Source organism: Glandiceps talaboti, chromosome 13 (assembly GCF_964340395.1).
Source record: "Glandiceps talaboti chromosome 13, keGlaTala1.1, whole genome shotgun sequence".
Classification (NCBI taxonomy): Eukaryota; Metazoa; Hemichordata; class Enteropneusta; family Spengelidae; genus Glandiceps; species Glandiceps talaboti.
Window position 1 is genome coordinate 18795442 of NC_135561.1, and position 144179 is coordinate 18939620.

At 36.4% G+C, this 144179-nt stretch overlaps 9 protein-coding genes across 10 annotated transcripts; 7 read left to right on the forward strand and 2 right to left on the reverse strand.

The window, feature by feature from the left end:
• The first annotated feature begins 3546 nt into the window (after positions 1–3546).
• LOC144444375 (gamma-aminobutyric acid type B receptor subunit 2-like) lies at positions 3547–20152 on the forward strand. The gene is made up of 16 exons (XM_078133789.1): positions 3547–3798; positions 4070–4207; positions 5628–5798; positions 6096–6197; positions 6873–6938; positions 7224–7415; positions 9746–9865; positions 10150–10213; positions 10759–10833; positions 12988–13138; positions 13793–13931; positions 14483–14590; positions 17678–17800; positions 18764–18933; positions 19268–19427; positions 19919–20152. Exons 1-16 carry the CDS (start codon positions 3547–3549, stop codon positions 20150–20152), a joined length of 2265 nt encoding a protein of 754 aa, XP_077989915.1.
• A 7228-nt stretch (positions 20153–27380) lies between these two features.
• Positions 27381–44978, forward strand: LOC144444376 (gamma-aminobutyric acid type B receptor subunit 2-like). The gene is made up of 16 exons (XM_078133790.1): positions 27381–27635; positions 31246–31383; positions 31840–32010; positions 33375–33440; positions 33753–33944; positions 34353–34511; positions 36004–36123; positions 36920–36983; positions 37499–37573; positions 38807–38957; positions 39640–39778; positions 41713–41820; positions 41963–42085; positions 43380–43549; positions 44058–44217; positions 44745–44978. Exons 1-16 carry the CDS (start codon positions 27381–27383, stop codon positions 44976–44978), a joined length of 2325 nt encoding a protein of 774 aa, XP_077989916.1.
• A 2060-nt stretch (positions 44979–47038) lies between these two features.
• Positions 47039–53627, forward strand: LOC144444585 (2-Hydroxyacid oxidase 1-like). Its single transcript, XM_078134064.1, has 7 exons — positions 47039–47164; positions 48543–48694; positions 49159–49448; positions 51857–52072; positions 52593–52751; positions 53312–53381; positions 53503–53627. The coding sequence occupies exons 1-7, from the start codon at positions 47136–47138 to the stop codon at positions 53565–53567; spliced, it is 981 nt and encodes a 326-aa protein (XP_077990190.1). The 5' UTR covers positions 47039–47135; the 3' UTR covers positions 53568–53627.
• Positions 53628–63947: 10320 nt separating this feature from the next.
• On the forward strand, positions 63948–65618 carry LOC144444377 (medium-chain acyl-CoA ligase ACSF2, mitochondrial-like). Its single transcript, XM_078133791.1, has one exon. It carries the CDS (start codon positions 63948–63950, stop codon positions 65616–65618), a length of 1671 nt encoding a protein of 556 aa, XP_077989917.1.
• A 27456-nt stretch (positions 65619–93074) lies between these two features.
• Positions 93075–94322, forward strand: LOC144444378 (medium-chain acyl-CoA ligase ACSF2, mitochondrial-like). The gene has a single exon (XM_078133792.1). It carries the CDS (start codon positions 93075–93077, stop codon positions 94320–94322), a length of 1248 nt encoding a protein of 415 aa, XP_077989918.1.
• A 2744-nt stretch (positions 94323–97066) lies between these two features.
• Positions 97067–100939, forward strand: LOC144444431 (cytoglobin-like). Its single transcript, XM_078133844.1, has 4 exons — positions 97067–97170; positions 98838–98993; positions 99235–99463; positions 100218–100939. Exons 2-4 carry the CDS (start codon positions 98839–98841, stop codon positions 100365–100367), a joined length of 534 nt encoding a protein of 177 aa, XP_077989970.1. The 5' UTR covers positions 97067–97170; position 98838; the 3' UTR covers positions 100368–100939.
• Positions 100940–103207: 2268 nt separating this feature from the next.
• On the reverse strand, positions 103208–114054 carry LOC144444433 (cytoglobin-1-like). Its single transcript, XM_078133846.1, has 4 exons — positions 113941–114054; positions 104905–105024; positions 104308–104536; positions 103208–103738 (listed from the first exon to the last, which is right to left on the reverse strand). The coding sequence occupies exons 2-4, from the start codon at positions 105021–105023 to the stop codon at positions 103595–103597; spliced, it is 492 nt and encodes a 163-aa protein (XP_077989972.1). The 5' UTR covers position 105024; positions 113941–114054; the 3' UTR covers positions 103208–103594.
• Positions 114055–116042: 1988 nt separating this feature from the next.
• On the forward strand, positions 116043–123993 carry LOC144444432 (neuroglobin-like). Its single transcript, XM_078133845.1, has 4 exons — positions 116043–116276; positions 120384–120539; positions 121815–122043; positions 123700–123993. Exons 2-4 carry the CDS (start codon positions 120385–120387, stop codon positions 123841–123843), a joined length of 528 nt encoding a protein of 175 aa, XP_077989971.1. The 5' UTR covers positions 116043–116276; position 120384; the 3' UTR covers positions 123844–123993.
• Positions 123994–124958: 965 nt separating this feature from the next.
• LOC144444761 (uncharacterized) lies at positions 124959–132090 on the reverse strand. 2 transcript variants are annotated; one of them, XM_078134291.1, is made up of 8 exons: positions 131679–132090; positions 131194–131367; positions 130493–130618; positions 129483–129545; positions 129121–129215; positions 128589–128780; positions 127616–127729; positions 124959–126421 (listed from the first exon to the last, which is right to left on the reverse strand). In XM_078134291.1, the coding sequence occupies exons 1-8, from the start codon at positions 131785–131787 to the stop codon at positions 125906–125908; spliced, it is 1389 nt and encodes a 462-aa protein (XP_077990417.1). In that variant the 5' UTR covers positions 131788–132090; the 3' UTR covers positions 124959–125905. The 2 variants fall into 2 exon arrangements, with proteins under 2 accessions (XP_077990417.1, XP_077990418.1); XM_078134292.1 differs by lacking the exon at positions 130493–130618.
• Positions 132091–144179: the final 12089 nt, after the last annotated feature.

Below are 144179 nucleotides of genomic sequence, written 5' to 3' on the forward strand. Positions count from 1 at the left end.
TTATATTTCACTGTGGGTGTATCCTTTTAACGTCTTGAATCATTCTCAATGTCCTTGACACGAATTAAGAATTTTGAGTCCCTGGGTGCAGGAAACGTAATGTACCTGTTTGATATAAGCATTGACCGTCGTTGCAATTAAACTCAAATACAATACAATTAATATATATTGAATGTACAATATGTTGGTATTACAGTTGTTGTTAGTATAGAGGAATTCATTATCACTTGCACTATGGGATAAATGAATTGATGAAAAGAGGAAGGGAGATACCTATAACTAAATGACGCACATGTCAAGGGTCAAATTAAGTGAAACATTGCCCATCAAAGGCTTGCTTTCGTTTCTCTGTATGATCAATTCGCGATTATAAAATATTGTACGGTGATGAACGACAAACGAGTGATATAATGCGTGCTATGTTTAACGAATTCATGCTACAATGATTAATTTATTAAGTCTACAAGCAAAAGGAATTCCAGAATTAAATTAATAAACTTAGAAGGAATATTGCAATTTTACTTAGGAGTCTTCGTCCATTATATTCAATGTGTAAGTGATCATGAATGGTGATTTATTGATTATTCAACCGAGCCCAAACTATAAAGCCCTTGAATTGTTACATATTGAAAGTAAATATTGAAAGTAAAGGAATTGTTCACCATGTGTCGAAAGATCATCAAAGATCGTATGTAAATATTAATCTGGGAACCGGACACCATTTCCAAGATGCTGCTCATGAGACCATCATTATACTCTCTGTGCAGCCTTTGTTTTAACTGATGACCCTTCATTATTCTTCATGCTACTGCTTCCATTTGGAAGGATTGCACATCCATATTTCAGATTATCTGGACACCTGCACAGTACTATCACGATGTCGCGAGGTCGAACAAGATATTAAATGTATATTTATGTGACTATCTTAAGATACACAAATATAACATACCAAGTACATAGCAAAATGACAGTCGTTGTTTTATATGTCTCATAAATACACACACACACACATGAGGTATAATAAAGGCACTGAGCTTTTGAAGCATGTCTGTAATTTAAAAGGGAAAGTAATGTCAGCCATGCAGTATAGACTGGTATATCTTTACCCATGCAGCTACTCACTCAAATGCATCGAAACATTATAACATGTGCACGGAGAATGTGTGTAATATAAGTGCAGACATGTCAGGTTTATTGTCAACTTCCATTTGATAACCCTGACATGAAATGGAACCAATGTCCAAGAGATAGAATGTTGACAACATTTAACTTCATTAAAATGTCACACAGAGTAATCCACATAAGCAGATCACTTCGTTTTATGACCTTCGCGATAATGGACCAATAGCAGCTATACCTTTAAATTTACTCATTTTCCCCATTTTACTGAATCCAAGACATAACACAATGGACTTAACACAGTAATCTGGTCAGTAACCAATGTGTAGTAGTATCTAGCAAAATCTGTGGGAGGTAGAGCCCCCCCCCCCCCCCCGTGTTAGAATGTGTATACCCATGTTATTCAGGATGAGTTTTCTCATAGTCCTTGAGCTTTGACCTTGGCTGCTCTATTTTCAAGCTCAAATGATTCAAACTGTTCAAAGTATTCGTACACCTTTGACATGCACCGACCAGTTTCATTCGAACCTGGTACAATTGTCCGATACTGTAGTTCAATATGTACACCGTCATGATATATAGTTTAATCGAATGACGGCCATATTTGTCATAAGTTTCAGAATATTAAATAGTAAGTCGGAACGTTTGGCAGTATGTGTTCGATGGAGACTTGTTATTTGATACAATATTACCATACTTATTCCCAATTATCCTACCAATTTATCCAACTTCAACGTGAAACGGGAGACAAATAGACACTGCTTGTAGATGGCATGTATGCCCATGTCCATCAGTCTTTTACCGTCACTGTGTTGTAATATTGCTGTATGGTTATAATTGTGAGAAATCCACCGTATGTTTGCATTTGAAGTATCAAAATACAGTTATTGCAATATCTTAAATGTTATTGACATCAACCCACAATTAATTAGATGTCACAATTTGATGAGAAGAGTGTAAAATAGATTCATTTCCTTGATGAGGTGTAGTTCCCAAGAGTAACACCATCACTTTCCAATACGTTTTTAAAAACATGTTTGCTTTATGTAACTAAATTACTGAGTGATTATAATGACTGTCTATAGACTTCGAATGCATACAATGGATGTCGTTTAATTTTAGAAAGTGTCGTGACATTATTGATAGCCTCCCTAAGTGTGTCTAAAATTTTCACCCAAAGGATGTCCGCTGATGTAAGAAACTACTCCAAGTAACATGGTGCTGTTGTTCTCATTTATTGCTGATTGTGTATTGTATTAATAATAATAAATATACACACACTGTCTATAGTTACATTACAAGAAGACGGTTAACCGTTTATATAATATCCTACCCATTGTTATTTTTTGTTTTAAAAATAAAGCCAATATACAAAATATGAAGCAGGAAAATAACTAATGTCCAAGCCTTAGACCATGGAGAGGTATAAGGGGACACTAACGATGAACTTGGATCAAACCCTGTGTCTGACTAAACGGATCATTACTAAAATCCTTCATCTTGTTATGTCGATATTTTATCATATTGTTAAACATGTCAATTGCGTTATTTGGAATATTGGCATGAATTAATACATATGACAACTTTGAGTCCAGTAATATAGACTAAACAAATGTTTCATGTAAACTTACAATGGCTTGGTAAAGGAGGTCTCTTGTCATGACTTAGGGGGTTTCTTTTACACTGTCATCTCAATAACACTGTGTCTCCATCGGTATAAAATAAGTTGGGTTTTGTGTCATTTTGTATTTCACTGCTGTCACCAGCAGCAACATCTTTCTATTGGAAGCTTTGGCTTGACAACTATCTGAATTGATCTGTCGTTGCCACAGGTATGTACTTAAAGTAGTTGATATGATGTGTTGTTTATCACTCAATGCCATTATTGGAAAAAAGTCGATAGGCATTAAATTTAATATTTAACGTTTTCATTTGATTTGTAACTGTAACTTTTGCATTCAATTTCCTTGTCAACACATACAACACTAAAGCACTGTTAAAATATTGTATTTCAAATATCACTAACTTGATTAAAATCGATAGTTTCGTAATGTCTCACGGCACATTATTTCTAATTCTATTTGAAAAGGATAGTTTGCGCCAAAATTACAATGGATGAATGTTGTATCAACTGCTCATGTGTGTATAAAGTAACTCTTAGCGAGGTACTCAACAGATCTATTAAAGTGAACTCATTTGGATATCACATTCGCTGATAGTTGCAATGCATTATTAACTATCGATAATGTATTTTACTGATACTTATTTGAACCATTAGCGTATAACAATATGTAGTCATGTGACTGTATGAACCATTCCTGTCATTTGAGGCATTCTTTCTTGTTGATGTTCATGCAGGGTATCACTAAGGTTCACTTCCGTTATCACACATTTATTGAAAGATGCGTTAACGTTTGGATAGTAAACATGAAACCAACTTGTCTGCCATGTTGTGTAAGGACGTGGTTATACATCTATATTACTATCTCAGTCGGTCATGGACAAGGGAATGCTAAGACAAACCTGACACTGCTCGGCTTTGTGCCAGTACAGATCGCATCCGGCGGCTGGTCCGCTGGTGGAATGATTCCCGCCATTGACATGGCACTGGATGACGTCAATAACAATTTGGACATCTTAACCAATTACGAATTAAGATGGCATTGGGAAGATGACAAGGTAATACAACTTATTGTACTCTGTGATATTAGAGAGCCTTCAGTATTCACATAGGGCGGAGGGGGGGGGGATGCGAAAAGGTAATATCAAGCCCAATTTTTCCAGCCCTTCTCAGAAAATGCTAATATTATATAATTCAGCGACATCGCTCTAAAACACATCTTTTTATAGCAATTTTAGAGTAAATAAACGTAACATTGCAGCCTGTTTCGATACATATGAATTCATTTGAATTAAAGCCGATATGTCTTCTCTTTTTTGGTTAATACAGTGCAATCCAGGGTATGCCACTTATCTTTTATCCGAATTAGTTCACAAGAAACCTCAGAAGTTAGCAATTCTTGGCGGTGGTTGTTCTACCGGTACGGCACCAGTTGCCGCTTACTCCCACTATTATAATCTGGTACAGGTAAGTCATTGACCAACTGTATTACCGCTAGAGGGGGTTGGGATATGGTGGAATTACGAGGTCCGTCTATGTGTCCATCCTTGCAGACCATTTTCCTGAAAAGCAATAGCATATTTACTTCAAGGCTGTCACTAAGGTCACATATTGACGTCACTTTGTTTTATGATAAAATCAAATAAGATCCTGTAACGTCTATCCTTTACCCCTTACCTAACAGAGACATCATTCAAGTGTCTACCACTATACAGTCATTTCTTTTAAAATTGTCGTCAAACCTTGGGCTTTGGTGTCATTTGTCACAACAAAACAGTTTCTTGTATACCACTGATACATAATATTGTTTTGTTGATTCCATTCAACTGCTTTGCTAAGGAACAAATGAATTATTGTGGTTTTTATGTCAAATTTAGCCCAAAATTACAACAAACACTACAGTCCAGCACACTCCGATTTTGTCAGATTCCTCCTGAGTGGAATAAAAATATATCTTCTTTTTCAAAAAACTTTGCAACATTGCATAATCAATCGATATTGTATCTGTAAATCATCAGTGTATGAGTAAATAAAAACGCTATATGTAAAACGATACAAATGAGAGATGAGACAATTTGGGCGGAAGTGAATGTTTGTCTTAAAAAATCCAATATTTGTACAAATAGCTCAGGAATAATACTACAAATTTGTATCATTTAAGTATGGTTGATTATTTCTAGTCTTGTGTTAAGAAAGAAACAGTATGCAAATCAATTATCTGTATATCGATATCAAGTTTGACGAAACAGCATACATGTTATTAACAATGTACTATTCACAGGAACCATTAGACATAGAAACCTGTATCACGTGTCTACACGTACGTTGTCATCAAGTATAATATTTCTGTTTAACTGCAGTATATATTATTTTACTTTACCCTTCCGGTGCAGATTTCAAACGTAAAGATTTTCATTTATTTCTTACTTGTTGAGTAATCAGGATTTGTTAAATATTTTCAACTGGAAAGATATCTCGACTAACAAGACTGTGTGATTATAAACTGTGCACACAGCGTCACTGTAATCTAGGAATTGAATAAAAGAATCGCCTATTGCTATTGTAGCTATTCGTGAATAAATAATATCAGGGTTTTAATTTTCTGAGAATCAATGTTCTTTTCGTGTATTCCGGCGATAAAGGTAACACTGGGCATTTCTTTTCATGTATGTATGTATGTATGTATGTATGTATGTATGTATGTATGTATGTATGTATGTATGTATGTATGTGTGTGTGTGTGTGTGTGTATGTATGTGTGTATGTATGTATGTATGTATGTATGTGTATTTATGTATGTATACAATGTACGTACACGTGTGAGTGCGTGCAGGCATGCATGTATAAACGACAGCAAATTGAAATTAGTATTATATTCGTTCCACAGTTGTCGTACGCAACTTCATCTCCCCAGTTTTCTGACAAGACAACATATCCCCTATTCTCGAGAACACAACTGTCAGAGCTGGCCTCGAATGGTGTAAGACTAGCCATACTGAAACACTTCAAGTGGCAACGGGTTACGCTATTATATGAGAATGCAAGATACTTTGTACAGGTAACAGATGGTTCTAAATGTATATAAAACTTTCATTAACTATATCATATTATGTTTCTTTGCTTTTCCTCGATAGAGTCTTAATGTTAATCCTGTCACAGGCAGTTTTAACGAGCCATGTCGGCTTTGTGTTTTTGCAATCGAGTTTTACTTTAAAGTCACTATAAAAATAATTATTTACACAATAAGCCTTGAGGAATGCATAGGGAAAGCAAATATTTGACATTTCATTTGTCAAATGATTTCCCCTAATTAATTTTTTTAATATGCTATTAGCTTTCTTCTATCGATTTCAAGGTCACCAGTGACTTAGTATCCCTGCTGGCAAAGACGGATATCGAAGTCGTGACGTCATTGATGTTCACTCGCGAGTCCGATCTAGAGTTGCATATGGTCAAAGTAAGTGTATACCATTTCCGAATCAGCCTTACCTCGTGCCTTTTGGAATACATAAATATATAAAGTACAGGTCTTTGGTCTTTTGAATGAAGGAGATTGTTTACTGTTTTAGCAAAACGCGAATTTCTTGGGAAGAATTTAGTGAGGAAATGTAAATTTTGTTAACTAAAACTGTAGTCTGTAACATGCATTTATAGCCAGTAACCGGTAACGATATCAAAATGCGACGGTCTCAACTGCAGAATTAAAAAAAATCAATTTGTATAATGGTAATGATCCCACACGCGTGTATCTGAGCGAAACTCATTGGTTATAGCTGAGATTTGGGACATTTAATAAAACAATTCAGTCTCTTCTGACTTAAATCGTCATTTGTAAGTTATTCAGACTGTTAAAGTATCATCAACATGTACATATACACTAACTGTCTTTCTTTCATAATTGTTATATTTAACGAATGTTAAGGTGTTATTATGAGAAACAACAGAAATAACTAAGACAAATTGTTTCCACGTGAGATCTAATACATATGAAATAGGAATGTTGAATATTGAAGTTTTACATGGAAAATAAACATATTGTGAGAAATCAATCAAGCTATTTTGGAAATGCTTCTATATCATGAACACTACCGTTGTTTAAACATATCTTCTATTTTCGTTGTTAATAAAACAGGAGAAGGATGGGAGGATAATAGTTGTACTAGCATATGAAGGTCATGCCAGGACACTATTTTGTAATGTAAGTATGATTACTTTGTAAAATTTATTTAACGAGTTTATTTTGTTATCAATCAGGTGTGATCGAACACTCCATAGCGAAAAGTTCAATTCAAGCCGCAATGAATAGCAGACTCAATTACTAGATAAGGGATAACATGGTTGGTGACTTACAGACAATTAAAACATGATTTTTCTTGCTATCGGAAAGGCCTGTTATTTTCATGATACACTGTTTAACTTTTGTTCAAATGTTGACTTTATGAAGTGTCTCTTCAACTTCCACTACAACATTTAAATTTTACAGGCCTATCATCTCGGCATGTACGGGGCAGAGTATGCCTACTTGATACCTGGATGGTATCCTGAAAATTGGTGGGAAAAAGAAGAAGATATAGTTAACTGTACACAGGAGGAGATGAAGACGGTAATAGAAAGTGCAGTAGAAGTTGCACAATTAGCAAAAGACACTACGAACCAAGTTACAATTAATGGAGAGGTGAGTGTTGATATCCACAAAGTTAAACCTTCAGCATGTAAACCACATTCATTGTGTACAGTCTTTCTTCTACATGGCTTTGTTTAATCATATTTTACTCACTGAAATCTTTCATTTTGTATTTTGTAAGTATAAATCTTTTCTAAGTTGATTGTATTATCAAAAAATGGATTGAAGACAGCTAACATTTACGAATGAACTACTGTGCAGTACCATATATATGATCGGAATCACCTAGTACGTAAAATGTGAAATAGGCCAAATAAAACAATATTGTGTTTCCGATAACACAATGGACCCTAGTTAAGTAAAAGGATACATTTATGACAAGTTACTTCCTTTTCCATTTTCTTGCCAAAATATCTTGGTTACTTTTTTTTAAATCACATTGGAGAGAGAAAATAATGTTTTTTTTTAGGCCATAACAGCAAACTCGGCATATTGTGTTTGTCTACTTCTGAATCACATAATTGTCTCCATTTACGTCTTTTACACTTCATCAACTGGTATGGAAGTATTGTGACCAACGAGCATCTTCTCTTTGGGTCGAAGTAGTTAAAAAAAATAGCAGGCAAAATATTATAAATCCCGACCTAACTACACTATTTTCTGAAGTCGTGTTATTGGAAACAAGAGTATTTTATTTATTTTGCCTTATGCAAAATAAAAAGGGCACAGTGCTGTTATTCATGTACTGTCTGCGTTCAAAATTCTTGTTAGCATAACAGAAACGCGAGAATCGAAATTTTGGATTATGAATAATTCAAAGTTAACACATTAGCTACACAACATGGTTTTCATTTCTCATTGTAGACTTTCAAACAATATGAAAGAAGATACATGTCGCTGCTACAACAACCAAGATATAAATCTATGAATTTAAAATATCACTTTTGGCATGGTTTCGGCTATGACACTGTCTGGGCTATCGCGTTAGCTTTAAATACAAGCATCTCGCAGATGTCTCAAACAGTAAGGACTTTCGAGAAATGTCCAGTCAGACTTATATCATTCTGCCTTTTGTACACTTCTATTTATAATTGGTATCAACTTACTTAATTGTGGCAAAATAGTATTCTAAAGGCAGATGTCTGACTTGACGTTTCCCTGAAATGTTGTTTTTATTGATGATATTATTTTGATTTAATACAAAATGTTCATCAAATAGTACATTTCCTGAAAAATGATACAGCTTGTCATATGACTGTTATAGTTTCATTTTCCATAACTTGTTGCTTCTTTTCGACGATGGGATATAGGATGTGATCAACTTGTCCTCTGATATAATACGAATTATAACACATTGTGTTCATATAGTCTTAAGTGTTTGGCTTAGATCGTGTCACACGGTAGGAACTATTGACCCGGAGTGACCTCAATATGGATATACGTGGTACTATTCGCGTTCTCCCTAGGATAATATTCATGTATCACGAACGTCTTAGCGGTGATTTGCTTTGACTGTAGAAAAAATATGTGCCCGAGAATTAATGTGATGTGCTATAAAACACATATTGCCCGACCTTGTTCGGGCACTGGTAGATGTCAAATTACCCCCCATGCTGTTAAGTACAAACTATTTCCCTCAGCTTTCAAACAAATATTATATTATTACAATACGAGATCCATGCATTATTAAAACTAATACATTCAAAACATGAAGCCAACATGATTTTAGGTATAATGGTGCATTAGTTTGGAATTCTCTACCAACAGACCTATAAAAAACAGTGGCACCCGCGTTGAATACAATATATGTTCGTTTAAATGTTGTAATTCTTTACACAATTTTACCAAACATTTATGGTTTATTATCTGAGAGATACGTTTTGTTGAATTGTTGTACACGTAGTGTTCAGACGTGTAAGTATTATCGATAGATTCTTGCTGAGTGTTATGTTTTTTCACTTAAAAATATATTGAGGAAATGTGTGGCACGATATCTTATTTAGCTCTTAGACTATTATGGCTATTTATCATGTCCTTCACTAGAATGACACCCCTTAAACTTGTGTTTGCACAGTGTACGTTTAACATTCCTAAATTGCTAAAAATGAAGCAATACAATACAATACAATACAATACAATACAATACAATACAATACAATACAATACAATACAATACAATGCAATGCAATACAATACAGTACTAACAGTACAGTACAATACAATACCATACAATACAAGAAATCGTGATAGCGAAAATGAAACGTCATCACCATAATTTTTTTCGTGTGCACTTGATATTAAAACACGAGTTTATGGCATATTGTTTTTATTAATCAAGGACACATAGTTTATATTAAAGGTAACTACATTCATCTCTTTAGATGACGAACTCTTCAACTCTAACAAGTCACAAGAATCTTGAAGATTTTACGTACGATGACGGTGAAATGGCAAATATTATATTACAAGCTCTGCGTAACACGTCATTCCATGGAGTATCAGTAAGTATTACACATGATATAGGGGTACACCTAGGATAGGCGTTCCGGACTTTACCTTACAATATAAAGTTTAGCAAAACTACCTTCACAAATGTTTTGACTTTCGATAACATTTAAATTTGACATGTGATCCATTGCATGTATCACTAAATACAGTGTGGCAATTACAGGAAATGTCTTTTTAGAACCTTTCTAAGCTTTTAATACATAACATATTATACACATAATACACAGTGCGATATACGTCCATATGTATATGTACAATGTGAAACCTTTATTGACAGGGTGAAGTCAAATTTGATGCCAATGGTGATAGAGAAGGCAATCTAGCAATTTGTCAAATGAGAGGTGAAGTGCTATATAATATTTCGATTATTGCTTGAAGTATAAATAGCCATTATTCATATCCTACTATGGTAACAGCATAACAAACATATATTCAAAAATTAATTTAGCTAATTGACGACAGTGATAAATAGACGTAGTCAGGTGTAAACATCTGCCATTTATCGTGAAAGTGAAAGTTCGCTTTCCAAGTGGTGCATATGTAAACATAGAAAGGTTATTAAGGAATACGGTATTCATTTCAATTGACTCTCGATTTGATTACTAAAATGAAGAATCAACTTGACACACAATAGAAATCATCTTTATGAGCATGTTTGTACATCTGGCCATGACACAGGACAAAGTATATCAGGATATTTTTTACCTGGTTCTAAGGTCCCTTACATGGTAGTGTCTTGCGAATTGTTGTGTTATATACAGCATTGTATAGGCAAAACGGAAGAACCACGTCCAACTGACAAGGACTATCAGTAAATGTCTAATTTTGTTATTATTGAAAAATCATAACGTGAGATAAATAAATTATAAAAACTCACCTTTTGCAGATGGTAAATCGGTGTACCTTGGCATGGCTGATTTTAATGGGACAATGGCGATGGAGCGTGGATTCCAGTGGCAGGGTAATGGTTAAATAAAAAGAAACCAAGTATCAACCACATTTGCTGAATACATATTAACCTGTAACATTTTGGAAAACCTAACATTCTCTTTTGCGATAGTTGTCGTATTATAGTATACACCAAGATCATTGTCAACTCTACTAGCATACTATCAGATGATAGAGGGGGATTTCGACTACGTGACGGGAATCTTGTTTGCTGGAAATTCGGGTATCGACTCAAAGTGAGACCGTTTAATTTGTTTGCCCGTATCACGTTCGAGTACTCACTGTTTATGCAAGATCTGGATTGAATAATTTTTTCCTCACAATTTTACCCTGATAATTCTAGAACAATGGAAGTAAATGATGACGTCATCGTATGTCATTCGGACTTAGACTTTACGCGATATAACTGAAAAAGATTAATGAAACAGTTGCCTAAAACGGCGACATGTCACAAAATCAGATTGAATCTGAAAATGTTCCCGTTGGCATACTATGACTACTTACTCGGTAGATTTAAAACTAAAAACTAATAAATACATGATGCAGTCTTACAAAAACTTAACCCCTTGTGACTTGTTTAAACAATAATGTACGCCCTCCCAGCCCATAATGGACGAAAGCAAACTTTGAACGACATAATGGGCGAGGCGACAGCCGAGCACATTATGGAGTGCAATGTTTGCTTGAGTCCATTATGGACTGGGAGGACGTACATTATTGTTATTATTTTATAGTTTTGCCAATTCCAGTGAATTTGTAGACCGAGAAACGCAAAACAACGTATAATATACACAGCGCTGAACGTCGTCTGCCATGTTCGGCCCGGAAGCTGAATACTAATCACAGCGACACACGTACGTACACGTACACACACATATACACTCCAATGAACTGCTGTGAACACAAATTTGTTTCATGAATGCGTTGTATTTTTAAACAGTGGAAATGACAATCATAAGTAACGACATACATTTCGAAAAAATACGGGCCTAGTCGTATGAAGAAACAGAACAAATAAGCTTGTATTGTTATGCTCGTTCCGGGGTCGCAATGCCCAATAACGGAGTACATTATCAGTAATAATGTACAGCGATGACGTCACAAAATTCACTGGAATTGGTAATGCTATAATATAATATTGTATAGTGTATTATGACTTGTAAATTGTGAGAGAAAAAACCTAACAATAATCTCCCCCATTAATCAGTCTAGGTCTTGCACAGATAACAATGGTTACCCGAAAGTGATTCTGGCAAGCCAATTTAACGATCTCACTTTGGGGCGCGATCAGTTTTTATGGCCGGGGTGGACCGGTTACTTATTGTTCGTGTTGTACTTACAAATGATACTCTCTGCAATTCATCCACAAAACAACCCCCTGGCAAATAAAAAAAACACCGACCCACGAATCTTTTGACAAGAAACATTCTTGTTGTTCTTTCAAAAGACACTGTAGTCTCAAAGCATAATACCGCACACTGCATCGTTAACTTTATATGTTAAATTTTCAGTAATTTTAAGTGCATCTCTTAAATTGCTAACCAAAATCAATTGCTTCCCATGTATAAATCTGTTAGAGAGGAACCCTACGTGATATAATTATGGTTATCTGTCCATACGACATATTCATATGAACTGACTACAGTATACGTAATCAATATGTTATAAAATTCTATAAAACAAGTTTGCATGAAGTGATTTAAATCAAAATTGTATTAATAAATATAATGTTTTCCTTCAATAATTCATTCATCTCGTCTAATGAAATTGTTCTTTGGATTGTAAAAAGCAAATTGCTTGAACTCGTAAATTACTTTTTTAAGGAGCAAAAATACATAAAAGTTTACTGGTATTGAATAAATATTGAGGTTATATTCATAAATGTTTATAATTGAATTATTTGTCGATTCTTACACATGAAATGGTACATTTAAATTCGTCAAATTATATAATTTTTTCTGCACATCTGACTGGTATTCCATTCTTATGAAGCAATGTGCACAACTAAAATATGCGTTTGTGCCGGATACAAACTGTGGGTGACTAGTAGATTTGTTCTCTTCTTACGGGCTATTTTATAACTTACTACTTGCAAAGATTCACAGCTGTTATATATTGTTTATGCGATGTAACGTTGGTGAAATGCCAATTGTCATTTTGTTTTCAGGTAAAAAACCACCAGTGGATGGAGAGCGATTGAGATACATAACTATGTATATAGATGACGAACTGTTAATTGCATCACTTGTGTTCTCTTTCGTGGGCATTTCACTTGATTGCGTTTTCCTCTGCTTCAACATACTAAAGCGAAATCATGGGTAAGGATTTAGGTTTTTATAAATAAATATTGTCTCTGTCTGTCAATCGGTCAGTCAGTCAGTCAGTCAGTCAGTCAGTCAGTCAGTCTGTCTGTCTGTCTGTCTGTCTGTCTGTCTGTCTGTATATGTATGTATGTATGTATGTATGTATGTATGTATGTATGTATGTATGTATGTATGTATGCATGCATGCATGCATGCATGCATGCATGCACGTACGTACGTACGTACGTACGTATGTATGTATGTATGTATGTATGTATGTATGTATGTATGTATGTATGTATATGTGTGTGTGCGTGTGTGTGTGTGTGTGTGTATGTTCAATCTGTATGCATGTGAATTCTCTAACAATGCTTCCACAGCAGTACCGTGAGTACCCCAGTCACTATTTGTTTGCTATCGGGTCATTAGAGAATTCAGTTTACACCCTTAGAAGCTAGCAAATTAACTCCTATTTAAGCAAACGTTACATGTCACTGACATATATGTATTCCTTAAATGACTTTGAAAGGGATCCAATTTTAACTGTCCTGAACTATTACTATACTTGTTTTATTTATTTTTATGTAGTCGTAAACAATTTACATGTGACATTTTCATCACTATGTCAACCCTTATTTCTTTGTATTGCGTTGTTAATATTGTTTACAGATTCATCAAGCTATCCTCACCAAATATGAACAACATAACTTTGTTTGGGGCACTGTTGGTGTATTTGTCTATCATTCCCCTTGGCCTCATAAACTGCCGCTACCTAAGATCAGATCAAGAACGTACAATATCTTGTTTGGTAAGTACGAGAAATGTAAAAAGGCACATTCGCAGTATATCCGACGTTTAGGCAGTTCGTTTAGGCTGAGTATTAAATTTGGGTATGTATGTATGTATGTATGTATGTATGTATGTATGTATGTATGTATGTATGTATGTATGTATGTATCTGCATGTGTCTGTCTGTCTGTCTGTCTGTGTCTGCCTGCCTGTGTGTGTCTGTCTCTGTCTGCCTGTCAATGTGTGTTTATGTATGTCTGTGTCTGTGTATGTGTATGTGTATGTCTCTGTGTCTGTGTCTGTGTCTGTCTGTGTCTGTGTCCGTGTCTGTGTCTGTGTCCATGCTTACTAATGGGTTTGGACCAACCACTCCATTTAATGATATGTAGTGTACCATATTAGGTGTGCAGCTGCAAATATAAGTTTACCCATTGGTGATTTAATACTGTTTAGAGTGTACAATGTTTCTAGACTAAAAAACGTCCCAGTTACAACTAGTGCAGCAGACAACATACTTAATTATATGTTTAAAAAGGTAATTTAAAGAATGTATTTTGTCCATTTTTCTAGGTTGGTAAATGGCTACTGTCAGTTGGATTTACATTAGGCTTTGGTCCAATGTTTGCCAAAACGTGGCGTATCCACAGAATTGTTATGAAGGTTAAGATTAGGAAGGAGGTAATTGTGAATATTTAAATCTATAAAATCAATTTATACTACAATACATGGATGTTATACATACATACATACATGCATACATACACACATATACACGTACATACAAAAAATACAAGCATACATACATACATACATACATACATACATACATACATACATACATACATACATACATACATACATAGAAATGCATAAGGAACTAATAAACCAGTCCGTATATATAGCTGTTAAATCCGACGTTTCGAATAAATATTCTTTTTCAAAGGAAAAATTGGCGAGACAGAGAAATGCCAGGTGAAAACCCGAACATTTCTAAATATAATGGAACAAAACCGCGCGTGATATAAATAAACGGTTATACGTGGGATAAGTTCTTAAATTCGCACGCACCTAATAGAACCCAATAGAATGCGCCTGAAATTTAAAAAAATACCCAATAATCATGATAATTAGATTGGGAAAGACGAGAATAATCTATTAATTCCAAGGGGTTCCAGCGTTCCAAGACGGAAAAAGATTTCTTCTTCCTTCAACCTCAAAGCTTTCTCAACACCAGAAACCTTACAAATTCCTGAAATGGACATATCTGATACATTATGATCGTTTGTAATAAAATGCATAGATACGGGATAGTTACGATTCTTTTGTCTGGTCAAACGGAGATGTTCCACGAAACGATCACCAAGACGACGTACAGTTGAACCTATATATAGAAAACCACATTTTTGACATGTAATGCAATATACTACATTAGTACTAATACAAGTAAATCTACTTGTAACAGGCACACTGTTCTTAGGGCCAAAAACATGATTAGTATTAATAATGAAACGACATGTACCACATCGAGTACGATCGCACGGAAAAGAACCAGCATTAACTTCCAATTCACGTTGTTCTGTACGTACCACCATATCTCTAAGACTGGTATCACAACGCCAAGCTGTTAATGGTACTGCAGGAAACAATGAATTGGTAACCCTATTAGAACGTAAGATATTAAAATGCTTGTATATTATGTTTTTAACTCTAGTTGAAAAGGGATGGTATGTAAGAGCTAGTATGGGACGATCGTTGTTACTCCTCTGATCATGTGATTTGATACAATCTTCCCTAGACAAAGATGATACTTTATGTAAAGCCGCGTTGGTAACAGACATAGGATAACCACGTTGATGGAAGTACGCGCAAAATTCAGCAGACCTATTTCTGAAATCCAAATCACTACTACAAATACGACGTAGACGAAGTAATTGTGAATAGGGAATGGAATCTTTACACTTATTAGGATGTGATGAACCATACTGCAAATATGAATGTGAATCAGTAGGTTTAGTATAAATAGATGTAGCTATATCATCACCATCAATCCTAAGGGAGACGTCAAGGAAATTGATAGTTAGTTCTGAAATATCATAAGTATACTGAATAGCAGGATTAAAATTACATATGTAGTTAATAAACTGCATAAGGTCCTCAAGTTTGAGTGATGCTGCACCAACGCCGTCATCAATAAATAGTTTATATAGATCAGGTAAGATCCCTTGATATGAGCTGAAAATAAGGTGTTCTTGATAAGATATAAATAAACAAGCATAACTAGGTCCAAGACAACTTCCCATAGCAACGCCGCGTTTCTGCACAAAATACCTGTCATTAAAGGTAAAATAATTACAGGTGAGAACAAGTTCAGCCAATCTAAGAAGTACGTGGGTAGGAGGGTCAAGTACAGGTCTTAAATTAAGATAGTGTTTGATTGCAATTAACCCTTCATTATGTGGTATGGAAGTATATAAGGACTTAACGTCCATAGAAAAAAGGTATCGTGGCTTACCTTGTTGGAATTGGAAGCCATTAAATACTTTAAGAGCATGGTTCGTATCTTTAATGTAGGTAGGCTGAGATGCCACAATAGGTCGTAAAAGGGCATCTAAATAACGCGCGATGTGTTCCGTAGGGCAGTTACAAGCTGAGACGATGGGCCTACCAGGAATATTAACCTTATGTATCTTGGGTAGTAAATAAAACACGGCTGTCCTTGGTCGACGGACTATAAGGTTGCGTGCTTCCGTTGGTAATTCGCCAGCGGATATAAAAGCGTTAACAGTATTCTTAATTTCGCGTTGCACGTCTTCTGTAGTATCACATTCCAATTCCTGGTAAAAATCCGTGTTTAAAAGTTGTCTCTCTGCCTCAGCCACATACAGATCTTTATACCATGCAACTACTGCTCCGCCTTTATCTGCAGGCTTAATAACAATATCATCGCGCTTACTAAGGGATAAAATAGCATCGCGTTCTTCCTTAGTGATGTTACTGAAAGGGAACTTGTTATTAAATTTAATAGTATAAACCTCACGCCTGCAAACATTGATGTAATGGTCAAGAGTACTATTGCGACCAGCTTGAGGTGTCCAATGTGACTTAACAGGGAGGGCGCCAAACAACCATATGTATGTACATACATACATACATACATACATACATACATACATACATACATACATACATACATACATACGGAAGATCGCTCAAAGCGTGAAATACGTTACTGTTATCCTGCCATTGCTTCTCAAGTAGTATATAATAGGATATATTTGTGTGACATGTATGCAAAGGACTTTGGTTTCCAACACGCTACATTTAGCAAAAAACATGTGAGGTCTTGACACAACCACACACTCTACTTGAAGGTTCCTGTGATCAATCAACTCCTTAAAGAATTCGTTTCACGTGTGACACTTTCACGTGGTCAATTCCATAGAATTGGACGGAGGGGGTTTATTTGGATTGTCATGAAAACTATGGAAGTAACTTTCGTGACTGTAAACTTGTATAACTATGGCCATATATGTAGACGTAAATATCGCCAAGGTCCCTCATAATGCATTTATCGGTGTATGAACATGTATTCTCTTGTCAAATAGTGTCAATCCAAGCAAACTATTGAATAGAGTCATCCATTTGCTTACTCACAGTGCCACATAACACATCTTAATTAGTTGGTTATCTTTGACAAATTACTTTCACTTACATTGTCGTGGAAGAGTGTGATTTCAGATTGTTTCTTCTTGTTTTTTTTCACAGCTTATTTACGACAAATATTTGATACTTTTTGTCACCATCTTGTTGTTAGCTGATGTTGCAGTTTTCACGTCTTGGCAACTAATCGACCCTTGTCAGACTCGTCTAGTAGAAGTGTCCACGGAGGTATGTACAAAATATCTTTCGATCCATATATGGCGAATTCAACTCTTAGAAGGTGACAGGAAGTCATATAGTCTAGTCCAACTAAACATAAAGAGCAGGTTTTATTTGTGACACTGCCCCACCCCACAAATTTCTACACTAGCTGCAACTAGGATAATCTTCATCAAGCAACCAACTTGATATGAATATTCCTAAAGGTGGTTCAGTTACCTATAAAAGGACACTAGCACTATGTTCACTATTGGTCGATTTTATCTGGATTACGTAGGTAAAGCGAAAGCTTGCGTTTGAATCCGTCTCCACTTTAGTTCCCCCAAGAACACGTACGGAAAGTAAAACTTAGATGGACACCACATTGGGAACATCATAGACCACAGATAGCGGTGGACTTTGATGACTGACTTAGAGGACTTGGGGGAAGCTCAAAGACCTGTAAAAGTTGGTAGCAGCTTTGTATCTCAGCTTGGACCGGGGGGGGGGGGGGGGGGACATTAATCAGTGCATGTTCGTTCAACTTATCTTGACACCTGTAGATTCAAGTTTTACGGTTCTGCTCACTAAATATTATCAATATCTTGACAGAAGTTAGGTCATGGGTCATACGCTTTCAGTCACAGCGATCGTTACGCATCATTTTACGTCATATCCCGTAAATGGTCATGTTTCATTCGCAAATTAGCCTATTTTGGTCAGTGGCGGCACTGGTTAGGGTTCCATACCGTAAATTACAAGTTCAGTACATCTTTATTTTTCACCATGTTATATGTGCACAGATACACTGTGTACAATAGACAGAAGTAAGTCAATATATCTAACATAACACGGTTTAAACAAACTGTCCACTTGTTGCGTTTATTTGCGACCTCCACATCAGATGCACCTTACATTGTAACACTCATAGTCACATACAGCTTCGAACACGACGTACATTTATGAATAATAATCTTGCTGTCCATTTTCCAGCTCATGCAAGACTCATTTACGGTTATCAAAAGAATCCATTCGTGTTCTTCTGAGTATCTGTGGGTATGGTTGGGTGCCCTCTACGGACAAAAGGGACTGTTATTGCTATTCGGTTGTTTTCTTGCACATGAAACAAGAAACATCCAAGTCGATGGTCTTAATGATTCGAGGTAAGAATACACAAACCCATGCTTTTTTTGTTACAAAATATTGACTATGATAGCATTGATGGTGATGATGGCGTTGATGATGATGATGACGATGACGACCACGATAGTGATAGTTGTACATGTGGTGGTGGTGATGATGATGATGATGATGATGATGATGATGACGATATAACGATAATTGCATTTCAGTATTACTTGTAATATTCTTTGTGGACGACTTCGTAATTCATTTGCCAAATGAACGCAGAGTTATCAACTACATCAATGTTTCCCTCCCTTTAAATTGTTTTATGTGCAAATATAATGTACTAAACCTGAATTAATGTTTTCACAGGCAAATTGGTCTATCTATTTATAACATCATGACAGCCAGTTTGATAAGCATTACCCTCAGCCTTGTTCTTGTGGATGACCCAAATCTGGCGTATGGGTTTATGAGTGTACCCATATTTGTGTGCTGTACCATCACGTTATGTATGATGTTCGTTGAAAAGGTGACAACAATAATTTCTGTGTAATTTGTTGCGAACAGCAATGGGCAATCTGCCGTATTTGACGAACAACAACATGAACACATTGGCTGTTCTTATAATATTGCAGTAATTAATTTTCCTAATAGATTTTTGCTAAAACGAGTTTGTTTGTAGTTTCCCATCGAAGACAGCGCAGTACAGAGAGAGAATGCTAACTGAAAGTAACTTTATAATGAACTGTATGTGATTCGGTACAAGGAAACGTTTGGTGTTTTAGTGTATTTCAAATGTTATTTTTTCAGTCTTGGTATATGTTTATCATCCCTGTATCACTATTGTTGATATGGCGATGTTTGGTTTTGCCAGTCATCACAAGTAAAGGGTGCTCCTAACTCAGTGTTAATTACTGTTTTTTCGAGGTAATTTCATATTATATATATATGTAGGGAATTCATTAGGTAAAGCTGATATATTATTTTTCATATAAATGTTTCTGTTTGGTACGTATATAGATTCGTGTTGTGTGGAGTGATCCAACGGGAGGAACCTATATACGAAAACGGACAAGGGAAGGTCTTAGTACTTCACAAAATACTCTTGAAGTCAGGAGTCACGTGGGGCATATAAATGAAGCAAGGTCGACAACGGCAGGACTGCCACCCAAGAAAATGTCGGAATGTACTAGCAAGACAGGAAACGTTAATGAAGCTTTTACCAATGACATTGAAAGTGATACTAAACTGTAGATTGGTTAGTGGTAATCTTAGTATTGCATCGATAGTAACATTTAACAAAAATGTCAAAATATATAGACTTTACGCCATTCAACCTACTATCAAATTTGTTGATATTGTATTCAAGGATAACGTGTGAACGTTTTGATGTCTTTTTGAAAAGGGATGTATATTAGAATGTCGGAGAAACCTAATGCCATCGATTGTGTTAACAACAACCGAAAACTATATTTAGTTTCTTTATAATTGAAGGCATACACAACAATATTATTATTATTATACTAGAATTAGAATTATTCAGTCAAGGTGATCATGATATCTAAATAATGTTATACATGTAACACTGTTTATAAACCAAGTTTACGTGACAGTGCTTTTAAATTATTGGTTATTTAAGCAATAAACCACCCCCTGGGGATGGTATACCAAGAGGTTTTGACCAGTGAACGAAATATATGCACGAGCGATAGCAGGGGGTGGTTTATCGCTATTATATTATACTAGTATATTGAAAATATCGGAAACAAGATAAGAACTAACGTTTTCTCGTTTCATATTTTTATTTATTTATTTTTAATGAGGGCAAAAATAGTTGACGAAACAACTAATCGAGTTTTGTCCTCAGAGAAAAAAACAACAACAACAAAGCAAAGCAAAACAAAACAAAACAAAACAAAACAAAACAAAAACATACATATCACACAAATCCGGAGAAGTATTTAACTAAATTCGGAAACAATGACAAATCTTAAAAGAAAGAACAAAATGGTATACATCAACTAATACTGGCTAAGAAGATGGCTTTTGAAATTAGCTTTGAACGTAGTCCGACTTCGAGTGTCTCTTATATGGGAAGGGATAGAGTTCCAAATTTTGGCCCCAGTGAACTTTGTGCTAAATTGACCGTAATTATTGTTGTATTTTGGGATGCTTAAATCATTTCGCTTCTGTTGCCTGGTGTCGTAACAATGACCTATCTTGGAAAAGAAATTTGAGAAGTATGGCGGAACATTGCCATTGATCACATCGTGAACAAAAATTCCTATTTGGTAATCACGTTGCTTGTATACATCTAGCATTAGGAGGCGTTTAAATAAGGGGGGAGAGTGGGTGTTGTAACTACTGAAGGTAATTATGCGAGCAATTTTCTTTTGGATGATTAGTATATCTTTGAGGTAAGACTGATATGTACAGCCCCATACTTCAAGTCCATATGACAGATGGGGAAGAACAAGTGTATTATATATCATCAAAAGAATATGCTGAGGAACTGTATAACGAAGTCTGTACAAAATACCAGTTAGCTTACTCATTTTTTTCTTCACTTCTAAAATGTGGCAATTCCATAACATTTTACTATCCAAATATACTCCAACATAAGAGGTATTACTGACAAAGTTAATAGCCATATCTTTCAACTGAACTGAACCTTGTGCATTATGAGGTTTGTGTCTACCACCAATGAGTAATGCGTGTGATTTAGCAGAATTTACTGTTAATTTGTTCGCATCACACCAGTTTGTAACATTTGCAAGGGCTGAGTTTATATTGCTGGTGTTTGTTGATGAAGAACACTTCTCAGGTGAATGAAACAGGTTCGAATCATCGGCGTAAAGCCTAAAATTGAAAATATCTGAAGAGTTTGGTAAATCATTTATGTAAATGAGGAAAAGTATTGGGCCCAAAATAGACCCTTGAGGAACACCACAAGTTATGTTTTGTTTCATTGATTCTATATTACCAATACTCACAAATTGACATCTTGAATCCAAATAACTTTTAAACCAATCCAATGCCACCCCTCTAATGCCTTGGTGATCGAGTTTTGAAAATAAAATGTTATGGTTAACAGTATCAAATGCCTTTGAGAAGTCTATAAATATGCCTGTTGTAGATTTTCCTTTGTCTAGTTCATCCAATAAGTGTTGAACAAGGCTAATAAGTGAAAGTTTACAGCTGTACTTTTCACGAAAACCATACTGGTGCTGAAAGAGCAAGTCATGTTTCTCTACAAAATTCACAACACGTTTACACATTATTTTTTCAAATACTTTGCTAATGATTGGCAAAATTGAAATTGGTCTGTAATTTCCCGTCTCTTCTGGATCTCCTTTTTTGAAGAGCGGAATAACCTTCGCAATTTTAAGGGAGTCTGGAAAACATCCAGTTGAGAAAGATAAATTTACAATGTTACATAAAGGTTTTGAAACATAGGGCATAGCATACTTTAGCAGTTTTGCATCGATTTTGTCCCAGCCTGATGCTTTGTGTACATTTAAGCTTGAAATAATGTCTTCTACTTCCCCAACTGAAGTTGGCTTTAGGAAGAAACAGTGAGGTACATAGTCACCCATGAAGTCACGAAAACAACCGTTTCCATTTGCCTGAATATTCTTAGCAAGTTTTTCACCAATGTTAACAAAGTGATTGTTGAAAACATCAACTATATCTGGAATTTCTGTATGAATAACAGAAGTTCCATTACAGAAACTTTTTATCTTGGTAGGAATAGAAGAGTTACTATTTTTCTTTTTACCCAGCAGATCATTTACCACTCGCCATGTCTCTTTCATGTCGTTACAATGTATATTAAACAAATCAGAATAGTATTTTTTCTTAGCTTTCCTTAAAATGTTTGTTAACACATTTCTGTATCTTTTGAATTTTTGAAGAATATTTTCTTCGAATTTACTCCGGACTACTTTTTTGAAGAGGTTGTGTTTCTTTCGAATAGATTTCCGTATTGCCGCTGTGATCCAGGGTTTGTTTTTAACACCTTTCTTGACTTTATTTATGTTTTTGAGTGGCGCATGGGTATTACAAATATTTAAGAAGGTGTTAGTGCACCTCGGTGTCTAATTTGCATAACAATAACAAATACGCGATGACTGGGTTGCTTTCGAAATTTCCTTCATAATTTCTCATAAAATATTGTCTCATTGAGAGAAAATCCTCCTCTGACAATTCGAAGAGTTCACTATCAGTATCACGGTGGACTACAACTCAACGCTCGTAGACGAACAAAATTTGGACGCGTGCCAGCAGTGCATTATCGTACCAGCAGTGCATTATCACTCGTTTTAGACGCGCTAGTTCGATGTCTAGACCAATCAGGTCCCTCGATTTCCACCATCAATATACTGGTATAATATAATATGTAATACATGTTATTCAACAATTTTAAAATAATGGCGTTGTCTTTATCTTTATCTACGTCAATGGTAACCTAAAGGTTTTTCGTTCTTCGGTGCGTGTGAAATATCTGTCAACATGTTATTAAATATCATAATTATGTCTCTAAATATATTAGTACATGTTTATTTTGCCTCTAGATCTGTCATTTTAGTATTCCCTGATATTTGTTCTTCACTCCGTTGGATCATACTAAAAACATAAGGTGTTTATCACTCGGAGGCAAATGTATGCAGTAGTGTTAAAACTTCGTCGAACGAACTCGTAAAACTATCCATATCACCTCGTCGCTTGTTTACCCGATCCTCATTACCTAAGAACTAATTTATGAGTATAAGGTTAATAAGAATTTATGACGTGGGGAGGGGGGAACATATATGGAGAGATAACATTTAACTTCATTAAAATTCCACATAGAGTAATCCACGTATGTAGGCCACTTTTTTTGCCACCTTCACGATAATGGTCGAATGGCGGCCTTGCTTTTCAATTGACCCATTTTTCATATTTTACATAATCCGAGATGTAACACAATGGACTGCACAGTTAGTAATCAAGTCAGTAACCAATGTGTTGTAATGTATCGCGAAAACACAATTTAATGCAGGGCTGTGCATCATAGTGCCCTAGAGTTTTGGAATGTCAATATCCATGTTATCTAGCAGGATGAGCTTTCCCATTATAGTCCTTGAGTTTTGACCTTGATTGCCATGTTCAAGCTCAAAAGACTCAAACTGTTCAAAGTATTCATGTACACCTTTGACATATGTGGACCGGTTTAAATGAAACCTGGTACAATTGTCCGATACTGTAGTTCAATATGTACACCATTTTATTACGTAACACCCATGATATATAATTCAATCGAATGACGGCCATATTTGTCATAAATTTCAGAATATTAAATAGTACTTTGAAACGTTTGGCAGTATGTGTTCGATGGAGACTTGTTATTTGATACAATGTCACCATATACTTAATCCCAATTATGCTACCCATTTATCCAACTTCAAAATGAAACGGGAGACAAAGAGACACTGGTTGTAGATGGCATGTATGCCCATGTCCATCATTAATTTACCGTTGTAATATTGTTGTATGGTTATAACTGTGAAAATTCCACTGTATGTTTGCATTTGAAGTATCAAAATACAGTAACTGCAATATCTCAAATGTTATTGACACCAACTCTTAAATTATGTAGATGTCACAATTTGATGTTGAATGTAGTATGGATTCATTTCCTTGATGAGGTGTAGTTTCCAAGAATAATGTCATTACGTTCCAATACGTTTTTAAAAACATGTTTGTTTTATATAAATAATTTACTTGCACTTTTATTTTTGCAGGCCCGAGTGATTATAATGACTGTCTATAGACTTCGAATGCATACAATGGGTGTCGTTTAATTTTAGAGAGTGTCCTGACATTATTGATAGCCTCCCTAAGTGTGTCTAAAATTTTCACTCAAAGAATGTCCGCGGAGTTAATCAGCTACTCCAAGAAACAAGGTGTTGTTCTCATTTATTGCTGATTGTCTATTGTATTAATAATAATGCTATATACATTGTCTATAGTTACATTGCAAGAAGACACCCATTGCTATTTTTTGTTTTAACAATACAGCCCAATATACAAACTCTGAAGCTGGAAAATAAATATTAATGTCCATGTTTAACCTAACGATGTACTTTGTTCAAACCTTGTGTCTGACTAAATGGAGCATTATCAAAAACCTCCATCTTTTGTTGATATTTTATCATATTGTTGGACATTTCAATTGCATTATCCGGAGTATTGACATTGCATTAACACTATTTGACAACTTTGATTTCTGCGATACAGAGAAAACAAATGGGCAGTTCATGTAACCTTACAATAGCTTGGTAACGGAGACGTCTTGTAACGACTGACGGAGGTCTCGTTTAAACTAGCATCTTATTTTCAATATCAGTGTGTCACCGCCGGTATTAGATTGGACTTTGCGTCAATTTGTATTTCACTTCTGTCACCAGCAGCAAACTCTTTAGTCTTGCTACTAGACGTTCGGGCTTCCTTTCGATACGATAAGCGAACGAAGTTCGCAGTGATGGTTTGCCCGACTCGGATGTTCCATCCTCGATAGCGATGTTCGGTCGTTTGTCGTATTGTATCAGAAGAACTCCGAGGTCTAGAAGCTAGCCTACAAACTCTTGTGATTCGAAGATTTCCCTTGATGAGTATTTGAATTGATCACTCTTTGCCACAGGTGTGTACTTACAGTATGATGTGTTGCTTACCAACCAATGTTATTATTGAAAAAAGTCGACTTGTATTACATTTAATTATATAATATTTAACGTTTTGATTTAGATTCATAACCTGTAGCATTTGCATTCAATTTCCTTGTCAACACATACAGCACAAAAGCACTTTAAAAAAATTATATTTCAAATATCATTAACTTGATTAAAATCGATTGTTTCGTAATGTCTCACGACTCATTATTTCTACTGTAACATTCTATTTGAAAAGGGTAGTTTGCGCCAAAATTACAATGGATGACTGCTGTATCTACTGCTCATGTGTGTATAAAGTAACTCTTAGCGAGGTACTCCACAGATCTAAGTGAACTCATTTGGATATCATATTCATTGATAGCTGCAATGCATTATTAACGATCGATAATGTATTTTACTAGTGTTTAGCCGTCTATGTACGAAGATATTTCGATCAAGGGTGAAGTTGTCGATAGAGTTGAAATATATAATTACGTATTTAGGGACGGCTCTCGATGATAAGCTTGAAGTTCATGGAAACAGAACACACCTGCCATTGTCCAAAAGCTTCACAGCCGATTGTACTGCCTGGGAAAACTGAGATCTTATAATGTTAGCAGATATCTACTACATATATTTCATACTTCGACTTTGAGCACTGTTTAATACGTTGGGCTGGAAATATTACTAAACAAGACAAAGGCAGACGTGACAAAATTATCAGAAAAGCGGGAGGGATGGTGGGTAAAAAACAAACTACATTGACAACATTTACCACAGACACATTACGGACAGACTGGGAACGATATTAGCTGACGACACACACCCACTTAGGCCAAAACTTGACAGTCGATGAATAGATAGAAGCTGCAGACGTCCACGCACCAGAAGTTGGCAGAACAACACGCTATAAGCAAACATTCATCCAAGCAGCAATTAAATTACACAACCAAAGGACAGACAGAAGACAGACAGACAGACAGACCTCGACTGTAGCCCTACATGTACATGCTCACATGTTTAACTGTGGCCACTCTTTTTTAAAGCCCACGCTTTTCGAGTTGCTGTCGTTCTATTACCCCGATTATTAAAGTGTTTTTTTTTATGGTAGACATTGACATGTCCTTGTAAGGACCAATAAAGTTGTCACAGTTATATGTAATGTTGTTGTGTCTGTCTCGTTTATAGTGTGTATGTGTTACCGTTATCGTAACGCGTTTCTTTGTTGTTGTGTCCATGAATATTCATTTCTATTTCTAATCACCTGGCTCCATCTGTTAACATCTCCTCATCCAATCACTTCCTACTTTTCTGTCACATGAGTATTCCCATATAAGTAAGCGCGACTGGTTAGTATGAGAAGTACAGACGTGGCCATTACGGCTACGCGAGTGTATTTTTCTATGTATACTTTCAGGTTAGTTCAAACTTTATCTTTCAGTTATTGTATCATTTGTATTTGTATCTTTACGTTTACTATATTTATGAAGTAGTAATATTTATTGTATGGAAATGAAGACGGGGCCAGTACGGCTACACTAGTGTATCTTTCTGCGTATACTTTCAGACGTGCTTGGAGAATAAAGATACGTTTGTGCCATATTACGAGTCCAGAGAGCAATTATTGGTAATCAACCGTGACATATTGTATTGTATTTATTTTAAATGTAGTCATGTGACGGTTTAAACCACTCCTGTCATTTAAGGGATTCTTTCGTTTTTATGTTCACTCAGTATATACCTTATACCGTTATCAAACATTCATTGCCAGAGACGTTTGGATAGTAGAAATGAAGCCAACGTTGCTAGCATGTTGTGTAAGAACGTGGTTATATATCTTCTATGTTACTATCTCAGTCGGTCATGTCCAAGGAAATGCGAAGACAAACCTGACACTGCTCGGCTTTGTGCCAGTACAGATCCCATCTGGCGGCTGGTCCGCTGGTGGAATGATTCCCGCCATTGACATGGCACTGGATGACGTCAATAACAATTCCGACATCTTAACCAATTACGAATTAAGATGGCAATGGGAAGATGACAAGGTAATACAACTTATAGTACTGTCTGATTTTAGAGAGCCTTCAGTAATTACGGTGGGAGGGGGATGGGGGATGCCAAACCCGGTCTGCTGCGTAAAATGTGACCCTGATGACCCTGTGACCCTCTCCCTGATCACATTTTCCAAAAAGTTGCCCTCCCCCCTCAATATCCTTTTTCTAAAACATGACCCTATCTAGTTAACTATTTCAAAGACATGGTTAAAAAATGTCATACAACAACCTTGAAAAATGTTCTTTATATGTCTCTTACCCAGTAAATGCAAAGCTATCTATTCAAAATTGCATGATTAGTGAAGAGTTAAAACTAGCGATCAGCGGCCGACCTGAGCTGACATGAATTTATAGTTATACTGCCAATTGGTTTCCCATTTGGGGATTGTGACGACGCAGATCTAGAGGTGACCCTTCATAATGTCCGTTAGCATAGAAAGCAATGACAGACAGTAGTAATTCCGACTTTGATACTCATCAAAATTTATCTGAGCGTGATGAATCTTCTTTCAATGACGACATTACCATGTTCAATAGATTGATATAGGTGTCGTGTCCTACAATAGTAACAATCGAATTCTAATACCAATTCGGACCTCGATAAAACTAGGAGCTCAACTACTGTTACGTACAGATCGATATCAAAATGCCTATAATGATAATGTATTGACTCAAAAAATAATAATTTGAACCAACCATAATACTATACTCAGATAGCCATTTATTTCCCCCTCCCAGAAGTTGATTGCTAATAATAAAGTTCAGTGGTTTTGCGGTGTAGGCCTTTTACTACCTTGGCGAAACAAAAAATGAAGCCGGCCTAATTTTATTGTGTATATTTGAAATGAGAGTAACCTGTAAATGTTTCACAGTTTTCGGTGTCGTCTTGTATTGTCACATGTTTGGCTTGTGACAGCGAGTATACATCTATTATTTTCGGCCTGGGCTGTCTGGTCTATGGCCCGATACTCTAGACTTACTGAGTCCTAGTCTGAGACCCACGTAAAACCTCAGAAAATCGCATTCGGACTGAACGGAAGTACGTAGGCCTCATCGGCTTGTTGGGGTCTCGAATTATTGCGTGTTTTTGATCACGGTGTACGGGGTATTTTCGGTGGGGGGGGGGGTAGTGTTGTCAAGGCAGTAGTTTTGTTTCGCTGGTAGTCACTGCAGCAGTAGGACTGCTCCCAGGTCAAAGCTGAAATATAGTAATAATAATACTCAAATTATTTTTTTTTAAAAAGCGCACTACACTGCGTCCCAGTGCTCTATACAATACTGAAAAAGGAAGAAAGTGGATAAAGTGATATCAAAGAACAAGTCACGTGGTTAAAAAAAAGTAAAACGAAACATTACAAAGTAAACAAGGCTAAAATGACAACGATAGCGTGAAAATAGATCCCCAAAATGATAAAATTACATACTTTTCGTTTCGCGAAAATCACACAGGTAGTATTGCCTAAAAGGTGAGTATTAAGATTGCGTTTAAAAGATTCAGTTGTACTATCCAAGCGAATATTAAAAGGAAGATGATTCCATAGAATTGGAGCCGTAATTTAAAATGCCCGAAAACCATAATTCATTTTGTAGTATCAGTTGTATCTTGCCTCTTTAAAATCAATTTATCAGCAGAACGAAGTGTGCGCATCGGGGTGTAAATTCAACCAGAGTCCGCATGTAGTTTGGGCATTCACCAAGATGAATTTTGAATGTGAATCGGGTGATTTTGAACTTGATCCTCTGCTCAACAGGTAGTCAATCAAGATCGAATAAAACAAGTGCGATGTGTTCAAACGTCTCTGTTTATACGGCAATGAGATGAGCAGTGGCGTTTTGTATAGAGTGGATATCATCGACAGGCGCAGTATATAAAGTAAAAAAAGTATAGGCCCCAATACTGAACCTTCCGGCACACGAAATTGTTAGAACAACGTTATGTGATGTAGTGAAATTAATAACAACACGTTGTTTACGACTTCCAAGATATGAACGAAACCACTTCAATAGTGAACCTGTTATGCCAAAACGAGAGTGCAGCCGACGTACTAAAATATCACGATCAAGCGTATCAAACGCTGCTGACAGATCTAGCATTACCAGAATCACGTTCTTCCGAGAATCCAATGCAATCATGATATCACTATACTGTGTACACGAAGTAAAGCAGTTTCAGTGCTGTGACCGGCACGATGGAGTGGTTAAGTTGGCACTTCGTGTACAATCGATTGATTGAGAGCTAGCATTGCAGTTGATCAGCTGCATTACGTTCTAAACACTTGGATAAAAAAAACCCAGAAATTAGACACTGGTCTATAATTCTTCAGTATATTGTGATAAAGACTTGGATTGTTGATCAAAGGACGAATAAATGCTGATTGGACAAATTGTGGAACGAAACCTCATAAAAGCGAAACATTGGGTCATGAAGTCATGAAAGGTACAATCACATGAATACAATATATCTTTTAAAAGTACAGTTTGTGAAATATCTAATATACAGGATTTAGGAGAAGATTTCGTGACAAGTTTTATCACGTCATCTTCAGTGACTGGCATAAAAGACGGTAATGAATAATTCGCAGGTACAGTTACGTGATTATCGGTGGCAGGGTTAAGACAGACCCTTTAGCTTTTCAACTTTAAATTGGAAAAATCTACATGGATTCGCAGACCACACTCGGATTGAATGTTTCCATATAATCCATATGTATCAATTTATATGTACTGCGAAATACTTCAAGTCATACATCAATAATGTCTCTTAACTTCTAAACAAACAGACCTAGGAGCGAACGTGGCTCCAATCTGGTTGCAGGGTTTCGCTCATAACCATGTGTTGGGGTCACGACCTTGATTGCTTGATTGATTTCTCACTACTGCTGTCACCACAGAGAATGTGTATGAAGGCATTGCATTAACTAGTGACTGCGTTTGGATCTAATTGACAAAACTGAAGGCTAGAACTACCAAAGACTTGATGGGCGCACTACCGATATTGTATCTTACCGCATTCATTATTATGTCTCCTCATCAGTTTTACCTAAAATGATGTAAAATACTTTTTACAAAAAAAGCTGTTCAGGGCTGTAACTAACTATGGAGAAGTTTAAAGGAACAATAACATGTTTTAATTATGTGTACCGAGGTAAAACTAGGAAGTACAGAACAGAGCATGCGTCATGGAATATACTAATAATTCAATTGGGAGGTAACGTGCAAATTTCAATATCGTCTTAGGTGGCAGCGGCGAAATCTAGCAACTATGGATTGTGTGACACTGGTGTCAAAGGTGGGATACCAAAATCACAAACTAATACAAAGTTAGATAATACAATGAGTCAAAGTAAAATGTGACCCTCCGCTAGCTCCATTTTCTAAAACGTGGGCTTCCCCCAAGAACTAATTTGTAAAAAATATTTAATTTATCTCCACTCAATTTCTCCATCGATTACGGAAGACTACGGCCACTATGTACAATGATCAGTTTCAGCGAAACCGTTCTAAGACATCTTTAGCAATTTTAGAGTAAACAAACGTGACTGATATATATGAATTCCTTTGAATTAAAGGCGATATGTCTTCTCTTGTTTGTTTAATACAGTGCAATCCAGGGTATGCCACTTATCTTCTATCTGAATTAGTTCACAAGAAACCTCAGAAGTTAGCAATTCTTGGCGGTGGTTGTTCTATCGCTACGGCACCAGTAGCCGCTTACTCCCACTATTATAATCTGGTACAGGTAAGTCATTGACCACCTTTATTACACTAGAGGCTAGCTGTGAAGCTGGAAGTACAAGGTCCATCTATGTGTCCATCCGTGTAGACATAGCATATTTACTTCAAAGCTGTCACTAAGGTCACATATTTTGCTTTATGATAAAATCAAATAAGATTCTGCAACGTCACATTTGTAATTAAAATCGCCATTTATCCCTTACCTTTTACCTAAAACTACAGACAGCATTCAAGTGTCTAGCAATATACTGACCTTTCTCTTAAAATTGACCTCAAACTTTGGCTTTGATGTCATTTGTCAAAGTAAAACCGTTTCCTGTATACCACATATACATTGTGTGGTTGATTCCTTTCAACTGTTTTCCTGAGAAATGAACTAATGAATTATTTTGGTGTACATGTTCTAGTATGTACGCATACACGACAACAAATTGAAATAATTATTATGTTTCCTCCACAGTTGTCGTACTCAACTGCATCTCCCCAGTTTTCTGACAAGTCAACATATCCCCTATTCTCGAGAACACAACTGTCAGAGCTGGCCTCGAATGGTGTAAGACTAGCCATATTGAAACACTTCAAGTGGCAACGGGTTACGCTATTATATGAGGATGCAATATTCTTTGTACAGGTAACATATGTTTTTTTCTAGATAGAGTAATAATCAGTCCTTTCATAGGCTGTCATGAAAAGCGATGCCGGCTTCGCACTTTTAATTCATTATAAAATCGATTATTTACATAATAAGCCTTGAGGAATGGTATGCATAAGGAAAAAAGAAATATTTAACAGTTCATTTGAAATGATTTTCCTTATTTTATGAATGCTGAGATACTCTTCTTCTATCGATTCAAAGGTCACCAGTGACTTAGTATCCCTGCTGGCAAAGACGGATATCAAAATCGTGACGTCATTGATATTCACTCGTGACTCCTACCTAGAGTTGCAATTGGTCAAAGTAAGTGTACACAATTTACGAATCAGCCTCACCCCGTACCTTTTGGAATACATATATTTAGAATATAGAGTACAGAGAATTGGTATTTTGTTTCTTCTTAGTAGGTATATTTAACCTCGATCGGGTCGTCATTCAATACGCTGAAGATTTATGAGTGAAGGAGATTATTCACTATTTTGCAAAACCCGAATTTAGTTTAAAAATCTTCTAGCGAAGAATTTAGTGAGGAAATATACATTTTGTTAACTACAATTGCGGTTAATAATATGCATTTATAGCTTGGTGATGACGTCATCATTTAAATGTCAAAAACTGCACGTTTTGGAACTATCAAAATCGGGAGGACAAAGACTCCAGAAATTGCCGAATTGAGACATTATATATTATTTTCGATTGTTGTGCTACAATATCTAAGTAGAAAGGAATTTCTAAATTAATCATTTTTCATTGTATGACTAATTATCTTTATTTTTTAAGCTATATTTGCATAACACTGGTAACTTCAACATCAGATTTACTAAAAAATGATTAATGTAGAAGTTTCTTTCTACCTAGGTATTGTAGCACAACATGAGCGAAAATCATTGGTTAGTGCAAAAATTTGGGAATTGTAATAAAAAAAAAATTCAGTCTCTTTTGACTTTAATTGTTATTTTTAAGTTATTCAGACTGTTAAAGTATGATTATGAATTGAAAGTATCATCAACATGTCCATATACACTAACTGTCTTTCTTTCTTAATTTTCATATTTAGTGAACCGACCGGCCAATAATTTTAATAAGTTTTATTTTTCCTACGAGAGAAACAACAAAAATGACTAAGGCTGCCTTTTGGATATATCTCCATTATACCAATACAAGAAAGGATTCAGACGAATTGTATCCACGTGAGATCTAATGAAATAGGAAAGTTGAAGTTTTACAGTCACACATGGCGAAAAAACATGTTATAAGAAATGATCTCAATCAATTGCGGCAATGCTTCTATATCATGAACATGTTTACACATATCTTCTTTTTTCGTTGTTATAAAACAGGAGAAGGATGGGAGGATAATAGTTGTATTAGCATATGAAGGTCATGCCAGGATACTATTTTGTAATGTAAGCATGAGTACTCTTTAAGATTTATTTGTTGACTTTCTTTTTATTAATCAGGTGTGATCGACCACTCTATACAGCCGAGAAGTTGACCAAATAATTATTTGAGTTCGCACATTCAATTCAAGCCGCAATGAATAGCAGACTCAATTACTAAATAAGGGATAGCATGGTTGTGACTTACAGACAATTAAAACATTACTTTTCCTTACTATAGGAAAGGCCTGTCATTTTCATGATACACTGCCTAGCTTTTGTTCAAATGTTTACTTTATAAAGCGTCCCTTCACTTCCACCACGTCTATTTACTTACAGGCCTACCACCTTGGCATGTATGGGACAGAGTATGCGTACTTGATACCTGGGTGGTATCCTAAAAATTGGTGGAAGAAAAAAGAAGAATTAGTTAACTGTACACAGGAAGAGATGAAGACGGTAATAGAAAGTACAATAGAAGTTGCGCAATTAGCAAAAGACACTACGAACCAAGTTACAATTAATGGAGAGGTGAGTATTGATATGCACAAAGTTGAACCTTCAGCAGACTTTTTTTGTATATTGATTATTAGTATTTGTCTCATTAAAATATTTAAGTATAAATCTATTGTAAGTTGATTGAAGAGATTTAAAACAACATCTAATTTTTTTGAAAGAACTTCTATGCAGAACCACAGATTTAAATGAACAGCTATTTTGTTTAATGAACTTCTATGCAGTACCATATATATGGTCGGAATCACCAATATAAAACGTGAATTATGCCAAATAAAACAGTACTGTTGTTATTCGTGTTCCTTCTGCATTTAAAATTATCTTTGCTAGCATAACAGAAACGCACAGACTTCAGAATAAGAATAATTCAAAACTAAAACTGGTGTATTAGTTACACAAAACCTTGTGTGTGTGTCATTGCAGACTTTCAAACAATATGAAAGAAGATACTTAAGGGTGCTACAGCAACCAAGATATAAAGCTATGAACATGGAATACCACTTTTGGCATGGTTTCGGCTACGACACTGTCTGGGCTATCGCATTGGCTTTAAATACGAGCATCGAGCACATGTCCCAAAAAGTAAGGATTAGACTTTAGAGATATGTCTAGTCAGACGTACTTATATCTGACTTCTATTGATTACTGGTATCAACTTACATAATGATTTTTGGTGACAAAATAGTATTCTTGGGCAGAAGTTTCCCTGATTATTTTTGTTGATGATATTATTTCGATTTAAAATAAAACATCCATCAATAATGCATTTCCTGACAAACCATGCAGTTTGTCATATGACTACTGTTGCTTTATCTTCGAAAACAAAATGTTGATGGCACTTGATATTTGTTTCCGGCGATGGGATACACGACGTGAACAACTTGTTTTCTTCATATAATACGAATTATAACACATTGTGTTCATATAGTCTTAAGTGATTGGCTTAGATCTTGTCACATGGTGGGAACTTTTGACCCAGAGTGACCTCAATTTACATGTACGTGGTGCTATTTGGGTTCTATTTTTCCTGGGGTAATGTTCATGTACATGTTCATGTCTTAGCGATGATTTGCTTTTACTGTAGAAAAAAATATGTGCCCGAGAATTAATGTGATGTGTTATAGAACACTTATTGCCTGGCCTTGTTCTGGCACTAGTAGACGCAATATTACCCCATGCTGTTAAGTACAAACTAAACACCTATTGCCTGGCCTTGCTCGGGCACTAGTAGATGTGATATTACCCCATACTGTTATGAACAAGCTAAACACATATTGCATGGCCTAGTTCGGACAATAGTAGACGTCATATCATCCCCATGCTGTTATGTACAAACTAAACACCTATGGCCTGGCCTTGTTCGGGCACTACTAGACATCATATTACCCCCATGCTGTTATGTGTCAACTGTTTGCCTCAGCTTTCAAACAAATATTACATTATTACAATACGAGATCCATGCATTATTAAAACTAATACATTCAAAACACAAAGCCAACAAGAAGTATGTGATAAAAACGAAAAAGTGGCCCTTGTTGTATTCAGAAGAAAATTACTACAATGTGTTCGTCAGAATATTGTAATTTACTTTGTACACTATTTTCTCAAATATATATCTGATAAATATGTCTTGTTTAATTCTTATGCACACAGTTTTCTAATGTGAAAGTGTTTTCGATACATTCTTGCTGAGTGTTATGTTCTTCACTTAAAAATGTACTGAGTAAATGTTTATTCAGGAGGTGGGGTATGATGTCTCATTAGACGTTAGAGCTATTAGTCATGCCCTTCACTATAATTACACCTCTTGTGCATGTACAGTGTACGTTTAAAATTCTTACATAATTTTGCTTAAATTAAAGTACTGCAGTACAAAACAAAACAATACACTACCATCCAATGAAATACAATACAGTACAGTACGATAGAGTGCAGTGCAGTGCAATGTAATACAATACAATACTATACAATACAATACAATGCAATGCAAATCTATGCAATACAATACAATAAATGCAATGCAATGCAATGCAATGCAAGTTTGCATTAAAGGTAACTACATTTGTCTCTTTAGATGGTGAACTCTTCAACTCTAACACGTCACAAGGCTCTTGAAGATTTTACATACGCTGATGGTGAAATGGCAAATATTATATTACAAGCTCTACGTAATACATCATTCCGTGGAGTATCAGTAAGTATTAAACATGATATAGGGATACACCTAGGATAGGCGTTCCGGACTTTACTTTAAGATATAAAGTTTGGCAAAATTAATTTCACAAATGTTTTGACTTTCGATAACATTTAGATATTTTTTACATTTATTGTGTGACATGTTATCCACTGCATGTATCAACATCTTTTTAGAATATTACTAAGCTTTCAATACATAACATGAAAAGCACATAATACACAGCACCACACAACGCAATTCACACAGTACCACAACACAACACAACACAACACAACACAACACAACACAACAACGCAACGCAACGCAGCACAGCACAGCACAGCACCACACAACAACACAACACAACACAACACAACACAACACAACACAACACAACAACGCAACGCAACGCAACGCAGCACAGCACAGCACAGCACCACACAACAACACAACACAACACAACACAACACAACAGCACAGCACAGCACAATATTATTATTCTGTCAACTTTAAATGCCTTTACATGATATATAGCAGACCGCACCACAACTATACGGAAAATATTACTCTGTCCGTTTGTCAAAAAATTAAACAAGTACACGTTTATGTGTAGTAACTCCATGACATCAATGATCAATTTATATACTAATTTTAACTTTAATATAGGAATTAGAAATGCAGATAATTGTAGATTTCTTTATTATATGTGTATGTTAAAATAAGTTAAAATGAAAAAAAATTTGACTATTTGATGGCGGATTTAACACGATAAACGTCCACATGTATATGTACAATTTGATACCTTTATTGACAGGGTGAAGTCAAATTTGATGCCAATGGTGATAGAGGAGGCAATCTAGCAATTTGTCAAATGAGAGGTGAAGTGCTATATTTAGATTTATTTATTGCATGAAGTATAAAGAGCCATGACTCATATTCTACTGTGGTGACAGCATAACAAATACATATTAAAGAATTAATTTAGTTAATTGACGACAGCGATAAATAGATGTAGTCATGTGCAAACATTTTAGTAGTTATCGTGAGTGATACCGATTAATATGTAAACATAGAAAGGTTATTGATGAAAGGAATACAGTATTCATTTAAATTACTGCTCGTTGGGATTATAAATGAAGAATCAATTTGAGGTGAATGTTTGTACATCACACATGACGAAGTATCGGATAATTTTACCTGTTTCTAAGGCTCCTTACGTACACACATGATAATATCTTCTTGTGTTCTATATACAGTATAGCCGTTCAACCACGGCCAACTGCCAAAGACCCTCTCATCAATCTTTAAAATGTGAATGTAGATAATTAGGGTCTCATTTTGTTATTATTGAAAAACCAAAAAGTGAGAGAAATATAAAACTCATCTTTTGCAGATGGTAAATCGGTGTACCTTGGCATGGCTGATTTTAATGGGACAATGGCGATGGTGCGTGGATTCCAGTGGCAGGGTAAGGGTATTATTAAAAAAACAAGTATCAACCATATTCTCTAAAGAGAAGTCTTATTTTATGATATGTCGATACTGTCAGATATTTGATTGTCAGTATATTTTAATTTATATCGCGTAATGTTCAAGTCGACTGACATACGATGACGTCATTATTTATGACGTCATTATGTACGTCCATTGTTCTAGAATTACATATGCATGTATCAGGGTAAAATTGTAAGAGAAGAAAATTACAAATATTCTCCCCGATTAATCAGACTAGATCTTGCACATACAATGATTACTCGAATGTGATTCTGGCAAACCAATTTAAATGATCTCTTTTTTAGTTGATATACGAATTTCCAACAAACATAATCCCCGTCACGTAGCCGACTGCGAAACCCCCCTCTATCATCTGATTACTGAAAGTATGCTACCAGTAGTGTTTAGAACGATCTTGGTGTATATTATATATAATACGACAATTTCCGTCAAACATAAATGTTACAGAACAATAAGATTGAAACTAAAAATGATCCAGTTGGCATATAATGCACTATTTCGTCGGTAAATAAATTCCACCCAGCAAGTTTGTCGTGGGGACAGACACCGGTTTAAATTCAATTTAGCGAAATTGAGCCAGTTGAAACCCTTCAGACCCGTTCAGACTGGGTTGTAATCTATCATCATTATCAGAACTGACTACATACAGTAATCCATATGTTTCAAAGTCAATAAAACAATTTCGCATGAATTGACCATTTGTATTAAATATGTATCATGTTTTCATTGGCTAACTCATTCATCTCTTCTTAGACTAATGAAATTGTTCTTTGCATATATTGTAAAAATCAAATTGCTTGTACTCGTAAATTCTTGTAATATAAAAGTTAACAACGATGCATTACTTACATAGCTTTGTGTTATTTGAAAATTCATTGGCATGATTGGTTATATTAGTAAATGTTTATAATTTCATTTTTGAATTATTTGTTGACTCTTACAACATTTAAATTCGTCAATATATATCACTATTCTGCACATCTGATTAGTATTCGATTATTGTGATGCAATGTGCACAACTAAAATATGCGTTTGTGATTGCTGTATACAATCTGTGGGCGCCTAGAAGATTTGTTTTCTTGTTGTGGACTATTTTATAACTTACTACTTGTAAAGTTCCACAGCTGTTACATATTGTTTATACGATGTAACGTTGATGAAATGACAATTGTCATTTTGTTTGCAGGTAAAGAACCCCCAGTAGATGGACAGCGATTGAGATACATAACTATGTATATAGATGACGAACTGTTAATTGCATCACTTGTGTTCTCTTTCTTTGGCATTTCACTTGATTGCGTTTACCTTTGCTTCAACATAAGAAAGCGAAATCATGGGTAAGGATATCGATTTAGGTTTTTATAAATAAATATTGTCTGTTTGTCTGTACATGTCTGCCTACCAGCCTGCGTATGTATGTATGTATGTATGTATGTATGTATGTATGTATGTATGTATGTATGTGTGTATGTGTGTATGTGTGTATGTGTGTATGTGTGTATGTATGTATGTATGTATGTATGTATGTATGTATGTATGTGTGTGTGTATGTATGTGTGTATGTATGTATGTATGTATGTATGTATGTATGTATGTATGTATGTATGTATGTATGTGTATGTGTGTGCGCGCGCATGCGTGCGCGCGTGTATGTTCAGTGTGTATGCATGCATGTGCATTTTCTGACAATCCTCTCAGCAGTACCGTTAGTACTACAATCATTACTTGTTTATAGTTCAAACGTAATCTGTATTCGTATGGCCATAGGGCCATTGAAATTCAGATTAAATCCCTTAGAAGCTAACAAAGTAACTCCTATTTCAGTAAAAGCTACATGCCACTGGCATACATGTATTTCTTTATGACTTTAAAAAGGACCCGAATTTATATATCATGAACTATCATTATGTAATGTTTTATTTGTTGTTGCAGTATGTAATCGTACATGATTTACATTTGACATTTTCATCTGCATGCCAACCCTTTTTCTTTGTATTGCTTTGTTCATATTGTTTACAGATTCATCAAGCTATCCTCACCAAATATGAACAACATAACTTTGCTCGGAGCATTGTTGGTGTATTTGTCTATCATTCCCCTTGGTCTCATAAACTGCCGCTACCTAAGATCAGATCACGAACGTACAATATCTTGTTTGGTAAGTACGAGAAATGCAAAATATCACACACGCAGTATATACATCCGATGATGAGAAGATGATTTTTAAAGGAAAAATGACACTTTTTCGAAAATCCAATATGGCCCGCACGCGATTTTGTTACAGACTTTAAAGTAGTCAAATAGTTGACTCTATTTTCCAACGTGCTAGTCAATCAGTGAAGTGACGCTATACAGCCAGATATTAGGTACTTGCTGTCTTCACTGGTATGGATGTTCATCCACTCAAATTGTTCAAGCCATCGTGCCAATTTTACATCTTTTAAATTTTCCAGACTGTGACGATTGAACTTTTCAAGCCACCACATTTGAAAGTCACCCGTTGTCTTGTTGCGATTAGCGGGTTTTACGCATCATTTCCATCACTCGTACCTGGCTTACTAGCTGGAGAAAAGAAATGAGTTATATGTCGTTTTCTCATATTGGAACCGGTGGTTCTCCGCTGTGTAGGTTATCGGTGAAAGTGTCATGATTTGAGGAGAGACGGTGAACTAAAACCTTCAAAATCACCAATGTCAGGGGCAAACGGGAGTAGCCAATGAAAAACCAGAAAAGGACAAATTGTGTTGAAATCGAAGGCTTGCCGACATAGTCATGTACAACAACAAACCTATCAAATTTGTGTACACTGCTCATGTGAATGGTCGTCCATTGTTATCTAATGGACGTGTCAATCAACATTAACGTCCACAACATTGTCTGTCTTCATATGTTTTGATACATTAGAGTCAGAGTATGTCAGTCACGATATTTAGTCTACACTGTGACGTATAAATTACTTGCAAGTGCGACCTTCAAAATTGCCCGTAAATTGCCAGTAAATGTGAAATTTCACCGTTTATATACCCAGTAAATTTAGAATGTCACCTGCTGAATGCCAATATTTATAGAATTCACGGCATTGGCACATTTTTCACCAGCAACTTCCCAGGCTGCTTGAACGTGGGAGTATCGAATGAAGTAAAAACAAGATTTTCAATTTTGAAATAGTGAAGAGATCGTATGAAGTTATGTAGACGAATTCTCCAGCATGATTGCCTACAGATGCGATCTTACGGCCAACCACAACATGTAATAATGTGAAGCTTTTATAGAATGTTGTAGCATATATCTCAGGGTAGAAGTTTTTAAGGCCAGGAAAAAAAAGAATTGTTTCTGGTCAGTGTGCATCACTTAAGTATCTCACTTCGATCCTTTTTCTCGCGTTTGTCTAGCCAATGTAGACTGTAGATCCAAGGGAAAACACAAAATAACTTTGCCTATATTAATTGTTACTTCAGGGAAGACAACTGCAGAACTAATCAAGAACAAATAATACAAACAATTGCGTTGTCACACCACTTTAGACGTTTCCTGACTTTTCTGTGGTCTACAGGTCTAATTACCGAAAATATGCCAAAAAATTATTAAAACTAAATGCAACATCGATAATATTTCCAGGACAGATGCACTTTGGTATCGCACATGTATGTACCAAATTATATTGAATTTGAAGCGTATATTCTTGAGATATAGCCTAATTACCAAAAATCATTAATTACGTAAATTGGTCATTAATATTCATTTAATAATCAGTTCTCGCCATTACCCTATGGAACACGTGTACCAAATTTTGTTTGAATTGTCGTGATCAATTGTATTAAATGCCGCTGATAGGTCTAAGAGTAAGAATGGTAATATTACCAGAGTCCAAGGAAGTCAGAATGTCATTTACTAGTTTCAGGAGTGCAGTTTCAGTACTATGGCGTGGTTTGTAAGCAGACTGAAGAGGATTCAATTAATACTGCTTATTGTATTGAATATTACTATGCTAACAAACCTCCCAGTTGAAGCTAGTGCAGCAGACAACATACTTAATGTATATTGTTTAAAAAAAGTAATTTAAAGAATATGTATTTTGTTTATTCTGTCTAGGTTGGTAAATGGCTACTGTCAGTTGGATTTACATTAGGCTTTGGTCCAATGTTTGCCAAGACGTGGCGTATCCACAGAATCGTTATGAAGGTTAAGATTAGGAAGGAGGTGATGTGAACTTTTAAATCTATCAAATAAATTTATACTAGAGTAAATGGATGATAAAATATACTAGCTTTGACAAATTAATGTCACTTGCATTTGTCAAGAATTAGTGTAATGTCCGATTGTTCTTCTTATTTTTTCACAGCTAATTTACGACAAATATTTGATAATCTTTGTCACCATCTTGTTGTTAGCTGATGTTGCAGTTTTCACGTCTTGGCAACTAATCGACCCTTGTGAGACTCGTCTAGTTGAAGTGTCCACGGAGGTATGCACAAAATATCTTTCGATCCATGTCGATCGAATTCATCTCTTAGAAGGTGACGGGACGTCGTTTTTAGTCTTAAACATAAAGAGGTTTTATTTGCGACGACTCCTTTCCTACCACCCCTAAGTTTATGCACTATACAGCTAGGATATTTTTCACCAAGCAACCAATTTGATATGTATTCCTAAAAGTGGTTCAGTTACCTATAAAAGGACACTAGCAGTATGTACGTTCACTATTGGTCGATTTTATCCGGAGTATGTACGTAGTGTATTGACAGGCTCACATCCCGAGCGAAAGCGTGGTTTTGAATCCGTCTCCACCTTAGTTTCCCCAAGAACACGTACGAAAAGTAAAACTTATATGAACACATAAAGAGCAGGTTTTATTTGTGACACCGCCCCACCCCACAAATTTCTACACTAGCTGCAACTAGGATAATCTTCATCAAGCAACCAACTTGATATGAATATTCCTAAAGTTGGTTCAGTTACCTATAAAAGGACACTAGCACTATGTTCACTATTGGTCGATTTTATCTGGATTACGTAGGTAAAGCGAAAGCTTGCGTTTGAATCCGTCTCCACTTTACTTCCCCCAAGAACACGTACGGAAAGTAAAACTTAGATGGACACCACATGGGAAACATTGTAGACCACAGATGACGAAGGACAGTGATGGCTGAATTAGAGGAGTTGGGAGAAGCTCAAAAACCTGTAAAAGTGGCAGAAGTTGGTAGCAGCCCTGTGTCTTTGTGATTGAGGAAGATTAATTAGGTCATGTTCGTTCGACTTATCTTGACACCTGTAGATTGTAGTTTTATGGTACTGCTCACTAAATATTCAATATCTTGACACATGTTAGGTCATGGGTCATACGCTTTCAGTCACAGCGATCGCTACGTATCATTTTACGGCATGTCCCGTGAATGGTCATCTTTCATTCGCAAATTAACCTATTTTGGTCAGCATATAGGCACTGGTTAGGAGCCATACCGTAAATTACAAGTTCATCTAATTATTTTTCACCATGTCATATGTGCACAGCTACACACAAGTTTACCAATAGGCGATTCAAACTCGTCATTGTGTACATAGGCAGAAGTAAGTCAACATAACACGGTTTAAACAAATTGTCAAGTTGTTGCGGTTATTTGCGACCTCTCCCCAGCGCCCAAAGCAATTTCTTTCCAGTTGGCACATCAGATGCACCTTACATTGTAACACTCATAGTCACATACAGCTTCGAACACGACGTACATTTATGAATAATAATCTTGCTGTCCATTTTCCAGCTCAGGCAAGACTCATTTACGGTTATCAAAAGAATCTATTCGTGTTCTTCTGAGTATCTGTGGGTATGGTTGGGCGCCCTCTACGGACAAAAGGGGCTATTATTGCTATTTGGTTGTTTTCTTGCACATGAAACAAGAAACATCCAAGTAGATGGTCTTAATGATTCGAGGTAAGAATACACAAACCCATGCTTTCTTTGTTACAAAATAATGATGCTAATTATGATGTGATGATGATGATGATGATGATGATGATGATGATGATGATCATGATGATGATGATCATGGTGATGAAGATGGTTGTGGTGGTCATGATGGTAGTGACGACGACGACGACGATGATGATGATGATGATGGTGATGATGATGATGATTATGATGATGATGATGATGATGATGATGATGATGATGATGATGATGATGATGTTGACGACAACGATGACGATGATAACGACGACGATAATAGTTTGGTTGTGGTTGTGATGGTGATGATAATGATGATGAGGATGTTAGCGATGATTGCATTTCAGTATCACCTGTAAGATTCTTTGTGGACGACTCCGAAATTTATTTGACAAATGAACGGAGAGTTATTAAATTCATCAATTTTGGCCTCCCATTAAATTGTTTTACGTGCAAGTATAATGTACTATTAAAACCCAAATTAATGTTTTCACAGACAAATTGGTCTATCTATTTATAACATCATGACAGCCAGTTTGATAAGCATTACCCTTAGCCTCGTTCTTGTGGACGAGCCAAATCTGGCCTATGGGTTTATGAGTGTACCCATATTTTTGTGCTGTACCATCACGTTATGTATGATGTTCATTGAAAAGGTAAAAAAATAGAATTTCTGTGTAATTTGTTGAGAAAAGCGATCAGCACTCTGCGGTATTTGACGAACAACAAAATGAACACAATGGCTGTTATTGTAATATTGCAGTTATTAATCATCTTTCCTCATCGATTTCTGCTTAAACGGAAGGGTTCGACTTTGTTAGTAGTTTCCTATCGAAGGTAGCTCAGTACAGCGCCCTCAAAGGGAATGATAACTGAAAGTAACTTTATAATGAACTGTACGTGATTCGGTACATGGAAAGGTTTGGTGTTTTAGTGCATTTCCAATGTTATTTTTACAGTCTTGGTATATGTTTATCATCCCTGTATCACTGTTGTTGATATGGTGGTTTGGTTTTGCCGGTCATCGCAAATAAAGGGTGCTCCTAAGTTAGACTCAGTGCTAATTACTGTTTTCAGGGAATTTCATATTATATATGTAGTGAATAATTCATTAGGTATTTAAAAGATAATACATTATTTACCAAGGAGTTTTTCATAATGTTTCTGTTTGGTACGTATATAGATTCGTGTTGTGTGGAGCGATCCAACGGGAGTAAACTATGTACGAAAGAGGACAAGGGAGGGTCTTAGTACAGCACGAAATGCTCTTGAAGTCAGTGGTCACGTGGGGCGTATAAATGAAGCAAGGCCGACAACGGCAGGACTGCCATCCCAGAAAATATCGGAATGTAATAGCAAGACAGGAAACGTTAATGAAGCTTTTAATAATGACATTGAAAGTAGCACTAAACTGTAGATTGGTTAGTGGTAATCTTAGTATTGCATCGATAGTAACATTTAACAAAAATGTCAAAATATACAGACTTTACGCCATGCAACCTACTATCAATGTTTTGGTATTGTATTCAAGAATAATGTATGAATGTGTTGATGTCTTTTTGAAAAGGAATGTATATTAGAATGTCGGAGAAACCTAATAACATCGATTGTGCTAACAGCAACCGAAAACTATATTTAGTTCCTTGAAAATCGAAGGCATACATAGCATTAATATTAACATTATACTATAATTAGAATTATTCAGTCAAGGTGATTTCTAAATATCTAAATAATGTTATACATGTAACACTGTTTATAAACCCAGTTTGTGTCGTAGTGCTTTTAAATCATGTGTTATTATGTAATACATGTAATTCAACAATTTTAAAATAATTGTGTTGTCTCTATCTTTATCTACGTCAATTGTAACTCACATGTTTTTTGTTTGTTTTTTGGTGCATGTGAAATATCTGTCAACATCTTATCAAATAACATAATTATATCTCTAAATATATTAGTACAAGTGTATTTTGCCTCTGTCATTTTAGTATACCCTGATATGGAATTTGTTCTTCACTCCATCGGATAATACTTAAGGATGTTTCATAATTTTCATCGGTTGGGGAGGGGGGGGGGGGGGGGGGGCTGGTCAATTTGGTCAAAATCATTTTGCAGCCCCCTACTGCTCTCAAACAAATTCATGCCCCCTCCCGAAATGAACCCATGAATTTCCGTAGCCCCCCTCCTGACTACACATATTTTAATTTGTAATTATACAGTGCACCCCCCCCCCCACTGAACTTCATAGGTCTCAAATAGGGCTGTAACCTATACTAGGCAATACTTTGCCAGCAGGGTTTTCTCTTTCAATCTTGATTCTGGGCAGAAAAGCATCCCCATGATAGCTAGTGGGGAGAGTGTGGGTGGGTGTGTCCCACAGCACTTTAAAAAGATAAGGACATGTAGGAGGCCATTTAGTGGCTTAAAATTTGAAACCATACACATTATCGAAAGCCATAGAGTACTTGGAAATAGTCTTCAATACCCCAATTTTACTCGTCATTACATTACTATACAACTCAGATGTACATCCATTACTGATTGGAAGAACAGTTTTATATTGTCTTTTTAAGTTGATGTCAGTTTCCGCATCCACTGTTTCTCGTGAAACTACACAATTTTGCGATTTTTTTTCTAGAATACGTAATAAAAAGTTTAAGGTCGGCAGTACAAATTAGGAATCGAACAGTTATTTTTTTCGCTTTAATATACAGACGGAGATATTTTGGAAGACACACACATTTGCATCTTGGCTATTGATGGCATGATAATTAAATGTATGGTAGGTAAATGAAGTACATAATTGTGCACTTTATAAGGTAAACGACTGCTCCGAGGTTAGAATGTTCAAAAATGAGAGAGAGAGAGAGAGAGAGAGAGAGAGAGAGAGAGAGAGAGAGAGAGAGAGAGAGAGAGAGAGAGAGAGAGAGAGAGAGAGAGAGAGTTATTCTATTTAAACGTCCGTGTGTCCGTGATCTGTGTGAGATCAATATATTTTAATTATGTTATCCACTTATTCTAAGCACAAAAGGGAATAGCTGAAGTGAGCTAGAGGGCACATGCAAAACAGTTTAAATTTTGTTCAAATCATGAGCAAATTTTTCGTGACCTCCCTTTCAGACCATCACAATTTCCACTCCCCCTTTACACCCCTATTTTTTCTGTGTCTCCCCAACTTCTCCCCGGGCCCTACAGTAAGTTCTGACCACAGCCTACATTAAATCGAACGATGTCAGCGTTTGATATCAAGCTGTCCTTGACATCGATTTGACCCCGATTTGCCTCTCCACACAGTAAACAATGTTCGCCTGATCACGCTACGCCCATGACCTCAGACAAATAACTCGAGGTCATAAGTCATATGACCTCAGACAACTACAGTTGTCTGAGATATGACATATGACCTCGAGCTATTTGAATGTTGAGTATTTATAATATAAAAAGCAAGATGGCGTCCGGTCAGTCCAGTGGTCATAAACTTGTCTGTCTCGATGATTACGAAGATTTCGCCTGCAAGACTCTATCACACTTCGCCTGGGTGTATTTCAGTGGAGGGGCAGGAAACCTTAACACAATGAAGGAGAACAAAGAATCATTTTCAAGGTATGGCATGCCCGCTTGTGATCAGTTTGGTAGCGAAGCTGCGAGTCTGTTACATATTGCAGTACGTTACTAAAGATAGATGGTAGACTATACAAAATATTAGCAAAAACTTGACTATTTTCCTAAATTCAATTGCGATAGCTCGCTCGCACGGGATTATTACACACAATGCCCCACATTTGTACGCGAAATCGATCATGGATGCCATCTATTTAACCAGGGGGCCAACCACTTGATGTCGATAGAGACAGCAAAAATCAAGTCAAAATATTTGTCGGCATGTCTATTCAGCAACTTTTCGAAATTCCACTATGTAATACATTACAAATGACTGTGTAGTTGGGTACATTGACATGATCACACGAGAAGCTGTCAACAACTAGAATTGTGATATGATGATTGAATACACTAACGGCTTACATTCACAGAATACCCAGGTACCATGCCTAATATCGACCGAGCTGAGGTCGACGGTCATGTCAATAACCTCTGATTCATGCATTACGATATGTTGTCAGATTTAGGTCACACTGACTGGATTGATTGTCGACAACATTTCTAAACTTCGGAATCACGACACACACAGATGGAGACACAGGCAGAAAAAATATATTACGAGGATGATGCATCCAAATAAATAATATAAAACCGACTGAAACTGAATACCTCCCATAAGGCAAAATAAACAAATAACCCATCAACCCTAAACATTTTTCACATTCAATAGGGTGGTCTATACGATTCGACATTCGTGCCAGACTATATTAGTCAGCACTCACGTCTGTATTCACCTGTCAATCTGTGCCTGCTAGTTCAAAATACTATTTAGGCCACACTTTTAACTTCTGATTAGAAGTTCAAACAGAGATTACTTATATTTTAAAACAAAGCAAATATAATAGTTTTTGTTTTCGATGACAGCGATTGTTGTTTATTCATATTACCTTTACTTACTGAAACTTATCAGTTATTGTCATTACCATAAACAAGATATGTGACAAGCTTCATTATAATTGATGCAGACGTTTTTTGAGATATCGTGGTCACAGACAAAGACACACCCACAAAGACAGACAGACAGACAGACAGACAGACAGACAACAACCTTCCCTTATATTTCATAATGGAGATATAACTAATGGGAATGGTTTTATTCATTTAAAGGCACGACTTCGCGTATATGACGTCCAAGAATTTCGCATACGTTAAAGGAAGTCAAATGGTCTCATCAATTGCTGTGGATAAATTTGAAATGTTAGATGCTAAATGAAACTTCTGCGAGTGACATATCACCTATGCCTTAGACTACTACATTTTTATATATCACCATAGTTATCGATATTTAGGATAAGGTTGTCTTTTAACTGATTTATCCTAGGATAAAATTAATGCCAAGAGTTCTGAGAAGCGTATCCACAATAGATTTGAGTACATCAGTTTTGGGTACACACATTGATATACCTATTTGTGTATCTCCAACTGCTTTTCAATCGATGGCACATCCAGAGGGCGCCGTTGCTACAGCAAAGGGTGAGATGAAATTTTATTTCACTTAAAAAATATACTTTTGATCTGTTTACATTAATTCCCTGTATAAATAAAAAAAATGAACACAAGTAAGGATGCTATTTATACATGGTTATGTTTCAAAATAGTGGGAAGTGACAGGTGTATGGATACGTCAAGACTGGATGTGAAGTAGTGAATACTTGTGTTCACCCAGTCAGTTACTTGCAACAAATAATACACTTGTGATACTGTTGAAATACTACTGAGCGAATTTGAATTATTGGTGAATTACAAACATGAACTTTCACTCTTTTTTCAACTAGAAAAACATGCTAAAGTTATTTTATTAATTCAAAATGCGGAACAAATTTCTCATCTATATTACATTTGTAACTACGCCTATCACAAATAAATGTATGCAAACCTAAAACTTCATAAAACAATCTTGATGGTTACAACAGTATCATATGACTTATTTATTTCAGCGACTGCCTTTCATAACACCTGCATGGTGTTGAATGGAGCACCTTATAAAACAATGGAAGAGATTGCCAGCGAGGTACCAATTGGGTTAAGATGGCAGAATGTGTATATTTTGAAAAGAAGAGACATTACAAAAGGAATGGTTGAAAGAGCTGAACGAGTGGGAAGTAAGGCTATTGTAGTATCAGTGGATAATCCAACAATTGGAAATAGATACGACATGAAACGGATTAAAGAGTTTTCTTCTTTTCCAAAGTTGAAGTTTGCCAATTATCTACAATATTTTGAGGAGGTAAGTACTGCATGTATGTATGTATGTATGTATGTATGTATGTATGTATGTATGTATGTATGTATGTATGTAGAAATGCATAAGGAACTTATAAACCAGTCCGTATATATAGCTGTTAAATCCGACGTTTCGAATAAATATTCTTTTTCAAAGGAAAAATTGGCGAGACAGAGAAATGCCAGGTGACAACCCGAACATTTCTAAATATAATGGAACAAAACCGCACGTGATATAAATAAACGGTTGTACGTGGGATAAGTTCTTAAATTCGCACGCACCTAATAGAACCCAATAGAATACGCCTGAAATTTAAAAAATACCCAATAATCATGATAATTAGATTGGGAAAGACGAGAATAATCTATTAATTCCAAGGGGTTCCAGCGTTCCAAGACGGAAAATGATTTCTTCTTCCTTCAACCTCAAAGCTTTCTCATCACCAGAAACCTTACAAATTCCTGAAATGGACATATCTGATACATTATGATCGTTTGTAATAAAATGCATAGATACGGGATAGTTACGATTCCTTTGTCTGGTCAAACGGAGATGTTCCACGAAACGATCACCAAGACGACGTACAGTTGAACCTATATATAGAAAACCACATTTTTGACATGTAATGCAATACACTACATTAGTACTAATACAAGTAAATCTACTTGTAACAGGCACACTGTTCTTAGGGCCAAAAACATGATTAGTATTAATAATGAAACGACATGTACCACATCGAGTACGATCGCACGGAAAAGAACCAGCATTAACTTCCAATTCACGTTGTTCTGTACGTACCACCATATCTCTAAGACTGGTATCACGACGCCAAGCTGTTAATGGTACTGCAGGAAACAATGAATTGGTAATCCTATTAGAACGTAAGATATTAAAATGCTTGTATATAATGTCTTTAACTCTAGTTGAAAAGGGATGGTATGTAAGAGCTAGTATGGGACGATCGTTGTTACTCCTCTGATCATGTGATTTGATACAAGCTTCCCTAGACAAAGATGATACTTTATGTAAAGCCGCGTTGGTAACAGACATAGGATAACCACGTTGATGGAAGTACGTGCAAAATTCAGCAGACCTTTTTCTGAAATCCAAATCACTACTACAAATACGACGTAAACGAAGTAATTGTGAATAGGGAATGGAATCTTTACACTTATTAGGATGTGATGAACCATACTGCAAATATGAATGTGAATCAGTAGGTTTAGTATAAATAGATGTAGCTATATCATCACCATCAATCCTAAGGGAGATGTCAAGGAAATTGATTGTTAGTTCTGAAATATCATAAGTATACTGAATAGCAGGATTAAAATTACATATGTAGTTAATAAACTGCATAAGGTCCTCAAGTTTGAGTGATGCTGCACCAACGCCGTCATCAATAAATCGTTTATATAGATCAGGTAAGATCCCTTGATATGAGCTGAAAATAAGGTGTTCTTGATAAGACATAAATAAACAAGCATAACTAGGTCCAAGACAACTTCCCATAGCAACGCCGCGTTTCTGCACAAAATACCTGTCATTAAAGGTAAAATAATTACAGGTGAGAACAAGTTCAGCCAATCTAAGAAGTACGTGGGTAGGAGGGTCAAGTACAGGTCTTAAATTAAGATAGTGTTCGATTGCAACTAACCCTTCATTATGTGGTATGGAAGTATATAAGGACTTAACGTCCATAGAAAAAAGGTATCGTGGCTTACCTTGTTGGAATTGGAAGCCATTAAATACTTTAAGAGCATGGTTCGTATCTTTAATGTAGGTAGGCTGAGATGCCACTATAGGTCGTAAAAGGGCATCTAAATAACGCGCGATGTGTTCCGTAGGGCAGTTACAAGCTGAGACGATGGGCCTACCAGGAATATTAACCTTATGTATCTTGGGTAGTAAATAAAACACGGCTGTCCTTGGTCGACGGACTATAAGGTTGCGTGCTTCCGTTGGTAATTCGCCAGCGGATATAAAAGCGTTAACAGTATTCATAATTTCGCGTTGCACGTCTTCTGTAATATCACATTCCAATTCCTGGTAAAAATCCGTGTTTAAAAGTTGTCTCTCTGCCTCAGCCACATACAGATCTTTATACCATACAACTACTGCTCCGCCTTTATCTGCAGGCTTAATAACAATATCATATACATATGTATGTATGTATGTATGTATGTGTATGTGTGTATGTGTGTGTGTGTGTATGTATGTATGTATGTATGTATGTATGTATGTATGTATGTATGTATGTGTGTGTATGTATGTATGTATGTATGTATGTATGTATGTATGTATGTATGTATGTATGTGTTGTGTATGTGTTGTTGTTGTTGTTGTTGTTGTTGTTGTTGTTGTTGTTGGATGTCTTATGCTGACGTATTCTCCTTTCATTTAAAATTTAGAATGCAACAACAGCTTCAATTCATGAAGAAATCAAACACGGAGATCCATCCGCTACATGGGAAGACATAGCGTGGTTGAAGTCGATAACAAAATTACCAATTGTACTTAAAGGTATCATGTCAACTGAAGACGCCGTGATTGCCGTACAACATGGCATAGATGCCATACTTGTATCCAATCACGGCGGCCGGCAGCTTGATACAGTGCCTTCAACGGTGAGTAGCCTTGCATTTACTTGTTATGATATGGCTGGTAAAATTAGCAGATAAAAACAGAAACACAGCTCAGGTGTATCGATGAAAATATTTCATTCCATCTTTTTAATTTTATGTTTTGTTTATTTTTAATTTTACGTTTTGTTTCGTAGTTATCAATATTTATTTAGATAGTCCATTGTTGTCTTAAAAAATCGTGAACCATACATTTCGAACCCAATATTTCGAAGATACTGAGCTTCTTTTCAAAGGTGGTTCTCCAGTTCTCAGCCAAAGAAATCAAGTGCTGTCACACGATAAGCCCTGAAGAGAGCAACTATTGTCATGTAAGAGTGTGCTCTTGTTTTGGAATGGTATGAATATTAAGTTCCACCAGTATGACGTTACTCTCTGTCATGTTCGGTGTAAGGGCTGCGCATCCTTCTTTATCAACGTTTTGTCAACGTTTAAGATACGTATAATTATGTAATTAAGTAAACATATACGATGTTGTTGTTTCCTTTCCTTTTTAACTGGTCAGATAGAAGTACTACCTGAAATAGTTCAAGCTGTTGGCGACAAGGTGGAGATTTATGTCGATGGTGGAGTTCGTATGGGAACTGATGTTTTGAAAGCATTGGCGTTAGGGGCTAAAGCTGTATTCATTGGTAGACCAGTTATTTACGGTTTAGCATACAAGGTATTCAACTTGAATTTTTAGTGACGTAATCTTGTCCTTACTTACCATAAATTTACTCATATTTTCCTGTATATAGCACACCCCATATAGTCCATAGATTACCATCTCCCTGTGACCTAACATTATTGACCAATCACTGCTTCGAATACCATATATGGATGCAGTCTTATTACACATAAAGTCTACATAAACGAATCCTTGCATGGGGTAACACAGTGTCCCAAGTTCATCGTTACCAATTATGTGGTATTGCCGCTCGTATACGCAATTGTAGTATTTGATGTGCCAGGAGTTTGCGCCGGAATATAAATACTTTCGTCTCCACGTTCTCTACGTGGTTAAATTTCTGACTTTTGACTGAAAACTTAGTATGAGCTACTTTGTAATGCATTTACGCAGAAGATCGTACAATAAAGACGAAATCAGAATTCAATGAAGACGATACCTGAATCAAGAGAAAACCACAGTGTTTCGGAAACCTAAATTATGTACCCAAGCTGTGACTTTATTTGTTCTTAATTATTTTATTCACTTAATAATGAGCCATTTTCTTTGAAAAGGGTGAAGATGGAGTGAAGGACGTTCTTGAAATCTTAAAAGATGAACTTAAAAACGCCATGACTTTAACAGGTAAATGTATGTTTTACTAACAGAATAAACACATAAGAATCGTGATAGATATTCCGATATTTGTGTAAACAAGATGTACATGATATTACTGATAGCAAAACATGCCATATTTTTCTTTCAGGTTGCCGGTCAATTTCGGATATAAAGCCATCAATACTATACAAAAATAGCCTGTGGCATGACTGAGTAGCTGACAATATCATCAGGGAATACATGTAATTTGACAAACAAATGATCGCCAGGACATTCACATTGTCGATGATGTTTGCTTGCTACTGTTGCGAGATGGATTTAGTGCATCATTTAGACAGCCAACGTGCTTATGGGTCAAACATCGGTTTCTGTTTTTATCTACCTACCTACCTACCTACATACATACATACATACATACATACATACATACATACATCATAGAAGTCGCCAAGGGAGAGGTAAAACAACAACGTTTACCTGTTACTAAATTCATGTTCCAAACTTACATGTATCTTGTTTTTGTTTGTTAATTGTAATATGTAGTATTTTCCATCAAACATTATATTGTCATGTGACGATTTCTTAAATGAAGTCCTCGGTCGACATCCCTTGTGATATCAACAACAAAAATGTCAATAAGAGATTATTTTGGCAATATTTCGAAACAGCTGAATACGAACTGCCACTAGGGAACTCATACAGTTGAAATATCAGGAACACAGTGCTTGTGAATGTTTATATTCAAACCTGTATACGTATATTTAGTTTAATGTTTTTTAAATATAAATACGTGTACATTATTCACATGATGCACTTGTCTTTATAACGAGCAGTGAATAATTAAAATCTATGTTATTGTCATAAAGTATACTTCAAGACTGATTTTAATTACTGCCTCAGTGAGGAGTGCAATATAAATAAATCTATGTTTAGTTTAGTTTTGAATTCATATGCCTTTTCATGTTACCACTACACTTGTATTGAGTATGTGAACGGTATCATTACACACTCATACATACATACATACATACATACATACATATATACATACTATTTATACGGACTGACTTACAAGGTCCATATGCATTTCTTTCTACATACATACATACATACATACATACATACATACATACATACATACATACATACCTACGTACGTACGATAATATTAATTATGAACTTGTGGTGTTTCGTTCTTTGTCATAACACAAAGAATATAATGTCAGATGATGATCTACTTATATGCATATGTGTATGTATGTATGTATGTATGTATGTATGTATGTATGTATGTACATACATACATACTTCCATACCACATAATGAAGGTTTAGTTGCAATCGAACACTATCTTAATTTAAGACCTGTACTTGACCCTCCTACCCACATATTTCTGAGATTGGCTGAACTTGTTCTTACCTGAACATTATATACAAGCATTTTGATATCTTACGTTCTAATAGGGTTACCAATCCATTGTTTCCTGAAGTACCATTAACAACTTGCGTCGTGATACCAGTCTTAGAGATATGGTGGTCCATACAGAAAAACATGAATTGGAAGTTAATGCTGGTTTATTTCCATGCGATCGTACTTGATGTGATACATGTCGTTTCAATTATTAATACTAATCATGTTTTTGGCCCTAAGAACAGTGTGCCTGTTACGAGTAGATTTACTTGTATTAGTACTAATGTAGTGTATTGCATTACATGTCAGAATGTGGTTTTTTATATATAGGTTCAACTGTACGTCGTCTTGGTGATCGTTTAGTGGAACATCTCCGCCTGACCAGACAAAAGAATCGTAACTATCCCGTATCTATGCATTTTATTATGAACGATCACAGTGTATCAGATATATCTATTTCAGGAATTTGTAGGGTTTCTGGTGATGAGAAAGTATTGAGATATGTTCAGGTGTTTACCTAACATTTCTGTATCTCGCCGATATTTCCTTTGAAAAAGAATATTTTTTCGAAACGTCGAATTTTACATCTATTTATACGGACTGATTTATAAGTTCCATATGGATTTCTATGTATGTATGTATGTATGTATGTATGTATGTATGTATGTATGTATGTATGTATATGTGTGTGTGTGTATGTATGTATGTATGTATGTATGTATGTATGTATGTGTTTATGCGTGTATGCGTGTATGCATGTGTGCATGTATGTATGTATGTATGTATGTATGTATGTATTATGTATGTATGTATGTATGTATGTATGTATGTATGTATGTATGTATGTATTTATTCACTCTATACATGTATGAGTATTTGCTAACAGTGCTCTGGCAGCAGTAACCTTAGTACTCCAAACTTGTTGTATTATGTGTATGTGTGTACATGCACTTTGTGTACACAACAACAACAACAACAACAACAACAACAACAACAACAACAACAACAATGATTGTTTTTGATATGCTTAGTAAATTTGTATTGTCTACTATGCACACCATAATGAAGTGCTTGTTCATTCTTAAATCTTTATTGCTAGTTTTTGTCGACAGTTCCCTTGACAGAGTGCATATCACCTTCTAATAATCTTTGAGAATTTGACATGGTAATATAATAATGCTATGACACGTCTTGAGTCATAATTGGTGTGGCTTGCACATTTTTGCGGAATTTGCATAATCAATTGTATTTACCGATTAGGTGATATAACAGAATTTCATGTAATGTAATGGATACGGTATTCATTTCTCGACTAACATGTCTTATAACACTGCCCCTTGATATCCTTCAAGAAGATTCCAGTTTACATCTGGTTATCAAAAGTGGATATCATTATACCTTTACATTGTTGTTTCCTATGGTTATGTCTTTAAAGAATGCTAGAAGAACAAAAAATGTATGTCCGATTATAAACCGTGCCTGAATCAATATCTGAATTGGAAGAGTACAGATTACAACAGACAACAGTGGGTTGTACTTCCAATGCTGTAAGTTAAATCGCAAATAAAAAAATTTACATAAAGATGCTTCCCTTGCTTGTGGTTGACGTGTGTGTAGTACAGGTATGGTAAATGTTTGACAGGTATATGTCAACATAATGGTGGTACATTAGACCCCGCATGACCAGCCAGCGCTAACTTGCAATTTGGAGCAGGGCACACTAAATACAGGAAAAACGGACAAAGTGAGTATGTAGTAATAATCTTTATAATATTAATAGACAGTATTTTCAGAATATAATCTTCTCTCCAGGGAAGACAAAATAGCCCATCCCCTCGTTGACACTAGTGGTAATGCGTGTAAGTACGGGGAACGCCCCCCTGTTGTTCGACAGTAAACCATGACCACAGTTATATAAACAGACAAGTATTTTAACCTCTCTTAAACCTAATATAAATTGACCTGATATAAAAGGCACTGAACGATGATCGAATCAGCAACATTTAAACATATCACTGAAAAAAGGTGGCTGAAAGCCTGCCATTATTAAGCTGTGAAGACCAAGCCCGTCATTGAACTGTGAAAATCTTCACATGCGAACAGTTGATACGCGATAGGTGTATTGTTGACAATTTTGATATGGCGGTTTCTACTGGTTGGTTTCTGGCTTACATAATAATGACTAACTTGACTCTTTCCGCCGGTGGCATGCCTAAATTTAGCAAATTCGGAAATCTCCCTCCTTTTGGTTATGGTTGGTGGAGGGTTGGCGAATTGTATGGGAAAATTGAAATCTCTGTTTATAACTTGACATGAACATTAATTTTTTATGTAAATTCCAAACTAAGCATTCGGGAAGAGTCTTTCTACTAAACGCAAACATTCAAATTACGTTAACATGCAGTTTGCTTACAGAGTAAGATGTAGTGAGGCTAACTGTAGTGCCTGCAACAATATGTGATGAAATTGTTCTTTGAAAGTGTATGGTATTTTTGCTATCTGGTGAAATAAATTTCATTCATTTCATTCTCTTTTTAATTGTATATATATATATATATATATATATATATATATATATATATATATATATATATATATATATATATATATATATATACATATATATATATGAACGGTGATCAAATACTTCATAGTCTTAATTTGAATTATAAATACTTAGAGAAAATGTGGAGTTATGATGGATTAATTGTTATAGTGGCCGGCTCAGAATGTGAAGGCTGTGGGTTCGAACCTTACTGCTGCCATTTGTTTATGAATGGCTGAAGTCCACGGCATCCATTGACATCCGTGAGACATTTTGTTCAAAAATGTCATATTAAATATGATTTTTTTAAATGAAAGTCCGGACATTCCAGAAGTCTGCGTCCTTAATTTGGTACATCATAGCAGTACACAATGTAATAAGGTACCCGGATGTCACAATGACATGACATCGCATGCCAAGTCCATGACATTAACAATACTGACTGGGGAGTTATAATAACGTAAAGTAGACACCGAGAAGAAATACTGATCTTGAAGTAGCCTTGTAAGCTGAAAATAATAAAACCCTTACAGGGGTGAACAAATCCACTAGCCCGAGCTCAGGGACTAGTAGTTTTATGCCCGGACAAGTGAATTTTCGTACCCACTAGCCCGATGGGCTAGTATATTTGGTGATTGTGACCTTTTGAAAGTGGCCTGAAATCAGGTGACTTATAACGTAAAGTCATCGAGCTATGTTCCCTAGAGGGGTCTCTCTATTGCTAGGTATTTGATAGTATGTGACTGCCCATTCATGAATACATCGACTTGTGTTACGTGTGAGGAACATGGTCAGCACATGCACTGGGAGTTCAGAGGCTATTATGTCCTTCGGATTATTTAAATTTGGTTTCACAAAGACTGGTCACAGTGTATCTAATGACCCTGGTGATAAATCATGTAAATCAGACGGTTCGAGTAACGATACCACGAGTGACAGCAGTAGCAGGAATGAGCCGATTGAAGGATATTTACCAAATAAACGAATGAAATCAGGTGGGCAATGGAAGTATTTGACTAAAGACCAGAAATATGACGAACTGAAAAGATCGAGACATTTTAAAGAACACTGGAAAAAACTTTGGCCTTGGCTTGAATACGATGCTGATAGTGATCATATGTTCTGTCAATCGTGTCGCAGTAATCATACGTATGCCGATAAATCATCATTGTACGAAGGATCGACAAATTGGCGAGTTGAGTCCATGAAATCACATGAAAGAACAAAATCACACCAAATTTGCATACTCAAGTGTACTGGATCAGTGACAACCATTAAGAAAAAAGATGCACCAATCGTCCGAGCAGTAGAAAAACTCGACAACCACCGGCGGAAGTCACTCACCATGCTGTTCAATACAGCGTATGCTGTTTTAAAGGCTGGACGACCGTTCACTGACTATGAGTTCATATGTAGTATACAACTGAAGAACAGTGTACAACTCGGTGAAAACTATCTCAACAGGGTTGCCTGTCGAAGGTTTCTATCATCACTTGTTCAGGTCATCCGAAATTAAATAAATGATGAGGTAAATGCTGCCAGATTCCTGAGTGTTTTGGGGGATGGTAGTACCGATGCGAGTGTTATTGAACAGGAAATAGTGTATTTGCGGTATGTAGACCCAGTAGAATGTGTTCCCAAAACAAGACAGGTTAGTATCATTCCACTGGCAAGTGCTGACTGGCAAGTACTGACTACAGACAGTTAACCTAAACTTTGAGGACTTAAAACATGAAGAAAATAAAGAAGGGCCGATGTTAGTGGGTGTTAACTTTAATGGGGCTGCAGTCATGATGGAGTGAAGTCAGGAGTGGCCAAGGAAATAAGAGACATAAAATTCCTGAAGTGGTTGTGATGCATTATGTGGCACATAAACTTGAACTAGCGGCACTTGATGCCAAAATAAGTCTGTCAAATGCATGTCAAAATTTGAAGACTATTAAAGGAATATATAACTTCTACCACTATTCTCCGAAGTGACGCAGAGAATTAACTGAAATATGTTCCATCCTAGAGCAGTGTACAGCACACTTTCCGGTGTTAAGCAAGTTAGACGGCTTGCTAGCAAAGACAGAGAAGTGAAAGCACTAAAGACAAATTTACCAGCTGTTGTTACCATTTACAACACACCAAAGCAGACCAAGCCAGCGGGTACTACAGGGAGGTCACATCTGTCAGGTTCATCAAACAATTGTATTTCATGCTGGACTATTTGCCATTACTTGCTACTTTGTCTAGGGCAATCCAGCAGGAGGGTCTCCTTGTAATGGAATTACCAGATCATATAGAATGCACTCTGATAGCATTAAGTGCATTAAGAAATACCCCAGGGAAATACATGAAGGAATTCAATGACCTTTATGATTCCTCCAACATGACGTTTGGAGATATTTCCCTCACAGGAAGAAAACCAGCTCCTGTAGACTTCACAAAGGACAATGATACTAGAACGATCATAGACAATACAGTTATGTACATTGAACAGAGGTTCTGTAACTTAAAAACAGAACATTGAGTTTGCTGGCTGTGCTAGATTTTCACAAATGGTCTATCAACAATGAATTCGAAGAGCTGACACAGTATGGAAATGAAGAGATGCATGAGATAGTTGATGTACAACTTGCATCATGCTTCACTGATGAAGATAAGCAAAGTATTGACAGAGAATGGTTGTTTCTTAAAATGTACATTAGACCATTGAGGTCAAATGGCCTCCTTGATGTTAATTATGCAGGACTACTCAGACAGAAACCCTGGAGTATATTGCACATACTGAAAGTGATAGACATTGCGCTCACTATTTCTCCTTCGACTGCAAATTGTGTAAGGGAGTTCAGTAATATGAATAATGTGAAGACCAGCCTTAGAACACAACTTACCCAAGAAGCACTTGCAGATCAGTTACATATAGTATGTGAAGGTGCTTCTCTTGCCAACTTCAATGCAGATAGTGCAATAGATCATTGGCTATCAAATTGTGTAGGGGAAAGACATTTGAGTGGACATAAACCAATTCCAGTTCTAAGATCCCTATACAGTAAAGCCGAAGCAGTTTGCGTAAACCAAAATGACAAAAGGAAAGAGATTCAACACATAAATCAGGTTTAAACAGCATGTTTTCCTACCTGAACCAGGTCAAGCCAGGTCACCAGTTTTACCAATGAAAGAATAACAAACACACAAAGGCATTCGGACATACTTCAAAAGCAGCAACACATTAAGATAAATTTTTGGTCAAACCCAAAGATAAGGACAAGAAAAAAAAGACAACAAAGACGTCACCAATCAAATATCTTGATCTACACCAGGGTACCAACAAAAGAGCGGTTTGAGGAACATACAAAGAAAGACCAATCAGCTATAAGCCAACACAAACAGAAAGTGGCAATCAACATCAAGAACCAACTTAAAAATCAGTCAAGATCATTGATGGGGAACAGAACATGAATAAAAGAAGGCTATTGGAGGCCGGCCGTGTACATCAAAACCAACAATCCGTCACTTGATGCTAATGTAGGAAAATATGAGATTCCACCGATAGCACCACAGAAGGTGGACAGTTAGATGTACATAGTACTATTGCTACATACATGTATGTAGTAACAGTACTTGCACCAGCTCGCGTGCATACTAGTGGCATATGCAATGGAATGCCAAACACATTAGTGTATACCCTCCATGCCCATGATTTGTAAATGAGTAAGCGATCGTTCGTTGCACATGAAGGCGCGAGATTACATGACGCGACTTTCTAGCTACATTCGACAATTTCTATATTTTATATATATATTATTTATTTGCCAGAGGTTGAAAAATTTTTACATATCAAGTGAGGAAAATGAAATAATCAAGTAATCACATCGCCAATTAGGAAAAGTATATATAACAGAATAACTTGAACTTCTGGCTGGACCACAAAAGTAGTTTGTTCAAACTAGTCGAGTTCGAGGCCCAAGGAAAACATATACAGTAATATGATATAAAAAATAACCAAAAACAAAACAAAGTTAATATCACTTTCAGCCAATGCAATTCAAATCGCAGCCACAAAACACTGGAACTTACTACCCAACCAACTGAAAAAAATAGAAGAATATCTAGCTACCTTTAAATCACAATTGAAGCAGTATTGACTAGATAAATAGTTATGAAACATTGTTATAAACCCTCATTTGCCTCCTGTGTATATTTTCAACAGCCGTCATAATTTGCACTTCATGCATATGTTTTGTTTGTTTTTGTATTTTTGTTTTGTTTCTTGTTTTTATGTTATATGTATATATTACTGTATATGTTTTCCTTGGGCCACAGATACGACTAGTGTGAACAAACTACCTGCTGTCCATCAAGAAGTTTAAAGTTATATTTCTATTAACTTTTCAGTTGGCGATGTATTTACTTAACTAATTTCTTGTTTTTATGTTATATGTATATATTACTGTATATGTTTTCCTTGGGCCACAGATACGACTAGTGTGAACAAACTACCTGCTGTCCATCAAGAAGTTTAAAGTTATATTTCTATTAACTTTTCAGTTGGCGATGTATTTACTTAACTAATTTCTTTTCCCCACTTGATATGTAAAATTGCTTTCTTTTCGACCTCTGGCATATAGATATATATAAGTAGTATGTCATACTTAATAAGATAAAGTATTGTTGTAGTGTAAGTAAAACCAATGCCAATGGCAAGATTGTCTACATTTGCAAACCTATCAGGCATAACAATGATCACATTATATTGATTGATTTGTAAACAAGGCATTGATTCCTTAATAGCACCTGTAGCGAGAAAGGCCTGCTGTTTAGCGTCATCCATATTTTGGCCTCCCAAAGTGCCACACAGAGGTGGAGGCACATCTCTTTGTTCTTGTCACGTCTATCCAGAATTCTCAGACACCAGCATCTGTAAAGTTTGGAATAATTCAGCAACATAATCTGAAATATAAATAGCATCTATAACAACAACCTAAAACCCGATGTTTCAATCAAACATTCAAATACAATGGCTTGCATGATATATATATATATATATATATATATATATATATATATATATATATATATATATACATATACATATATATATATATATATATATATATATATATGTATATGTATATATATATATATATATATATATATATATATATATATATATATATATATATATATATATATAATAAAAATGCCCATAGTTTTAAAATTGACATAAAGGTAAATATCTATGTGAATTAATTAGATGAGATTGTCAACATCCAGACACTGAAACCTTTTACATTTCAAGTAACAATGTACAACAATGTATTAACAGCTCGTAGGACAACTAACATCAAAATTACAACATGACTGCGTCAATAACAGCCTAAAATAGTAATTATCACAACTAATAATAATTAAAATCACAATAGTAGTAAGAATATTTTTAAATTGTAAAAAAGCGTTAGACAAAAAAACTTACATTGGTAATGAATGAATGAATGAATAAATAAATAAATAAATAAATAAATAAATAAATAAATAAATAAATAAATAAATATAATAATTATAAACTTGTCTGGACCACTAAAAAATAGTCAGGTCTGTGACCCAAACACGGCATATTGAATATATAATGTTGTTCACAAAATCATGTTAGGGAACAATGCAAGAGTTACACTTGGCCTTGTAATTTACAGTCACTGCAGTCACCCCCCCCCCCACCCCAAAAAAAAAAGAAATAAAGAAATAAATGAAAATAAATAAATAAATAAATAAATAAATGAATTTTGATGCATATTAGTTGTGTATGAGAAACCATTTATTAAACTTTGAGATTTTGCGTTGGCTAAATGCAAGGGAAGAGTAAATGCAACACATTTTGAGACCAAGTACGCGAGATGGTTATTCGAAAAGGGGAGGGGGGTGTGCATGACTGGGTCGAGATTTTAGATGGTGGGCTCCAACTGTCCTGTTTCCTCCCCTATAAATATTACAGGAGCTTGCAAGTAATCGGACCACAACCACATTACTTGTAACGCAATTTGGTGACAAACTGTCGCTGTTTCAAATCATCTTATCAATTATCAAAGCTTATCCTTATAGAGTAGAATGTTTTGTTTGTTGTATTTTCACTTGCCATGTCCGCAATCCGACATGTTTGATGACGGTTTCTAGTCCATGTGAGACACTGACACAAAATACTCTTCCATAAAATGTACATGTGTTGAGCATACTATAAGCTATAACGCAAGGAATGTTTCCAGTCGGACCTGGTTGATCTAACAAACATCTCCCATGATTGTTTAAGGATCTGTGCCTTGGAAAGTGGTATGTTCTTATAGACGACCAGTCTCAAACAATGCAATATGTTGAAAATAAAAACAAAATGGCGGCTATTACGTCAAAATACCGACAATTTATGAAGTGGATTGCTTAGCGATTTGACCAAAATGTTTGAAGATCTTATAACACGTATCAAAATGGGATAATGTGCAAGCGAAACGGTGGAAACTTTGATAACCCATTTTCATACACTTCTTTAAAATGAAAAATGGAAATAAATAGGAAAATGCTCATCATAGACATTTCGAAATATATATTTAACATCTCTTTCAATTATGTTTTTATTTCAGGTAACTTAACAAAGGTTTCATAATATGGCAAGGTTTTTCAAACCCAAAACAAGCTATCTCCACAGTGCATCACCCATTCCTTACACAGGGATGACATTATGTGATGCTTTGGATAGAGCTGCAGAGAATTCCCCGGACAAAGAAGCTTTTGTGTTTGTCTCTAAAATGGGCAGTGAAAGAATCACCTTTAAGCAACTACGTCATGACGTCATAAAGCTGGCAGCTGGTCTTCTTCACTTGGGTCTTAAACCAAGAGATCGAGTTGGTATTTGGCTAGAAAATCGATATGAGTGGATTATGACTCAATATGCAACAGCTTACACAAAGATGATAAATGTCCGTTTTCTAGTGGGATACAATGAAGAATATATGGAATATCTTCTCAATGAAACAAAGGTATCCACTTTGCTTATTGGGCCAGGTAACCCAGAAAAGATTTTCAAAGAAATGGTTCCATACATGTATAAAAGTGGAACAGAGTACAATGCAGCAGACCGTCTCCCATACATTCGTAGAATCATTCAACTTGGTAAAGAGGAGAAAGCCGGTATGTTTCACTTTGGAGATATTTTGGAACTAGGAGAAGAAAGCGACGTTCATCACGTGATAAAAATCAGGAAAACAGTCCAACAAGATGATGAAGTAATGATGCTTTTCACGTCTGGAAGTACAGGAATGCCAAAAGCAGCTGTGAGATCACATAGGTGTTCTGTCGAAAATATATACACACTTGGTCGACACATCAAGGATGCGGTCACTAAAGAAGTACGTTATATCTCACTGAGTCCATTTGCACATTCAGGAGGTGATCTGACAACTGTCATGGGAGTAGCTTGCGGTTTTACTATTGTCATACCAGACACAAGTGTTGATGCATCAATGGTAGCAGAGTTAATCCAAAAAGAGCATATCACTGTCGCCTTTCTGATGTTTCATTTCCTATTTGATTTCCTCAACCAATCAAGCTCACAAGGTCAAAATTTCAGTTGCCTAGAGCTTCTTTTAACAGGTGGCAATGCAGTTCCAAAGGAAGCTTTCAATAGTGTAAGAGAGCGGATCACACCTAATTTCTTCAACATTCTTGGGTCAACAGAAGCTGGGATAATCACCCTTAATACCGACCATGACAAGTTTGATAGAGTTGGTAAACAGATGGATCACCAGGAAATCAAAATCGTTGACGACAAGGGAAACATCGTGCCTCTTAACACCACGGGTGAACTGTGTGTAAGGTCTCCTTACATCTTCCTCAGATATGAAGGCGATGAAGAGAAAACCAAAAAAGACATCGATGACAGTGGTTGGTTTCACACTGGTGACCTCTGTCTGATGGAGGAAGATGGATGTCTACATGTGATCGGTCGTAAAAAAGATATCATCATTAAAGGTGGGAGGAATGTGTATCCAATGGAAGTAGAGAGAGTTCTTATGACTCATCCAAAAGTAAAAATGTCACAGGTTGTATCAGTCCCATATGAAAGGATGCTGGAAGAAATCTGTGCATGTATTTGTCTCGAAAAAGATCAACAATCAACAGCCAACGAGATCAAGAAATTTTTGCGCCCCAATTTAGAGGAGTTCCTGGTACCAAAGTACGTTTTGTTCTTCGACTCATTTCCATCCAGTTCCACAGGGAAGATAGTCAGGAAAGAGCTGTCAAAGAAAGCCAGTGAAAGACTGGGACTCCATAAGTGAAGTTCTCAATCTTCGCACATTAGCAGTGATATAAAGCAATCAGTAAAGACTATAGATGGAGTACAACATATAAATTTGCTAAATTTTCTTTTAGTTTTAAAGGCTAGGTTTTTAATGTATTCGCTTATTACTTTCTCATCATCAATGTTTGCACCAAACGATGTGGAATTTGAACAAGATATTGCCTAAATACCAAAACTCATTACTTATGCAATGATAATGCAATCAACACTACACAGAAAGATATAGCTTGAATTCTAAAATATAACAATAATTATGCAAGTGACCCATTAAATCGAAATTGAAAAAACAGTGCCCCATCAAGCTAAAGCAACCATGTGTTCCTGTACCATATTAATTATGACCAGATTTAAACTGAATGCCTTCCGTAAGGGCAAAGTTTTGAGATTGTCGTTCCTACAGACAATTGTTGAATACAACAGAACATATGTAATAAGTTATTTTTTCTCATTGATTGCTATTTGCTCGTTGCTGTTAGTGATCTCCTGGCCAACCGCAACATGTACTGTGACATTTGTTGAGAATGTAATAAAAAAAAATAAGCACATCGTCGTACCACTTTAGACAACATTTCCTGACGAGAAACTATTTTTTCCTTTTTAGTGGCCTATAATTATGCCAATAACTTATTAAAACTAAAAGCTACATCAATAATATTTTCAGGACAAGTGCGCTTTGGTATCGCAAATGCATGTATCAAATTATATTGAATTTGAAGTTCTTGCGATATAGCCTAATTACCGAAAACCATTAATTATGTAAATTCCTTACGTGTGTGTAGTACAGGTATTGTACATGTCTGACCCGTAAATGTCATAATGGTGCATATGTGTCAAAATCTTTGACCCGGAAAGGCAAGGCAGTACTAATTTGCAATTGAAATCAGGACACTCTAAATCCACCAAAAACGAACAAAGTAAGTATGTATATATATATAATCTTTACGGTATTTTCGGAATACAACCTTCTCTCCAGAGACGACAACATACGCACCCCTCGTTAGTATTTGTATTAATGTAGGAGAGCTCGGAAAAAACCTTCGATGTTAGGTTGAAAAAATATCTCCTCATTTATTGCATGACACATTGAATAGAACTCGGACAAGGGTCAAATGACACGCTTGTATGAGTCGTGTGTGTAATCACTAATTTACCTTTTAAAAGCACCACATTAGGTCTGCAAGACACTCAACTCTAATATAATATATTCGGCACAAGGGCAAGGGCTTTAAATACTCCAGAAAATATATTGGTGAAAGCCCATCGTATAAAAGGTGGTAACATTTGCGTCTACAGAAAATCGAATTTAATGGGGTGTATTGTTAACATTTTCTTGACCTCACACATCTGACTGATAAAATTAGTAGGAGTTAATTAGGTAACCTTATATCCATTCACTCCCAAAGTTAACATTTGGTAGGAGTCTGATAGTGATAGTTTCTCTAAGCACAGACCACCCTAATATAAGTTTATGCCGAGATGTAGATCAATCGGCTAAATCATTCATATGCAAATTGATCGAGTCGACGTCGTGTCATTGTCATTCTGTAAGAAACAATCTGTTTTGATTCTTGTTTACACTACGTGGCGTCATCTTATTTGGATAATAAATAAAACGAGAGATCTATTTATTGATTTATATTACTTAGTCATTGGAAAACGTTTATTTGGTCAGACATGAGAAAAAATCATGCCTTTTGCAGTATAAATGTCAGGCGAAGTTCAATTAGATCAATTTAGGTCATCAAAGCGGCCGACGATGTCGATGGTCTACATTTGCTACTCCAAGTGGGAGCGACTGGATATGATTCCTAATTTGATTATTCAACTCGTAAATGTAATCAGAACTCAACATTAACAATTGTCGTGAACAGCTACCTCATGTACCCTGATTGTATGTATAATTACCCAAGAAGGCAAGTAATCCCTTCCACTGGAGACTTAAGATGTAATATTCGCAAGTTGGAGTTGCTTCCCTATATTCTACTAGTTTACTGAAATAAGCATATTTATCGGTCAAATAACCATATTTACTTAATATCAAATCGGAGAGTAGAATCACTCCAGATCTAGAACGAACCTTTATAAACATTGGACTTGGCCGAGTTTCAGAGTGTGGATTGTGTGGAAAACCTTTGAAATTTCTTACCTGATATTGCAGGACAAATTGAAACATCATACCGCCACTATAAAGCTGCAATGTAGACAAACTAATCTTATTTCATAGTATAGCAGTTATAGCATGCAGTCACAACTCATTCAATCACGTTTGCTGTTTATACTTATGATGTAGTACTTATACATAAAAAGGGTGATGAAATATAACATGTTGACATAGAACAAGAAACGCCTAACTCAGCATTAAAACAACAGCCATTATACCATGCACAAGCCAAGTTGAACAAAAAATATGGAATATATACTCTTATCATATAAATACGTGCATATCTTCTACTGTGTGACGTCAAACAGGGGTGATTTCAGAGCATATCATCCCTGTTCTACCGAACTATTTTTTCTCCGTACTGTTGAAGTGTTCGTGTCAATCCCACGCTACGATCAAGTTTATCGTAATAATTATGTGCTTTCAAAACGTAAATGCATACATTACGTCAGTAACGTTACATATATCCTTGGATGGCATGAGTTTGATACATAGAAGTCCTTTTATTTGTATTTGATACATTTTATTTTTTTTTAAATCACGTAGATTATCGATGTCACAGCCGGAAAGCTTCCGATTTTCCGTCGAGCTCAGATCTCCGAACTTACACAACCTGAGAAAATATTATTAAAATGACGGCACAAAAGTCGCATTCAGACAATTCTACTTACGTTTTAAACTAAATTCGATATTACATGTACATCGCAAGGTTATAACCGATAATTTTGGTTGAAAAACCACACAACAGTATGATCGATACCGTACAATGGTAAGCTTGACCTCGCGACAGGTCACGCGATTATGTAATTTGCATAGCCGACGGGCGAATTTTTTTAATACGCGATGAAGAATATTGTGCGATGAAATGATGCAGTATTCGTAAAATACGATTTAAAATTTCAGAAAAATACGGGGAAATACTTAATTATGTGATAAATATATAATCCCATGAAATCAATGTTAGTTTTACGTCATAATGCTCCTCGTATGATTCCGCGGACTACAAATTCTCGCCTACCGGCTCGAATTTGTATTAGTCCGTGGAATCATACTCGGAGCATTATGACGTAAAACTAACATTGATTTCATGGGATTATATATAATAGTCGTTCTTTGTCAAGACAATGCGTGTCTATGTCACTAGTGGTTTCACCGATTTTTTCTTTCATATTACTAGCACTGGAATAATTATATATTATTCTTCAACATGTTTCTTCATTCAGCAGGAAAATACTCAAGACCTAAGGATTGTCACTACTCGTCTAGTGACTCGTAGTAAAAAGTTCCCCTTAGGTCGCTCGTATCTCTACCCTGGCTGAACGAACAAAGCTATTGGGAATAACATCTAATTGTGTCAGTCTTCTTTCTTCTTGTCACGGAAGTTATATCTCCAAATTACAACAGTAACCTAGAGAAGAAAACATAATGAACAATAAATGCTCAACATACCAATTTTGCTCTTACATACCTTCGGTATTTTAATTACAGGTAATTTTAATACAGGTATCACAGCATGGCAAGGTTTTTCAAACCGAAAACAAGCTATCTCAACAGTGCATCATCCATTCCTTACTCTGGAATGACATTATGTGATGCTTTGGATAGAGCTGCAGAGAATTCCCGGAACAAAGAAGCATTCGTTTTTGCCGCTTCTAAATTGGGAAGAGAAAGCATCATGTACAAGCAGTTTCGACATGACGTCATCAAGTTGGCGGCTGGTCTTCTTTTTCTTTTGGGTCTCAAACCTGGCGATCGAGTTGGCATTTGGTTGGAGAATCGATATGAATGGATTCTGACCCAATATGCAACAGCTTACAGCAAGATGACATATGTCAGTTTTCTGGTAGGATACAATGCAGAGTATATGGAACACCCCCTAAACAAAACGAAAGTGTCGACGTTGGTTATTGGTTCAGGTAACCCAGAGAAGGTTTTCAAAGAAATGGTACCCTTATACATTTATAAAACTGAAACAGGATACATTGGGGCAGAAAATCTCCCTGCTCTTCATAGAGTCATCCATCTTGACAAAGAGGAGAAAGCTGGTATGTTTCGCTTTTTTTTTTTGATTCTTGTTTACACTACGTGGCGTCATCTTATTTGGATAATAAATAAAACGAGAGATCTATTTATTGAAAAACGTTTATTTAGTCACACATGAGAAAAAAATCATGCCTTTTGCAGTACAAATTTTAGGTGAAGTTTAATTAGGTCAGTTTAGGTCATCAAAGCGGCCGACGATGGTCTACATTTGCTACTCCAAGTGGGAGCGACTGGATATGATTATTCAACTCGTAAATGTAATCAGGACTAAACATTAACAATTGTCGTGAACAGCTACCTCATGTACCCTGATTGTATGTATTACCCAAGAAGGCATGTAATCCCTTCCACTGGAGACTTTAAGATGTAATATTCGCAAGTTGGCGTTGCTTCCCTATATTCTACTGGTTTACTGAAAAAAGCATATTTATCGGTCAAATAAACATATTTACTTAATATCAAATCGGAGAGTAGAATCACTCCAGATCTAGAAAGAACCTTTATAAACATTGGACTTGGCCGAGTTTCAGAGTGAGGATTGTAAACCTTTGAAATTTCTTACCTGATATTGCAGGACAAATTAAAACATCATACCGCCACTATAATGCTGCAATGTAGACAAACTAATCTTATTTCATAGTTTAGCAGTTATAGCATGCTATGCAGTCACAACTCATTCAATCACGTTTGCTGTTTATACTTATGATGAAGTACTTATGCATAAATAAAGGGTGATGAAATATAACATGTTGACATAGAACAAGAAACGCCTAACTCAGCATTAAAACAACAGCCATTATACCATGCACAAGCCAAGTTGAACAAAAAATATGGAATATATACTCTAGTCGTTCTTTGTCAAGACAATGCGTGTCTATGTCACTAGTGGTTTCACCGATTTTTTCTTTCATATTACTAGCACTTGAATAATTATATATTATTCTTCAATATGTTTCTTCATTCAGCAGGAAAATACTCAAGACCTAAGGATTGTCACTACTCGTCTAGTGACTCGTGGTAAAAAGTTCCCCTTAGGTCGCTCGTATCTATACCCTTGCTGAACGAACAAAGCTATTGGGAATAACATCTAATTGTGTCAGTCTTCTTTCTTCTTGTCACGGAAGATATATCTCCAAATTACAACAGTAACCTAGAGAAGAAAACATAATGAACAATAAAATGCTCAACATACCAATTTTGCTCTTACATACCTTCGGTATTTTAATTACAGGATATTTTAATACAGGTATCACAACATGGCAAGGTTTTTCAAACCGAAAACAAGCTATCTCAACAGTGCATTATCCATTCCTTACTCTGGAATGACATTATGTGATGCTTTGGATAGAGCTGCAGAGAATTCCCCGAACAAAGAAGTATTCGTTTTTGCTTCTAAATTGGGAAGAGAAAGCATCATGTACAAACAGTTTCGACATGACGTCATCAAGTTGGCGGCCGGTCTTCTTCGTTTGGGTCTCAAACCAGGAGATCGAGTTGGCATTTGGTTGGAAAATCGATATGAATGGATTCTGACCCAATATGCAACAGCTTACAGCAAGATGACACATGTCCGTTTTCTGGTAGGATACAATGCAGACTATACGGAACACCTCCTAAACAAAACTAAAGTGTCGACGTTGGTTATTGGTTTAGGTAACCCAGATAAGGTTTTCCAAGAAATGGTACCATACATTTATAAAACTCAAAGAAGATAAATTGGGGCAGAAAATCTTCCTGCTCTTCATAGAGTCATCCATCTTGGCAAAGAGGAGAAAGCAGGTATGTTTCCCCTTGAAGATGTTTTTGAGTCAGGGGAAGAGAGCGATGTTTTCAAAAATGTTGGTACATGGTTTTACCAACTCCTCACATGGCAATCACACATCCATATAAGGCAAAACTAAAAGAACAAGTCTTTCGTCCGATAACGTGACTTCTGGATTTTATTTTAGTGTACATTTTATTGTTTTTTTTTAATTATTTCGACCCAAACACAAGATACCCGTTGGTCACAATACTTGACAGCTGAGTTGAGAAAGATAATTATGTGATTCCGAAGTAGACAGACACATGCAGACTGTACTGCTACAGGCTCAACTGACATATATTTCCCCTCTGGAATGTGAATAAAGAAATAGCTAAAGATACTTTGGCAAGGAAATATATAAAGGGAAATAGAAGTTGTCTTAATTTTCCTCCTTTCCATGTAAGGAATGTTTAGGATCGGCGGCTAAAACTACAGTCGGTTGGGTTTTCGGAAAGACACCATGGTTTTTATTTAAGTGTCAACATTTCATACAGATGAAAAATGTCAACAAAATGTTAGTCAATTCCACGGTATTGCCATTGTTTGATTACTGGGATATCAGCTGGTCTAACTTTACAAATAAGCTAATCTCTAAACTGTAAATACTAATGGTATTCCCAGCTTGCCACCCGCATACCCCTTCAGTTAAAGTTGCCATATGGATAAGGATTGGGTATTTATTTTTGATTTTAATTTGTAAAAAAATTATTATGGCTTCCTACTTTAAAACTTAATATGAAACAAACTTTTAACTCAATGCATTACAAAAAGTTATAACAAAATGTGTTGTTAGCAAAAAGTTTGTTATTGTACGTACAATAATAAAGATGTTACACGTGTATTATTATTTTTGTTATGTATTGACTTACAAACTTGAACTAGGCATATGTTGTTTCATATTGAACTTTGAAGTCAGACAAACTTTGGAACGGCACCATCCATTGATAGAAATACACATTTGCTCCATGATGTACAAATATTACCATGGTACAGTACACCTACCCCCCCCCCCCCTCACTTGTTATAATGCTTCACCTGCACACCAGTTTTCAAAAAATCATAAATAAAATGCCCACTTACGTAAATCTAGCAGTACTAGTGTCAAACTATGTCACAATAAATTTACTTTCGAGAAATTCAGTCAAAGAGATTGAAACCCGCGAACCGTTACCTGAACATGTACAGCAGGTTAACACTTTTAAACAATTCAAAGACAATTACACAGACAATTTCTGTATGCCACACTTTTACTTTGTACATCTGGAATTATGTCAGTGTTTGTATCTTTTAATGTATTATAGCATTTGGAAGTGGATTTTTGTGTGATTATTGTTTTGATGTATGGGGGCTTGAATGGAAAAAAAGACATTCTTCGACATTTTGCGTTTGTAATGTTAAATATATATTGAGTTTCACCCTAAATAAAGACATTTTAATAGGAATAAAATGTCGTAAGTAGAATAAGAAATAATGCCATGATAAAAGATCCTTTATATGTATATGGCGATGCTTCTATACACATGGCTGATGTCTGTGTATTATATGTATGGTATAAATGGGTTGGCCGATAAATGTCAACATAATGGTGTACATGCCGTGTCAATTCAAACTTTTGACCCGGAAAGACAAGGCAGTACTAACGTGCAATTGAAATCAGGACACTCTAAATCCACCGAACAACCCGGACAAAGTGAGTATATCATAATGATCTTTATGGTATTTTCAGAATATAAACATTTCTCAAGAAACAACAACATACACGCTCCTCGTCAGTATTACTAGAACTGCAGGAGAGCTCGTGAAAAATCTTCGTTGTTAGTTAATTTCCTTATTTACTGCACAACGCATTCAATATACATGTAACTCAGACAAGGGTCGATTGTTTTTACCTCTCTTTTAAAATACTAAGTCACGGGTGTATCGTTAACATTTTCTTGACCTCAAACATCTGATTGGTGAAATTAGTAGGAGTTGATTAGCTACCCTTTCCAATCATGAAGTTAATATTTGATAGGAATCTCATCGTGGTGCTTTCTTCTACACGCAAAACAACGTATGTTTACGCTGTTGTATAAGTAGATAAACTGACTAAATCTTTCATATATGCAAATTGAACGAGTCGACTCATAGTCCATAATCGAGCTCTTGCCAATTACGTTTTGTTATAGCTGTTTTGATTCTTGTTTACACTGCATGACATCACCGTATTTTGATAAAATATAAAATCAGTGATCTATTTATGAAACGACGTTGATTTACTCGCACTTAAGATCATGCCTTAATTACGCAATATAAGGTTCGATTACGTCAGTTGAGGCTCAGACCATTAACTTAGTGGTCTGAGGTTGATGTCATGATGGCGGTGGTCTATACAACAATGTTCAACCAACTGTATCTCTTAGTCTGTCTCAATCTGTGCTAAAACTAGCTTCTCGCAGCAAGTTTCTCTATTGATCACAGTGTAATCTTTCACTTCCTGATGTTTAACTGTAAACAAATTGTTGATAAGACCAAGGCCGGTTAGTCACCACACGGATAATGACACACATACACTCTCTCACTTCACCCACACTAGTAGAAAAAATAGTACAGTTTACGACACTTTCCGTACTATAGTTCAGATTGAGTTCAATTCTGTACTTTTATGCTGATGAGGTGGACGTTTCTGTACTTTCCCATTAGCGCCTGTCTAATCGGATTATACTCGATCTGAAAAATAGTTCAGATTGCGAGTCGGAAGTGATTTGAATACATTTGCATTTAGTTCAGAATATATTCATGAGTTCACCCCCATAACCGGGCAGTAAACAAATGAATATTCAAATCTACCGTGCTTGCAATCAATACGTACATAAACGCTATACGTGTAGCTAGTGTATTCGATACATATGTATGTATATAAGCAGGCTTATGATATGAACTACATGGTTAGGACGTACGTAGATTGTAATATCACAGGGCTCATTTTGAAATAAATGTTCGTAGTACGCCTTTTCATTATGCACTACATACCGCCACCACTAAACGTGTTTCACATTTCTACGCGTTTGATGCATAGTAATACAGATTTAGATGACATGACAATCGTTTCCAATAATAGTTTAAAATTGGGCCACAAATATTGCTAGTGTATGGAGCTTCTTAACAAACCTGACCGGCCAATAGCGTCAACAAACTCACAGTAGAGACGTGCTGACAGATTTGAGTCTGTGGACATTATTTCTAGCTAAGTAAAATTGAGTGACTATTGGGAATATTATATGGCATCCATGTCGTCCATGTCGTCTATAGTTTCTGACTGACCGTGTTATGTACAACGTAACGCTGAACGAAATACGGTCCATCAGGAATTAACTAAACTAACCTCTATGGGAATAGTATTCTTGTCCATGTGTCGTTTATAGAACAATTAAGTGTTAGGGTGTGATCTTCACAGTAATAAACAAGCCTTTAGAAGAACAACAGGTATTCACGCCTCAAATATCTTGGGCATCATCCAAATTACGATCATGAGCACCAAAGTAAAGGAAATACTTAATGACGTTCGGCATGCAGAACCCCCCCCCCGGGCCCGTACCTATGGGTACATGCCCGGCATCCATGTAACTGTTATATCACTCTACGTGACGATTCTGAGGGCCCTCATCTCTTATTCTCTTGTTTTATTTCAATTATACTCATAACTCCTGTTTTTATAGTATAACTGTACAATTGGCTTCGATCAGTGCATTCCAGATTTTCATGAGTCATGAGTGCACATTGCACAGATATCTGCAGAATACTTAAAAGGATTATGGGTAATGTATGCATATGCGGGAAAAACAAACTGCTGTAAGGAGCATAGTCTCGCTGCCAGACTCGAGACTATCGTCCCTAATCTGTTTACCGAGCGGCGCAGCCGCGAGAATAGAGGGGGACTGGTCCCGCTCTTCTCGCGGCTGCGCCGCTCGGTAAACAGATTAGGGACGATAGTCTCGAGTCTGGCAGCGAGACTATAAGGAGCACTGACTTTGCCCTCATATCTTCATCCCATTTTGCACTGAAGAAGTTTCACATGGCTCTCATATTTCATATATACTCTTTCTAAATATATGGTGATGCAACATGAGTAAAAATAACTGGGGTTAACTAAGTTTGGTAGTCAATATAGCAGGTTTACCATCAAACTGACGCAAAATTTGTTTCAAATTTGTCTAGTAAAAACCGTTGGCCCAGTTGTCGATTAGGCTTACAAGTTACACAAAGCATGATAAGACACTGTGAATGGTGCAAATAAACAACGTGCGAAATGCCAAATACCAAATGCAAACAATACAAGCGAACAAAAGGGCCTGTATGCACTCTAATAGCCCGATATTTTGCCTAAAATCAGGCTCACATGTGCGAACGGTGTGTTTTTGACGTACCTAGTAGGCAGTGATGTAGATAATAGCCGGTTACCGGTCACAACGCCCAGCTATAACTTATAAGTATAACAGTTGTGGGACCGGCTTAGGAAAGTACTCAAACCTGACGATCATTGAACAAATTCTAAGGTTGGAAAATTAAATATGAGTTGCCCGGGAGTTCTAATAGCAAGTAAAATACCCAAAGTGTAAACAAAAAGATAAATTAATTCATAATTATTTGGAAAACATTAGACGATTACGCAGTAAAACAAGACTGGCCACGCTATCGCTAGCGAAAGCCTTCGAACTAGTTTCATAACGACCGGACGTTGAAGGAAGCGCGAAGCGAAGTGTGAGGTCAATGTGACGTCTCATGATGATGTATGATGCATCAACATGACGTTTACGTAGAGTTGCACTAAATGTTTTCTAAACTTCAGTGGAAAGAATTTTTGTCGATCAGACACTGACTATGTTTAAATTCTTAAAACATCTGAGAAAACTGAAGAGGGGAAGCAAAATGTGACACTGACAGACAAGCCAGACGTACGGCACATGTACAGAAGGCGAGGCACACCCTCTGATGCAAACTGGACAATTATCGTGCGTGTCACGAATAAGGCATCAGATGTAATACATGTAGCTAACCAAATATTCTTGTACTGCAGTCTTTCTTGTAACAGGTATTGGAAATTGTCAGAAACCTGATGATTTTATGACTGAATAAGTTTCGATACGGAGACGAGAGAGAGGGGGAGACGGGAGAGAGAGAGAGAGAGAGAGAGAGAGAGAGAGAGAGAGAGAGAGAGAGAGAGAGAGAGAGAGAGAGAGAGAGAGAGAGAGAGAGAGAGAGAGAGAGCGGAGACCAAACTAGAGTCGGTACTCACCCCACCACGACATATGCATTTTTGTGATTTTGAAACGATAAAGAATGTTAATATGGATATTGGGACGATTGGAAATCGGACGATGTGAATCGTAATCGAATATCTCAGACCATCCACAATATATGTCGTGTTGACTTAGGCGATCCCAGAAACCATTCTTAGTTTACCCCTTTCACATATATTATCAACCATGCTAATGTTTTGAAACAAATCTCGATTAACAGGTAATTTAGCGCTTGAAAGATGGCGACGTCCATACCCCCCCCCCCCCGGCTGCACATATTTTAATATGCAATTATACATTACCCCCTCCCCATACACGTCAGAGAAGTACAGTATGGTACACTATATGACACACTGTAAGCTAACAGTGGAAATCAACTTCAGTGTCCATACATATCAGACATAGAGATTTCTTTACAAATGGATGTGGGCTCATTGGGCTGTAACCTGTACTTGGAAAAACTTAACCAGCAGAGTTTTCTTTTTGAATCCTATGTCTTGACAGAAACGGCACCCCCCTTCGATAACTAGTGGGGAGGGTGTGTCCCCCTCCCACAGTAGGCAATTGTTTGAAAAATAAGGACATGTAGGAGGCCATTTAGCGGCATAATATTTCAAACCATACACATTATTGGAAGCCATAAAGTACTTGAAAATTGTCTTCAATACCCAAATTGTACTCTCATTAAATTATTTTACAACTGTATTACCTACGCTTTAACTAATACATAGATATTTTGGCAGACACACACATTCGTTTGGCCATTGGCTGCCTAATAATTAAATGTGTGGTAGGTAAATGAAGTGAACAATTTTGCAAAGTACAAGGTAAACGATTGCTCCTGTGGTTTGAATGTTCAACAAAGTCTCCACACAGAGAGATAGAGCAAGAGAGAAGGAGACATACGGCGACGAGAGAGAGAGAGAGAGAGAGAGAGAGAGAGAGAGAGAGAGAGAGAGAGAGAGAGAGAGAGAGAGAGAGAGAGAGAGAGAGAGAGAGAGAGAGAGAGAGAGAGGCATACACTTATACAAATGTAAATTTACTTGGTAAACAACTGCTCCTGAGGTTTAATTTTGGTTCAAATCATGAGCAGAATATTCGGGGGCCCTTTCAGACCATCACAATTGTCATGCCCCCCTCCCTTTGAACCTCAATTTTGTTCATGCCCCCCCCGTAAATTCTGACTCCAGCATAATTTCAAGTTTATTCCGAGCTCGGTATTACAGGCATTCGACTAGAGTCTTTATACCTCAAAGATATACAACAGTCCATTTCTGTACAAGGCATATCAGAAACCAAACATTTGCAGTGTGGAGTGTCACAAAACCCTGTGCTTGGTCCACTCTTACACGCGTATGCTGTCTATACACATCACCACTTGGAAAGCTAATCCGACATCAAAATCTCAATATGCAACAACATGCAGACGACAACCAGATTTACCAATATATTTCCCCAATCACATACGTCAACTACAGTAACTAAGATGGAAACTGTTGCACATGATATTAAACGACCCAAAATAAGCTAGTTTAATGATGGCAAAACCGAGGTCCTCCTTATCACGTCTCAGTTCAACAGGCTTCCTCGTCTCATGAACCACATCAACATGGGATCGTCTTCTGTGCAGTTAGTGGATTCAGCATGTACCATTTGTGTAACAATTGATGACCGTTATAACCTCAAGAAGCACATCTCGTTGACATGTAGATCAGTTCTTTTTCACCCCCGAACAATAGGTCGCATCATTGACAGTGGAGGGGGCCCCTCCACTGTCTATGGAAACTGTTGCACATGATATTAAACGACCCAAAATAAGCTAGTTTAATGATGGCAAAACCGAGGTCCTCCTTATCACGTCTCAGTTCAACAGGCTTCCTCGTCTCATGAACCACATCAACATGGGATCGTCTTCTGTGCAGTTAGTGGATTCAGCATGTACCATTTGTGTAACAATTGATGACCGTTATAACCTCAAGAAGCACATCTCGTTGACATGTAGATCAGTTCTTTTTCACCCCCGAACAATAGGTCGCATCATTGACAGTGGAGGGGGCCCCTCCACTGTCTATGGTCGCATACGCCAGTATCTTACAAACGGAGTTTGTCAGAACCTTGGTCATGCACTTATATCATCGATACCCGACTACTGAATGGCCCTTCTGTATGGGCTGCCAGCTAAAAACATTGTCCCTCTTGAACATGCCCAAAATACAGCAGCTAGGATTGTGTCAGGTACAAAGAAAACAGATGACGTCACATCGGTTCTTTCAATAACACAGTTTAGTTAGAAATCACACTGGCGTCAAGTGCAGTTACATAATATACCAGTAGGTAGGGCCTACATGTGCATGTAGTCTCAGGTCACTACATTGTGGTCTGAGATGTAGTTTACACCACTATGACCTAAGAACTTGAACCAGGGCTGAGGAGAAGTGGTCTGAGGTTAAAGTTTTGCAGCTCTCGTTCAGCAATCTCAAAACATTTCAGCCTACTTCCCGTAATGAACACTTGTCAAGCATTTTTGTAGCTCCCATACTCAAAGACTACATATATGTTTATATACGACTCAAAATATAACACTGAAATTTACTTTGAACACGTTCAGTTTCAGTAGACCTATTAAAACCCAAAATCTCCACTGTATAATTTAATATCGGTAATAGTTTACAGTCAAAAACTTTTAAATTTAGTTTTGACTAGGAGGTCCCCAAGTTTTGCAAGTTGACTCATGACCGCAATCATTGCTTTACTCGCTTGAGCTGCAAGCGCTAAATACCATAGACCACTGCTTGACATAATCACGCCTAGATATTCATAAAAAGCGAACAACGTCGAGTTTATGACCACCAATAACCACTTTTCAATTTTCTTAAGAATTTCATCTCTTAGTAAATACAATAATTTTAGTTTTGACATACATGTAATTTACTTTCAAAAGACAATGTTAGAAACCCCTACCCCATTGATTCCTGTGGGAACATGCCTTTCGTGAAGAAAAAATGGTTACATAACATGTCTACAAGAATTGTTGGAGAATGTCTATGTAGAATGCCACACTGATCCCATATCCACACCTTGAGTTTTATTTTTATTGTTCTTCAATGATCTCCTTCAAAGTAATAGTCTGGATGCCAATATGGTTTCTAACTAAACCACGTCTAGCCAAAAGCCCCTCAAATAGCACAAAAAGTTGTTCACCCAATCAGTGAAACCTAAATGTTTTGGTGATGTAAACAGTATATAAGTAGCATCATGGGCTGACAAATATACCACATTTGAACATTACTGTCCCAATAAACACTAACTTTATGAGGGACTGTGTTATTGGTTAGAGTTTTGTGATTTATTAACAAAGACATGATGTTAATGACTGTGTGGGTGGCTGTAAATGAATTTTAAATTGCATCTCATGCATTTCAAGACTTCTAGAGTAACGACTCTGACTATACTTTGAGTGGAGGTATAAATGGTAATGATACAGTATAGGAACTAGACTATCAAAGTAATTACCTTGTCCAAAAGACTACAGTCGGATATTAATCTCACCATTAATGCCTGAATTTATGTCTATCAAGGTGGATCTGATAAGATCATGGAAATCGAGAAACTTTCATCACTTTGGACTTGAGCATTGAATACATTTGTGAAGTACTCAGACCATGATTCATGTTTTTTTTTTAGAGATTAATTCCACTAGATCGTCCACTAAATCGTCCACGAAAACAAATACATTCTATCATTCCACCATGTCACTCAACAACGCGCATCGAATTCTATCACTTGAATTTCCGTTATTTAGTCGTCTGAAGATCGTAACGGCCTCCGTACCATAACTTGTGTACTTTGTGTAAATACAGCTCTACTTCTCAGTATTGAGCACTTTTCCTTCAGTTTATGACTTACCTCTTATATATATATATATACTGATCTGATATATATATATATATATATATATATATATATATATATATATATATATATATATATATATATATATATATATATATATTACCATTGCTCGGTTGACGGCAACGCGGTCAAAGATATCGGGTTCTTTGCACAATACACGTGTATATAGAAATGATGTCCCTTAAATTTCCCCTCTTTTCATTCTTGCTCTTTTCAACTACAATATAGATTTTGATAATTTCCATAGGTCTCACGAGATATACTCTTCAAGGAAAAACAAGTTCGTGTCGGAGTTTGACACGAGAATAGTCTGTGCTTGGAGTAATTATACTGTCAGTATAATTTCTCAAAGGTATGTGTTATCGTGGAAGTTTAAACATTATTTATACTTTAATGGTGTTATAGATTTTGACCCAAGCTATGCATGCCACGGTCACAAGCTATATTGCGTCAGATCGATTTGCCAACCAAGTTTGCCAGAATTAACGCATCCCATCAAACCATGGACCCTCCACAAAGGTGGAGTGTCTATGGTCAAACAAATGACAGGTCGCAGAAACTATGGTCATGGAAGTATGAACGTCGTTTATACTTGTACGCCGTGACATACAATGAGCGCAGTGCCATGATTGACCGGATTATTCAGTGTCGACAATCCCAGTTAATATAATCCCAAAGGCAAACTTGTTTTATTTACCACCTTGCCAAGCAACACAGGGTGGTGGCGAGGCGAAGTTGTAATGTACTGTCGCTTTGATATTCACGATTTTGGAAAGGAAATAGATAACATCGGGTTAGATCTTGAGAGTAAATAAGAAGAAAAGAAGAGTTAATTTGAAATCAGTGATAAACGAGTTGTCTATTTTTAAGAAACTAAATATAAGGAAAGCTATGGGTCCTGATAACATATGTGGTAGGTTACTGAATGTCTATGCATCGCAGTTAGCTAGTGTTTCCAGTAGATTGTTCAATTGGTCGTACAATGATCATACGATATCAACCATTTGGAAAACATCTACCATCTGTCCGGTCCCTAAAAACTTCCAAGGCATCGTCCTGTAGCACTGACTTCCATTGTGATGAAATGCTTCGAGCGTATTTTACTTTGTCAAAACCCACAAAAACATTCACACCTTGACCCATACCAATTTACATATTAAAGTAATAGAGGTACTGATAATGCAACTCTCACATTACTTCACGATGCGTATACACATCTTGAAAAACCAAGTTCATTTGTAAGACTATTGGTTATTGATTTTTCATCAGTCGTTAACAGAAGTCAACCAAACATGATGGCTCATAAACTTAGTTATTTAAACGTTAACCCCAAACTCATCCTCTGGATAATGGATTTTCTTGTCAACCTTTCCCAGTTTGTTCGCTACCAAAAATTAAGTTCAGCCTTCCATTCAACATTTAGGGGTGCCTCACAGAGCACGATACTCTCACACAAACTATTTACACTTTACACAAATGACTGCTCATCAGGTACCGATACAAATCCACTTATCAAATATTCTGATAACTCTGCATTAGTTGACCTGTCAAATTCTGACCGTACTTATTTCGATGAAGTTGATAGGTTTGTTACTTGGTGTAAAGAAAACTACTTGGACGAAAGGTCGACTTTAGGAAGAACCCTAAAGTAGTGCCCGACCTTTTTATTGACAATGTTAAAGTTGAACAGGTGACTAATATATATATATATATATATATATATATATATATATATATATATATATATATATATATATATATATATATATATATATATATATATATATATATAGGAACAGTCTTGGATAATAAATCAAATGTTAAGGCCAACACAGATTTCATTAACAAGAAATGTCAATCTAGAGTTTACTGTCTACAACAATTGAGGGGCCTAAAATTTTGTAAATGCCAAGGTATTACAGACATTCTATCGGAGTTTTGAGTCGGTTTAACATTTTCTTTTTTGTGCTGGTTTGGTAGTCTAGGGACTAGCTACAAGAGTGTCTTGAACAAAATTGTAAATGTGTTTAGTAAAGTATTGAGTGAAAAGTAGACTAATTTGAATGAAATGTTTACATCTCGTGTACAAAACAAAGCTGGGAAAATGGTAAATGACAAAGGCCACATTATGTCCCAACACTTTGAACTCCTGCCATCAGGGAGACGATTTCGTGTCCCTAAATTCAGAACAGTCAGAACCAAATCAAGTTTTGTGCCCACTTCAACTAAATTTTAAACCAAACTAAATAATTCTATTTCAAAGACATCTGCTCTGCATTCCAGATTGGAAGAACCGCGTTTTTTTATTGTCTTTTTTAAGTTGATGACCATTTCTGGCAAGACTTCACTCACAATTTTCTCGATTTTACTGATTTTTCTTCTTTATTAAAAAGGTTTAGGGTCGGCACCGGATTTCTAGAATGGAAGCGTTTGGGGAGTTATGTGTGATTTATTTGTTGAGAAAGGTTCAAAGACAATAAATATCGCCATAAGGTGGCACTTGCCGTTCCAGTGAGGAACGACTAGTGCCACCACGGTAGTACTCGACAATTCGATGGACCACGGCCAAGTCCGCCATTCACAATTTTCAAATCACTTGAAATAAAGCAATCTGGCAAAACTCGCCCATGTGCATTTACAATCTTGTCGCAACTAATTCTAGTAGGTAAAACCATAGACCCTCCACCCTGTCTATGGTAAAACCTAGTCGCATTCATAACTTTCATCGAGGGTAAGGTAATTTTAGTCATCAACTTCTATAAAGTCCAAAATGAAACGATAAAACATGTACATTTTGGAAATTATCCCATGTATAATGCCAGATTATAAAGTGACAAAGAGTGGTTCATCTGAGTGGATAGCTTAACCTCTTGACGATTTATAAACAATGGGAAATAGGCAGCTATCTTGATGTTCATTTTAACCTATTTTCCCGGAGAATATTTTCAGAACTGGTATCCAAATTACCAAGATCACGTTTTTCATATTTACTGATATGCCGCTTTAGTTATGGCCGGTTTTGTGGGATGTTTTGCGTGCACAATGTAAACCACAGACAAGGCATGTAAACTTCTACTTGCCGCACAACCCGTCTATTTCAGGCTTGGCCTCTTACCACTCTTGGAGGAATTGTACTGACTCCTCCAAGACCACGTCTGACACAGTGGCCTGAAACCCATAGTCTATCGCGAGTATATTGTCTACCCTTCAAGAGACACACATTCTCTGCCAGTCACCCTTTTAAAAATACGCTTGTTAAACGTCTGCTCCTGGAGTTAAATTTGGTTCAACTCATGAGCAAAATATTTGTACGTGACTCCGGGCCCCTTTCAGACAATCCGAATTTTCACGCACGTCCCAATTCGTTTTTTTCCCGTGACAACAATTTTTCTCCTGAGCCTCCCCCTACCCTAATCTAGTTCCTGACGACCGTATTCCAATTTTACACTACATCTTTACATATTACGTATAGTCAATGTCATTACTCTCGTTGCCGATGTGTTGGCAATTATATACATGTATATATATAATATCCATAATCACAACATATTTCCTGCTCAAAGAAGAACTGTTTCAGCTTATTCCATTTCGATATAAACAGACAGAGAGTCCAGGGATAAAATACCCATGTACTACTCCTTATATTACTGGCTAGGTAATGTCAACCGTAAAATAATCCAAGCACCAGCGTCCCTAAAATCCGTGAAACAGTGTCGATATTACAGTATTTTGCTGACACTTATTACTTTCTGTAACTGGTCTATATTTGTGATATCATGGTAAATATGCTTGGAATTTATGGCCTAACAAACCAGACATTACGTAGATTTGAATATTGAAGAAAATCAAAAACAAAAACAAGGCCATGGCCATGGCCGGTCAGGTACTGATATTAGTACTTTAGACATCAGTGGGGGTCACACTTGGTCATTGAAACTATATTGACCGACCAAAATTCTAAACATCACGGATAAATAATTTCATATCGAAATGTATGTACGGAGATTCAGGTTTTTAGACCACGTGGCTTTGACATGACATCATCAGCTAAATTTGCAATACGAAAGTAACGTAAAACATGGATGTATCTAGTAGGGAGCAAAGTCCGCATGTCTGTATGGATGTTTGAAGATTTACTATCGGTATATGGGAGGCATAGAGGGAAATATTTGAATAGCGTTATTTAACGTTACATAATTCATAACTGACTACTAAACTACCGTCAAGAGGATTGTTTTTGCTTCCATTTATCTGTATTAATTTTTTTTAAAGGCAGTGATGGTGACTGCCAATGCCGGTAGTGAAAATATGGCCCGCACATTCTGAAGATTTTTGTATCATACAAGTACAATGTTGTAGCTGAGAATGTGATTTATATTTATAACTCAGTAGAATGGGTACCGGTACTGATGCGAGGGATGTGAACCAACCTTTGTGTTGCGTGCTTTTTAATATCACCGTGTGTGTGTGTGTGTTGTTTGTTTGTTTGTTTGTAATGTAGATTCGTCGTTGATATACTGCTACTAGATCAGACCGTGGGTTATACTTCCATGATCAGAACATGACCAGACACAACTCTCCACGGCACCATTTTGGTTTTACAACTTTGATTACTTTGTTTTGAATAGCTTTTGTCAAGTTCTTGACTTTCCTGATATGACAATAAAGCAAGGGCGGTGAAATATTATTATAGTAGTCCTTCAAAAAACAAGACAATTTTGAAACTTTTAGTGGAAAATGTTAGTGAAGACACAGTTTACCCGCATAAATTAACTAACAAAAGACAAAAGAAATGTACACATGGTTCATTTTCTAGGTGTCGACCTCATGAATATGCACCAAGATTTAGAACCGAGTCAGCTTTAAATGCGTTCACACCTCCAAATCTGGTCTGGACAATATTGTCTGGGCTTAGTCACCCTTTTATGCGGACTACAGAGCGGCCCTGGTGCGGACTATTTCTGCCACCTATTAATGCCTGAAAGTCAAGTGGCATATGCTGAGGTTGTGTACAACCAGCAACCCATAACATTTTAGCAATCTACAGTTCTACCTCAGTATGGCTATTAGCCATGCTAGGTAGTTACTATAATGATTAATATAATGGTTGTCTTGGTAAAAGTTGTCGACCCCCCCCCAAAAAAAAAAGAAGAAAAAAAAAGAAAAAAAGAAAAAAAAAGATCAACAAAACATTCTATGATATTGAAAGCGCTCCTGGCATGTAATTCCATAGAACAGTTTCCTGTAGGGAATGGCAGCGATTTCATTCAAACTCAAAGACAGAGATGTTGCTAACCAACGTGAACAGCCATAAAAAATTGTATGTGAATGAGTATGACTCTGAGATCCCGCTAACGGTTTCATTGTTGTCGGTCTAACCAGAGACACTGGAGAACTTCACTGTCTATGATCTAATCGTATTGCTCAGTGTGAAAACCGTGCAAAGCGTTACTATTTTGGCGTTGTATTTTCGCACATTTTTGGTTCACAAGGGTCCAATAATTTAAGCTTGAGTTAGGAAATAGGCCTATTAAAAAAATTGTGTTGTTCCGATTAGGCAAAATAAATAAATAGGTGGGGTAGGTAGATTTATTTTTATTCATGTGCGAGTGTCTAATTCTGGTTTTCCATTTTTTCCAAATGATCTCTGTGTTATTGGCTTCTTTCCATTAGATGTACAACCATTACAGATTGGAGGAACAGTTTTATATTGTCTTTTTAAGTTGATGTCAGTTTCTGCATCCACTATGTCTCGTGAGACTTCACAATTGTTGCGATTTTGTTAGTTTTTCAAGAACACGTAAAAAAAAAGTTAAGGGTCGGCAGTGAAAAACTAGGTGGGTCGGGTAACAGAAACCAAACAGTTATTTTTTAGGCCTAAGGCATAACGTAGCATATAAATCTACCCAACCTGCGCGAGCAAGATCTGCATCGGTCAATGTAATATTTACATGGTCTATTACAATTTGGTAAAGTGTACCATTGTATATGCTTGTGCGAGACGTAAAAAACATCATGCCGTCTAATTGTACGAAACGATTTAGTCACTATGGTTTTGAAGTCAGTGAGATAATGTTTGTGAAGTACCCGGTATCGTGATGTTATCGCTTGTATAGAAAAACCATCACTGAGGCAAAATCTCACTTTTATCATCATTCATTTTTTAAAGTCTTCAATCATGCCAATTAAAAATATGGATACTGCAGTCATTTATGTGACTTTTTTTCCAAAAATGTTTATCGTGCATCTCGATTATATTTTTTTTCGTCTTCGTAACATCTTTTTTTTTATCGTGCCAAAAGTAGTAGCTACCACATATAGAACAGTGGAAAAATACCGAATGAGACTCAGAAATGTAAAATCATTTACTTCAATGTCCAAATCAAATGCGGACATCAGAAAATGATGCATGCACGTTGTGATGGACTCGTGATTAGCTCTAGTCCAGATGCCAATTGGTATCTAACTAAACCATAGACAATAGAGAGGGTCCTCTCTATTTTCTATGACTAAACCAAGTTTAGTGAGTGGAGGTGTAAATGGTAACGATACTGTTTAGGAACACGGTGATAGGAACTAGACGAGATTAGCACTGACAACACACGCTCCGCGAACTCCAGCAAAGAGGCCTGGTGGGGTATATAGAGACTTGTCAGAGTTGTCGGAGCTACTGTTCATGTACATATAAGTTCCACGTATTCTCAATTTATTTCGTGCTGGATAGAAAACAGTCAGTATAGTCCTTGTGTTCTCCAGTGTATAGCCGATGGATTGGATAGTAAGAGTCATGATATGTGTGATACATTGTAGTTTATACACCAGAACTGAATTTTAGACTGATCCCGTCGGCATCTTCAGAGAAAGCATCAAGCGGGTACCACAATAAACTGAAAACGTAACGACTATAAGCATAACTATAAGTTTTAATTTACATGGAACTACGGTCATATTTGATAAGCTTATCCCCCACTTCCACATATGGTCTCATACCCCTTGGTCAGCGAAAAGCCAATCATGTTCATGTCCGGACATACGAGTTATAAATGGGGCGGTCATATGGGTTAAGTTAGGGTGGAATATAATATATGGAAAAAGTCTGATTGATACTGGCTGTGATGGGTAGTAGAGCATTTTTTAATTGTCAAAAACAGGGTTGGGGGCCGAATGATATGATTCAAAACGTCATGACTTTCTGGTATATCTTTGTTGTCATGGTGTGTTTCCAGTTGAGGATGGCTGTCTTTGACTGGCTACAACAGTAAGTGACTGATTTTGAAAGCAAAGAAAGTGGAAGAACATTGGTGTTAGTTAAAAAACTATTGTTATTAAAGATATACAAGTAAACGCAGCAAAACAATTGAGAGTCGGTACGGAAAGGAACAGATGACCACAGGAAGGTGTTCAGCTGTTCTTCATTGTTCTTTGCAATTTGACGACCGGGCGATCACATACTAGTAGTTGTCAGTGTTTTCGCTAAAGCAAAATACACGGAGATGGTTCAAAATCACTTGACTATCATTTCACTCTTATTTAAATCTACAAATATCTCATTAATATTTTCTCCCAGCTTACTTCAAACTATATGACATTTTCCATGAAAAAAAGGTGCGTATCTGGAGCAAAGAAGTGTTTCAGATATCAGAGTGTTCACGTTTGCGTGACCAAGACATAGACATAGACTGGCAAGCGACGCCATGAATTGTGATCGAATCCCAGGGTCGGATCGGTTGTAGATCAGTGTTCATGATAATTCATTTGCGTGTTCAATTACTAAGTCATCGATGTAGGGTTATAAATTCAGTGACTACACCATCAACAAAGTTACTTCTTACTATAAATCATGTTGAAAAAGACCCTAGGAAAATGTCTAAGCAACAATGACGGGTGTTACTTTTTTGCAGTGTTTATCCAAATAGTAATCGTCGAATAACGTGACCCTGGCTGAAAACTGCGACAGTGAGTGTACCATAAATTCCCAAAACAGACTGACCAGAACAGACATATTGACACACAAAAAGTGTGCAAGTTTACATCTTGTGACAGGTTTGGTTGGGGTCACCTCCATCGGCTAATGGTCGAAATCGTCATTGTAAAATATTTTTAATTACCCTCAACTACAAATCAGCGTATCGTTGACGATCATTTCAATCGTAAGTGTTTAGAACTGATTCAGAAGTAAAACGTAGAATTATTAATGACAATGGTATGCAAAGTTTTGTTGTTTAACAATCATCAGCGATTTGGCATGTTTGCACAAACCACAGATACTTGTTAGTGCATACACTTTTGATACTTCTATTCTATAAGGTAAAGGCTAAATTTAAAAAGACATGATCCCAGTATTAACTTTTTTGTTGCGGCTATATTTCCTAAGTGAGGTGTGCCAAAGAAAGTTTTCCCATGATACTTTGCGCCAGTGCGACTTTTTGACATTGTACGTTCGATGTTCCCAATGAGTAAATGGAATTTTATCGAGAAGTCTATTCATATTTGTTTATGACAGCAAGATATTTTCAATTTTCTGTTTTTGGTCATTTTTGGGGTCAAAAACTGTCATTTGTTTTGTAAATAAAAGAATTCAAAGTAAAAATGAATGACAGCCGCAAAACTAATCGATTGAATGGGCTGACATTTGGTGTGCAGGTATGTTAGAGTATCTGGATGAAGAATTCTTCAAGAAAATTTGAAGATGACATTGATATGCAAATACGTCTAAAACGTGCTGTGTAGTATCATATTATAGCCATGTTATTTTACAATACTCGTGAGAAAGTAGAATTTATTGGTGAAGTAAAGTTGCTCATACACCTAAGAAAATTTGACTACACTTGAATACATAATGAGCAAATGAAATGATCACAACAATCACATATCTTTGTAATGTTATGACTATACAAGATCTAATACAGGGACGAAATACTTATCAAATAATGCCCTCCGGAACTCAGAAATAAATGTAGATGCGCTGTACCATGCAGTTACGATCAGCGGTTTTGAACTATGGAGGTAGGAAGGAAGGAGGTAGGAAGGATTATAGTCCTACCACCATTTCTGAACAAAATCGTTGTCCTTGAATTGGAATGGTATGCTTTTAATACAAAAGTTGCACAAACATATGTTCTTGCTTTCAAAAGTTTTAGAATTAACACCATGATTTCACCGTCGCCCATACTGAGGTTTTCCTGCATCTATTGCTATGGATTTTGTTGGTGGGACTTTGCTGTACTGTATGAACACTTGTTCAGACTCAGGCCACTAAAACACAATTGCAAAAAAAAACCGTGAAGACACGAAGTATCGTTTTGCACAACGTTCGGCTTGAAGCAGGTTTGAAGGGTAACCATGCACGACAGAGAAGATGGGTTTAGAGCCCCATTTACACCTAAAACAAAAAGCGATTCTAGTCTGTTCCTATTATAGTGGTCTGAGGTTCAGATCAAAGTGCCGCATTCATCCACAACATAAAAAATCATAGACCCTACACGACTGGCGTTTGTAAAAGTCAGTTTTAAACCATAATTACTACACCTCTTTATCTTCTCGGCAAGAACATGCAGTGCTGCAATCCAACGTGAGGACCTCTCACCAACTTTCAGATCACTTCACATTGGGAACGTTGGTGAGAGTTCTACTAATATAATTCAGACTGAGGCAAAAAATATAGCCTTTCTGAGTTGAAATCCGAGGTTTAAATCCTGATATCTGAAAATTCCCAATCAACCCAGATTACATTGAATAAAAAATAAGTCTAACAAACAATTTATGATTTTTCAGTCCCGAAACTTGCTATTATCCATACACTGTATACAAAGCTAAATACACGGTGATTGGTGTATCGCACTCCTTGACTGAGTGGGTCGGAAAAAAAATAGGTAGACTCACTTGTCATAAATCGATTTATAAATCCACAAAGGCACTGTGACAACTAAAGCAGTCCCTTTACAGACCATTTTTCTTTAGAAATAAATAGGCTAAAACAATACTGAATGACAGGCAGTCCAAGGTATGCGAAACCATAAGCGAGCGCGTACTCACGATGCTAGATTAACACACTATTTTACCTGCGCATTGAAGACGCACAGTAAAAAGACCAGTTTTCAACATTAATGCAGGAAATACAAAGCTAACAATTCAAAATTGTATAAAATGTAAGAAAACAAAAAACAGGCGACAGTCAGAGCATGCATGAACTTCGATTTACAATACCATTATTAAGTTCTTGCATTTTGGGGCTAATGAAGTCATAGAGACTAGAGTGGGCGAGTTTCATCACAGTTAGTATAATCAATGGCACCGTGATAATTCTGACTTTCACTTGAAACTGGACCAGAACAGTCTAGGTCGGACGAGTCGTCATCATCAATTCAAAGGCGACGTAACCAAATATACACCGTGAATTCATCTTAGATCGCACCGAGTTGAACAATCATGTCTGTCATTGTAGAATGTAGACCTTTACGCTGTTTGACCGACTATTGAAGTATAACCCACATAGGTGATATTTCATTGACCTACATGGAAATGCTTGTAAATACTTTTTGCAAGTAGTACTAGTAGTAGCTCAGACCACTCTAGTATTTTAGTGGTCTGAGGTAGTAGTAAGAGTTTTTGCTAACGTTTACATGCTAGCGTAGTTGTACATGTACGTATACATGTCAGTTCGTATGTACATGTACATTAAATGTAGCTCTCATCATATCATACACTGTACATGTGTGTAACCCTTTTCTTTTGCACCCTCCCCCTCCGCCTTCATGTGGTCAAACACAGACAACTAACTAACTAAATAGTGTTACTGTTAGTTTTCTGTGGGTCAAACAATTAGTGTACACGCCTTGAATCACATGCAGGCGAGATAGATTTGAATATTCATTTGTTTACTGCCCGGTTATGGGGGTGAACTCATGAATATATTCTGAACTAAATGCAAATGTATTCAAATCACTTCCGACTCGCAATCTGAACTATTTTTCAGATCGAGTATAATCCGATTAGACAGGCGCTAATGGGAAAGTACAGAAACGTCCACCTCATCAGCATAAAAGTACAGAATTGAACTCAATCTGAACTATAGTACGGAAAGTGTCGTAAACTGTACTATTTTTTCTACTAGTGCCAGACTAATAAACAAACAGCTATCCAACATTTTATCGGCTAAGACAGACTAAGATATACAGTTAGTTGAACATTGTTGTGTCTGCTACTCACGTGGGAGCGATGTGATCTGACTCCTAATTTAATTATTCAACTCGCAATTATGTTGTAATCAGGACTAAGCATTTACAATGGTCATGATCGATGATCACATCACACGATGACATCACTACAGATCTAGAAAGAACCTCTATGCAAATTATATTCGACTGAGTTTCAGAACGGGGATTGACAACCTTTGACATGGCATGTACCTGATGCAACCCGACAAAATAAAACGTTACACCACCGCTACAAAATGCTGCAGTGTAGCAATAATCTTATATCATGGTACTACTTATAGCATGGTATGCAGTCACGACTCATTCAGTTACGTTTGCTGTTTCTACTTATGATGTACACTTGTACATAGGTCAAGGTGATGAAATATAACACGATGACCTTGAACAAGAAAGACATAACTCGATTGAAAAATGGCCATTTCGTCATTCTTCTGTCTTCTGGTCACAAAAGTTATACCAAGAATTACAACAATAACATATGCAAAGAAAAGGATAATGAACAATACATGCCCAACATACCAAATTGAAAGTATACACTTATATTTACATTCCTTCCGTATTTTAATTACAGGTAATTGTTACAAAGGCATCAATCACATCCGATGGCAAGATTTTTTCAAACCAAACGCAAGCTATCGTCATAGTGCATCATCCGTTCCTTACTCTGGAATGACATTATGTGATGCTTTGGATAGAACTGCAGAGAATTCACCGGCCAAAGAAGCATTCGTTTTTGCTTCTAAGTTGGGAAGAGAAAGCATCACGTACAAGCAGTTTCGACATGACGTCATCAAGTTGGCGGCTGGTCTTCTCCACTTGGGTCTCAAACCAGGAGATCGAGTTGGCATTTGGTTGGAGAATCGATATGAATGGATTCTTACCCAATATGCAACAGCTTACACCAAAATGACATATGTCCGTTTTCTGGTAGGATACAATGCAGAGTATATGGAACACTTTCTAAACAAAACTAAAGTTGGTTATTGGTTCAGGTAACCCGGAGAAGGTTTTCCAAGAAATGGTACCATACAATTATAAAACTGGAACAGGCTACATTGGGGCAGAAAATCTCCCTGCTCTTCATAGAGTCATCCATCTTGGCAAAGAGGAGAAAGCTGGTATGTTTCGCTTTGAAGATGTGTTGGAGTCAGGGGAGGAAAGCGATGTCCATCGAGTGATTGAAATCAGGAAGACAGTCCAACAAGATGATGAAGTAATGATGCTTTTCACGTCTGGAAGTACAGGAATGCCAAAAGCAGCTGTGAGGTCACATAGGTGTTCTGTCGAAAATGCGTACACCTATGGACGACATATCAAATATATGGTCACTAAAGATGTACGTTATGTTTCCTTGAGTCCATTTGCACATTCAGGTGGTGAAATGACAACTGTCATGGGAGTAGTTTGCGGTTTTACTATTGTCGTACCAGACACAGTGGCTGATACATCAATGATAGCAGATTTAATCCAACAAGAGCGTATCACTGTTGCATTTTTGATGTTTTACATTATATTTGAACTTATCAACCAATCAGGCTCAGAGGGTCGCGATTTTAATTGCCTAGAACTTCTTTTAACTTCTGGAAATGTAGTTCCAAAGCAGGCTTTCAACAAGGTCAGAGAACGAGTAACACCTAACACCTTCAACATGTATGGGTCAGTGGAAGTTGGTTTTAGTACCTTCAACACCGACCATGACAAGTTTGATACAGTTGGTTATCAGGTGGATCACCAGGAAATCAAAATTGTTGACGACAAGGGAAACACAGTGCCTCTTAACACCACGGGTGAACTGTGTGTAAGATCTCCTTACGTCTTCCTCAGATATGAAAGTGATGAAGAGAAAACCAAAGAAGACATCGATGACAGTGGTTGGTTTCACACTGGTGACCTCTGTCTGATGGAGGAAGATGGATGTCTACATGTGATGGGTCGTAAAAAAGATATCATCATCAAAGGAGGGAGGAATATCTACCCCATGGAGATAGAGAGAGTTCTTATGAGACATCCAGAAGTAAAATTCGCACAGGTGGTATCAGTCCCAGATGAAAGGCTGGTGGAAGAAGTCTGTGCATGCATTTCTTTGGAAAATGAGCCCAAAACAACAGGTGAAGAGATCCTGCAATTCGTGTATCCCATTCTAGAGGAATATCTCGTACCAAAGTATGTGTTGTTTTTCGACTCATTTCCATCCAGCCTATCGGGGAAGATAGTCAGAAAAGAGCTTGCAAAGAAAGCCAGTGAAAGACTGGGACTCAATAAATAAAGTTCCCAAGCTTTTTCAAAATATCGAGGTTTTGAAATAAAATTACATAATTAGTTGCGTTATAAAGCAATTAATACAAACGATTTACGATAGGAACGATTGAAGATGTACTATTTTTGAATTTTCTGCTGAGATTTAAAGGCCAGAATTTCAATCCCAGGTTCTCGTTCTATCGTTATGTTATCAGTGGGGTTATAATGATTATACACGTGACCATGTGTTTGTTCCCGGGACTAAGTTTTCTATAACTTACCAGAAACTGATTTTCACGACTAAAATGCAATGGTAATCGTAATTGGGGCTCCAACTTAACGACATATATATAACAAAAAAAATTGCGGAATTCAGTTAATGATTGTTTAGTTTAAATATACATATGATTCATTGTATTCTTTGTGACTTTAACAAAGAAAGTCACATTTTCATTAATTTCATTTTCCTCATAGGGCACAATTTCATTTTTAGAGGCAAATATTCAAACTCCATACCACGTATTAGTAGTTCCAAGAATTCTATTAGTTTAATTTATAAAGTAGAAAAACGAACAGCGAAAAGTCGGTCAAACTCAAGATGTTTATAGGCAGTCATAATTCCCTAAGAATGTACTTGGTAAATACTAGGAATGTACTTGTTAAATGCATTGATAAATGGGGCCGCTTATTACTTATTTTGACATGTAGGTGTTTCTCACTTTCTGGATTAGTCTTGTGGTTTCTTTGTACAATACTTTTTGTCCTTATAAAATATTTTTTTTTTAAAAACGAGATTTATTTTCTATTTGAAAAAGAATATATACCAAGTCCTTGTTTTTAAAGTAACAACGTTTTACACTTCGTGAATCTTTTTGCAATGTATTCAATTACGATCACATACTTGGTGTGTAGTTTTACATCTTTTCAAGTACAAAAACATAGTAAAGTGAAAAATTAAAAATAAATATCCAGTTCTCATCCATATGGCAACTTTAACAAAGGTTGAACTGTTCAATATTTGTTGGCAGACGGAGGAAGACAGTCAGTAAAATTTAAAATCTCCTTTTTAGAGTGCCAAAGTCTATTTTAGGATGGTCATTCCGAAATTTTACCTCATTTAAAAGTTATGCCCTACAAACCATTATAACAACTCTTTATAGTATGACTTAACATCACATAATTTTCACACGATTGCGAAGAAATGCCAAATTGAGTCTCGCCTCATGCATTGTCCTAGAAGGCGTCTAGTATTTCCTGATGAGAGTTAACAGACATGCACTTGACGAACAGTAAATATTCAAGCACTTGAAAAGGAGTTTTGAACCAGTACAAAAACTGAATAATTATAAACAGGACAAACAAGCCACTTGCAAATATGTGTACATGCATTGACAGTGATAGACATTGGTTTGCAGTTTTATTAACTTCGAACATTTCTAATATTGCACTTGATTGTATATAACTAAATTAATCCATGGCTATACACGTCTACGTTATCAATTGTGTTCTCTTTGGTAATAATGTTTGTGGATTTCAACATAATTCTGAAATGAAATAAAGCTGGTATATGACTATATACAAATCATTATTTGGTCGTTGATGTATATTTTTACCAACTATATTATACCAGGTGATCTGATTGGCCAAGACATCAAACTAACACGTCTAAAATAATGACATATGCACAGTTAGTGCAACTCTAAGCGGCCCTGAATGTAAATAGTATACGCATTTGTTTTATAGCTAATTTTGTAAAATGAAATTGCCACTGTAAAAACTAAGTAAAACTACATATATACGCTGCATAGTAGGCTTAGTATAAATAAATATGTATGTATGTATGTATATGTATGTATGTATGTATGTATGTATGTATGTATGTATGTATGTATGTATGTATGTGTGTGTGTGTGTGTGTGTATGTATGTATGTGTATGTGTGATATGTATGTGAAAAAAATGGCTTTGAAATATGCAGTATTGCTGATGTGATTATCCTGCACTGTAGCTGCAGCTGGGACATTTATATTTACCAAATGTCTAAAGATATATTCACTAACATTAATTAATTACTTATAAGAAGACACTGTATCTGTTATTCGTGGTCATTATTATTTGCAGTTTGTTTAGTGGCAAGTTTGAAACGTACAAAAGCTCAGTATTGAATCTGTCTTTTTCGATCAGACAACAACAATATTTTCACGGAAAACTGTTAAAATACCAATACTTAGACATATAACGTAATATTATCCATATGCAGTACTGAAACGAGTTGAAATCGTGACCACCGTTGAGGGCGCTGATTCTTGGGTGGCGACCCAACAATATATTTGATTTGACTGACCATGTATATGGTTACAAAAAATACATTTACCCACAGGTGATGCAATACTGTGCACAGTGTACGATTATATTACGAGTAAGTTATTGCACCTAACAATATATTTTCCAAAAATCCATGCAAGTCATACCTACTCTCTGGATCATTATAGACCGCTACTTTCTCCCAGCAGGTGAACAAATACAGTTCTGACGTCGACCTCAGCGATTCATGTAATGGATCCTATAAGCATACTAGCTACTAATATCGTCACCTCTAATCGTTTAACACTAGGAAAATGAGTGCTATTATTCAAAAGACCATTACAATTTTTTATGGACAAATATACATCGAGTTCGATAACTTAGGCTTCTAGTGTAAAACTTTATGATATAAAACCAACCGATGTCAAGGATGTGACGTACCCCGGATGTTTGTAACTATCAAGACGTCACAAGGAATTGAAGTTGTAACCCCACCGTCTCATCAGACACCGTCTTTTACTGAACATACATTGGTATCTTTGCTCCAGGAGCGGACGAATCCATTTAATTAAGGTAAACAACGACCCCTTTGACATTGGTTATTTGATTTGGCATTTGGATTTGTAAGTGAATTGTATGGCAATGTGAAGTATTCACGTACCTACAGAAAGGTTGTTGTTGTGACTTTGTATTAGAATAGTGAAACGTTGTAACCGCTCGCTACCTTTAAATATCCTATCAATATACAATAGAATAGTGGACAACAGTCTGACTCACATGTAAGGAACTGGACTTTGCCTTGCTTGGTTTGAGAATAATGACGAGTGTATTTATCATGTATATAAGGATAAGGACACGTTTTAAAGGCACAGTTCAAAACCATCAATATACGACATATAAATCACTCAAAAGCAACGGCGAAATGTAATTTACAGGTAAAATTTGATATACACGACAAATAATCCCTTAGCTATAGACAATAAAACTTGCCTTTGATCGTATGTAGTAATTTTACCGAATTGCAGTACAGTGTAATATAGGGCATAGACAATGGGGTTCAGATGGACAGCGTTAAAAGACGCACGTACGCATTGTTACAGTCGGTCATTGTAAGGTCAAAGGGGTGGCAAGAGACGTTGGCATGTTGACATAGAAATGGTGTTGGGAGTCAATATGAAGGGCGCCAGCATTAACTGTACGTTAGCAACTAAGAGAACGAACACTACATAACTAAAAAAATGATAATATTTCAATACAAAAGGCTATATATATGGTGTAATGTTTCTTAATTCAACAATTTCTTTTCACTAATTATGTACTTGTAACCTCCAAGCGAATGAAGTTGTGACACGAATTCTCATAGGCTTTAGATTTGCCAACATACTGGTAGCATTACATTCTGTTGTATACACCAGCCCATTTATAACTAACATATTATTTGTATGGACAGGAATAATTGATGATAGGGGCAAAGAATAAGCGAAATAGCAGGGAGATATGACATCATTACCCGGCGTCATCATTTCTCCTTGTACTTTCCAAATTCAGAAAAGCAACCTATCAGATAATCGCGCCGTGCTTCCAGCATCATCCGACGTACTCGGTTAGTTTTTTTCGGGAAATGCTACCATACAGGCTAACGTGATGGGATAAAATTAAATTTAAAAAAATATTCTGTTCTTAAATAACCAATAATCTAAAATCAGTAAAAATAGTCAGCAAGTATGGCAACATTAATTTTAGATGTTCCTCTCATTCCGGACACTTGTGTGGAGAAATCACATGCATGGCGTTTGAATTTGTGTTAGTTTTGTGCACAATAATACAAAATGTAATGTCATCATATTGTATACATGGTACTGGGAGATTACATACCCTGGTTGAAAGCATATATCAGACATAACAACTGTACGTGAAGGTACCACTAGTAAGTGTAAAGAGGAACCCCACTCCAGGAAATAATTATAAAGGTGTTTTCATGAACTTTGGAATCTGGAGAGCCATGCCATGATTTTACATTGCTTACATTAGATGTAATTGCAGAAACACATCAAGTTGAAGTTCCTCCCATTTGGGAATCTTTGCCTCGTGGGAGTCAGCAGATAAATGAATATTCGTTCATATTCACAATGGATATTCATCTCCTCTAAGAGCGTATTATCTTCAGAAAAAACGTCACGAATACTTAACTCACTTGGTCTTACTATATTCATGTAGATTTTACTTATACTCTGTTTTAGCATGGGTGGCTTACTCAGCTATTTGTGGTCATCACCTGGTGGTGATGTGCCGGATGAGAAGACGACCCTCACACCAAATGAGAAGAACGCTATACGAGCAACATGGAAAGTGATTTACGCAAATAAATGCGAAAATGGAGTTGCTTTCTTTATAAGGCAAGTTAACCTGACATGTAGCCAAGACAAATATAATCTCAAGTCAATAACATGACGGACGAACAGGCAAGAAGACAGACAGGTAGATATAGACAGACGGATGATGGACGAGTCTATAGACAGACAGACAGACAGACAGACAGACAGACAGACAGACAGACAGAGATCAAGGCAGAAAATCATACGGATACACACAAGATAACACATTTCTGAAGGTGTCCATTCATTCATGTCATTTCAGAATATTCACTCAACTACCTGAAGCTAAGAAGCTCTTCAAAAACCTGGAAGGTATTGACGATCTGGAGAAACTCGCCAAACATCCTCGTTTAAAGGCACATGGTCTACGAGTGATGGCAGCCGTCAACTCTTGGATAGAATACCTTGATGACAGCGAAGTTCTTATTCAACTTTTGGTTGATATTGGTATATCACATGCCAAACATAAAATTCCAGAAAAATACTTTGAAGTAAGTTTAGAATAACGATACAGATTTTATTGACGTGTATCATTTCTAAAAGTGGTGATACGTTCTGTTATGCTACTGAACAGAACCAAACGCACCCGAAAGACAATTTCTCAGATTTGAATATTGTACAGCTTACATTACAGCTAAAGTGACGTTGGTTTGGCGTTGCACCATGGGGCATTAAGTTTTTGAAACAAAAATAGACAAATTTTAACTCAAGGCTAACAATAACAGAGACACAACAACCATAGCAAGACCATTTGCCCAATCACATTGAACCGTCAGTAATATATATTGATATTCTTCCACAGTGCAATAAAAAAACTGGATTCTAATGGAAACATTACACATGTACTTGATGATTTTAATGGCTGCAATTATTTACTCTCTAGCAGATAATCAAAATATCAACTTGATTACTTCTGCATCCCCACTGTGTGCGGCACCCATGTAATTGTTTCTTTTGTATTAGAAGTTGACTGAGTGAGTGTAAAAATGTCATGTTACATGAGTAGAGTGAAACACCAAACCAACGTCATTTTAGCTGTAACAATCATTTCATCTATTTCGTCTCCACTTTGTTAGGTTTATAAAACAGGCTATTCTATGATAACGTAATTATATAGTTTGTCCAATGACCTTAAGTTGAATTGATAAATTATATATCTGATTTTCATAAATGTTACAATTTCCACTCATTCAAAGTCTTAGAGTAAGTCTAAATACTGGAATATTTTGTTTTCTGTTTCTCCAGGCTCTCGGAGGTATAGTGATATGGTTGGTTGAAACCAAATCTGGCAGCGCTTACTCCGACTACGCCAAGAACGCCTGGATCAAGGCATGGGGAGTCATGAAGCCAATCATGGTCAACTCTCTTATTGAAGCATCGAAAAGCAAGGAGTAATCAATGGACCAATTAATAATCACTTGTCTAATCATTTATCAAATGTGATTTTAAAACATTCCAATTCACGTTATGATTATCTAACTGTGGTCCCAGTGTAATACACAAAGTGTACGTATTAAGCGTGTAACGTAAATTTTTCTCCGGTATAAGATATTCGTGCATCATAAAATTGGCAAATGTTCTCCTCGAGGTTGCCGTTTATATGGCAATATATATATATATAAAAACGAAAAAAAAACCTTCATTTTGTCCAATATAATAGGGAAATTTGTGAATAATTCCTTAAAATTTCAAAAGTCGTTATCAATAGACAATGTTGGCGTAGGACACTATATTACTAATAGTCTATATTTAGATAAGGGATCCAATAAACGATATTTTGTTTTATGTAAAGGGTCAATGAGTTATTGTGTTGTATTTGTTTACCATTGAAGAATACGTGATAAAACGCAAAGTGGCTAATTAACATATTTAATGCTGACCCTTTTACGACCCTAGTCTTGCTGCTAGACGTTTGGACTTTCTTTCGATACTATAAGCGAACGAAGTTCGCAGTGAGGGCTTGCCCGAACATCCTCGATAGAGATGTTCGATCGTGTGTCGTATTGTATCGGAAGAACACCCGAGGTCGAGCAGATAGACTATTACGACCCTTGCTATTGGAATTCCAACCAACAGTCACGCTTGCAAAATGTTCATACTGAGTCTTTAGTAGTATTGATGATTTTTTCTACGTTTCAAGACATATACTTGTAGACATTTGTGTGATTGGAGTGTGTGTGTGTGTGTAATTACACCTGTATACAATGACGAATATCATCGAAATACTCCAGTTGTATTGATGCATACAGTTGCATGTTGACACAATAAAAAAACACTTCTTTTCAGCCTACAACATGAAGTGCAGACAGCAATGTGAGATACTGGTTGCTTGTACTCTATCTCTATGGGAATTACCATACGACGTTGTATTTGGATTAGGCTTTGACGCTCTGTTTGCCTTTAATTCACCCAAAATCTCGTAAAGTGGTATATTTAAGTCCATAATCATGATTTATATCTTGGCTTAACGAATAACACGTGCAGGTACTTGTAATTCAAACAGCCATTACTTTGTCATATGCACAGGTGTTGGGACGTGTTTTGAAAATAACGGCGATTAAATAAAGTGCTCTGAGATTAACGTATTTTGATTTTTCCATTGACTGAATCAAAATATCTGCATCGTCTAAATAATCAACCAATGAATTGAAGGACGCCATCACTCGTGCAGCATGTGCCTTCAACCGTGCACTCTTCACCAAATCGTCTAAATCATCAAGACCAGTCAAATTTTTGAAGAGAGATCTTGCTTCAGGAACCTCAGTAAATAATCTGGGGAAAAATGTTTATTTTGTCACTAGGGAAACGAAACGCTTACTTTTTTAAAAGTTATTTAATATTTCAAAAAAAGGAAAAATAAAAGTTACATACCAAACATTAACAAAATAACAAAAATGTTCATACTGAGTCTTTAGTAGTATTGATGATTTTTTCTACGTTTCAAGACATATACTTGTAGACATTTGTGTGATTGGAGTGTGTGTGTGTGTAATTACACCTGTATACAATGACGAATATCATCGAAATACTCCAGTTGTATTGATGCATACAGTTGTATGTTGACACAATAAAAAAACACTTCTTTTCAGCCTACAACATGAAGTGCAGACAGCAATGTGAGATACTGGTTGCTTGTACTCTATCTCTATGGGAATTACCATACGACGTTGTATTTGGATTAGGCTTTGACGCTCTGTTTGCCTTTAATTCACCCAAAATCTCGTAAAGTGGTATATTTAAGTCCATAATCATGATTTATATCTTGGCTTAACTAATAACACGTGCAGGTACTTGTAATTCAAACAGCCATTACTTTGTCATATGCACAGGTGTTGAGACGTGTTTTGAAAATAACGGCGATTAAATAAAGTGCTCTGAGATTAACGTATTTTGATTTTTCCATTGACATTGGATCATAGTACATGTGCATGTACATGTTTGGTAATCACATGTCCGTACCGATCACTTCGTGATCAAGTAGTGACCCGAGCTCATTGTATATGTTTTTGCTACAATGGTCACTCTGAGGCATTTCTATCGTGTAAAGGCTACATGGCATGTATATGCCATCATAACGGTTTTGCTAAAGACCTAAAATTTCATTTTTTTGCACATTCACATAACAAAAGCTTTTTCTAATGACGCAGTCTTTATCCGCTACATTGAGCAACCTGAACCTATGAAAATATATTATATATGGTAACTCATATATCATTTTAACTTATGTTAAACTTTCCAATTTCACATATTTGTGTTACTATGGTAATCATGGATCTACACATATATTTAAACAACGATTCTTCTTTAGTGTGTGACGTGTCGTACTACGCTATTCATCTAATCATTATTAACTTGGACTGGTACAAGTCACACCGGCGATTTTAAAGTGTCGTTTTCTTGTTTTGAATGATTGATTGATTGAATGAATGAATGAATGAATGAATGAATGAATGAATGGATGGATGGATGGATGGATCGATGGATGAATGGATGGATGAATGGATGAATGGATGAATGGATGGATGGATGAATGAATGAATGAATGAATGAATGGATGGATTGATGAATGAATGAATGAATGAATGAATGAATGAATGAATGAATGAATGAATGAATGAATGAATGAATGAAAGAAATTTTAGTCACCAGATCACAAACATAAGATACACTTTCAAAGAAAAGTATGATACAACGTACAGAATGAATAAAAAAGAAATACACAATTGTTATCTGCTGTGTTTGGTATTTATTCTTAGTTTGTTTTGTAACAAAAACGGTCCCTCCTTTAAAAATATTCGAGATACTAGAGTCAGAGGTCTGCACATTCTACTTGAATTGCTGAGCCATCTATATATATAGTTCTGGTATGTAAATTCGTACTATCAGGGCTTTATTCAAACAGGGGTGCATCTTGCACTGTAGTTCATCATGCCAAAGAAAGGTGCATGTGCAATGTGTTCATTACATCCCAAAATGATCATTAGTTCCCATTGCCTCATTTTATTGACAGGTATGGTACAAAAAGATCCATATATAAAATCATTTCAACCTTTAAAGGGAAACAAATAGCAATATAATTCAAACAAAGTGTAATAGAGGGTTGTGGATAAAACATTGTGGCTTTATTTCTTAGCAGCGTCATTCAGTCCTTTTATCATGATTGGTTCCATTACTCCCCACGCTTTGATCCAAGAAGCTTTAACGTATTCGGAATAAGCCTCGCCAGATTTGGTCTCAACTAACCATACCACGATGGCTCCCAGTGCCTGATAAAATAAGACAAAGGGTCGGACATAAATAAACTAATTGAACAAATCTTGACATTTTGACAAATAGCGTCAAGAGAAATGAATTGCGGTAACTATGACGTCACTAACCCCTTTGGAAAAGCCGTAAAATGGGGGAACACATATCTAGTGCAGTAGGGCTTCTTTTCAAGATTTTAAAGTTGAATAGTTACCAAGGTGTTATTTTTTCACTCAAAGTCATGTGTAATAGGATACAAGTGTTCAATACCTGCGAACTTAAATCGGAAAAAAACTTGAATGGGCGTTTCCTTTAAAGTTACACTAGCTGTAACTAGAATATCATCTTTACACATTTACTGTTTTTTTTAAATACCAATAATTCGACATTGTACATATTAATATGTAGTCAATTGTATCCGGAAGTACTACAGGAACAAGTTGAAATCGTAACCACATTGGGGTGCTGGTTTTTGGGTGCGGACCCAAAAAGAAATTTGATTGGATATATTGCACTATTGCATTGCTACAATATGCTTACCCACATGTGATATAAATAGTTGTAAATAGAACCTTCTAGTCAAACTTACAACAAAGTACTTCTCTGGAACATTGTGTTTAGCATGTGAGATGCCAATATCAATAAGTAGCTGAATCAAAATATCTGCATCGTCTAAATAATCAACCAATGAATTGAAGGACGCCATCACTCGTGCAGCATGTGCCTTCAACCGTGCACTCTTCACCAAATCGTCTAAATCATCAAGACCAGTCAAATTTTTGAAGAGAGATCTTGCTTCAGGAACCTCAGTAAATAATCTGGGGAAAAATGTTTATTTTGTCACTAGGGAAACGAAACGCTTACTTTTTTAAAAGTTATTTAATATTTCAAAAAAAGGAAAAATAAAAGTTACATACCAAACATTAACAAAATAACAAAACACCACCCCCACCCCCACCGACAACAACAACAACAACAACAACAACAACAACAACAACAACAACAACAGCAGCAGCAGCAGCAACAATAATAAGTTGATTAACAACTCAGTTAAGTGATCGATTAAATTCGATGCAATAATAGATGTAATGGACAAAACAATACACACGAAATATAGTAAGTGAAGCCCTATTCTTAAATACGTCCAAACACTTACAAAAGTTGAACGTAGCAGTGAATTCTTTACCTTCGAAAGAAAGCAACTCCATTCTCCGACTTATTAGCATAAATTACTTTCCATGATGCTCTCATTGCCTCCTTTTCATTTGGTGTAAGGGTTGTCTTCTCATCCGGGATATCACCCATCCTATAGACCAAGACACAGTAGTAATATTATATATTATTTCCCAATATTCTTCTTCGTTCAGCCAAGTTTAATGCGAGTGACTTAAGGGGTCTTTGGCTCTACAAGGCGATAGACTAGGAGTGACAACCCTTCAGTCACGAGTGTTTTCCGGCTGAATGAAGAAAAATATTGGCGAATAACATAATTATACCAGTCTTATTAATATCAAAGGAAAATTGGGGAAAGTAATCGTAATTTGGAACATTTTGACTAATATTTCGAACATATTGTCGTGCCGTAGGTAGAACGACAACTATTCAGAACAAAACTAACTAGCTCGTGCATGGAATAAGGAATTTCATTATGATTTAATTGGCGACTTTGGGCGATTAAATTGAAGCCACTACACAAAATAAGGATTTTTTGTGAACGTTGGGTTCTTCTATTACATATGCAGGTCTGCTTCCTCCTACGAGAAAATGCATGACATGACTGAACTATGAATGGGGAACAAGTTTCGCGTGTTTCGCGGCAATAGCGCTTCTGATATAAATCATTAAATGTCTAGCCAGAAATCTAGAGAAGTATTCCAGGTTGACAAGTACTTTACTGTGACGTCAGAATATTTGTCGAATACACGCAGAAGAAGGGATGAATTTTAAGATGGGACTGTTGCATCTGTCTAATGCTGTGATCAGAATTTACGGTGGAGGGGGGGGGGTGTCCGTGAGATATGGAGAGTGGGTTGAAATAATGGCGTTGAATGTGGACTCACAATTTTTGAAGCTCAAAATGGGGAGAGAGAGGCGGTGATTTGTGATTTGAGTAATTATGGAAACAGTAATACATAATATTACTGAAGGGTAAAGTTAAACCTCAGAAGCAGTTATTTACCTAAGTACATTTGCATATAATTTGTGGCTTCACTGCAACACTATATATTATATTTACCTACCATATATTTAATCACGAGACAAGCGTCAAAAGCCAAGAGAATGTGTGTCTGCCTTAATATCACTCTCTGTTTGTATATATCTCAGACCACTAAAAAATGGTCTGAGTATATTATGTATTTACATATATAGGATTAAAATATGGAGAACAGACATATAAAATATATGTACTGCGACTAAAATTTAGACATTAAACACCATTTACAAATATTCAATAGCTTTATCTTTTGTGTATGGTTTGTAGCGTGTACACTTGAGATCTAGAGAGTGGTTCGTCAGAGAGAGAGAGAGAGATAGGACGAGTGGTCCAAGTACGAGATGCGTGGAGTTGAGTGTCTAAATCACATCTGAAGTTTATTACAAACTCTACAAGTTTACATAAAGTTCTGACTACAAGTCAAGGTGGTGTTCTCATAAAGAAGTAAATTACCGTTACATCTGTTTAATCGATCTAGATGTTTGAGGTTGGATGCACGGCATCAATCAAAGGAACTACATGTATGTATAGACTACATATAGTTAATAAAGGAAATGCCATTTCTATCATCATCAGCTATTCATGATAAACCGAGGTTGATGTCATGTGCAAACTATACTGTCGGGAGTGGCATGATTGGTAATGGACATGACGTTAAACTAGTAATTAACATAATTGACAGTTGATGGGCGGAGTTAAACTACACGTGGTTTCCAACATGGTTTGATATTTCATATTCCTGAGTTGCCTCTCAGATGTCCTTATGCTCACTGTAGGAGGGGATACTTTCTCCCACGCCCTCCTCACTAGCCATTATGGTGACGCTGTCTCTCCCCAAATCAAGATTGAAGGGAACAAAAAACATATGTTATTGTATATGGACCTTGAAGTCGCCTGTCACTAGTACTGTTAGTGTTTACCTTAATATTTAACAGTTGCATAGTGTGTAGAGTACAATTGCGCAAGCCTAGTATATATCTAGAATACTGGAGGGTTTGCCATATAATCAAATTGCACAAAATCTCAGTGTACCCTTGCAATTGGACGGGGAGGGGCAGAGAAATGTTTTTGTTCGTTTGGGGGTGGGGGTGGGGGTTATGAAAAATTTGCGAGACCACAAACATAATTTCTCCGCAGCACCCCCCCCCCCCCTCTTCTCCCGCTGCAAATTCTGACCACAGTCTGTAAGAGGTATTCAAAATGTCATGTCATCCAACTTTCTTCACGATACTTTGAGTTTCTGGTCGTGAGAACTCTGTTAGTTACTAGACATATTTTAACTGGTTTAGTAGTTATGCTATGACCTCCAAGCAGTATCATAAAACGAACGTATACGTACATAGCAACCAGACCCATTGAATTACAGAATGTGACGTTCTACCGAGACGCATCGAGTCACATATCAATGCATTATGTACATGGCTTTCAGATGACTTCAATTATCCTTCGATCAGTTTTATCTCGGGTCAGTCAGAATAATAACATCTACACATGAGATACCTGATTATCTCCCGAGGCCAATCTGTCCCACTTTTAGAACATGGTCAGTTTAAAGTATGATGTCCTCGATCTCCTGCATGCCACGTTAGTTTTGTAGGTCGAAATTATCGACCCACGCCTGTGATACTGCTAGTCTGTTACAGTTTAAATGACAAGGTCATTTCAAGGTAGAGTGCCCCCTCCCTGCCTACCACAATGGTTTTCAAGTTGAGCAAGTGTTAGGCATTGGTTTAACTGTGGTTGTACTAATACATGCCTGGGTGGTCGAGTGCAGACAACACAGCTATGAAGTTATGTTCTAATGTCGTAGATGTGTGAAATTTCAGATGGTTCATATTTTAAAGAGTTCAAATACTAAGCTCTCTGAAGCAAACAAAGTGTACTAGGAACTAATGTATACATTTATAATTTGATGTTTTACATAGCGTTTGTTTTTCATGTTATGGTTAAGTTGAGTTAATTGGTTTATATTGCAAAACATAGTATAGTTGTGTTATTCAATACAAACAAAGAATAAATCCGATCTATGGCCAGTGTAACTCACGATGTTATCCTTTCGTCAATTCATTTTGTATTTTGCTCATTTACATCTAGAAGATAATTTTGCAAGTCATTTTGTAATTTACGTCATGATAGCAATTGTTGTATATTGGCTTGCCATTGGCCTCCCAAGTACGACCCCTTTTTATGTGTAAGGCATATGACCCCTGTAACTGCATTCTGAGTTGTTTCATGAATCAATCGTTGAGTAAATATTAAATAAGCAATCGTTGTCTCAGGTCACATTCTGACCCCACAATCTATTAATGACCAAGAGGAGAGATTGACAACAATGCACTGTTTTGATCGATTGATATTTGATGTGATATATAGTATGTCCACGAAGCCCGTTCATTTGCAAATACTTAGAAATTTTAGCTTGTTTCAGTTGGATATTTCCATTACATGAATTCACAAATCAAATTTATGAAGATGGCTTTATTTACTAGAGTGGCATCCCCCGTTTCTTGAAATCTCAGGTTGTTAAATACCTTTTGTAAGAATAGTTGTTGAGCACGAGCACGAGCACGCACAGAACGGACCAACAAAAGAACCAAAACGTATTATCACATAACAGATACATGTATATGCAAATATTGAAGCTGTCAGCAAGTCAGTAGTAATGAGTATGTTGAAGCTCTATATGAAAGCAGTGCCAGTGCAACTATATTACATATATTTTCAATCTTAACTTATTAATTATGTTGGTTATAATTCAGCACCCTGTCAGGAAACAAGAGTTATCTTAATTTAAAAATTATCAAGACAGAGGTCAAGATGAAAAGTAGTCTCGAAGAAGGAAAACAAGACAAAATGTCCTCTTTTCGGAAATTTGAAAATATTTTTCGGACTGTACGTGTAATGTGTTACACATGTGTGGTTATGGTTGCCAGAGGCAGTGTAAACACGTCTTGAACAATGTTTGCAGATTAATACTTTTAGAAATATGCCCACCTAAATTGCAGCCCATCCATCAAACAGTTGTTGAGATGTACGTTTTTGGCCCGAATTACGAAATGTTTACACCTAATTTTCACTTCACTGATGACACCATTATGTGCTGTGATTAACACACCACTAGTAAACATTAATTCCAATCAATTTTAATCCCAATCAGCCCAGTAGTGTCTGAATGAACGATTTATAAGAAAAGCGACACATTTTTAGACGTAATTTGCATATGAAATATTGTATCACCATGTCGTGAACAATATTAATCAAATACATAAGAACATCCCACCTCTAGACATGGTTTGACACGTTCTAGTAGACTGAGTATGAAACATAGCAAAAGTAAATGCTAGAACTATACATCATGACGTTACTTTTGTATGAGTCTGCCAAATTTACCAATTGGATACGTCTCATTCTAAGCATTGAATTCACGACTTGTCAATGTATTATATGTCAGTATCTGTTTGTGTAATCCATCACGGAGCACGTGGTGTCCCGATAATCTAAGTCTGACCTTGTTTGGATCAGCCGAACTTTGACGCTCCCTTCCGAGGCGACCTACGCCTGTACTTATTATCAGTCACAGTCTTAGGACAAGGCCTGTAAAGTTCTGACCATCTTATATGTGTAGATCTAATGTCAGACATAATTGTATTCCCAACCTTACAAACCTACACACCCTACTCCCTTCTCCTTTATGAGCAAACATTAGGCATCACACACACACACACACACATATGAAGTTGATTCTAATGTCTTGGATCTCTGAATTTCAGATCGCTCAATTTTATTAAAGAGTTGGTGCGGGGGCATATGGCAGATTTTTGGGTTTCGTGTGAAATTCAGGTTAATTTTTGCCAACATATATCATTGTGTTCCCCATCATCTGAGCAATTAAAAAATATATGTTGGCAATTTTTATTTCTGCAGCAATTTCATAAATGATGTAAAATCATGGTTTTTCTGTATATTGATGGCAAATTAAAATATGTGAACTGCACGATTGCTTTTTATCTGTATAAATGTACTTATGGGCATCCTGTAGACTATAAACTTGTAGACTGTTGTATAATTTTGCATTTTATTCACAATATTATAAATTCTGGCTTCTTTATTTGCATATTATTTGCATATTATGTATGATGCTTCCGGTTTATTTGATTTCCTGTATTGTTTTATGTTGCTGATTGCTATTCTTTCAAAAATGTATTCCAACCATGAATTATTTCAGTTACTATGAATACTCTGGTTGGTTTAGGGAGCCTTCGGTATTTACAGGGGGGGAGGAAATCACACATGGTCTGTTAAGAAAACATGACCCTCCCCCATTCTCCGTTCGTAAAAAGTGACCCTCCCCTTTGTCCCATTGTGTAAAACATGACCCTCCCCATGACAACTGCATATACTGATCGTTAATCAATATTCCCATTATATGTATACATACAACGTAAATGATTTTGACTCTGTATTAGAAAGCAATATTTGGATATACTACCATTGCAGGAGTTATATAGAAACGCCTGTGATCAGAACGGAAAAAAGTCTACTTCTTATCACTATCAAACTGACAAATATTGGTACAAAAACAACCTCTCTGATGTAGGTTCAAGCATATACATGTACTTGTCTGTGGTTCACGCGACTCTTTTATCAGTTTGTCTGTGTCTGTGAAAGTTTGTCATGTTGTAACATAACATTCGAGTGTAAGCTTATATAATGCAACGTAATAGTCTGTCTGGTCCTAAAAATAAACTTTCAGTGTATAGATTATATGTTGAGTTTTGGGCGAAAAATCGCCAACACACATGACAATACAACAAAACATATACTAGTACACGACATTCAAGTCGTCTGCAATGAATAATCACAACAGATGTGATCGTGGAGTTTGTATAGATAGAAAAGAAACATCACTCAGTAAAACACCTTTAGAAATCTTCAGAATGTTTTACCCCCACTTTTGACCAATTGAGCTACTTTCTAAAGCAATGGAAAAGGTCAATATGGCAGCTACTTTAGAACGTTTTTGTTATTTGTTCTGTAGGCAGTTCTCCCTCGGCCCTCTATATTCTGTAGAAATATCATGTCAACAAGTAAATGAATCGTTGTTAAAGGCATTTCATGAGTGTTGAATTTCCCACTTTGCAATGGTGTCAAAATTCTTCAGATACTGAATTTATCATCTTTTTTTTATACTACATTGTCCTTTATCCTGTTTTATTTTAGAATTTCGATGAAATAACGTAATCAAATGTAACAGCGGAGAACACGTCTATTCATGTTGTTCCCTTGAATTGACATGTAACTCCAACCAAATGTCGAAGGTACAGCTCTGTTTACAAATTCAGGGCCATTCTTTCCATAGCAAATCGTCGCTTCAAAATGAATTGCGGAATAACGTTAGTATCAGTGTGCAATTAGATAATTATATCAAACAACATTTTAACCAAAGACAACGTCGAACACAATTATTGAAAGTGGATCTTCAAAGAGTGGATCTTAAACTGCGTACTTAGTTCAATAGTTTTTTCAGAGCCACCAAATATTCCAAAAAGAGATCTACCGTTTTATCAGTATGAAATGTTTTAATATAAGGAACAAGATGTAAATGAGATCGAGCGCATCTTCGGAGTCACTGCATGCAGCATAGCAGGCGACCTCACGTTGAACGACTTTTCCCGTCTTTTGTTTTTGAGTTTCACTAGCTGACATTATAATTGCGACTTGCTATCTTCAAATGAAGTAGACTTTCACTACTGTTACTCGCTGAAAAGGCACAGTGCATGTGCGCACTTCTTTTGTACTTTCCCGCACAAAGAGTTTTTAATTTGCTGCAAAAAGTTATTTTTTATTAATTGGACACATTTTTATTCAAAGTTAAGCCAGCGTACAATATTAATAGAGATATAAGATACATATTAGCGAGGAGTCAGTGTACAGTCACTTTAGTGAACCATCAATTTGAATCGCGCATGCTAGGAATCGTCCACGTAAATAACGATTTTAAATCAATAACATCGCTATGTATCTTTTTTTCTTGTTTTTTTTTTCTCTCCAAAGGGGGGGGGGGCAGCCCCGCCTCCCTCCGCAGGCTACGGTACTGGCAGTATGTCCGTATTTTCTCATGTGGTTCTGTTACCTCACCCCTGTACATGATGAACAAATTATATATAAAACTGCATTTTAGCAAAAACTCACTTTGTAATGAAGTGGTAACAGACAACGTCTTGGAATAGAGAGGTTCAGAGCTAGAGGTACAACGTTCGAGACCTAGTCAAAATATGCATGTCATGTATTCACGGGTTGGTGGCAGTTAATAAGATGGGGACAGAGCCTTTGAAATTAGTAACAACAATGCGATCAGGTTTATTCATGGTTAAAGAATTTGTGAACAGCTTCATTGTATAAAAAAAAGTGTCTCGCCAAGTGGAATTGTGAGAGTAGTTGACACAATGGATCCGAGACGGAGAGAAGTATACAGAGATTACAGTTTCCTTCAAATTCAAATTTCTTTTATTATTTCATAGACGATAAGCATTATATGTGTGTGTGGAAAGGTTTGTAGATAATAGAATAACTTTAACTTGCGGAACTATTATACCCGAGGAGCATTTTACCTTCATGAAAATACGTACATGTCATCACACTTACGATTGGTATCCAATGAAATAATATAAAGTCAAAATTTGTGTAACTATAACAGCGTATTTCAAGTTAATGTAGTTGTTTTAAAATTCCTAACGCACCACTTACTCTATCCAAGGGCATGTTTTCGCTTGGTACTAAAGCTACACTGACATCCGGGCATCAGCTTTTGGTATTTTGCGCACATACATGTACAAGTGCAATATTACTGTGCAAGTCATTTGAAATGTAACTTACGTCATTACAATTACTATACACATTGCCAAAGGGGTAGCATTGGGTGGGATGGCCTCTGAAATATGGCTCTGCCAAAGTACAAATGATTGTTACCTATGTACTTCTATTTTGCGCTTGTTTAATCAATCATTCGTCGCCTTTAAGTAAAAAAAATAGCTGTGTCAGCCTCAGGTCATGATTTGACCCCACGATTTAATTATCACAAGAAGACACTAGCAACAATGCCCTATTTCGATTGAGTGGTATTTACTGTGATATGCTTACCAAGTTAAATTGACTGACCCTTTGCAAACCGTCACTTTAGTTTCAGCGAACAAAATGAGAGTGTGAGAGAGAAAGGTGTAGCGTGAAAAGACACTGTATCCATATCTATAGCTATTCAGGCAGGCTTTGTTCTGCACTATTTATATCCATTCAAGTTAGGAGATAGGAGTTGTTAAAATAACCGTGACCTTGACCTGAGATGATTTCGTGATCCAGTTGAGCATTTGACTTGTTGTGTGACAAAACGAAATCACTTGAGCATTGATTTGTTATAGGGCTACACGAAATCACTCGTAAATTCCTGCTACCTCTGCTTTGCATTACCGTTTCTAGTAATATGCGATAGTAACATAATATGGTACCATATATTCCATATGGTGCAATTATAACGCAACTAATAAGTACGATACCAAACTTCCCCCAGACCATAACCTGCAAACATTCTACTGGAGAATAGCACGCCATGCAGTGGCCACGTTGACGCTCTACTACCAGGGGTCTAAGATAACAACACTGAGATTCACATATGACAAGGTTCTACATCCACTAATCTACATGATACTTGGAAAGAATGGTTCCACACAACATTCGACTTCCTCGATACCCTTTTAAATACCACCCCCAAAACGTATCCCGGTCAACGGTGATACGAGACCCGACTGCCTTGATTAATACAGTGACGGAACATCATATTGTTGATTATATTGTTACCGTAATGATATTGTGATTGTACGATACCCTGTTGTAAAAAGTGGCTTTGTATGGATGGGTATGTTTGTCGACCTCGGGGTACACTGTGGGCAATTGAATCAGATACCTAATTGAAGTTGACGTTCTTTCAAGCAAACAAAATGTATGTTTTCTTACCTTTTAAATCAACAGGTTTTCAAGTTGACGAAAACTGGTATGTTTATGTTCTCACGATTCTACGGCTTAATCCACTGCTCTACACTTCAGGTTGAAAATCTATCTAGTTAGGGACAAACCATTTGTAACCAGGGAAAGGAGGGACGGAGGACATCGGTTGTACACCCTACTCCTATTGTAAAAGCATTTTTAGTACAGGATTCAACCAAACATAACTTACTAATTGCCGATCAAAGATTCTTTTTCTAGAAATTAAATGCTAGAAAATAAAATCTAGATAGTATTACCATAATTATAAAGGGGCGGTCATCTTACCAGACTGATGACAACCGTTGATTTCATTCAGGAAGTAACCCCACCGTGATCTCACAACATGTGTATCATGCAGATGAGACAGTTGGACAGGGATTACCTTCTTCTTCTGCGTCTATAGTATTAAGGAAATACTTCAGTCATGAATAACATTTGAATTGTGTGACATAAGCTGGGTTTATAAGTTTTTACTCAAGTGAAGGTATAAACAATTTTCATTTAAACTATTCTGGTATGTTTTTATCGATGCATGCTTTCTATAACATTAGCATTTGTGTTCTAGGATTGATAACTAGTTTGCATAGTAGGGAGTTCATCTACATTTTTGGATATATATAATAAATTACGTCATCGGATCGATCGTTTATAAGTTATATCCTAATACCAGGTTTGAGTTCTGTAAATTGCTAGTGATGGTTAAGTACGTATATACACTTTAGTAAGTAGAATACTGTGAGTACCTTTAATATGGAGTGATATAGTTGGGAGCCTTCTGTAATTACATGTACATAGATGAATACAAGCGGGTGGGAGTAGCTGATTTTACAAGTGTTTTCTTTGGGAAGCGCTACTATTTAAGAACATAAAATCAGGGGAAGGTAATATTAACTACGACTAATTTCATAACACAACTTGGCATCTCATCATTGTTACTGTTGCTACATCCCACTGCTGCCACCGCTGTTCCATAAACATCATAACACAGCGAAATTGTAGCTGACAACCATTCAATGAATCAGTTGTTACTTAACTGTGAGGAGAGGAGTGGTAAGACATTAAATTGGGGGTATTAATTGTTGTGGGGCGACCTCAATCCAGGTAATATCCGTAGAACACATGTTGAGTATCCATCTAGTCTTTTTGGATCTGTCGTTCAGTTCTACTTGTTCTTAGATTCAAGCACATGGATTAATCAATTCATTGCTTCACAAATTCACAGTGGTTTTAGTAGCGATAAACAACCATTGGCCGTTACAGTTGTTGATATGGTGTCAGCATTGGAATTAAGAGTCATCATTGAATCTTAGTCTCGGGTTCATTTTTAATTCAATCGGAGACATCAATTGTAACCAATCGTTCGTTAAATATAGTTAGATAAATACGAACGTAACCGTAAATTGCACCTATAGAGTTATTCGTCATTATATCATCGTCTTATGATATTATATAGGTTTTAATCGTCTTACCCTGTATGAAGAAGTAAGGATATATAAGTGTATTGATGTAACGATATCAACCCCCAATCGTTTGTTTGTGGATGAGTATATAGTGGCTTGAATGTTAATTTGTTTCTAGAGCATGGATTCTCTCTCTAGATCTGTCCGTCCGTCCGTCCGTTCGTCTCTCTTTCCCTCCCCCTCCCTCCCTCTCTGTCCCTGTCTGTCTGTCTGTCTGTCTGTCTGTCTGTCTGTCTGTCTGTCTGTCTGTCCGTCTCTCTCTCTAGATCTCTCTCTCTAAAATAAACTAAGAAACAAATACATTCACACTGTTTTACATATTGTCGTAATATTACAAGCGCACAATAAACAATGATATTTAAGAAGCTATCGTAGTCATGAGACACGGCAAACACGCTCATTATGAAAAAGGCCGTAACCAGTTTTCTCTTTAGAGTTTATTTATCACTACAGTGCAAGCTAAGAGTTTTACGAATTCAAAAGCACTAAATTTGTTGAATGCAATACACGCTCAATGGCCTGCTGGGTGTTTGTGAAACCCCGGATGTACATCGAGGTCTTGTCATTCGGACTCAGTCTGAAGTATTAAAACTACGGGAGAAAATAGCGGTCAAACTGTGTAATGTTCTTTTAACTTATCATTTTGCTAACGTGAAGAATTCAGTCAGTTTTTGGTTAAATTTGCAGTTCTGTATATCTGAACTATCAAGGAATTATCAACTGACGTGACTTTTCAGCCTAATAGGAGCAAAGTCTAGAGACGGTGATAGGGCACCGGTAGCTTGAGTACAACGCAGTTTCGTCTATCCGAAGCTTTAATTTGGATCAACACTATTGATTTGAAAGGTAGGCCACAGCATGTAGATTGTGAGTATTTGTACTCGGATTCAAAGCACCGAACAATGTACTTTACCCGAAGGCCTTTGATTATATGCAGACAAAAAACACTTATTTCAATGTCGTATTATTTACGTAGTCCACTCATGACAGACCGTACCTAGTGGGTTAAAACCTTGTAGAGTGAGTTCTAGGCTGCGGTCAAACTATACGGGGGAGGGGGGGGGGGGGCTGAAAAATCAGTTTAAAGGGGTACGCAATAAACATTTTGAGGATTAAAAGGGGGGGGGGCGCTGAGATTTGCTTACGTATATGTATTGCTAGAGACATAGCGGATAATAGTATCACTGAAGAGCCATGCTGAATCTCATTGTACATTTGCAGCTCACTCCAACACTACACACTTCATTTACATACTTGATATATTTAATCACGAATTAGTCGATAGCAAGATGGTGTGTGTAACGTCTTAAATCAAAGGCTGTTTGTATACATACAAGTAAATGAACACAAATGAAAACTTGATGGTTTAAACAAAACAACCCAGAGCAGCGGTATAAAAAGTGTTTTACTATTAAACTTTTGCCCTGTGAACAGAACATCATCATCATGTTAGTAATATTTGCACATATTGATGTGAGGTAATGGAGAAAATATTCAATTATGCAATGGCTTCAACTTAAATGTCATGCCAATATATGGGCTCCTACATGTACATATTTTCAAAAAATGATCAATGTTGATGGGGATACTCCTCCAAATCAGCCATTAAAGTGATCATTTTTCTTTACCCCCCCCCCCCCAATCAAGATTGAAGGGAAAAGCCTGCTGGCTAAGTATGTCCATGCCAAGTGAAGGTTAGACCCCAATTTGAGATTTCTACGTTCGTAAGAGCATCTCTTACCTTACTTTTAATGTAACTAGTATACCCTACAATTGCACAACCGGTACATCTCCAGAATGTTTCCGTGACGGTATAATTCAATTGCACATATAGTAATCTTTTTTTTTGGGGGGGGGGGGGCACGAACAATTGTTGTCGTCATTTAGAGGTTGGTAGAGCAACGACCATTTCCAAGACCGTGAAAAGGAGAGACATAAGAATTCTTTATAATCAAACTAATTTATCTCCAACCTCCCCCCTCGTAAATTCTGACCGTAGCCTTAGGTCGAGGAAGGCTATCTCTATACCACATGCGGCGAAGATAAGATATCTGTATATGAACATATAATACCAAACATGAAATATTTATTCATCTGTAAGGTCACGTCATCACTGTGGCGTCGTGAATTAGTTAGAACGACCTTATACGTCCAGATTGACAGTAACATCCGACCAAGCATATGTCAAGAGGGTTAAAATCTTACGAAAGGTTCACTGAGGTTGTATCGTATAATATACACAGTGTGGTTTATATGTGTGTGCTAATGTTCACATGCTATTCTTCATGGAATGCAGGATCTCGAGTTTCTCAGGTAGTTTCAATGACCTCACATTCAACAGACAATTCCGACGTGCGGGGTTCCGGAACTAGTAGATCGTAAAAATTATATGTGATCATGTTGTACGCTGGTTTTCTATAGGTAAATAAGAACTGATCAAACATTTATCTACGACTACGTTCGATTACTTTACAATTAAGCTACCGTACTACGGTTACTTCGCAACGTACGTGACAATAATGACTCTCAATGGGGTGGAGTGGGGGGGGGGACAAATTTGCGAGAATGAATGGACAACAGGATAGCAGTTTGTTACTGTATTCAACAAGTCCTTTTACTTTGGGAAAGTAATTTTAACTAGTTTTCATTTTTGTAAATCCTACATTTTCTAATTTAAAAACTGTTTGCAAGACGCATTTTGTAATATTCGATTTCATATATTTCTTTACAGTTTTATCTCAGCATATTTTATATTGACAATTTCCTCACACTTCTCTTCCAAAATCACACTGTTTGCCCCTGTAACCGTTTTAGAAACATAAACAATGGCAATGAATGTAACGGTTGTATGAATGTAATTACGTCGACTTGTCATTAAAAAAAACATTGCTACTGTTGTCAACTCGTGGTTAGATTTCATTAGTATGACCTTTCAATTCAATAGTAAAGTCAATATTGAAGAAATAGAATAACATTGAACTGCACACAACCCTGAAGGTCAGCTTCTAAAAGCATCATCATGGTGGACGTTGGATAGAAGGTCAATCCAACGCCTATTATTACAATAACTCGTCTGGTTTCTGTACGTGTTGCGTCATGTAGTCTAAGCGATGGATTTTGGACCACGGTGGCCAGTCTCAAGTAGCGTCTGTGTACTTACCGGATCAAGACATGACCCGATGTATTTAACTTACCTGCACCTGGTTCACGACAAATATGTGTACTACTTTAACGGTCACCCTATGTCCCTCAGCAGTGTAAATCTTGCTTCACGAGATAGACACTGCACGACGTGTATATTCCAAACCAATGAGACTGGTCGTCAGATCAGAGCACATTCGTACCTGCTTTGAGAAATAAGCAAGCGTGTACATTTACGGTACCATGCAAATCAGCAGATGTGACAAATAAAGAGATAGTATGGTACATGTACTGATGACCATATTAATTATTACATGCCGTGGTAGCGGTTTGACGAGTTGTTGGCAGCTTAAAACTTATCAACGGGAGCCGAAGAGTGGATTTCATTTTGACGGCATGAATGTAGATTTTGATGGTGGCATTATGATTTCGAACGTTTTCGATGTCGTCTGACATTAGGCATAATATACGTTATTGAACTCACCTGTTAATCAACCGGAAATTTGTGGGTCGCCGTTTCTTTACCTAAAATATCTTGAATTGAATCGGAGAAAGGTCCCAGTCTATCTAGAGATCAATGTCCGCAATAATTGGCATGCATATAATATTAACTCTTTGAAAAAATCTACCAGCTTCCGAATGAGAATACATATGACGTTATGTCTTTGTAAAGGATTACTTTGATTTGTAAAAGAAAAATGGGAAAAGATTACATCGATGCCTAGCTGTATGATTCCTGATAATGGTAAAATATTACGTAACGCAACGTAACGTAACGTAACGTCAGATTTCCAATTAGTGGAACTTTGTTGTGGCTTCACGTCATCATACCTTCACAAATGCTCAAGAAGAAACCACTGCCAGTACTAGAAAGGCTATTGGTCACCGAGTCTAGACAGTGTACATGGACAGCACGATAGCATTTACCTGCCGTTCTGAATAGGAGGGAGACGAATGTCCTGCCAGAGTATGTCTTGTTTAACTTATTACAAGTAATAGGTTGGGCAGCTCTGAATGTAATCGTGTAGTCTAGCACGCCGACATTCACTGTGACATGATTATGAAGCTACGAGCTATAATTCGCTCGGGAGACAGTCTTATTTTATTTTGACTTCACCAGGCTTTAATACATATAATGAGAATACACATGACGTTATGTCTTTGCCACCAGGCTTTAATACCGAACAGGTGTCCAAAGATAAAAGTGATTACACATCAATTGTTGTCGTAACTGAGAGACAAAGTCAGCCCTAGCTTGGCCTCGCACTAAAAATCAGAGATAAAAAAACCTTCCCACTGGAAAATATAGCTCTGGAAAAGCGTAGGCCCTACCTTTTAACGGCTTAAACCTGACTAAGTACACACAAATAAAACATCTGCATGACCTGTTGCTCTGTACCTAAACAGTAATTGCGAAAAAGGAGACTTGCCTAAAATGCACACACAAAGCATCAAGAAACAAAAAGTCGGTGAGTCTAGAAAGTGTACATCGTTCCTTGGTAACAGCGCTTAGACTGAAGTCCTTTACTTTACAGCTCTCTACATTATTACAAGAGCGCCCTCAACGTGCCACAAGATCATTAATTTCTGTTTATACGTTGTAACTCTAGAAATTACATATTATGAAGCTACGAAGTATGATTCGGGCGACCGTGTTATTTTATTTTGACCTTCTAGTGTGTAAAAGTTTGCCATTATAGATATGTAAATTTGATGTTGATAATTACTACTCTTTCAAGTAAAAGTTATTAAAAACACCCTGCCCTTAAAAAAAAACAATGACTGTGTTTCTTTTCAATATTATACTTGTAGCATGGGAGGGTTACTCAGTTATGTGTGGTCGCCATCTGGTGGTGATGTCCCGGATGAGAAGACGACATTGACACCAAAAGAAAAGGAGGCCATGAGAGCATCATGGAACGTGATTTATGCTAATAAGTTGGAGAATGGAGTTGCTTTTTTCAGAAGGTTTGTAACCAAAGTAATATAACTGCGTAAAAAGCTATTATCGAAATGAGATCGACAGAAACTGAACGTTTTGTTTTAACATGTTGTAGGTTATACAAAACGATGGTGCTTCAGTTATGGGATACATTCACACTGACTGTCACTTAAGTTTATATAGTGTAACTAAATGAGGTTGAATATACGGCCTTGTGGTAAACTATAGACTCCACCCTACTTTGCATGACACACACACACACCCCCACACACACACACATATATATATATATATATATATATATATATATATATATATATATATATATATATATTGTATATATTATAGAATGGCTAGATATATTGATAATTATATAACAAATAGATATATATATAGTTACATATAGATGGATACACACATACATACATACACACACATACATACATACATACATACATACATACATACATACATACATACATACATACATACATACATACTTATACGTCACCTGCGACTATGAATTCATTTTTGAATGTCTAAAAATGCTGTTTCGTGTTAAAATAAAATCACTTCCGCGTTATACTGTTGAGCGTAGTATCATGCACCTCTCTGATAACTGCAATGCGGTTGTTTACATGTCAGCCTTAACTTTATTGTCCAATCAGAGTACGCGTTTGCTCAGTAGTATGACGTAATGTTTACTATTTGCATATCACTCAGCGATACTAGTATATTCAAACTTATAACCATCAGCTGAAAAATGAGTGCGTCTTTGTTTTGCGTACTGTATTCCATTAAATGTACATAAATGTTTGTGATATGCTTTGTTGTTCTAGTTTAGCAAAAATTACACCCTCTGTGGTGGTAATTTTCATATCCTTCATAAATTTAGGAATTCATGTTTAAGATCGCGTGACGACCGTGCGTTCGCCGTCACTGGACTTTCACGGTTGTGTGTGGAATTTTTGACTATTTCCCTGTGACATGAAAAGTACAGTGCAAAGACTTGTTACAATGTATACAACGGTGATATTTTGTTCAATTGACAACAAATTTGACACTGGAAATGCTGGTTATAGCTCGAGCTCTAGTTGTCTGCTAGATTTGTTTACAAGGGGACGTGCAGTGATCACGTGATACAACAAGCAAAAATACGGCTGTTGGTGAAAAATACGCCTGTGTATCTGCAGGGCTCTCGACCAATCAGAATGCGAGATTGGTGACAGGTGACGTATAAAAAGAGATATACATAGATCTAGATGTTAATTAACTCTTAATATACTACACATAATTTTCAGACTGTTTACTGAAGAACCTGAAGCAAGACAGCTTTTTAAAAACCTTGGAGGTTTTGAAGATTTAGAAGCATTACTGAAGGGAGCTCGGTTGAAGGCGCATGCTGCACGAGTGATGGCATCGCTGAATTCATTGATAGACCATTTAGACGATGGAGATGTGTTGATTCAACTCCTCATTGATATTGGTATCTCACATGCTAAACATAATGTACCGAAAAAGTACTTCGAGGTAAGTAAAAAAATGCTGCTGTTGGCCTCCGTGTCTGTATAGTGCATTTTGGTTAAATGGCCACTACGGATTAAACATTATCGCAAACCATTAACCAGAGCTGCTATTTCTTCCACTGCACTTCGAAAAAAACCCAGCACGTTTCGACGGTGTCGTAAAAGAGGCCGTGGTTTGCGACGATGCGGACTAAAAGTAAAATTGGAATCTAGGTGAGAAAAACATGTACAGTTGTTTTGCAGATCTCGAAATATATCAAAACTGTCTGCAATAAAAGAATGTCTCATGTTATCCCTTACTAAGATAACGCTATTGCAATAACCCGGGATTGAAACATGTCTCTTTAATGAGGGTACCAATTTTAGCAGGCAAAAACGTCCCAGTGGAAATGATCGAAATCAAGGCATTTTTTTATCAACAAAGATTTTCCGGGCCGGTGTGCAAATGTTTATAGAGGGCGCTATGCATGGCTCTCACCATTTGCGGTGTATCATTCTCTTTTAGTTACAAAGGTATACATTGGGTAGTTTGTCCATAATTCATCATCTTGCAATTGCCTCCACTTTTCAAATTTGTTGAAGAATGTTTTATTATTTTATTATTTATTTATTTATTAATTATTAATTATTGATAATTGATTAATTACTGTATTGCCTGGGACGTTTGTTTTCCAATATATATGACTTTATTCCCAGATACAAGATAATAATATACGTGAAGAGTATGTTAACATAAATAAATGGGAAAGAGGATCGAAAAATAGTTGTCTGCCAACTAAATCTAGTTCAACCCATCAATACATGTGATAATAATCAGAATATAAATATTATCTGGGTATCTTCACTGTTCCTTTGGATTTCTGATAATTGCAAAGCTTCTACAAATAAAGGAAGGGGAGGAAAACAACAACAAAACAAAACAGAACAAAAACTGAATACACTAAGATTTCGACTAAAAAAGAAGAAAAACAGAGACAAAGACAAAACACTCTTTCTAAACACAAACACCCATAGATGTACATGTACAGAAGTACATACAACAAATTAATATAATGTCATCATGAATAGTATATATGGTTGTAGCACATCCCTATACTCTGACGGAATCTACAGCGTTGCACAGTCAGTACCACGAGGCCACTGTACTTTATAAATAATGAGCTCTGAGCAAACAATGGCACAAAAAATGACCCTCACCGCATTCAGTGATAGGTTATACAGAACTTCTGATTGCACTAATGGCTTCATACACAAACTATTTACATTGTTTGGTCACGCTGCCACCAGGCTTTAATACCGCACATACATAGCTTGAAGTCCTCAATGAGCTCGCCGTTACTTTACAGTTCCCTACAAGAGCGCCCTCAACCTACCACAACATTACAATACGTTGTAACTCAAAAAATAACAGTTTTAGTGAGTCACAGATGCTGTGTATCCTGTGGTAGTATTGTCGGGAATAAGAGTGAGCAAGATATTTGCATAATCCCAGTAGAAATAACGGGTTTATGTGTAATTACATCATCGTATGCATGCAGTGATACATGTGTAAAATACCAAATATTTCAAAATATATACAAAATTGACATCATGGGAAATACTTTAGTCAAGATAACATGCATCGTAATACAAGTTCTATGTCTCTGTCTTCTCTTTTCAGGCTCTGGGAGCCATCGTGGTATGGTTGGTGGAGACCAAATCTGGTGACGCTTATTCCGAATTCGCCAAAGATTCTTGGATCAAAGCTTGGGGAGTCATGAAACCGATCATAGTAAAAGGTCTCAATGAAGCTCCAGAAAAGTAAAAAAAAAAAAAGAATAAGACACAAACAACATCTAACCACATTTCTCTTGCTGCTATCTTGAGATTTGTCGAGAATAACATTCTTATGGACCCAGAGTACATTTGTTATTTTTCATTTACACTCTCTGCAATGTCACCAACTAATTAAGCAGCGAATGTGTATATATCAACCTGTGAACTATGCTAATGTGATGTAAATCGATAATTTTATTATTAAACTACATTCTTGATATTAATAACTTGTCATTTCTTACCAGGCTCGTGCTCAGTTTAATACAATAATAAAAATACAAATCCTTAAAAAATCAACGAAACAACACTCACATGTAAGGTTAAACGGAGACTTAAGGTTAGACTTGCGATGTCACCTCTACTTGTCTAACCTGAATAGAGTCTCTATGTATGCAGCTTTTGAGTTATGCAGTAAATATTGATTCTTAATAATATAAAATTGATATCGCTGTCCTTTTCCAGCCACATGCATATGTCTCAGATGATATTGAGTGCCAGATGAATATGTATGTGTTATTGACTATTTGTCACATAAACAGGGTTCATTATAATCGTCCTCCCTCAGGAAACTAAAACGTGACATGAGCAGCAAAATCAATGCTTGTTTGAATTTCTTTATTGACTGTCAACAAGATAGTATAAGACATTGGTCACTCTTAATTACAAATAGTTCCGTACACGTACACGTGTCAGTGCGCACGTGCGTAAGTATATCTGTCCGTCCGTTTGTCCGTCCGTCTGTCTGTCTGTCTGTCTGTCTGTCTGTAATACACTATTTCTCAGAGATGCAATATCCATTTTTTTCTTTTGTATATGTCACAAAGGTGATGTCATATGCCATTTATCAAAATCAAGCTATTTCTTGCATATTGCAGACCATCTGTAGCATTTATGTGTGACCAATTTCTTTCAAAATTATGTCTAAAAGGTAATGCAGAACAATTCGCGCAAGAGAAGGGACATTGATATATAATATATGCATTACTTTGGTGCTGAGAAAACTTTAGAAAGGTGGCCATATTTGTAGCGAACACTATTATCATGATTTACTGCATAGCTCAACAGTTTCAATATATGGCAACTCCAATTCAAGTGTCCCTCTAATATTAGCTGTCTCTTTTGAGACATTGATATAATGGTCAAGTTAAGAGTATAGGCTATTTCGACCCCTCCAATGAGACTTATCAGGGAGGGATCGTTGGTTAAATTTACGTTATGTCTTCTTATTGATTATTTTTACACACATCCACACGAATCCTACGTATCATTTGAAATACTATATAGGCTTACTAATATGTATATTATTTTAATGTTGACAAACATTTGCAATGTAAAAGTTACATTGGTAATAAAACGGTAATGCCAGTAATTTTCTATACAAATCTTAGATGATATAATTGCTACTGAAATATACGTTGAATTATATCCGCCTTATCTTTACATGAATGCTGAATATTGATTTGGAAATACTGTGAAACTCACGAGACCTGAAACAAACATCCTCTGGATTGACAAAAATCGTTATTGGAAGGTAATAAAATTACATTGTGTGTAACTGTTGGTTTTGCTAACAGCGCTCAACTACAAAACACTAGTCAGGCATATCTAACCGACCTGATGGCTGTAGAAGTGCTAAGGGTCTTAACCACTGTACAGATAATGTACATTTTGTACAGTTTTCTTGTATTGTGTAAATTCTTATTCAATTGTTAATTCTTGATATAGTCTTAAACAGACATAAAAACTGCAGACGGGAGAAAATTTGCATCAACACGTTTTAAAAGAATGGTAAATAAAAAATCAACTCTGTAGCGTTTGAATTTACAATATCGTTCCCATGCATATTATACTCTGTTGTGTATGATCGATGAAAGAGGCCACGTTCAGGCATGCGCATTGTGTCTGACCTCTGATGCAAGGTTGTTGAACCACACTGCTGATCGGATATACATGTGCATGTTATTCATTTCAAATATATTTTCAGTTTCGATCGTACTACCCTCTATTCAAGAGTTGACTTGCGAATACTGTATATCGATCACTGCTTATAGTCAGTCGTCATAATCGGCATTACTACTATAGTCTGCAATGTTACCATCAGAGAACGCCTCAGCAAGTTTATCCAAATCGCTACAGTGTAACAGTTCTCTATGTTTGACATGTGGTGTGATGTCATCTAACAACTGTTCAATGGCGGTTATTTCTGCTTTGAAGCCATTTTCATTTGCGATGTCCAAGGCGTTCACAGCAAGTCGTTCTGCTTCACTGTACTGTTTCAGTCTAAGGCAACAATTTGCTTTACCTTGGAGTAAGAAGCATTCAGAGTACCCCAATAAATGTCCCGTATGATCGGCTTCTAAATCGGACTCCAAATTCTGCAACAAGCGTCGCGCCTTCTCAACCCTTACATCGGCTGCTGGTATTTCCCGCGTTCTCCCCATGTGTGAGTCACAATCAATCAGAATATTTGCCATTTTCACCACAGTACGTTGACGAACATAAAAGGTGATCCCTGGATCATCATAATAATGGTAGTCAATGGCCCTTTCTAAATCAGTGATGATTTCCTTAAACAAAATAACAAGAGAAAGAATCCAATAATTGTCATAAGTTTTCCCTTGAAACTGAAATATCAGTATCTGCATGAGAAATGACACCAAACAAAAAAATCCATTGGACCGGTACATTTAAACTATCAGCTACTGCCATAGCTTGTGATATATTGCATATACGTCTCTCTATAACACAGGTGAGTATATGTAGAACTTTCTCAGCACTTGTACGCATAAAACATTTCACTGTGTTTGTTTGGAAGTTTGAAGAGAGTGACTATATTATACTACATGTACTAGTATTATTTATAATGTAGGAAAGTATTTCTTGAATTGTACTATTGGGTGGTATTATTTGTGAAAGCTGGGGTATTATTTCCGGCAACGCAGCCACAGCTGCATTAACTGAATATACGACCTTCCATATATGTTTTGGATTTATACTAGCATGATATTTTGCCAGATCCTGACAGACGTCACAGGGTCCAAAATTTGTAATGACTTAAATAACACTGTAGTGAAGTCATTCAATCGCTGTTACTACAAGTTTGATACACTAAGTAAACACTGCAATAGTATTATTATAGCTAAAATGATGTAGGCGTGGTGTTTCACTCATGGGACTTTACGCTTCTTTTGACACAGACCTACACATATTTGAACTCTAAACTAACAATAACAGAGACACAATAAACACAGCAGGATCCTTTGCCCAATCACATTGAACACTGGTAAGCATTGCTATCCTTTCACACTGCAGTAAAAAACAGGCTTCTCATGAAAACATTACACGTGAACTTGATAATTTTAATGGCTGCAATTGTTTATTTTCTAACTTTCAACTTGACTACTTCTACATCCCCACTGTGCACTGCCCCTAGTATGCAATTGTTTCTTTTGCATTAGAAGTTGTCCGAGGGTATGTATTAAATGTCATGTCACATGAATAAAACACGAAGCCCACAGCATGATCATTTAGTTGTATTGTGGATAGTGTAGTCTAGTTCATATATACTATCGCTGCGACTCACATAGGGTTAGAAACCAAAGTTGGCATCCAGACTATTGTATTGAAAAGACAAGTTTTTTTTTCTGTATCATATGCGCGTATGTAACACACTGTTTGTAAGTAAAATGTGGAAGTTAATTCTGGTAACGGTATAGATGTATGTAGGTAATTATATAAACACTTCATCATTATATTTATACCTGAAAAAGCCCGTCAGGAGGATTAGCTTGTCTGCTGACGAGATCATACTTTATACATGCCATGCTATATAGGCAGACTCCGTGGAAGGCACACGGCTCTATTCCTTGAAATATCTAGTGGGAACAAATATAGAACTGATTATTCCAAGCATATGTGGCATAAAACAGTATATTAACATGCTGCTGTTCAAATAATTTTTAAATTCAATAGAAATCATTGTCTAACTTGTACCTTTTTAATTATCCGCTTGCTTAACTTTTCAAAATAATGTTAACAGTGGGATCTTTATGCAAGTGAAAAGTCACAGATGCAATACATATGATTTTTAAAAAATATATATATAGTTTTACAGTAGAATCAAATCGAACGAAGTTATGAAAAATGAATATCTCTTCTTCGTATACACCATATACAACAGAAAGTTCTAGTTGTCGCCAAGTTAAGTGACTAAGATAAGATCATAGCAGGGTCCGGAGTGTCTGGAAGGGCAGATTCTCACTGAACCAATTCAACCAATCATATCACTGGAATTATTAAGCCAGGAAAATTCATACCAGGTGTGATTTCAGGAAGTAAATAACATTGTCACCTACTTAATGGATTTGAATGATTTCATATGGTTCAATTTTGTATGGGTAAATGCTGGAATGATCGCAATTTAAATGTGTGATGGTTACTACACGAACAGTCTAATTTACCCACCTTTACCCGTACCCAATCTTTATCCTACCTGTGACCCACCTAAACACCATGTCTGTCCAGGAGTAGTACGAGACAAGCTACCACTTTTGACTGTCTACAGCCCCCAGGGGAAGATCAACGGGGGTAAATTAAGTCGAAAGTGGAACTTCGCCTCATACTCAACACATTTACACATCCGCTGCTCACGGAAAGACGTGGTCAAATATGACTTTTCATACTGTACATACACCAATGCAACAAGAGATATCGGTAACGATATTAAACGTTTACCTGTAGTGCTGATTGTAAACAGCTTTGGGCCTTTCCTAATAGTTTCTCTTTTCTGTAAGCGTATCCCATCATAAATAGTAACCTAGCTTCAAGTAACTGTCGATTTTCAGCCTGACCCAGGAGACTTTGTGCTGATTCCACCAAGCTCACGGCTTTGGAAGTGTCTAAATGAAGACAAGCTGCATTGGCTCGCTAAATTGGTATAAAATGTGTAGAATAAACAGAGTTATAGATAAACGAAGGGTGATATCAAGAAATCTGAGGTGAACCTGGCATTTTGTTGCAAATAACCAGCTGATATCTGAGTCAAAATTGTTTGGAGAACTGTGTTGGTGAATTATAAGAAACTATAAATAGATGCAGGATTCAGACGTGAATTGAAATGTGAAAGGCGATATGTGAGCAATGAGAAACTGCTTACTCATACAAATTTAGAAATAAGATATTCCTATACTGCAAAGTTATTCGTGGTCAACAATAGTGGCGGGGGTACGGTGCTATGGTGAGACTGTATTCTCCAACCGATACTCACATAAGACAACATAACTATTTGTATGTCTGTAGTTGCAGACTCAGCTAGTCTCAGACTTAGCTCAGAACATGTTCTGTCTACTTCTTCCCACATACCTAAAATGAAAAGTTGTAATAATGTTATCAATTTAATCTAGACTAAGTCCATTGCTTCTAAACATTTTAGATCAGTCTTCTGTGACGTTTTCGATGCATTGAGATTGAATATCTAAATGTGTGGGTTTTTAAAAAAATATTTTCTCAGGTGGTGCAGTATTTTTCTACGCACAGACTCACACATTCTTATTCCATAATAGCTTTATTCTCTCAATTTAAAGTCATATACAATTATTCTACTCATACTAAGGATATTATTATACGAACCTGCCATTTGAAGATCTGATAGTTTTCGAACTAAAGTAACATACCCTCTGCTAGTACAAATACCTGTTATAGTACAAAAGAACATCATGATGTTAGACAGTCACAGTACATATTATGTCAGTTGGACCACATGACTATTGAACTCAATGATCGCATTTTCAAAGGCATTTTAAATAATTCTTTTCTTTATCGTAATGAGAAAAAGGAAGTCACACGTATGTGACCTCGGCTTGTGTCACACTACGAATTCTCTCTACAGATGTAAACATTGTAGGATGTGATATTGTTATCCATGATGCATGATTGAATAAAAGTGGATTTGTACTGTCTAAAGTAATGAACCTTTCAGTGTGCTACTAAGTGCAAAGTGTTTGTAGAAAGTGCTATTGAATGAAAATCACTAGAACTGAAACAAAACGTCATCGGCATGAGTCTACATAAATCTTACTAAAATGCTAATTATACTGCCTGGCCTGACAAAATTCTTACTAGCATTTCAACATTTGGACAGATATCTCTGTTGGTAAGATTTTCATTGAGCCAAACGATAAAATGTAGCACCATTGACGGTTTTTCTTGAGCCAGACGATCAAATGCAACGCTGTTGCCAACAATTATAACATGCTGTGGAAACTATAAACAGTGTTCGTACGAGATTTTTGTCGAGCCAGATAACGTTTTGTTTCAGGCGTTAAGAATTTAATTATAATACACTAAAGTTATACAATTGAGGTTTAACATCATCATGGATATAACAATACACATCCTAAGGCAATATAGCCTAACATCTTGCAATACATGTATTACTTATCGGATACCAGTGTGCATAGTTCAGTTACAAAGTCTGGGTATCATCTAAAACGTAATGTTATTTTACTAAGTAATGAAATGTTATTTTAACAAGTAAAGCTATGGTAAAGCAATACCAATACGTGACACTTGTTATTTTACTGTGTAGTGCAATATTAAGTTACAGCCATGATAAAGCAATATCAATACATGACACTTACTTGTTCTTTTAATCAGTGGCATTTTCTGTGGAACTGTAATCCCTCGACATTCACGTTTCGTCACTCTTTTCTTTCTCAGTCTTGTTGCCGAGGGTTTGTCTACTTTAGTACTTTTAATTGTGGGATCTACAAAGGAGGGAGAGCGGGTAAAAACATGTCTCATTCACTAATGTAAACAAACATACTAGTATGATGTCTAGTTTCAGATCTTCAGAGTGTTAGTACTGATTATATTCGATTCAATCAAACTTCGAAACAATTTAACAAAACTATGAAAGAACAACTCAGCACATACACACACTTGTGCGCGCGCAGTCGTGTATATATATATATATGTCCACTCTCCCTTCCTTGTAGATTACCATGCCAGATGCACTTTACATTTTACTACTACTACGTATACTACTACTACTACTACTACTACTACTACTACTACGTACTGCTGCTGCTGCTTCTGCTGCTGCTGCTGCTGCTGCTACTACTACTACTACTATTACTGCTGCTGCTGCTACTACAACTGCTACTACTACTACTACTGCTACTACTACTACAGACAGACAGACAGACAGACAGACAGAGAGATAGATAGATATATAGGTAGATAGATAGATAGATAGATAGATAGATAGATAGATAGATAGATAGATAGATAGATAGATAGGTAGATAGGTAGATATAATGTACATGTATATACATCTAACCTTTTGTCCCGTCGTCAATATTTTCTGTGCAATTTAAAACATCCAGCAAGGGGTTACTTTGCACGTCAATTCTTTTTCCATCACAGCAGATATGTACAATTGATTGGGATATAACAGCATTGCTAAGATCAATCACTTTATTGTCGGAGCCGTCCACCGAAATCTTGTAAGACCCTGATTAACAAGGGATAAAATAACACCGTATTTAATATACAATTATTTTGAATCAATCACAAAGTATGCGACCTTGCGCAGAATAAAGCACGCCTACGATGTTGTCATGTGAGGATGACGCAATATTTTTTAATGGCATATGCAATTATATAACAATACCTATCGCATATATACGACGTACTGGACCACATCGAAACTGGAAACAGCAATGGAAAGCTGAATGGAGAGACACGACACAACCAATGTAAATGAATCCTTATATAACTCTCCTTGCTAGTACTATATATGTATGATCATAGGAATTGAAATACCTTGTACACACTCAATTTTGGATTCTTCCTTCCCTGGCCAGCAAACAATTCTGAATATTAATGATACTATCAGGTTCACGATGCCAACCAGCACTGATATCACAAGCATTGTCTGTCGTTGTATGCCTAGTTGTTGTCTTCTTAAATCGCTCTCCGTGGTCTGATAATGACATGCACTCGTCAACTCCTTCGAAGTATACTTGCATCACACGTAATCAGTTGTGGTTTGCGATCGGTATTGCCATGGACGTTGCCCCCATATGATTAAGTTTATCGCCACCCGATATTAGAGTCAACACTAGGTTCTTGATTTTGGGTAACCCTGGTCTTCAGTCGAAGTGGCAATTTGACAGTTCCGTAATACTAGGACTACGATGCTATTAAAATAATAGCACAGCTGAGTGTCGAGTTGTTTTCACTATGACGAAACTATTCAACTGAATGGGACAATGGCGAGTGTTCCACTTCAAAGGCTTTTCCCCGTATCTATATTGGTAACTATGACGTCATCAAATATAATATTATAAATGTGCGCAAGATGACCTGGCCACTTCAGTAAGCATTTCTAATTTTAATTAATAATTACTGAACATTAGTAAATGGATTGACATAATAGAGAAAATTAGTAAATACAATGTTATTACACCAGAAACCAGGGGAAATTTGTAAATACGTACTTAAAGGTAAACGGTTGTCAATAAAAAACATGCAATACAAAAATACAAAAAATACTTATTCAACTTACGAGGGTCTCGTACAAAGTACTCGACTTATACTTATACGTGCCGACAGCAGAACGATCAATTTGGGGCATCGCTTGATTATTATAAGGCGATATCATCTCTGTCCCACTTCAGTATTGCCTTTACTAGTATCGCATCTTTAAAAGATTTTGAACACACAGTTAGCGTAGGCATTTGGTTCATTGGAATAATCAGCATACATTCGATTAAGGAAGCCTGCTGCTGACGTGGGGAGGGTATGCGAAATTAGGGGAGGGTGTCCCTTTCGGCTCAGTGAGAGTCGCATTTTACTTTGACTCACTGTATTATCTAACCTTGCTTTTTTTTAATTTTGGCATCCCACCGCTGCCACATCCAACCATGCCATGACCAGCATTGTACTGTAATATTAGAACATATCAGTCAAATTGATAATAATAACTATGCAGTGAATCAATTGTTAGATGTGGTGTAGCCATTGTCGATAGTGCGCCCATCTAATCTGTCGGAGTTTTAGCTATCCATCCACCTACCTTCATAATAAATTACGTCCGTCTATTCGTCCGACCGTCCTTAACCCCCCTTCTCTCTCTCTCTCTCTCCCCCCCCCCTCTCTCTCTCTCTCTCTCTCTCTCTCTCTCTCTCTCTCTCTCTCTCTCTCTCTCTCTCTCTCTCTCTCTCTCTTGGCTTGATGACTAGATATCAAATGTACAGTTCAAATTTAATGATATAATGTGGTTAATTTTGTTTCGTACTCCAGTTTGAGATATACATATATTATTTAAAAAAAATAAAACATTCTGTGTACCAACTGTAGAGCTCTGTACAAAATTCGGTTTACTACAAATGTCGGCAATTATTACAAATGTTGGTTGTACAGAGCTCTCAGAAAGCAATCCAATGTCCGTTGTCAAGCCGCTCTGTACATAGTAACCGATAAACATGCGATTATAAATGACCTTTGTCGAAATTTGGTCAAAGGTCATATGAAGGTTGGTATCAAAGCTTTGGCAAGTAATTTGCGTGTCTATCTTTGTTGACGCTTTTGAATGCTAATCTTTGTCAAAGCACTACCAATCGTCCTTGAAGAATTGGAGTGCCAAGCTCTTTCGAATTTTTGGATTGCCAATCTTTATCGAAGCATTACGGGGTATCAAACTTTGTTGAAAATTTGGACTGCCAATCTTTATCGAAGAATAGGAGTGCCAATCTCTTTTGAAGTTTTGGAATACCAAACTTTGTCGAATCTCGGGACTCATAATCTTTACGGAAGCTGTGCACTACCAAGCTGTGCCGATCGAAGAGCTTGCAAAGCAAAATCTTTTGAATCGTCAAGGTACCAATTTCTTTGGCAGTCCTTGGCAGATATTGAAAATGTTGCAAAAGGGTATTGCTTCACCAATGACAACCTTTCCCAAGCATAGTCGTTGGAGAATGTATATTTACTGATAATTGCTAACCGTGTGGGGAAACGCTAGGACCCAATAGCACAACGAATAAAGCCCAGGGAGATGTTATACCATTAAAAGAAAGTTACAAAAATAATTACAAACGTGCCCAAGATGATACTTGATCCCCATAACATTATTCGAAACGATATCCAGCAGAAAAACACCATGCTAAAGTGACAATCTGGAAAGCATCACTTTAGATACCAATACGCCTGAACAAAGATTCAAAGATGGCACGATGTGTGAAGACATGAAATGAAATAAGAAATGCAGAAAACATTTACAATACCAGTGGCCAAGAAACGAACCAGGTCTTGAAAGAGGAAATACAGCAAATGAGTCAAGACTTTTTGGACTTTATAGAGTAAGCCATGACGAACTAGTAAATAGAACCAAATGATGCAATCTAATTTTTTCTGAGATGGAGCAAAGGGACGAACAAAGAGAGTAGACAGAAAAAAATGAAGGTATCATTAGTGGAGATAATTTATGAACTGAGAAAAATGTCCACTTTGAATGGGTACACAGAATTGGTCCAACTGCGAATCCTGAATGGCTTTATATCAATCGTGGCCATGTTCAACTGTCGCAAGGATAAATAACAGGTGGTAAGCAAAAGCTAGGAAACTTGAAGTATCAGATATATAATTTTGAACATGATTTCTCTACTAGAGTTCGTGGAAAAATACAGAAACTGTTTGCCGCCAGAAAGAAGTTCAAAGAAAGGGAAGACATAACCAAGGCAACAGTTGCATGTGTCACTGATAAGTTAGTGGTGTCAATGGCGGACGGTTCAAGACGTGTTTCTGCTTGTGACAATAAATCTGGAGATGTGACAGAACCGAGCAATGAAACTGTGTATAGCAAAATAGCCAAGGCCCATGTAAAGTATACAAATTCAATAATACCGAACAGGGAAGTGAATTTAGGTTTACGGTCTGGGATATGTAAGAGGCTTGAACATGAAATTATCAAACACTAACTTTGTTTCCTTTTGTGATCAGTGTGACATTATTGGCTTCGTACAACAATTGAGTAAAGGAAATGACATTATTTTTTCCACAATTTCAGAAGGACTAGATATGCTGATATCAGAATTATTTAATATCTCCACTGGCATCCTGTTAGCATTCTCAAATAAGTTGTACAATATCATTTTTGCCGAGAACATTCTCTAATCAGTTGGTCTATAAACACTGAATAGTGATTGGCTACCCACAATATGAATATGTATGAGTTAGCGTATATAGGGCTACACAGGTGTACCAAATGACTGTGTCTTAACACAGCATAGTTCACTGGTTTGCTCGCCTTAACCATCTCAGTACATGTATCAGTATGGCATCCAACAATCCGTCGATGACGAAAGCAGTTTAATCGCCAGACGCCTGTCTTTACAACCACAACTTAACAGTGACAATAATGCCTACTACTAGAGTGACCACGTTCTCCGCTGGCTTTAACAACTTTCTCTATAGGCACCCCAGAGATGTCGGCTATTACTAGTAATACCATGACCATGTAACACATAGTAAACTCTGTAAGTTTCATTCATATAGCTGTAACATACTCTGTTGATTTTTAATCATTTAGTGTAAATGTTGTATGCAGTATTGTTGCCAGTGAGCTCAGGACTTGTGAAATACGAGACACCATGACACCTTTGAATCATTGTGCCATTTGGCCATGGCCATCCCTGCATGTGTATAAAGATGTGTGGGCAGACGAGATATGAAGTGCCACAGGTGCATGGAGTAGTTGGGTAGACGATAGTAATATAAAGGTCGTCCCCATATGTACAGAGAGGTTGGACTAGATATAGTTCGTCCCCATGTGCATGTTTAGGTAGACGATGATGATATACGTAGAGTTCGTCCCCATGTATATGATGAGGTTAGATAGACGGGATGCATCGTCTGCAGGTGCACGTACAAGAACGACATGGGTAGACGAAAGATAACCTAGAGTTAATACCCTTGTGACTAGCATGCATTTGATTAGCTTGTACAGTGGTGAGAATTGTTTTCCAAGCACATAGCTGTATGTAGGGATGAAACAGGAACAATTCAAAGAAAAGTCATAAGAAATTTAGTCTGACTTGAATAGAACATACCGAGGAAATCCACCAGCTGACGTGGCAAGAAGGAAAATGTGACAATTGAATACTAGTACGTGAAATATAGTATGAAGTGTAATTACTCTATAAATGATAGTCCAATCTCAGAAAACTCTGAAAATATCATTAAAGGGGTCTACAAATGGAAAGAAGATGCTAGTGGTACCTTTCGAGACTTTTTCACATTGCATAGTACCCAGGATAAAATCAATGAATTACAACAACTAGTTGGAACAGATGTAAACCAAGCAGTAAATTACTTGTCAGAACTTCTTCAATAAGCAGGGATGTTTTTACCATACAAGGCTAAGAAGGACAGACATTGCCAACAGCAATCAAAATGGTATGACAATGATTGTAAAAAAAATGAGATAAAAAATTCTACCGTCTAAAGAAATTTAGAGTCTCTGGCAGTGATAGAGACTATACTGAGTATTGTAAAGTTAGAAATGAATATTCCAAAATTTGTAAGGATAAATTTAAACTTTATCAAGATACACAAAAAGAAAAGCTAAAAGAAGAACATAATATGAATGCATTGTGGAAGATTCTCAAAGGGTACAAATATTCTGGCAACCCACAAAATTCCATCGGTACTTCGGATTGGGCAACTCACTTTGCCTCACTTTTAAATGCAAATGAGGATGATGGAAATGTTTTTGAAAATGAGTTGTTTTCTACTGAGCAGAGTGATTCATAAGATGAACATTCACACGATGATGAAACTAATATTTTGAATGAGCCAATTACAAATGATGAAAATATGCAAAGTATTAAACATTTAAAGAATAATAAATCAGCTGGCCCAGACCAGCTGGTGGGGGAATTTTTTTAACCACAGAAGGGGTATTGTTGCCACTTATGAACAAAGTTTTCAATAAAATATTTGACTCAGGAATTTTCCCAGAAGGGTGGACAAAGGGGATTATTATACCAATATATAAAAAGGGGACCAAAATAACCCAGGAAACTATAGGGAATCACTCTTCTCAGTATTTTCAGATCTTTACTGGAATTTTGAACAAAAGGCTGTACAGATGGATTGAGCATACTAGTAATATTCCAGAAGAGCAGGCAGGTTTTCGTAAGAAATATAGTACTATAGATAACATTTTTGTTTTAAGTGCATTAATACAAAACATTTAACTAGAAGGGGATTATCATTTTATTGTGTATTTGTTGACTTTCAAAAAGCATTTGACAATGTAGACCATAAAAGATTATTTTATAAACTAAGTTCTAGTGGGGTAGGGGGTAACATCTTCACTATTATTAAGAGTATCTATGCTGACGTTAAATCATGTGTCAGAGTGGAAGACCAAATGACAGACGTTTTTAGTTGCAACGTTGGAGTAAGACAAGGATGTATGCTCAGTCCACTGTTATTTGTTTTATTTATTAGTGAACTCCAAAAATGCATCACAACGTCAGATTACTCAGGAATCCAAATTGATGAATTGTGTGATCTTTTTCTACTAATGTTCGCTGATGATATTGTATTGTTTTCAAATACTGTCTATGGCTTACAAAGACTTATCAACACTTTGCAATGTTATTGTTTGAATTGAAACTAAAAGTCAATCGAGACAAAACAAAAATAGTTGTATTCAAGAGAGGAGGTACCCTAGCCCAAAAAGAAAAATGGTTCTATGATGGTAAAAAGATTGCCCGTGTAAGACACTATAAATACCTTGGAATGTTATTTCATGTAGGGGTTGTTGGGGAAAGGCAGTCGCCACTCTCGCCCAACAAGCAAATAAAAATATGTTAATTCTACGAAAATTTAGCATGACACCTAGAAACTTTTCTCTAGCTTTAAACTTTAAACTTTTTGATTCTATGGCGAAACCAATTTTAATTTATGCTTCACAAATCTAGGGTTACAAAGAGTACTTGAGTATTGAGAGGGTACAGTTAAAATATTGTGGGTGGGGGGTCTGTGGTTAACTGAGCAATTAGCCCCTGAGTTTGTTCTAGGATTATCAATGTACTAATTAACGCAAAGCTGGTAAACTCTGATAAGACAGTGATAACGGTATGAATAGGAAAAATAATGAGAACAAAAACAATATTTAATACTTTATTTGAAATAGAGAAAATAATATTATAATTCTGAAAATCGCGAAAACTAAATTGATTATTCGTCCTTTTCCCTGTGAGTATACTAACTGGCATGAACCGGTACCTTCTATCACATCATAATCCCCAAAAGGGAGAACAATAGAACATGGAGTGCAACTAGTGGCCGAAAACGGCAACTTACGATATGTAGTTCCGTAAGTTCGAGTCCGAGGCGAAATCAGTTTTGGTGTTACAATTTGCACGGTCTAAGCTGTCACTAGAATAGTAGAACATCTAGTGAGTTCAACTTGCTTGTCTACATTGTCACTTCAATGAATGGTGAACACTCCTTTAGGGTTGTGCCCGTTGGAAGGTTTTTAAATTCAGAAAACCAAACGGCTAAAATAAAATTAACAAAAGTAAAGACATGAAATCATGCACGAGCAGGATGCAAATAAGATTCGTATTCTGAGGGCAAGTTTAACATTTAAGAACAACTGCGGGACACTGTTTGCTGGTACTATTGTACCTACACGTTTTTTCGATATTGCTAACATTGCCAGAGACAACAACAACTCACAACTACTAGTATTTGTCTTTGATGTAACAAAACAATACATTCAATAACAATGTCGCTACTAAAGTAAAGTTCTAACACATACGATGATAACGATGGTAAAGAAATATAAAGCACGAGACTGCTCTACTGCGAAGCTATCATTGAATACGTAGATGAGAGTTTGATTGGGTGAAATTTTAGGCTAAATTTGATGATGCTCATATACAGGCAAACATTTGCAATTGATTTAAATAATGTACGTACATTAAGCAGCTAGCCTTATGTGTTGAAACAGATTAGACAACATTCCCTTTATGTTAGGATTGAAAAGAGATCATAAGATTAAGCATTTGTCACAACTCACAAGGTTGTTTAATCATGGTCAACCTGAAGATTTGAATAGCTGCCACGAGGAAGGAAACTGCATGTTTGAAAGCGTAACAGTGTTTGACTTAAAATATTTAATACTATTAAACATTAAACTTGTTTCCCCTAGCGAATCATTCAGAAATCTATTTTACAGTGTTTAATTTTGTTGTCCTTGTTGCATAGGAACAGCGTAATAACAAGACTACTTTAGGGATATATAATGGTTTATAATACCAGCCGTTGTCATTACAAAGTCTATTTCAAGCGATAAATATCAAAACATCTCGTACAAGTGCAACTGTGCAAAGTATAGAAAATGAGTAACAAAGTAGAACCAGTTGAAAACACTGAAAATGTCAGGGCTGGCGTAAGTATACGTGCAATGGTGTTGGTTTTTTAAAAAAAATAAAAAACGATAGTGATTTTTAAAAAGTAATTCTATATCTTACAGAACTCATCGGAGGAGACCAAGAAGAACAGAAGACGTAGACTTGCAATGATACTTGGTAGTATTATTGGTATTGCTGCAACACTTACCGTCATTGGTACGTCAGTTGGTGTAACTGAAAACGCCAAAGAAAAACAATCCAGTTCATTAATGCATAGCAAAGGTAGGATAAATATGTATATATTGTTTGGTTATTGCAGATCTGTTAATGTTGTTAAAGGGGAGATTGAACAAGACTGAAAAAAAAAGTTCTTTCTAACTTCACTGAGTTCGAGGTATAGGGGACAGAGTGAATAACTAAAAATAAAAGTAACAGAAGCGATCGCCATATGTGGTCCAGATCAAGAAATTACAAATGACTACATAAACTGTCAATATATTGGTTGTTGTATGTGTTTAGAACAAAGGCTTGTTAACTATAAAGAGAAATACTCAAAAGAGTTTACAGGGTGAATGCCATCCCTGGAAATATTATAGTGCATTTTTTGACGAGTCATTTCATGATCCCACAACATAAAGTATCGACAACTAAGAAAAATAGAGATCAACTTGTTCGTTATCTATTGTTTAGTGGAAGTCCTTGCTGAGGACAGACATTGATTCATGTTAGTAAGCATATACATGAAAAACAGAACATGTAAATTCATGAGTACTCTATGGATGAGACATGTAACTATTTATGTCTAAAAATGTTAATCAGCCTTGTAGATTAAATTAAATGTAGAGGTTATAACACATAGACAGTTCAACTTCATGAATAAGGGATGGAACGTGTATGTGTGTGTGTGTGTGTGTGTGTGTGTGTGTGCGCGCGCGTTCGTTTGTGTGCGTGTGTTTGTCTGTCTGTCTTTTTGTGTCATCGTTTTCTCAAAAACGGCTGGCTCTGTTCAAGCAATGTTTGGTGCACATGTTCTTTAGGGCAATGACTAGAACTGATTTGGTTTTGGTAAACATTCAATGAATGTTAATGAACCATTTGCATAATTGATTGTTTTTGGTAATTAAACAATATCCTAGGCATGTGCGGTTCAAATTCAATATCATTTGGTACATACATTGATGATAAGAAAGTGTGTGTCATATAAAGTTTGATAATATAGCCTGTAGTTATGACTGTTTTGCATAATTAATCGCTATATATGAAGAGTGCAAGCTTCAATTTCTATATATTTTTGTACATACATACATTCATGATACTAGGGTCAACATGTATCACAAAGCGTATTGATATAATGCTTAGTCTTAATGAGTGATTTGAATAATTAATTATTTGCCATAATTAGGCTATATCTTAAGAATACAAACTGTGAACTCAACATAATTTGGTACATACACTGATGATAGTGGTCAATGTACCAGATGAAACTTGATGTAGCTCTTTAGTTTGAATGACTCATCTGCATAATTGATTTCCAGTAATTAGACTTACTGTTAGGGATGCACACTGCAAATTCAGTATACTTTACTACATACTTCAACCATAACAAAGTGCACAACTTTCAAAAATCTTTGTGGTGCGTAGCTCCTAGTTTTAATGACTTATTTCTATGATGATTTTAATTAATGCTATAAAGTGAAAATTCAAATTCAATATCATTAGAGTGGTCATTCGTTGATGGAATCACTGTGTTATCTATATCACGTCTGAATATTACATTAACATCCCAATCTTGGAAGAGAAAGTAGGAAGCTACATAAACCGGAGTTGAATGCAATGCTTTCTCATCTTGCGATGAATCTAAAAATAAACAGAAAAAAAAACATGTCTTCATAACTAGCGAAACATATGAAATTACGAGTATACAGAAAGGAAATGATCGTCACTGTCGATAGTTTACCGCACAACATTAGAGTGTACAAAATCAACGGCATAGTATTAGTAGAATTACACTATGTGACGTGACGTCATGTTGTGCGATCAGGTATAATTAACGCAACTAACAATTTCATGAATTATGCAAGAAATTTAGCTCTACATCTGTAATGTTTGAAGCCCCAGTAAAAGTCAGTTGTCCAAAAAGTTGTTCAAATGCCTTGAAGCTATTCTCAATACAGAAAATTAAAGCTTCCTACTATTGACTTCACTCTGTCTTCATGATACCCTGATACATACCTGGGATACACACTCTTTCCCATGGCAAATAATAAACAAAATTCAAACCTTCGTAACATCGCCAGAATGTACTGGCATGTTTATATGCTTTATGGTAAGCACAGGTCTATACTTCAATTCGATATAACTTGTTTACGGCTACCTCCTTATGTAACAATCAGCTCAAGAATTTCGCCAATATCGTATTGCCATCGACTAACAATACAAACCTGACGAAGAGCTTGCTCGTAAGATATATATGGCAACATTATGCGCTGAGTTCTTTTCTGGACACAGTCTCAAATCACCAAAACTAGCTCCATATCGACATAAGACTCGCACTAAATGCAGACGATTATACGCTTTACTGGTTTATATCGTCCTCAATATGCAAATCCCATTTGAGATTACCAATCAGGGTGAGCCTAAGTATGTTATAGGAACTGACCACCTCCAGTGCAATATTGTAGATCTTAAACACAGAACTGCCCTACATAAAGAGGATTATGACCCATCTATGCAAATGCGGGAAATTCAAACTGCTGTACAGAGCACTAGCTTCTGAGTCTTGTTTTCAGCATTTTTTCTGTGCTCCGAGAAACTCACAGGTCATGTATCATGTACAAATTGTTTGTGAATGTCGTAGGATGGTAATTTGATACACATATTAGTTGAAAATCAATGTTTGTTTCATAGAATGAAAAAACTTTCAAAATGAGACAAATTCCCCTGCAATCAGCTGTTTAGACTGTGTGTCACTCGGAATTATTCAAATGTGCGGTATTTGCATGTGAAAAACCCAGATAGGGAATGTTTATATTTTGGTGATTACTTGCCAGTGAGTCATCACAAGTTCTCCACCTCCAAACATACATTCAGTCACATGCAAAATTGGGTCCCAGGCACAGGCAGTTCTGTGTTTAAGAGGAGGAAGGTCAATATCAAGATCTTGAAAAGAGAATTCTCAATTTCCTTACATTTCGTAGCATTAAGCTCCATTTTTTGCTAAAATCTAGATAATTCTGATCGTCGAGGCTTTGAGTCCATAATTGCAACATATCAACCATTGTGAATGTTGAAGATGACTGTATCACACTCGCATACTGTTTTGGGTCGATCTTTCCTTTGACTTCACCTTTGATCCATTTCTCAACAATTTTGTCAGAGAAATTGGCCTAAAGTCACTCAGTGAGCCCCGGGTTACAAACTTACGACTCCATAATCTTTGCGATGGTATTTGTCAGTGAGATTAGCCTAAAGTCATTCAGTGAGTAGTTTGGATACCAACTGTGGTTTCAAACCCGAACTCACTTTCTAACCCTAACCACACAGTGAGTTAGGGTTAATGTGAGTCGTAGCGATATTGTATAGGACCTACCGGTAGACTTGTCAGTGAGCCCAGGTTACTGACTTTTGGTAAGGGAACGATGTTGGCCTCCTTATCGCCGGCACTCGACCTTCTGAAAACGACGCATTAAAGATGTCCACAAGCGGAGAGGCGAATTACTCAGGGACGTCTTCAAGAATTTTGGTGGAGATTAGGTCAGGGGAACCTTTCCTTTTTATGGGTTAATTAGATTTTTACCTCCCATAAGGGTACGGGAGGTATTAAAAGGGGATGTCTGTCTGTGTGTCTGTCATGTGTCCGTCTGTCTGTGTGTGTGTGTGTGTGTCTGTATGTCTGTGTCACCATTTTCTTAAAACCGGCTGGCTCAATTATGATGACATTTAGTACATATAATGTTTGGCGTAATGGCTTTTGAATGAAATCTGTTCATGTTAATTAGCGAAATTTGTAATTAAATCAATTAATTAAGCAATATCTCAAAACTGCTTACTTAAATTTCAATATATTTTGATACATTCGTTAAACATAACAACATACATTTGGCCTATAAAATTTATTGATGTACCTTACATTATTAATGAATAATTTGCATAATTAATTATTTTTGGTAGTTAGGCTATATCTTAAGAATGCATACTTCAATTTCAATATAATTCAGTACATACAATAACCATAAGAAAACACATATGTCCTATCAAGTTTGTTGATGTACCTTACAATGTTAATGAATAATTTACATAATTAATGAGTTTCGGTAATGAGGCTATATCTTAAGACTGCATACTTCAATTTCAATACAATTTAGTACATACATTAAACGTAACAAACTTTATATGCCCTATAAAGTTGTTGATATATCTTACAGTGTTATTAACTAATTTGCATGATTGGTGATTTTCGGTAATTAAGATATGTTATTAGAATGCATACTTGAATTTCAATATCAGTTAGTATATACGTTAACCATAACAAAGCGGATATGTCCTATAAAATTTGTTGGTATAGCTTAGTTTTAATGAAAAAATTGCGTAATGAATGATTTTAAGTAACTAGGCTGTATCTTAAAAATGCAAGCTTCAAATTTCGTATAATATGGTACAATCATAATAAAACGCACCTGTCCTATGAAGTTTGTTGCTACAACTTTTACCTTTAATGAGTGTTTTGAATAATGAACGATGTTCAGTAATTAAGCAGTATCATGCACTCTTCAAATTTCCGTATAATTTGGCACGTAAATTAACCTATGAAAGCACGCTTGTTCAAAAAAATGCCTGTTGCCATATTGTTTTTAGTTTAATGAGTTATTTGCATAACTAGTGATTCCCTTACAGG

What these genes read in the sequence shown, in the direction of transcription:
- LOC144444375 (XM_078133789.1), top strand. Translation starts at nt 3,547, where the DNA reads ATGAAACCAACTTGTCTGCCATGTTGTGTAAGGACGTGGTTATACATC. An exon ending in ATGCAAGATACTTTGTACAG is followed by an intron (nt 5,799 to 6,095) that starts GTAACAGATGGT and finishes ATCGATTTCAAG; the next exon opens with GTCACCAGTGACTTAGTATC. An exon ending in ATACTAAAGCGAAATCATGG is followed by an intron (nt 13,139 to 13,792) that starts GTAAGGATTTAG and finishes TATTGTTTACAG; the next exon opens with ATTCATCAAGCTATCCTCAC.
- LOC144444432 (XM_078133845.1), top strand. Translation starts at nt 120,385, where the DNA reads ATGGGAGGGTTACTCAGTTATGTGTGGTCGCCATCTGGTGGTGATGTC. An exon ending in GGAGTTGCTTTTTTCAGAAG is followed by an intron (nt 120,540 to 121,814) that starts GTTTGTAACCAA and finishes CATAATTTTCAG; the next exon opens with ACTGTTTACTGAAGAACCTG. An exon ending in TACCGAAAAAGTACTTCGAG is followed by an intron (nt 122,044 to 123,699) that starts GTAAGTAAAAAA and finishes TTCTCTTTTCAG; the next exon opens with GCTCTGGGAGCCATCGTGGT.
- LOC144444378 (XM_078133792.1), top strand. Translation starts at nt 93,075, where the DNA reads ATGGTACCATACAATTATAAAACTGGAACAGGCTACATTGGGGCAGAA.
- LOC144444585 (XM_078134064.1), top strand. Translation starts at nt 47,136, where the DNA reads ATGAAGGAGAACAAAGAATCATTTTCAAG. An exon ending in AACAAAGAATCATTTTCAAG is followed by an intron (nt 47,165 to 48,542) that starts GTATGGCATGCC and finishes GATTTATCCTAG; the next exon opens with GATAAAATTAATGCCAAGAG. An exon ending in CGCCGTTGCTACAGCAAAGG is followed by an intron (nt 48,695 to 49,158) that starts GTGAGATGAAAT and finishes TATTTATTTCAG; the next exon opens with CGACTGCCTTTCATAACACC.
- LOC144444431 (XM_078133844.1), top strand. Translation starts at nt 98,839, where the DNA reads ATGGGTGGCTTACTCAGCTATTTGTGGTCATCACCTGGTGGTGATGTG. An exon ending in GGAGTTGCTTTCTTTATAAG is followed by an intron (nt 98,994 to 99,234) that starts GCAAGTTAACCT and finishes ATGTCATTTCAG; the next exon opens with AATATTCACTCAACTACCTG. An exon ending in TTCCAGAAAAATACTTTGAA is followed by an intron (nt 99,464 to 100,217) that starts GTAAGTTTAGAA and finishes CTGTTTCTCCAG; the next exon opens with GCTCTCGGAGGTATAGTGAT.
- LOC144444433 (XM_078133846.1), bottom strand. Translation starts at nt 105,023, where the DNA reads ATGGGTGATATCCCGGATGAGAAGACAACCCTTACACCAAATGAAAAG. An exon ending in GGAGTTGCTTTCTTTCGAAG is followed by an intron (nt 104,537 to 104,904) that starts GTAAAGAATTCA and finishes ATTTTTCCCCAG; the next exon opens with ATTATTTACTGAGGTTCCTG. An exon ending in TTCCAGAGAAGTACTTTGTT is followed by an intron (nt 103,739 to 104,307) that starts GTAAGTTTGACT and finishes TTATTTTATCAG; the next exon opens with GCACTGGGAGCCATCGTGGT.
- LOC144444761 (XM_078134291.1), bottom strand. Translation starts at nt 131,787, where the DNA reads ATGCTTGTGATATCAGTGCTGGTTGGCATCGTGAACCTGATAGTATCA. An exon ending in GCCACTGATTAAAAGAACAA is followed by an intron (nt 129,546 to 130,492) that starts GTAAGTGTCATG and finishes GTACTATAACAG; the next exon opens with GTATTTGTACTAGCAGAGGG. An exon ending in AAATAGTTATGTTGTCTTAT is followed by an intron (nt 128,781 to 129,120) that starts GTGAGTATCGGT and finishes ATACCAATTTAG; the next exon opens with CGAGCCAATGCAGCTTGTCT.
- LOC144444376 (XM_078133790.1), top strand. Translation starts at nt 27,381, where the DNA reads ATGAAGCCAACGTTGCTAGCATGTTGTGTAAGAACGTGGTTATATATC. An exon ending in AAGTTACAATTAATGGAGAG is followed by an intron (nt 33,945 to 34,352) that starts GTGAGTATTGAT and finishes GTGTCATTGCAG; the next exon opens with ACTTTCAAACAATATGAAAG. An exon ending in TCGAGCACATGTCCCAAAAA is followed by an intron (nt 34,512 to 36,003) that starts GTAAGGATTAGA and finishes TTGTCTCTTTAG; the next exon opens with ATGGTGAACTCTTCAACTCT.
- LOC144444377 (XM_078133791.1), top strand. Translation starts at nt 63,948, where the DNA reads ATGGCAAGGTTTTTCAAACCCAAAACAAGCTATCTCCACAGTGCATCA.